Genomic DNA, 144,179 nt, shown 5'->3' with positions numbered 1-144,179 from the left:
CAAAAAGTATTGTTTGAGACTCTGATAAGGTTTCTGGAAGATCATTTATGTAGAGTAAAAATAAAACTGGTCCTAGAATTGAGCCTTGCGGTACACCTGTATTGAGGAACAGTTGGTCTGATTTGATTTTGTTAATATCTACATACTGACATCTGTCTTTTAAGTAAGAGGTGAACCATTTTTTTTGCTAAACCTCTGATACCATAATGGTCCATTTTATCTAGTAAAATGTCATGCTGAACCAAATCAAATGCTTTGGTGAAATCTAAAAATAATCCATGCACATGCATGTTTTTGTCTCTCGATTTTAGTATGTTATTTGTAAATTCAAAAATAGCTTCTGATATTGACTTACTTTTTTGGTATCCAAATTGATGTTTGGATAAAATGTCGTATTTTTCTAAGAAAGTTACTAATCTATTTAGCATAATTTTCTCTATTACTTTAGAGAAGACCGATAAAAGAGAAATTGGCCTATAGTTTGAGCATTCTTCTTTGTTGCCTTTCTTGAATAATGGTCTCACTTTTGCTATTTTGTACTCACTAGGAAAAATACCTGTTTCTAAAGATGTGTTGCAAATACTTACTAGTGGTTGTAAAATACTATTCGCACATTTTTTTAGTAGAGAACTTGAAAATCCATCTGGCCCTGATGAATAATTATTTTTTAAATTTACAATTACCTTCTCGACTTCTCCCTCAGTTACTGGTGTGAGAAACATAGTGTTTGTATTTCTGGGACTGTTGAAATATATTCTTAATCTAGGTGTAGAGATTACTGCATTTTTATTTACGGTAATGGGAATGTTCACAAAGTATGTATTAAAAATTTGTGCTACATCAAGGGGATTGCTTATTTTCTCTCCATCAGCCATAATTTCTATCTTTTCATTCACGTTCTTTGTTTTCTTACCAGTTTCATCATTAACAATTTCCCATAGTTTCTTTGATTTATTAGCAGACTTGCGTATTTTATCTGCAATGGCCAATTTCTTAGCATTGTTTATTACCTTCCTGAGAATAATTACATATTTTTTGTAGTGGTCTTTAAGTATGGGATTCTTGTTTTTCTGGATTTCTTTATATAATTTTCTTTTTGTTTCACAGGACTTTTTTATCCCTTTAGTTATCCAGGAAATTGATTTTGTTTGATTTAGGGGTTGTCTGTATGTTTTGTATGGAAATGCTACTTCAAAATGATATTTTACTGTCTTTGTGAATAAGCTTACTTTTGTATTTAAATTTTCCTCCATGAGCACATCAGTGCAGTTTTCTTTCTTTAATGAATATACAAAGTTTCCTATATTTTCCTTGGTGAATTTTCTTTTTTCTATAGTAGTGATATGTTTTGCAGTTTTTCTTTAATATTCTCTGGTATATGGGCACTTATGAAAACTGCTACATGATCGGACAAGGCTAAAGGTAAAATAGATGTGGTGTAGTCAAAAAAATCTTGGTTAATTATTATTTGATCAATACATGATTTACTTGTTGGTGTTATCCTTGTTGGTGAATTTATTGTTGCAATCAAATTATGGGAGGTTAGAATTGTATTTAGTTCATTTTTTTCCGGACTGTTTTTTAAAAAATCTATGTTTATATCGCCCATCACTATAATGGGTCGTTTCTTATGTAGTAAAATGGACAACATTGTTTCTAATTTTTCAAAGAATGTGCCTAAATGTCCATCTGGTGTTCGGTATAAGCAAACTACTGTTGCTTCATTTTGTTGTAATTTTAAATTCACTACTGCGTGTTCAAAATTGAATTCTTCATTTAAATAATTAGTTTTTGTTACGTTTTCATATGGTATATTGCTTTTAACTAGTATGACAGCACCACCTCGTTTGTGTTGTTTACGGCAATATACGCTGGCTAAATCAAAATTTGGGATTTGTGTGGAAGAAAACTCTTCTTCTCGCAACCAATGTTCAGTGGCACAAATTATATGTGGGACTTCTTTGAGGGATCCAAGAATCACATCCAGCTCATGGACCTTATTCCTTAATGACTGAAAATTTTGACTCATTAAACCTAAAAATATTTTTGTTTTCAGAGATAAGAAGTTGTTCATTTTTGTTTATGTGTCTATAAGGTGTGTGTGTTTGGTTTGTATTTTGTGCTGCAGAAATTTTTATGCATTGTGCATCATGATCTGAAAAGCCAGTACTAATTGCATTGACACTGTATTTTTTAACATGAGTACCTTTCCCTTCTTTTGTTTTTTCATCATCACTCTTGACACTTGGTTCTAAAATAAAAAATCTTCATGAAATTTTTGTGGTACACGTTTTTCCCTTCTTGACAGTCTTAGAGCTCCGTCACTTCTGCTGGGATAGCGTTTGACATGCCGCCTTTTCTCTTCAATGAAACCAATATCACTCACAGTTTTCATAGCAATGTCCCTAGCTTCTTCACCCACCCTATCATTTTCATTGCTGCTCTTGTTGTTTGTCTGAGTCAAAGTGTTCTGTGTTTTTACCTTGTCGGATTCAACTAGCGCTGCTCCACTTATCCACTTCCTTGTGTCAGTACACTTTTTCCAGCAGAGTGGGGTGATTTGATTTTCCTGTGATTTTCTGTTAATAACACCATGGATCATTTGACATACATACTGTTTTCCTTTGTGGTTCAAGTGCTGTCCATGTCTTGTATGATATTCTCTGCTCATGGTGTCAAGGTCGATTATGGTTACATTTTTGAAGTGTTTACAAGTGTTCTTCATCCACGACTGAGGGATGAGATCATATCTGTGGGGTATAGTAGTTACAATTACATTTGTATGAGTTAGTGAACCTAGTGAGTCACGTACTGCCATTATTGCATCGCTGCCCTGATTTGTTGGAATATCATTGGAGCCAGTGACTATAATAACATAGTCATTTGAGCTGAACCTCGAACACTCCTTCCTTGCTGCTTCTAGTACATGTTTTGACTTTGCCCCGGGTTTCACTGAACCATATATATTCATTGCTGGTAGAAAATCTTTCATATTGGTGGCCAGGTAGCGCCCATGGCTGTCGGCGAAGATCACTACTTTGGGTCTCTTTTCTTTGATTTTCAGTTTTGTAGTACTTTGAACTTTCCCGTCTCGAAGTGCATTGATTGGGTCTGCTGTATGCCTCTTTCTTCTTTCTTGGTATTTAAGCTCCCTACACTGATTGCGTGCACTTTTGATTTCACCAGGTTCATCGGTCAGTGCTGCAAAAGGGTTGGTATGCTCGAATGAATTATCAAAGCACTTTACTTTCGGGGCATTAGTGGATGGATAGTGCCGATTGAATAGAACTCTCCCATGTTTCACTACTTCACTCCAACTATCTTGCTTGTTTGTATCGCACAAATTTTGTGCAATCCTTCTTTCTTCTTCTACATCTCGAAAGTCCGATTTCAGAACGTCGATAATTTTTTCCTTTGACGCTAGTTCCAGTTTCAGTCTCTCACACTCGAGGCGTAATGATGCCGTTGATAATGGCATTTTCTAACCCACATGTATGCATCCCCATTTAATAGCTTCTTGGTTGCTACTGGTATTTATTTTTACTGTCGAAATAGATTCTAACAGCGAAAATACACCATAGAAACAATATCATGCCAGCAGACACTCTGCGAGGGTGAAGTCACTTAGCCATTTCCTTCAGATAATTCATTTACAGGGTTCGCACTGACTACAAAGTCCTGGACAACTGGAGGAGTCAGGAATGCAAGACTAGGACTGTCATTGGAAACAAATGATTTCTTAAAAAAAGGTTTCAAAACCAGGAAAAGTCTGGGGAATTAAATGATTTTTGCTTGGCAGAATTTGTGACCGGAAACACGTTTCGTTTTATCTTCCCAACAATCTTCCTTTTTGGGTAATATTGCTTATAAAAAGGTCATTTCATTTTATTTTTCATTTATTTCCAAAAATGTTCAACAAACGTGATTCATTTGATTAACTTACAAAGTTGAAGTGTAACTCTTATTTTTTAGCATGTTAAATCATTACGCAGTTAAGTAAAATACTTGAACAAGTCAGAGACTTTGCAAAATGGGTGTGAACCCCCATCAACCCCACACATATAAGTTGCTTTTCGTAGCCTATTTGAATTGTTTGCGTTATGCACACACGTAGTTTACCCCTATTGTTGCGGCTCCGGACTGTTGTCTTCCTTCACCGCTGAGGTTATGATAAAAAAAAAAAAACACTCGCGTAATGATTATACGTGGATATATTGTATAAAAATATAAGCGAACTGTAAATATACATAAAAATACATGAACGTACGTAGCGTTGTGAAAAGCGATCTTTTCGCGTGCAGGTGTCTGTCTCTGCTGTACGCTCGACGGTGTTCTATTGTTTTTAGTAATTCTTAACGCCAAGAGATGGCGCTGGTTGGCCTTTTACATACTGTTTTGCAATTGACGGAACATGCAGCCCACCTTGAAGGCACTGCCTTCAACCTAATTAAGTCACACTAGTTACACTACACTGGAAGGGGGCACAGCCTCCCGACTGCTCTCTTAGTCTGGCCGTGGATTGTTTTTATGGATACCACCCGAACAAGTCCATCACCTCCAGGATGTAGCTCGATGATTCTTCCTAACTTCCTAACTTCCAGGGGGGAAGGTTGTCTTCTTTGAGTAAGACCAGGTCTCCAACGCGTAGATTAGTGTTCTTCCGTTTCCATTTGGATCGTTGTTGAAGATTTGTGAGATATTCACGTGACCACCTGTTCCAAAAATGTTGATACAACTGTTGCATATGCTGCCACCTGGATAGTCTATTCACTGGAATTAAGTTCAAATCAGGTTCGGAAATGGTAGTGAGTGCCTCATCAACTAGAAAATGGCCAGGGGTTAAAGGGTTGAGGTCATTCGGGTCATTAGATAAAGGAGTGAAGGGTCTAGAATTTAAGCAAGCTTCGATGAGTGTTAGATATGTGTAAGTCTCTTCGTAAGTGAATGAGGCGTTTCCTATTATCCTCTTCAAGTGATACTTCAGCGACTTCACTGCCTTTCCCAGAGGCCTCCCATACTTGCTGACCTTGGGGGTATGAAATGCCATTCAATGTTGTCAGAAGCTAGGAAATTCTGAACATTTTCTTGATGAACTTGTGACATGAATAATGCTTCTAACTCTCGTAATTCACGTTGTGCACCTACAAAGTTTGTTGCATTATCAGAGAAAATTTTAGCACATCTTCCTCGTCGAGAGATGAATCGTTTCAATGCTCCAATAAATGAATCTGTAGTTAAGTTGCTGACTAGTTCTATATGTACAGCCTTTGTAGCCAGGCAGACAAAAATTGCGATGTAAGCCTTTTCTAGTCTGCTGCCACAACGATTGTTGGTTTTGATGTAAATTGGACCGCAATAATCTACACCGCTGTGTAAAAATGGTTTACTTGGTGTCACTCTTTCTCTTGGAAGGTCTCCCATCAGCTGTTCAAATGTCTTCGGTTTGTTTTTGAAGCAAACAATGCACTGATGTACAATTCTTCTGGTTAAGTTACGTCCACTGAGGGGCCAATACGATTGTCTTAGTGACGTCAGCAGAAGTTGAGGTCCAGCGTGGAGTAGTCTTCTGTGCTCATTTTCAGCAATCAAAATAGTCAATCTAGAGTTTGCAGGTAGAATAATTGGATATTTTTGGTCATATGTATTTTCAGATGCTGCAAGTCTTCCGCCCACCCTAATTACCTGATTCTTGTCGAGAAACGGATTTAAGTTAAGTAGTCTGCTTGACTTGGGTAGTTCTGCTTTACTTTTGAGAGCTTGCAACTTGGAGGTTGAAATTCTTGTTCTTGAGTAAGTTTTATTAAGCATGTAGGGGAGACCGGGGCTAGTTGACACACGGGTAAGTTGACACGCTGCCGATAAAATCCATATTCTGCAGTTGGTAGTCCTGATGGCTTTGTCGTGGAAGCGCGCGACGGAAACACAGTTGCTGGTGTAGTTTGGAGCGGATCGCAAACATTCAGAGCCTGTGAGAAGAAAAAGACTGTTTTTCGAGTGGGTAAGTAAATTTTGACATCATCAGATTTTATGTTTTTCTGTATAGTTTATTTGAAGTTATGAAGATGCCGGGTATTGGCTTTCAAGCAACCATATTTCGTTGATAAAATGTATGAATAGAGAATCTTTCTTAGTAATGGTTGTTGTGAAGGAAAGTTCTTTGTTCAAAATGGCGCAATGGGGTAAGTTGACACAAAGCGCTTGGGGCTGGTTGACACAGTGTGTCAACTTGCCCCATGTGCAAAATAATGATCCATAGATATTCGTTGGTAATACTTTTCCGCAATAAATATATGTTTTATTGCTAGTTCTGGATGTATTGGCTACATGTAGATCACTTTTTGCCAAGTATTCCACAATTTGATATTGTGAAATATAATAGGCTAAAGAGAAAACTAAATTTTACAATAATATTTTCCAGTTTAAATTTCGGTTTCAGAATAAATTCTGAATTTGTCATTGTCTGAATGATCATTTTTGAAATTAGGATTTTCAAATTTCTATCTTTGTAATTCCGTATTTTCATGGCAATAAACTCTCATTTGATCAAGTACATGTGTTACATATCTGCTTCTCTTTCCTTCCAGAAAATGGTACGCAATTATCGTAGGAAGACTGAACGAGCAAAAACTTCAGCAGATGTTATGCTGCGTGCAGATGTTCAGATCGATGGCAGATCTATTCGGGGGGCAGCCAAAGACTTCGGGATACCATTTAAAACATTGGCTAGATACGTGAAGACGCTGAAGGACAAAAATGATGTAAGTACAGGTGCAAACGATAATATAACTTTAAGAGTGGGTTATGTGAAGAGTAGAATGGTGTTTTCAGAGCAACAGGAGGAAGAACTTGTAAACTATTTAAAGAAAGCTTTGGACATTTATTTTGGACTGACCCCTAAAGAAGTTCGGAAAGTTGCCTTTCAGTATGCTAAAGCATTGGATATTAGAATGCCTTTAAATTGGAGTGAAACTGAACTGGCCGGAGCAGATTGATTTTCGAATTTTTTGAAACGTCACAAAGAGCTTTCGATCAGGACACCAGAATCAACGAGTTTAGCAAGAGCATCTGGCTTTAACAGAGTAAATGTTGATGAATTTTTCAGAAATCTGAGGACAGTTTATGATCGTTTGAAGTTACGGCCAAGTGAAGTCTGGAATGAAACTGGTATTTCGACCGTTCAAAAACCTGACAAAGTAGTTGCTAAAAAAGGCTTGAAGCAAATAGGGAAGATTACAACATCTGCTGAGAGGGGACAGTTGGTTACCTTGGCAATGGCTGTTTCTGCTACCGGAAATAAAATACCACCCTATTTTGTTTTCCCGAGGGTTCATTTCAAGAATCATTTTGTAAGTAAGGGTCCAATTGGTAGTGTTGGAGGAGCCAACCCATCAGGATGGATGAACGAAGTTAACTTTGTGGATTTTATGAAACACTTTGTGAAAGAAATAAAATGTACCAAAGAAACTCCTATTCTGCTACTTCTTGATAATCATGATTCCCACCTTTCAATAGACGCCCTAAACTACTGCAAAGAAAATGGAGTAACATTTATCATTTCCTCCACATTGTTCTCATAAACTTCAGCCCCTAGACAGATCCGTATTTAGTCATTTGAAAAAGTTTATTAACTCGGCCACAGACGCTTGGATGGCAAACAACCCAGGACGTACAGTTACCATATACGATGTTCCTGCTCTAGTTCAAACAGCGTTACCTTTAGCAGCAACTCAAATCAATATCCAATCAGGATTTGTAGCAACGGGAATAATGCCATTTAATCCACACATCTTTCAAGATGAGGATTTCATGCCAGGATATGTCACAGACAGACCTAATGTTCAATCTGAAAGTGTTAAAGAGACAAAAGTCGACAAACTTACCAGCACAGAAGGAGACTCTGTTCAGGATTCGGGAAATATGGACATACAGGCAACACCCGGAACATCACAAACTGTTAGCAGTGTTCAAAAACTCACTATTAGTCCTGCAAATCATTCAAAATCCCCTGAAGATGTACGACCATTACCAAAGGCAGGATCAAGAAAAGAATGCCACAACAGGAATGTAAGAAAACGTCGTTCTGCTATATTGACAGACACACCTGTGAAGGCAAAATTAGAAGAACAGAAGAAGAAAACATCAAAACCAAAGCGACTCTTCAGGGATAAGAGAAAGTCAGCAAAGAAGCATAAACAGTCAAATAGTTTAGATATATCTTCTGATGAAGATGATGTCTTCTGCTTGGTTTGCACAGATCTTTATTCTAATAGTAGGCCAAAAGAGTCATGGATTCAGTGTTCCCGTTGCAAGTATTGGGCTCATACAGCATGCACCCCAGGAGGAGATTTCTATGTATGCCACAACTGTGATTCCATGGATGATTTATCTGACTGAAACATAATGATAAAAGACTGATCACTGCTTACGTAGAAGAGTGGAGTGTACATCATTTTAGTATAATCACTAAATTATGATTGGCCAATTTGTGTTAATCTCATTACTAAGAATTAATGTGTACTTCAATCTAGTATTAGCAATTCTATAGTTTGAAAAACAATTGTATATTGATTGTATCGTTTAAAACAGAACAATGTTTGAGCTTCAAATACAAAAGAGGTAGACAAAACAGTTTTTTTATGTTTCCTTTCAATGTGTCAACCTACCCCACATAGTGTGTCAACCAGCCCCGTGTATGGGGCACATTGACACACTTCACATGCCTCCATTTTTGTGCTCATAGCTCCGAACGTATTGGACGAAAAATATCTCTGATTCTTCTCTTTAGTAGAGGACACTATGGCAGTTCTTGCAATAGTTTACTTTCTTACTCTGGATAAATACTTAGGTAGCTGTAGGCAAAAAACAAAAAAGTGTGTCAACTAGCCCCGGTCTCCCCTAATAGCTGATTGCAGTTCAGTTGTTGTCAATGGTCCAAACTGTCGTTCCTGCTGTAACTTTCTTGAGTTGTGAGAGAATCTCATACATACAGAGAGTAACAGCGTATTGTAACAATACGCTGTTACTCTCTGTAATCTTTCTAATGTGGAGTATCGTTCAAGTAACTCAAATGACTTTGTAGTTGTTAAGGCGACTGTAGTTTTCCTTTGTTCAGGTAAATCTTGAGGTTCAACTGTAATCTCATTGTGATCAATAAGTTCATTTGTTAGCCATGATGGTCCATGCCACCAAGATTTAGCATTTGGCATTTGTGATGGTAACAAGCCTCTTGAAATATGATCTGCTGGATTGTCTTGAGTTCTTACGTGTATCCATTCGTAGCTGCTTGTCAGTTTCTGTATTTCAGCCACTCTGTTGGCCACGAAAGTTTTCCATTGTGATGAAGGCGCTTTCAGCCAAGCTAGTACAATAGTAGAGTCTGACCATAGAATAATCTTCATTCCTGTCCATTTTAGAGCTTCTGTGACCTTGTGTGTAAGTCTGGCAAGAAGTAATGCTCCACAAAGTTCCAAACGTGGTAAAGTTACCCTTTTTAGAGGGCCAACGCGAGATTTCGAACAAAGTAAAGTAGACGTGATATGTCCATTTGAATCTTTGCATTTAATGTAAATGCATGCTCCATAACCAAGCTCAGATGCGTCGCTGAACCCATGTATCTCTACTTCTGATGTTGGTTCGGTCATTGTCCATCTGGGAACATGAAGTTTCTCTAGCTGTGGTAGTTCCTTGCGAAAGTGATCCCATTCTGAATGCAGTGATGATGGTAATGTTTCATCCCAATCTAGTTTCAGTTTCCACAGATGTTGAAGAAATACCTTTGCTTTGAATATGACTGGTCCTATTATTCCTAATGGATTGAAGATACCAGCAATGGTGGATAAAATAGATCGTTTGGAAATTCTTTCACTTCGATTTGTATCCTTTATTGTGAAGTAAAATTCATCTGTGGTTGGATTCCATAATAATCCTGAACTCCTTATAGTTTGTTGTGCTTCATCAATGTGATCTAGTTTTGATTCTTGATGTTCTACTGGAATGTGAGATAATAATGTTGGGTCATTAGCACACCGTTTTCTCAATTGAAATCCTCCACGTTGTAATAATGCGATGAGACTGTTCTGCAATTCTAGTATTTCTTCCTTTGTGTTGTAACCTGTTAGAATATCATCAACGTAGATATCTCTGAGTACGACCTCTGCAGCCTTTGGAAAGTCCTGTTTTTCATCTAATGCAAGTTATTCAAGACATCTCGTAGCAAGAAATGGCGCTGAAGCTGTCCCATACGTCACTGTTGAGAGCTGAAATGTTTTGAGAGGTTTCTGTGGGTCATCACGCCAAAGAATCTTCTGTAGACATGTATCTTCCGAATGAACTTGTATTTGCCTATACATTTTCTGAATGTCACAAGTAATGACGTATTTGTGTTGCCTAAATCGTGTGACAATAGCGAATATGTCATCTTGTATTGTAGGTCCCACCATTAGAATATCATTGAGTGATAATCCACTGGAAGTTTTGTATGAGGCATCAAAAACAACACGGTGCTTCGATGTTGAGCTGGTTTCCTTGATTACGCAATGATGAGGCAAGAAACATTCTGAAATGTGGCATTCATCTTCCTCAATACGTTGCATGTGTTTCAAACTTTCATATGCGTTCATGAAATTGACATAAGCATCTTTCAATTCTGGATTCTTGACGAGCCTCTTCTCCAATAAATGAAATCTTCTGGTTGCTATTTCCTTTGAATCACCTAATTTACTTATGCTGTCCTTTACTGGCAATCTAACAATAAATCTTCCAGTTTCATCTCTCTTGAAATTAGCCTTAAAATGTTCTTCACAAGCAATCTCTTCTGCGGATAAGCTAGGCTTAGCGTTGCAATCTTCAAGTGACCAGAATCTTTGCAGTTGATCCTCGATTCGTTCTTCTACGCTAAGACAACATACGTTTGGTGATGCATGATGTGACGTAATATCATATTTGCCTCCCACGATCCATCCGAAAGTGGTTTTCTGTAGAGTTGGCAACCCTGGTGCGAGACGTATTTGACCTATGCAAAGCAGATCAAAGAATATTCCCGCTCCGATTAGTAAGTCTACTCTTTGAGGTGTATTGAATTGTGAATCTGCCAAATGAATATTCTGTGGAATATTCCAATTGCGGATATTAATCGGAAGTGCTGGCAGTTCTTGTGTGATTTCAGGCAGAACGACAAATTCTAATGTGGCAGAATAAGCATTATATCTTGATTTGACAGTGGCTTGAACGCTGTGACACGCCTTTGATTCTGATGCGCCTATTCCATTTATGTGAGACACCCTGTTCGTTCTTTTCAATTTCAACATTTGCGCCATTCTCGAACTGATAAAGTTTGATTGCGATGCCGAATCGAGAAGCGCTCGACAACTATGATATGACCCTTGTGCATTACTAACATAAACAACTGCTGTACACAACATTACATTTGTTTGTTTCTGAGTATTCTGTGTTACACATGTAACGGATTCTGTATCTCTCCGCCCTGCACTCGGAGTGACGTAGTTTTCTGATTGAGAAGACGACGATGATGATGCGCTGCGTGGTGATGACTGCTGAGAAAAATGCAGTAGGGAATTGTGCCTTGAATTGCAAATCTTACAATTACCTGAAGGACATGTCTCAGATCTGTGTCCAGCTTTTAAACAATTGAGGCAAAGTGAAAGACGCTTTACTACATTTATTCGCTCTGGTACTGATTTTGCTTTGAATGAAGTGCACTGATAAATGAAGTGTGCTTGATTACAAAACCTGCACTTTGGTTCATTGTATGAAAGATGAACGTTTGTTTTAAACGTATTCTTACTTTCCGATCCACTCTTCTGAGAATAAGAGCCTTTGTTGCGAAACAGAGGTTTATTTTATGTGGGCCGATTGTTATCTACGGCATCTAGAACTTGACACCTTTGTTGCAGAAACTGAATGAGTTCTGACATCGACGGAAGTTCAGTACCTGGAATTGTTTCTTCCCATTCTTTATGAGTAACGCTATCTAATTTATTTGTGACTAAATGCAAGAGAAGAGCGTCCCAATTTTCTGTCGGTTGACCAAGCGATTTTAAAGCGCGTAAATGTTTCACTATGCTGTCTAGAAGTCGCTTCAAAGCGGCAGCCGATTCCCTTTCTACAGGCGGTAAATCAAACAATGCCTTTACGTGTTTGTTTACAATGTACCTTTTGTTTTCAAACCGCTCCTTTAAAAGTGACCACGCCGTTTCGTAATTCTGTGCAGAGATCTCGAGCGCTTGAATGACTTCAAGTGCTTCCCCTCGCAGCGAAGAACGCAAATAGTGAAATTACTGAATAGCTTGCAATGACGAATTGTTGTGAATTAGTGCTTGAAACGTGTCAAAAAAAGACAACCATTCATCATAATGTCCGTGAAATAACGGTAGATTTATCACTGGCAATTTCACTACAATATTGTCCTGTGTTTCTTTCGGCACTTCATTGTGAATTTTAGACGTTGCGTGCGACTGGAGTACAGTTTGTGCGCGCGCCGCTAACTCATAATATGCATTTTCGAAGTGTTCCCTTTCTTGACCTTCCTGTTCCCGTAATGACTCATCTTGCAAAAGTTCAATTTCTGACTGAATGTTTTCGAAGTCTTTCCACGATTCAACAAATTTCTCATGACATAATGTTAATTGTGCGATTCCATGCTCTTCTGTGAGGCTATCAATGTATGCTCTGAAACGCGTTACTCTAGCCTTTACTTGTCCCCGCTTAACGATAAGCTCTTTCAGTCTCTGCATTCATTGTTGCTAACGAGAATTCAAACTGTTGTTGTCACGACACTGATGCACTGGAACGGTTCGTTGCAGTATTGAAAATACACTTACACTTCACTAAACACAAACACAGGGTAACACAAAGGGTGTGAGGATGTAATTAAATAGGAAAGTTACGAATCTTGCATGCACTCACTACCTACCTTGTTGTTGCTGCTGCGATGCGACGGTTGACGTCCATGGCGGGCTCAATCTCGTTGCATCCGGATTTGGAGGACCAAAATGTTGCGGCTCCGGACTGTTGTCTTCCTTCACCGCTGAGGTTATGATAAAAAACAACACTCGCGTAATGATTATACGTGGATATATTGTATAAAAATATAAGCGAACTGTAAATATACATAAAAATACATGAACGTACGTAGCGTTGTGAAAAGCGATCTTTTCGCGTGCAGGTGTCTGTCTCTGCTGTACGCTCGACGGTGTTCTATTGTTTTTAGTCATTCTTAACGCCAAGAGATGGCGCTGGTTGGCCTTTTACATACTGTTTTGCAATTGACGGAACACCTATCATAAATTTTTTTTTCGGTCTGACAAAAACAAAATGTCAGTGTCAACTGCAAATATTTGTCTCGTGGTTGCATACATATAGGTTAGAAAATGCTGTTTTTCAACATTTCATAAGAAGATGAGCAAATTTCTCTACCCACCCTCTCCTATACACCCCCCAAAGAAACACACACACACACACACACATATATATATATATATATATATATATATATATATATATATATATATATATACACACACACACACACACACACATATATATATATACACACACACAGGATGTCATTTTAATGGCGCCCACAGATCACAGATTCGTGTAGAGGACATAAAAACAAACAACTTTTCTCAGTAACATTTTTCTCGTTGGTGCGTCAATTCGACGCTACAGCCGCTCGAAAAAGACAGTTTTGCCGCCTGGATGCTGACAACCCAACACAACATTTGATCGGATCTGTGACGTCATTTCCTGCGGCGAAACAGCTCACGGCAGGGTTGCAAGGAACACACAAATTGTGAAAAATGACAAACTACCAACCACGTTATTAGCTGTAAAACGAAGCGAGAAACGCGTCCAGTAGACTGAACATCATTGCCTACCAGCCAGAAGTTCAGCAGTCATCTCAGAAGAAGGGGGAAGTGAACCAACGATATGAGAAATGGTAAAAACGTATTCAAAATGAAGTGTCATTGTCGGATTTTAACTCGGCCTACATATCAAATATCACCAACAATAAATTTTATTGTACTTGCAACTTACATTTGGCTGTTTACGCCCAGCTACATGTCAATTATATTTGCAAATCTCGTTGCAAGGTTGATATCTACAGGTTTGTGTCCAGATGCCTTGTGGTACTTTTTTGCTGATAACGGAAGTATCCGGGGTTCACGTTGTTACATTACGGCTAAAACATGTACAACCACAGTAACAATCTAATGATGAATCAGTAGCGAATATACTGCCCTGTTCACAGTTGCAAACTGCTCGACCCTGTGGCCGAGTGGTTCCAGTCTGCCTGCAAATCGTGCAGGAAGCAGTTCGTAGCGAGCTCCGCTCTTCGCGTCAGAAGGCTTAGTGATCGAACTGTCCGAGTTAGCTAGGGCCGTATACGGTTTGCTAGTGTTGTGTTAGTTCTTTTTATTTTCTTTTGGAGTGCAAGCGAGGTTTTGGTTACAATTACCGTGAGCCAGTGAATATACGATGAAATAGTTCACGATGAATACACAAAGAGAAAACACATTGAAATTTGTTTTCATTGATGTCAAAACGCGACCTATGTCATTGGATTTTCATCGATGGTTTCATGATGTCTACCAAGTGCCTACGAACCAAGTGCTCAGTTTTGAAATAGATTACTTTCGTAAGTGTTTGTACGTGAAATTTGCGTCAAAAGTGGTAGGAGAACAGTTACTAAATGATTTTGGTGCTGAGGTAATTTATAGTGACGTAGATGGTGACCTTAAGGTTGAAGTAGAATGGGCCCACCAGCGACATGTAATTGTCAGAATCCATGTAGTCCCAATTGAATTAAGTGCAGAAGTGATAAGTCGTGTCATGAGGTCTTATGGGGAAGTGTTGAAAATCGAAGACGAGACATACTCTGCAGATCACATTTACCCTACTCGAACTGAACGTGTTTTGATCAAAATGGTACTACGTAAACCCATACCCTCATATGTAAACATGAATGGAGACTCCTATTGGGTAACATACCCTGGGCAGGTTCGTACCTGCATCGCGTGCTCCGAAGAGGGTCACGTAGTCGCTCAGTGCCCTAAGCGTCGTTCCTCTGGAAACCAGCCCCGCAGGGGCCGGTTAATATACCCGCTGACAATGTCCCGATGGTATATGAACCAACTGTGCTACCCGTACGGACTAAACCAAGAGATTCAGCTCCATCAGTTGCAGAAGTCCCTGCGTCAGGAGATAACAATGGAGGGAACATGGATAGCCCCAGAATCACCGACGAGGAGACAGGTACCAGACAGGAAGTTAGTGTGAAGAATGCACCAACAGGAAGGGAAGAGATGGAGCAGCCAACATTGACCACTTCGGAGGAGATGCATCACATACCCCCGCCCCCACCCCCCAAGTGCTTTGTTCGCGGAGGCAGAATTCCCCGTAGTTACCTCTCCTAGGAAATCACGGTCAAGATATGTATCAAGGTTACGGTCAGTGGCGGAAGAGTCCATGGTGCTACGTAGAAAGAAGAAGAAAAATAATGAATGCGTAAGTTCCACAATAGTTCATAACGAATTTAGAGTAGAACCTGGTACCCCAAAACAAGATGTTTCAAAGGTTAGTTTAACAAGTAATTCAGGAAATGTAACTAAAGAGAAACCTTCGACGAGTAACAAACTTGAAAAAATAAATTCTGACAGGCATCACCTCATGACAAGTGACCCCTTCCAATTTTCACCTGCAGATGTTTTTGAGCAGAGGATGCTCATAGAACTGCTCAGAAGATTCTGGATAGACAGGTTGTTTAAAAAGCACTTCCATGATACACATCCATATTACAACAAAAATCTTGACACCAGAATCAATAACCTGAGAAATTTTAAAGATGAGAATATTGCATATATGCTTTTTGAGCATGTGGCATGCAATTGTGGTGTGTTCAATAGTGATGTTGCATACAGTTGTTCTCACTTATTCTGCAGGTACTGCTTTATGAATCATGTAATAGATGATATTACAAGATGCCCATGTTGCAATTGCAAAATTCAATCAATAACAATTAGGGTCTCAATATTGTCTCTGGAATCATAGCTTTTCTGTCTAATATTCTCAAGATCTTGCTTTTCAGATATATTTCTGATGGAACTATCTGGTGTTGTTCTATATGTGTTATTGCATATTTTAAATTTTATACCTGGTTATGTGTAATAATTTAGGAATGTGTTGGGGGATGAATTGAATATTATCCAGATGGATTTTGTAAGGCAACCCCCAATATAATTGCTGGGTGGCACATCTATGCCATTATTTCCACACAATACGGGAAAAAATATAAATCTGTTGCTGTCAATATTGTAGATCTGCTGCAGGCTGTTGCTCACTGCCTATCTCCAGATTCCTGTATCTGAAATACATATTGTTCTGTATTATTACACAGGCAGACTGTATAATTGTTTACCACATTTACATATGCAATTATTATCATGTAATAATTCAACAATACACTTGTAATTCCAATCCCTGAATCTCTGTCTCAGAAAATACAGAACAAACTCACTTATATGTATATGCTCTGGGTACCCGACAAGATCCGGATTAAAATCCTCACCACTGTACAAGTTCCCATTATCTGTTGTTACAAATTCAATATTCTTGTCTATCAATTTTCTGTTAATCTTATTTAAATATTTGTAGTGTTTCCAATTTGAACTCTGATCTGCAATCATGTACATCTTATACTCTGCATGCAATTCATAGCAATTGTTGAACCAATAATTGTCATACAATCTCAACATGGAATAGTAATGGCACTTTTCTGTGTAAAAATTAACAAAAAACCCAACAATTCTCCTGTACCTGTTGTATGCAAGCCTTTCAAACTTGCTAAGCATCTTAAGACACAAGTACTGGAAAATCCTGTCACTGATAAGCACCCACTGCATTTCAGTTTCATTCTGTACAGCAAACAAGTCATACTCAGAAATGCCAGAGAATCTAAGCTTGAAATCATCAACAAGTGACTTGGATTTTATGTATTTTGAAATGCATCTTCTTTCAAAAAATCCTGTATCAGGTAATTCCATATAATTCTAATAGAAAACAAGATACATGTACAATTTACATAAACACCCCTGCTTGCCTGCCCTAGGTTGAGATTGTTTCTAGCACAAAGCTCTGTTTCAATAAAAATAATCTCAATTACCTTGCTTGTTGTCTCTGTCCTGTTTGCCTGCTTAGATGCTCAGGGCTGTTGCAACACTAGATTCATGCTCACTTGACCACTGCTGAAATACATGTAAAAAATTACACTGACAGACTGGATAATTGTTTACCACAGCTGCATGTATCATTCAGGTTGTTCTCATCTAGAGATTCAACAATACAATCATAGGTGCAATCCCTAAATCTTTGCCTTAGGAAATACATAATAAGCTCATTCAGGTGTGTATACTGGGAGTACCAGACAAGGTTTTGCTTAAAATCTTCCCTGCTGTACAAGTGTCCATTATCTGTTGTAACAAATTCAATATTCTCATCTATTAATTTCTTGTCAATAATTTTATTTGAAAATTTGTAATGCTTCCAATTTGAACTCTGATCTGAAATTGTATACATCCTATACTCTGCAAACAATTCATAGCAATTGTTGAACCAGTAATTATCAAACAATTTCAACATGCAGTAATAATAATATTCATCTGTGTAAAAATTGATAAAAAATCCAACAATTCTCCTGCACCTGTTGTATACAAATTTTTCAAACCTGCTAAGCAGTTTCAGGCACAGGTACTGGAAAATCTTGTCACTCATAAGCACCCACTGCATTTCAGTTTCATTCTGTACAGCAAACAGGTCATACTCAGATAGGCCAGAGAATCTAAGCTTGAAATCATCAACAAGTAACTTAGATTTTATGTATTTTGAAATACATCTTCTTTCAAAAAATCCTGTAGCAGAATTATCCATGCAAAAATAAAACACACATATGCCACTCCTTCTATAACCTAATATTGTTCCTAGCATATAAAATATTTGACAGGTACAAAATTCTGTTGTTTCAACAATAATCTCATATTACCTTGTCTGCTGTCTATGCCTTCTATGAACCTGTTGAGATACTCAGGGCTGCTTGCTGTACCTGTTGAACAGGAAATACATATTAATACTTGTGTTAATTTATAAATACATACATATTTAAATATTTATCCTGACAGGGTTTGAATGCTGTTAATCCTGACATGGGTTTAACTGCTATTCACTCTACATATTTGACTGCTGTTTATTCTGTATTGTTTATTCTACAGGTTTGAATGCACTCTGTGCCACTCTACATGCTCACTCTGTAATATTACAGGTTTGATTGCTGTTTGTTCTGACAGGGTTTGACTGCCTTAACAGAATAGGCTGTAAAATAAACAATATTTACAATTATACAGCAATCTAAAAGCATGTTTGCAACCCATAGGTCATTGTGGTTTGAAAAATGGCAATTAATGCCCATTGTTCCTATATAAACGTTTCAACATACGTTGAAGTGGACCGGAAGTAGGCAAACCGGAAGTGGACCGGAAGTGGACCGGAAGTGGACCTGAAGTGGACCGGAAGTAAATATGTGTGCGTGGGTATGGGTGGGTGTAGGTGTGTATAGGTGGGTATAGCCTAGTTTTAAGTATGGCCAAAAAAAATATCAAGAGGGGCATATTTTTAACAAATTTATGGACAACAATCTCACAGAAGTGCCTTTTATAAGTGTAGGCAAATCAATCTGAGGGGGGTCATACTTTCTCATGGAATCCATGAGGGCTTTTTTACAAAAATCTTGGATTAGACAGGGTTCCACACTTGAGCAAAAAGCTCATATGGGCATGTTGAGCTTGTTTTAAGTATAGCCAAATCTGCTTGAGGGGGGTTCATACTTTCTTGAGTTTATAATATATACTTTTCCACTACTGATACTGGCTTTTAAATAGCACATTATTACGCAATGGTAGTTATGTCCAGCTAATCAGGGAAACGTGGAACGAACTCAAGGCCTCTCGGCCAGTGCAAAAGACCCTAATCGAGTGGTGGGAAACTCGAGTTAAGCCTAAATTTCGTCAGGTCAGTAAATTCTTCAGTGCAGAGGTTAGTAGAGATCAAAGAAACAAATATAATTTTTTGTATGCAGTCTTGAATGACTGACTCCGACTGACTTGAATAACTCCATCGTTTAGCACTGCAAGGTAATTTCGATCGCCCCTATGCAAATGAAATAAAAGCGCAATTACTTGCTATACATAGGAAACGAAAATCTGCAGCAATAATAAAGAGCAAGATTCTTCCTATAGACCCAGACGAGCAAGCCACACTAAGTCACATTCTTCAAGAACATAAACACGCCAGGAGTCACGTTATCCATAAATTAACTTTAGATTCCGGTGTAGTTGTCACCAGCCCTCATAGTATACACGACAGATTTTTGCAATACTATAAAAATCTTCTTGGTCAAGCCTTTAATCCAACAGAAACGCAATGCAATTTTTTGAACTACCTCCCTGCATCACTGACTGAAAATGAAAGAACTGAGCTCACACAACCGTTTAGTAAAAAGGAGGTTCATGATGCAGTATTCAAAGCTCCGAGGAATGAAACTACAGCCGAAGATGGATTACCATCAGAATTCTATCAATGTTTCTGAGATCTAATAGGAGACGAATTAACGGAATGGGTCAACGAAGTGTTGACAACAGGGACAATAGGGAAGACCAGTAGCACGGGAGTTATAGTGTTAGTTCCCAAAAAGGCAAATCCAAAGTTCGTCACAGATTTTAGGCCAATTTCCATATTGAGCAGTGACATCAAACTTATAAGTAGGTGCATAAATCAGCGTTTAAAAAATATATGGTTAAACTTATTGGCAATTTACAGTTCGCTTGTAATACGTCTCAAAGTATACATCACTTGCTACAAACGATAAGAGACGTAATTATTACCAAACAAAATAAGAATGCATCAGAGGCAATTCTATCTTTAGACTTTTCACAAGCATATGACAGAGTGAGCCACGAATATCTGTACAATGTCTTAGAAGCATATGGCTTTGGAGACACTTTTCTTAATTGGATAAAAACATTATATAATCATATGCTGCTAAAACTCAAAATAAATGGTTTCTTGACAACAAGTTTTAAAATGCGCCGGGGTGTACTACAAGGTAGTCCCTTGAGTAGCACGTCCTCACAATAGCCCCCTTTTTGTTTAGTATCCAGCATCATTTACAGGGCATTTCTATGGCTTCCACCACAATACAAGTTGGCAGTTTCATGGACGACGTCACGATTTTTCTCAAGGGTGAAAGAGATCTGTACAGTGTAAAAAGCCAAATACATACTTTTGAGCTCACATCAGGAGCAAAACTAAACAATCGAAAGTCATTCCTGATGCCTCTTGGCAAGGAGAATCCTTTCACAAACAATACGGAAATTCCTGTAGACAAGAAAATAAAAGTTTTAGGTATAAACTTCTATGCAAATATCGATGAAACGATCGAAGCCAATAGTAAACTCACGTGCGAGAAGGCAATCTCCGTCCCCAGAGTGAACAAGATGCGCTCTCTGCGTTTAAAAGCACGAGTAAGATTTATCAACGTTTTTGCTCTCTCTAAACTTTGGTATGTAGCAAAAATCCTGCCCTTCAAAACACAGCACTTAGCCAAGGTCAACAAAGCTGTTGGCTGCTTTTTGTGGCACGATACAATTTTCCGGGTGGCAATAAATGAGGTCACGTTATCAGAGAAGACAGGTGGGTTGGCACTAATACACGTGAACACACAGGCAAGAGCATTGTTTGTACAGACTGGCCTTCAAACAGCCTCCTCACTGCACGAGTCAACGACCCAAGCATGTATACAGATGATAATACGGAACATTCCATTAGAAGCTCCCATCGATATCCAAAGTATCCCCAAAAGGTTTTCGTTTTATAAGGACATCGCTTTACAGGTATGCTACCAGTTATTATGACATGAGACAATTACACCATCTGTTAAAAAGTTATATAGTGAAATCAATAGTTTCAAGCACACAGTACCACGAATAGTCAGGGATTTCAATACACATAATTGGCCACAAATATGGGAAAATGTCTCCGCTAAACACCTTTCAAAAGCTGGCCAATCAATATGGTACAAAGTGGTTCATCGTGTTATAGTGACAAGAGATAGGACATACCAATATGGAATCAATGACTCTCCCAACTGTATATCATGCAACGTGCCAGACTCTTTAGCCCACAGGATAACGAAGTGTCGCAACTCCTCCACGGCGTGGAACAAATTGCGAACAATGCTCAGTCGTATATGCCGCACCTCATTAACAAAGTTTACGGATACAGATATAGTTTTTCCTGATTTCAATTTTTTTCCACCAACAAAACAACGAGCAGTACAATGGTTGATAACAGAATACTTATTATATATATTTCACAATGACGAGCGCAGTTTTCAGAAACAATTCAGTATCTTCTTGCAAGAACATTATGAAAAAATCCCTCTCCAAGCAAGGAAGAAATGGTATGCAAATTTCTTAATAGTGCTTTATACTTAATTTAGGTCAAACAAAAATGTAAAGGTTAACCAGATAGAAATACAAATTGTAATAGCAGTAATACACTTATGTCAAAAACAATGTAATTCCATAACCTGTATATCAGAATGAGACAATAAAAAAAAATAGGGGGATCGTTTGCTTAAAAAAAAAAGTTGTTAGCACATCGCGCTGCAACGCCAAGGGTCCCGGGTTCGAATCCCGGTCGGGCTTGGTTGTTTGTGAATGTCCATTCATCAATTTCATCATTTCATTACTCATCCCCATCTTCGCAAATTAGCCAAGAGGCACAAAACGCGAAGTAAAATAAACTAAATCAATCAATCAATCAATCACAGTTGCAAACTATTACATGTGTATCCGGTGCATAGATAAACACAGTCGTCGGAGTGTGTATTTTCAACCATTTTTGTCAATTGCCTCATAATGCCCTGAATATACATTATATTATGTGTTGCTTACCTTTGGAATTTTGAGATCTTTCATTTCGATTTTGGCATTTGTTCAGTGCGTCACAGACAACTAGTATCAGAAGGACGAAGTGGATAGACTAAATTGTAGATACCAACTTGGTAACTAGATTTGCAAATATTATTTGATATGTAAGCTAAGACAAAATTCGATATGACTTGAATTCTATTTTCTTTCTACCATTTTTCGTATCGTTTGTTTACTTCCTGTTAGGTTACAGAACGTGATTTCTCGTTTTGTTTTACGGTACATAATGTGGCTGATTGTAGCTATGTCATTTTTCGCAGAATATGTGCGTTCCTGGCAACCCTGGAACGCATCGCTTCAAGACGGGATACGTCACAAATGCAATCAAATGTTGTGTGTGGTTGCCAGCATTCAGGCGGCAAAACGGGCTTTTTTGAACGACTGTAGCGCCGAAACGATGCACGAACGAGAAAAATGTTACTGAGAAAAGTTGTTTGTTTTGATGTTTCCGTGGTCCGTGGGCGCCATTAAAATGACACCCTGTATATGTATGTATATATATATATATGTGTGTGTGTGTGTGTGTGTGTGTGTGTGTATATATACAGCGTAAAATATGAGAGAAAATTTATTTAAAATTTCTCCTATGGGTCTGCCCCCTCAAAAAAAACCTGGGTACGGGCCTGCAGCCTATATTGATATACTTGTAAGTTGAATTGTATCTTCTGCAAATGTGTGTATAAAGAAACAAACTTACGGAGTAGGTCTACTAAGTGAGGTGAGTGTACTTCCGTAATTTTAAACAAATGAAAAACAAGTGCGAAAATCGAATTGTACTAGGTGACGTCACTTCCGCCAAGACCATGCTTCAAATCAGGGGTGCCCATCCCCACAAGGCCTATGACGCACTCCCTCCCCCCAAAGGAAGAACATTTTCCACTTTCCCCTTTATGCGGAATTATTTACTCATTTTTTTTGGTCAGACATAATTCGCGGAACAATATAATTCAGACATAGTTAAGAAATATATGCTTACTTTAGGCATTGTTTACTTACAATATAGATATTTACATGTGTTGAGATCAGAGTCGGAACCACGAATTTTTGTCAGCGGGGTGCAAGTACCAGGATAAACGAACCAATAATAATAATAATAATAATTTTAATAATAATGTTAATAAAAATAATGTTAATAATAAAAATAATGTTAATAATAATAATAATGTTATTATAACATTATTATTACCATTATTATTATTGATTTGCTTGATTTTACTTCGCTTCTTGTGCCACTTTTGGCTAATTTCCGAAGATGGGGATGAGTGATGGCATGATGAAAATGATGAATGGATACTCACAAACATCCATGCCCAAACCGGGATTCAAACCCAGGACCAACATTATTATTAAGTACTATTAGTAGTGGTAGTATCAAAGATGTTATTATCCTCGTAAATTACGAAAAAGGAGAGTAGAAGTTTGTGTAAAGCATTTGTGCTCGAACAAACTATTTGAATTATTTTTTTAACACGTTAAATTTCACGTTAATAACGGAAAGCAAGCACATAAACTATTTTTGAAAGATAGAAAATGCTTGATAAATGCATTCCAAATATAATTATCGTTTACATTAACATAACTTTCATGTACGATATATGTTTCACATATATGAAACGTGGATACTAAATTGTGTACATATTCAACGTTTGTTTAACAAATATTATATACAGCATATATTATTTAAATACATTACACAACCAATTGATCCATTTGACAATAAACCAACAGCAAAAATTACATAAATTGTCTCTCAAATGTGCACGCTCCCTTTCCTACAAACAATTGTTCATGCATTTCAAACTTTTGGATCTAACTTAATGCAAGCTGAAATCAATGTCAATTTAATAGGCCGCAAATAATTTCACGGAACGCCATGGCATTATATCATTTACAACTTTTGTGTCTCCCCGATTGTGTAGTGGTAACATCATCGCCTTGTGATCAAGGGGTCCCGGGTTCGACACCCGATGGAGGCACATAGTGGTTTGGAACCCACTTTAAGCTACAGGCCCAGTCTCAATTAGCCTCTCTGAGCATACTTTAAAAAACACAAATCAATTTTACAACTTTTCTCATTTAGATCTTTCGGCGCTCAGGGCGGTCTCCCGCCGTTCCCTAGCTACGGTTCTGAACTTGATGAGACGAAAAAAAGCAGGCATTGCGAGCGAAGCGAGCAAGAAAGTTTTACGAAAAGTATTTTCATTTGCATAAAATTTGAAATTTTGGGCGGTAATTGCTCCCTGCAGGTACACTTGGCCGTCAATGTTTGCTCCCCTTTGCCCCCCTAGAACTCATTTCCACCCAAGGTACGGGGGCCAATGCCCCCCTGTGGTTGCGCCACTGGTTGACATTGATTTAAATAATATTTGACATATGCGATAATAACTGCTGACGTTGCAAAGCTGTTGCAGCAGATTTATTGATAATTTCCTCCTTTTGAACCACTTTTAAAACATCGGACTCGCAGGAAGGATTTAAGGTAGATATTAACCACTCATCAGCCATACACGAGCGTCGTCTGTTTTTAATTTTTCTTATCACTCTCATTGTGCGTTCTGCAGAACAACTTGTCACTGGTATGGAGATCAAACTTTTACAAAAGAACCTGCAAATTTGAAAAAATCGAAAACTGGACAATAATAACTGGTCAAGCAGGCAGTTTGTCTCCTCGACTAACCTTGTATTAAAGCGAAGAACACGCCCCCCTTTTCCAAACCGATTCTTAAGGCATAAGAGGCGGTGTTTCGTTTCAACCCATCGCCGCAATCAGCCACAGGTAGGTAGAAAAACTGTGCATAATAACTAAAAATCAATAACAAGTCAATCAAACGAAACGATCCCCCCAATTTTCTGTGGAGTTATACAGAATTGCTAGCTAAAGAATAAAACTTTGTCCCCTCAAAAAATTCCCATGATGCGGGCGCGTCATGAATCACCCCTGTGGGCACCCCTGCTTTAAATCTGTACTTTGTACCTTTCGGACAGAGCCTGAGGTATCCGGCTGTGCTCCGTCTCCCACCGCCACTTGAAACAGGTATGAACATTTGCAGGCAAATTTAAAATAAACATTAAAATTTAATTATAATGAGATTTTTTTTTATATGGGCCTGGTCAAAGCAAACTATTGTAGGTGGCAGCAGCCCTGTTCTGTCCCCACGCTTTTGATCGGCATTGTTCTCCCATTTAAATACATGGGGAATTTGATGCCGAACGTGCTACTATTACATTAAATTGCAAGTTTACTATCATCTTAACCTCAGAAATTATGTCTGAACATGATAGTTGAATAATCAGTGCTGTACGATCGTCAACAACAGAAAAGATATCAGAAATCTAAAAAGCCTTAAAAATTGCACATCACTTTTTACGTCACTTGCAATTTTCACAATTTAAGTGACATATTTTTGTGAATCCAGTAAAGAATAATGCATAATAATTCCGCATGACTCTACTTTTATTTTTATAGTTGTTTGTTTTTAATAACTTACCTTTTTTCACATGATATCATACTTTTCCACGTAGCTAGTAAATGTGGTCCTTTGTTATACGTATATACACAAATTTAACTATTGTGTCAAATAATATAATAAATAAATTGTTTTGGGAAGTAGACTTTGTGAATAGGGGTAGTGATCATTTGCCAATTTTCATTACACTGTTACACTTCCATCCATTCATAATCTTGTGTAGTAGTAGTTGTGCGTTTGTTTGTTTTTCTTGTGTAGTGGTTGTTATGTGTTTGTGTGTCTTGTGCAGTAGTTGTGCTGTGTAGTGTTTGTGTTTGCCTTGTGTAGTAGTTGTGCTGTCTAGTGTGGTTGGGATTGTCTTGTTGTGTAGTAGTTATGCTGTCTAGTGTGTTTGTGTTTATCTTATATAGTAGTTATCCTGTCTAATGTATTTCTGTTTGTCGTGTGTAGTATCGGTGAAGTGTATGCAGGCGCGTCGCGTGATAATGTTCGCATGAGCACGTGAACACTCATGTATATGTTTTAAATTACGTACATATTAAATGCACACACACACATATATTTAATTGAAAAAATACTTTTTTGATGTTCGAATATACACACACAATTTACTCGGAGTTGACGTCTTTCACGTCTGATAACTTTTTTAGATAGTTGGTAACACTGACTCCTGTGTTGCACGCAGGCCCGTAGCTATAGGGGGGCAGGGGGGGCAACTGCCCCCCCTGAGAGCATGCTTTGCCCCCCCTGTGAAAAATACAGAACACATTCCTACCTGGAATTCTCACTAATCTCTACAATTATATCCTGTATTACTCTAGCAACACGAAGGTGTGTCGGATTCCGTATAATGTCGTATCAGGATTGGGGGGATTCCCTTCCAGATTCAGATTTCGGAAAATGATTTCGCAATTTTCAGTATCTAGAACAGTTGTGACACTTTGAGTAGTCTTGTATTAAAAGTGTCTAATGTATTTGGATGTTGTTTTTTTTCTCGAATGTGTTGCTATGAAGTTTGAACTGCATAATTTCATATTTTTTTTTTCCCAAGTCTATCTTTTGGTAATAGCGAGAGAGAGGGAGTGGATATTTGATTTTTGTTACTTAGCATTGCTTTTCTGCCACATCCAGCTAATCGTGGAGATGAGTGATGACGTGAAATTGATGAAGAGACACTCACAAACAGTGCTGCAACCACAAGGGGGCAGGGGCATTGTCGTCGTCCCCCCAATCTTGGAGGGAAGTTCAATCTAGGGGGGCAAACATTGAAGTAAAGAAACATGACAAGCAGAATCTAAGAATAACAGGACAAATGGATACTCAAGATGGAATAAGTTTTCAAGTGTTTCTTGCATTTTTCTTCCAGACGGCTAAGGGCATTTACAGGGGGCACAGAGTGGCAATTGCCCCCCCCCTGATTTCAAATTTTATACAAATAAAAGTACATTTCGTAAAATTTTCTAGCTCGCTTCGCTCGCATACATGATATCTACTATTCTTATAGTCCGTAGTGCAGAGCCGCAGCTAGGGGTCAGCGGGAGTCAACCCTGGGCCAAAATGATCTAAATGAGAAAAAAAAAGTTAAAGAGATTCCCATGGCGCCCAGTGAAATTATTTGCGCCCAATTAAATCAATATTGTTTTCACTTTGCAACATGGCCGTAGGCAGGAAACATTTTCGGGGGGGGGGTTCATTCATAATTGTTCCCATGGGCGTCGCCAGAAATTTGAATAATAGAAATAATAACAATAAATATACAATAATAATTAAAATGTAATAATAATAAAACTATGTTATCCCATAATAATGCTAATTATTATTATTATTATTAACATTGTTATATCCTTGGGGGGGTTTACTCAATCCAGCAGATGAGTGAATATCCAGCACAAGGTCTCTCTTTTGTTTTCTTCCTTTACGTTTCATATAGTGTGTACTGAAATGCACAATTATTATACTTTGCAATTAAATTTTAGATACTTTCAAGAAAAAGCTGTAAAAGTTAGATGGAAATTTTAGTCATAAAGTTTTTGTTGTTTGAACTTAAAACTCAATTTTTGGAATTTTGAAAAGTGTGGAACCAGTTACATTTTTTTAAACTTTGCCTGGTGCATGGATTGTAACCTCAATCGCTAACGTAACGCGCTACAAAACTGGAGATTCTAGGTTTGAACTCCTATCAAGGAGGATTTTCGACTTTTACGGATAGGGAATTTTGGGACAATCATAAGGGAATTTTCAGTCTATATTCACTGTGACGGTATAGTACCGCAGGAACAACACTGGAAAGAGGACAGCAGAAGTGAAAATGGAGAGGTTGCAGGTGGGCTGCGTTTCCGAGAATAAATTCCGTTTCATTCAAGTTTCAGAATTCGAATTGTATGAAAATTCTAGCTCGATCGTTTCAACATTGTCTCCTTGTATTTTTGTGATGCTTCGAAAAAAAATTGAAAATTAGTTACAGATTTGGTTTCTGAACTTCCATTAATCCAACATGTCAGAAGTTTCGGGGGGGGTTGAACCCTAGAAACCCCCCCTCTAAATACGGCCATGCTTTGCAAATATTTGGATCTAAAGATTTTCCTGCTTGCTTCGATCCCAATATGATTATTTTCTATAATGCATTCTAAATTACCTGAGAGAGAAGTAAGGCCAGATATATACTTCAGATTGTTGTCGCACATTTGAGAGACAATTTGGCGGATGAATTGATCATGTAATGTATTTAAATAATATATATATATATTAAAGAAATTTTGAATACGTACACAATTTAGAGTTAACATGTTGCATAAGTAGTTTCTTATTTTATGTCGCTCCATGTTGCATATGTGTAAAAAATATGTTGTACATGAAAGTTATACGTGTCATATGTGCAAAAAGAATAATGTTCGTCATGCATATTCTGTCTTTCAAAAATACAGTTTGTGTGCTTGTTTTCCATTATTAGTTAATATTTCAAATTATTTGTTCAAACACAAATGCTTTAGCATCGACTTGTACCCCCTTTTGCATGATTTACGACAATAATAACGTCCTTTTAATGCTACTATTGTTACTACCACTACCACCACTATATTACTATTATTATAATTGGCATGTTTGTCCTGGTACTTGACCCCTCTCCATATAAAGATTTGTGGTTTCGCCTCTGCTCACAAAGAACATTCATGCCCAGGCTCTAACCTGGAACCCCTGGCTTCGTAGTGTGTTATGTAACCATCCCACCATGGAGGTCGGCTAGTGGAAGATGTAGGACAGCTTACTGGCTCAAATTATTATCAAACACGATGAAAATGTGATAGTTTTTCGGTTAGAAAGCGATAAAATTTGTAGTGTGAGACGGGTTACACTAAGCATCTTATGAAATATAAATGTGAATTTCAAATCTCATGAATCATTTCTCTATGCAAACGCATTAAATATGATAAGCAACATAGGTGTGTGTCATGATATCCATTTTATAAAGGGAAAGTTAAGTTTCAACCCTGACTGTTTGCATGATATCGTTTCCATAGCATGTTATATATATTGCTCTCAAGAATTTTAAACGGCAGTAAAAATAAATTACATTTGCAACTGCGAAGCTTACAATGGGATTACATACATTAAGGTCATAAGATGCCATATTTCGATTGCTTGTAACATCGAAAGAAGAATTAGACGAGTAAATAGTCATTGATAAAAGTTGCCTTCCTTGATGTCCTGTACACACTGTGAAAATTTTCGATGTTATCAGGCGGCACCCTATGAATATAGGTTCAAGAAAATGACAAGTAGAAAAAAGCTGCAGTGAAATAAATACGATTGAAAATCTCTCAAATTATTTTCTATTTATTTTCTTATATTTATAATATTACATTGTGTCTGTAACAGACGTTGTCTGTTAAAGTATGCACAACCTAATTTTTTGACAAATAATTATGTCAACTCTTCTGCTATGGAGTGGATTCTCCTAATTTTGTTCATATATATCAAGCCATTCTGTGACTGGCAGAAATCAGTATCAGCATAAAAAACCCTGATATTTGGGGTTTGTACGCTTCTGCTCAAAAAGTGGTGGCGATAAGTGGCCCAGAGACCTCGCTTTTTCGGAAATGGGGGAAGGTGAAGGAGGCCCCTTAGATCATTTGGTTTCGTACCATAGTCATTAAGGAAGGTATTTTTTTTATAACGTAAAGAGGATACAACATTTCCCTCTATAAAACTTGATATGAAATATGAATGATGACACTGTAATCCAAGAAGTCATTGATCAATCAAAGGATTCTTATTTGTTTGTCGGGTGTCAAACACATGTATTTCAATGACACAATATTTTGCAAAATGGTTAACGTAACAAGTAGGCAAACGTTGTCTGAAGCAAATAGGAGCCATGTTTTAGCAAGTAGGCCTACAAAAAATTATACAAATTTTTACACAATTCATCAAAGTGTAGATAACATGTAACCATTAATATTTAATTAATTCGATTTTTCTTGCATAACACAACATAATGGTGGTGTTGGATTCTCGTTAGATTCCTTTGTGTGTAAAAATATTGCATACTGGAAATTAGAGTACATTATGAAGCACAATTTATAAGGGACTTCCTTAATCAGTTCTGCAGAGAAGCCCAAAGTTACATATTAATCGTCTATTAACATTATTGACATGTAAATGTAAAGTAGATAAAATCCCAATTAGCCTATATATGTTAAACTTCATCTTTGTATTATTTGTTAGTCCGAAAGGTCATTATCGAAATATTGTTATTTGATGTTGCTTGAACTTTTTTTGTTCGTTGGATTTTCACGATATCATCCCTTTCCTGTTACCATAGAATAGTTAGAACCTAACCTAACCTAACCTAACTAGTCTATGCTGTTACTTATCACTTTTGGAAGAGGGGGCAAGCGCCCCTCTGTACCCTGCTATATCTGCCAATGCAACACAATATATTAAAAATTTGCCCCCTCTAGGATTGACTTTGCCCCCCCTAGTAAGAAATCCTGGCTACGGGCCTGGTTGCACGGTTGCGATGAACACAATTGCTGTGTTGTGTGTTGTGAACTGGCAGCTAACGGGCTGTTGGCCACTATACCGCGGAAGTGTTCACTGGTCTGTGCGAACATATGGTGCTGGGAGCCCGGATTTTCAAGCGGCAATACTTCTTGCATTCGGCACCAGAGTGCAGCATATACAAGGCATGCCTAGGGGGACTCGAGACGGGCTGCACTACATAGTTGCAAACTTTAGTGTGAAGTCGCTAAACCTGGCGGATTTTAAATTCCAGTGGGCGCTAAAGTTCACGGAATAGTGACGAGCGACTTTTCTTTAGAAACTAGTCTGCAGGAGTTACATATCTTTCAAGGTTTATATGATTTGCGCATGTGCGGCTAAGGGCCATTCAGACTGTGCAACTTTTTTTTAGTAATCGACGTTTTTAATGCAAAAAAAAGAAGAACTCTCACCGAATTAAATTGCAAAGGAAAGTGCCGACTACATTTACATCAATTGAACGCGCATTTTTATGGTAACTATACTCAGAATAGTATGGAGTCCTAGGCCTAAATAGCTGTTACCGTAAAAAAATTTAATTGATGTTAGTAAATTATTTTTACTATTCTCTACGTTATTGGAATATGCTTATTGTGAAGAACAAAATATAACTTTCAGAATACTAGAGATGCATTTTTGCTACACAATATTTTCTTCCTTGAAGTTAGAAAGTTAAGATGAAATATGCATAAATTCTCATTTGAAATTAAGTATTTTTTTAATGTACATAAAAACGCACAAACATTGAAATTTAATTTATTGGTTGGAATAAACCTGATGTAAGTTGTTCTTTACAGCACTTTTTAAAAATATATTTTGCATTTTTCACCAGTAAATTTGATTCAGCAACTTTTAGCGCATGTTGAAGATTTAGCAACTTCTGCGTTTCAGTTGTTGGCAACACTGTTGCTGTGGGAGACCTGCAAGGGACACGTTAATTTTGGAAAGGTCAAGTTCCCTTCCTTTTGCGGGGCAATAAAAAAGCCTATGCTCTTTGGCGGCAACCGGCAAAACGCGGTTAGAGTGGTGTCGACCTCGACTGTTGGAGAGCGCGATATCTATTGGCAAGCGGTTGGGTGACCTTATGTGCATTGGCTTTCAGACGTGCGTGCGTGTGTGTGTGTGTAGTGTAGTGTTGTGTTTTGTACACTATGAATACTGTTAGGAGTTTGAAAGAAACTCCATTTTCGCGAATGAGCGAAGCAGAACGAACTGAAGTAAAAAGGATGGGCCCTCACCAGCCGGACCTCTACATTGTACAAGAGGTAGAATACAAGTAAAATTCACCACAGTGGTTGCAACAGAAATTACTAAAGGAACTGTATCCTCTATAAAGGTAAGTGCCAGCATAATGTAGAATTTAGTTTCTCTTGATATCATTATTAAGTGCATTGTGCGTCGGTGTGTGGCGTTCAATTACTCGACCCACAGTGAGAATTTTATTTTTTCTGTGTAATATCTAGAGCTCAATTATAGGCTTCGGCCGGTTATCCTTCAGGAGGGAGTTCAAGTGCAAATGTATAATTGAAAGTGCATATTTAGAGTGTGTTCTTTGGCCACTTATTCGGACAAATCAGTAAGTAGTCTTGTTTGTAATAGATACATTTAAAAAATATTTTAATATATCTAAAAGAGAATTGTTATTCTTTTTTCATCGGACAGTTCTTGTAATTGAACAATTCACTCGAAGCATGGATGGGCAAAGGACACATTCTGGGCGTTTGTTACCATTTGCACATAGCAATGCATAAGATCAAGGATGGTAAATATGTTTGATTGATTTTTTTGGTGTTTTAAGTCCAATTTATGCTCAGTAAGACTAATCGGGACTGGACCTACAGTTTTAAGTGGGATTCGAATAACTAAGTTCCTCCACGGGTATCGAACCGAGGACCCCTCGATTAGAAGGCAACGACGGGTAAATATGTTAATAATAAGAGTGTGCCGCGGCATCCTGAGGGGCGCAGGGGCTCTGCGAAATGTTCCAATATTTTCACTGAATTGTTAGTCAGTGCTATGGATGTTTCAAATATGTGCTTATTTAGTACATTTTTACATATGAAATGTTTCTGAATTTGAAATACGTGTTTAATTTTTAACTTAAGGCATGCAATCTTGCAAGTAACTGACTGATGCAAGTGTTAGAGAGGGCTACATTCTGGGCGCCGCGGAAAAATCTTGAAACGCTAAGGGCCCCGTGAAGCAAAGAAATTTGAGAACCCTTGCATTAAATGGTCAAAAATCAATCTCTCTGAACCATGGCAAAATGATGCTAGGTGGGAAAATACGAAACACGAGGGAAGAAGGAACATATGGAATGTCACATTGACTCATACGTCAATCATAAGCATCCCAACCGAGTTATTGTGGGCGGGGCGAGGTCATTCTGTATAATTCCCAAATATCTTACATACAAAATATTTTTTTTCTGGACTGGACGCGTCCTCCCCTCTGTCCCGCTAACGATGCACGTGCTTTCAATGCTGAATGAATGTGGTTGGTTAACATATGGTCGGTGTAATAGAAAGTAGATTGCGAAGTATGGTAGTCTTGCATTGTACATACCTGAGATTGCATGTTATACTAATTAGGTTGCACTAACCATTACTAATTGTAAATTGCGTAATTAAAAGGGTGTTAATTGAATAAAAAAAATGTATTTCTTCAAATATAGCGTGATTTTTGTGGGAAATAGTTGAAAATAAGTTGAACTGTTATTCCTACTTTTTCAATTGAAGATGAAGTTACAAGGGAGAGGAGTAAATCTCCATTCAGTATAAAAAAATATTGTGAACACCCGTATGTGAACAGCACGCGACGCCACTGAGTGTATGTATGTGTCTTGTGTTGTAGTTGTGCTGTCTAGTACGTTTGTGTAGTAGTTGTGCTGTCTAGTATGTTTGTTTTGTCTTGCGTAGTAGTTGTGCTGTCTAATTTGTCTGTGTTTGTCTTGTGTAGTAGTTGTGGTGTGTAGTTTGTTTATGTTTATATTGTGTAGTAGTTGTGGTATGTTTGTGTTATAGCTGTGATGTGTCTGTGTGTGTCTTGTGTAGTAGTTGTGCTGTCTAATGTGTTTGTGTTCGTCTTGTGTAGTAATTGTGCTGTCTAATATGTTTGTGTTTGTCTTGTGTAGTAGTTCCTCCATTCATATTGGGGGTTAGGCGTAGAGCTGACAACTCTGCACTGTAAAAAAAAAAAAAAGTCAAGAAACAGCAATATAAGGCCATGGATGTTCCCAAGGTAAAATATTCCGGAGGTAAAATAGTCCCCCGTTCGGATCTCCGGGTGGGGACTACTTTGGGAGGTCCCTGGACTAAGGATAAGATCTACGTTAGGAATAAGGATATTAAATTAGGCACCTGGAATGTTCTGAACCTTTACCGGCCTGGGGCATTTCAGTGTACAATTAATGAGATAGTTAAGTATAAATTAGATGTAGTAGCTGTCCAGGAAGTTAGGTGGCCAGAAGAAGGGAATTGTAAAACTAAAAATTATACTTTTTTCTATGGTGGTACTGAAAAATCATAATTTTGGAACAGGCTTTTTCATAAATAATAAAATTATCTTTGCTCTTAAAACAGTAGAAATTATTAATGATAGGATATCATATGCAGTTTTACAGGGTAGGTGGTGTAAAATTATTTTAATAAACATACATGCACTAACGGAAGATAAAGATGATAATACTAAAGATGATTTTTATACAGAGTTAGAACAGGTCTTTGATAAATTTTCTCAGTATGATATGAAAATTCTGTTATGTGATTGTAATGCACAGATTGGCAAAGAAGAGACATTTAAACCCATGATTGGTAAAGAAAGTCTTCATGAATTAAGTAATGATAATGGTATAAGATTGATTACTTTTGCAACCTCAAAGAATTTAATTGTGAAAAGTACCACTTTTAAACATAAAGATATCCATAAATATACCTGGTCTTCTCCAGATGGTAAAACTCATAATCAGATAGATCATATTCTCATTGATAAGAGAAGGCATACTAGTATAATTGACGTTCGTACACATAGAGGTGCTGACTGTGCCAGTGACCATTATTTAGTAATTGCTAAATTAAGAGAAAGACTCTCAGTGATGAATCATAAACAACAAAATCTAAAAGTTATAAAATTTGATACAGGAAAGTTTACTCATGAAAGAATTAAGAAAGATTACCAAATTAAACTGTCAAATAGATTTGATGTTTTGCAGGATTTAAATGATGATGAAAATATAAATAAAACAGACGTAAATAAGAATTGGGAGCACGTACGTAATGCAATAGAATCAGCAGCTAAAGAAAGTATAGGATACCATAAACCGAGAAAAAGTAAGCCATGGTTTGATAATGAATGTCATAATCTAATAGAAATAAGAAATCAGGCTAGACTTAGGTGGTTAAATAACTCTGATGATACAAATCTAAACAATTATAATAGAATAAAGCGAGAAGTTAACCGCACGTTTAGAAGTAAAAAAAGAGATTACTTGAAAAGCAAAATTAACGAAATTGAAACAAACAGCAAAAATAAAAATATCAGAGATTTATATAAAGGTGTAAATGAGTTTAGAAAGGGGTGGCAACCTAAAGTAAACTTGATAAAAGATAAAGACGGTGATTTTCTAGCTGACCCAAGCGATATTCTAAATAGATGGAAGAACTACTTTAATGACCTTTAAATGTCCATGTAGGAGATAAATCAGAAGTAAATGAAGTGCACACAGCAGAACCTTTAGTTCAAGAACGTAACTTGGCTGAAGTTAAAGATGCTATTAAAAGGCTAAAGAATAACAACGCACCTGGCATTGATTTAATACCAGCTGAGTTAATTAAATATGGTGGAAATTCATTAATATCTCAAATTCATAAATTAATTTGTTTAATATGGAATAAAGAAGAAATCCCTCAACAGTGGAAAGAATCCATAATTGTTTCTGTGTTTAAAAAATGTGATAAAATGAACTGCAATAATTACCGTGGAATTACTCTACTCTCAACAACATATAAAATATTATCTAACATTCTTTTAACAAGACTAACCCCATATGCTAATGAAATTATAAGTGATTATCAATGTGGATTTAAACGTAACAGATCAACTACAGATCAAATTTTTCACATCAGACAGACACTTGAAAAAAAGTGGGAATATAATCAAAATGTCCATCAGCTATTCATTGATTTCAAAAAAGCATATGATTCGGTCAAAATAGATAAATTATATAATATATTAGTAGAGTTTGGAATACCTAAGAAGCTTGTTAGTATGATAAAAATATGCACCAGTGAAACAGAAAGTAAAATTCGTGTGGGTATTAATATGTCTGACAAATTTACAATTCATGATGGGTTAAAACAAGGAGATGCATTATCTCCATTGCTCTTTAATTTTGCCTTAGAATATGCTGTTAGGAAGGTAAAAGAAACTAAAGAAGGACTAAAATTAAATGGTGTGACTCAGTTCTTAGCATATGCAGATGATGTAGACTTACTGGGGGATGATGTGAATACAATCAAGAATAATGCTAGAATATTTTTCAAAACTGCTAAAGAGATAGGTTTGGAAGTTAACAAAGAGAAAACTAAATATATGCTTACAGACCGAAACCAAGTGTTAGGTAATAATCAAAATCTAATTATTGATAACAACTCGTTTGAACCAGTTTCGAAATTCAAATACTTAGGAGTAATATTAACAAATGAAAATTATATTAAAGAGGAAATAAAAAGTAGGCTTAATTCAGGAAATGCATGTTACTTCTCTCTTCATAAACGTTTGTCTTCTCGTTTAATATCTAAGAAACTAAAAGTTAAAATATACAAAACAGTAATTTTGCCTGTAGTATTATATGGATGTGAAACTTGGTCCCTTACATTGAAAGAGGAACATAAATTGAGAGTATTTGAAAATAAGATCCTTAGGAAAATCTTTGGACCTAAAAGGGATGAGGAGACAGGTGAGTGGAGAAGGTTACATAATTTAGAACTACATAATTTGTATTCATGTCCAGATATTATTAGAATGATTAAATCAAGAAGACCTAGGTGGGCATTCCATGTGGCACGAATGGGAGAGGAAAGAGGAGTTTACAGGATTCTTGTTGGGAAACCTGATGGTAAGAGACCTGTAGGAAGGCCAAGACGAAGATGGAGGGACAACGTTGAGATGGACCTGAGGGAAATCGGTAGGGATGGAAAAGAGTATATAGAACTTGCTCAAGATAGGGAAAGATGGAAGGCCTGTGTTGCTGCAGCCATGAACCTTCGGGTTTAAGAAGGCTAGGAAGTTAGTTAGTTAGTTAGTTATATACACAAATTTATCGTCAAGAATAGTTATTACAAAAAATATTTTATTTTGTTTCATGCCTCGCAACCTCTAGGGCTATCTTATTTACAGTAATTATAATTTTAAAATTGTTGTTACCAAGAAAAAGAAGGACGATAATACGAGGGAGAATATCTGCTTAATACAATGAAAACGTACGTTAATATTAAATTATCGGATAAGGAACAATATCAGTCATAGTGTATAATAATATATATCAAGCGTTTACACACATAATACATTTTTATTTATAATTTTGGTAGTCTCTTCCATTCCTACCCGGCGTTGAATTACACAGGCTCTCAACCAGGAAAAAAAGCAAAGCATAGTGTAAAAATCTAAATTTTTGTATTATAGACCCATGGCAGCTTGAGACGACCCAAATGACGTCAAGTTTAGTGTTCTTAGTGCATAAACGTACTATGTATATTTAGCTCGTTTTCGCAATCATTCCGTTGCTCTTTAATATATTAATTCCTAGGTTCAAGAGAATGTAATTTTCGAAAAACTTATGACTAGCTACATAATCTTAAAGCTTTACTAAACCCATTTTTGTTATCAATATACACGAGAAATTCTTACCTTCATTGAAAATAACGTTTGAATTGCCATCCCATCGCGATCCAATGTAAAGCTTAGGGTAACCAAATGACGAACGAAATTATCTAGGGGACACACGTTAGAAAGTAATTAAAAATTTAAACTTTTTAGCTTGTTTTTTTTTTTTTTAGATTTCTTAATTAATTCTTAAGTGCATATTTTCATACTAAACAATACACCTGTTAGTACTATAAGTTTTAACTGGTACTTCTTAGAGGCCTACCCGATGGCGCAGTGGTAGCGTCATTGCCTTGTAATCAAGGGGTCGCGGGTTCGAACCCGGTGGAGTCACATAGTGGTTCGGATCCCATTTTAAACTGTAGGTCCAGTCCCGATTAGCCTTACTGTGCATAAAATGGAATTAAAACACCAATTCAATCAATGGTACTTCTCAGAGGCAGTGTGCAAATTAACGGCAAGGTGCCGGGGAATGATTTCCCGACTTTTCAGGATCCCAAACATTCGGAAAATTCCAAATGAGCATGTTTTAAAGTGATTACTTCACAATGTTTTCTGTGTGTCTGAAACTTATCGGATATTTTTAGTTTTTGCTCCACATATGCAAAGAAAACTAGGGATGTGCGGGACAGAATTTTTTGGGTCGGGACGGAAAATTTTTTAAACCCCGACATTTGGAAAGGGAAATGTTCAATATTTTCCGAAGCTATGAAAATCTCGAATTCTACACGTCATTTTTACTTTAAATGATTGTTTTTGCATTTCTGGAACAAAGCTAACAATTTCCGATAACTTCCAGACATCTACAGGCCTCCCCGATGGCGCCGTGGTAGCGTCGTTGCCTTGTAATCAAGGCGTCCCGGGTTCCATACCCGGTGGAGGCACAAGTGGTTCGGAGCTGTAGCTCCAGTCCCGATTAGCCTTGCTGTGCATAAAGTGGACTTAAAATACCAAATCAACCAACCAGACATTTACAATGCAGAAAACGTCGAGTATTAACGAATTTTTAAAATGACCAATCGGACTTTCCCGACTGCTCGGGTTCCCGAAAGACTTGTAATTCATTTTCCGAATTCGGAATCGGGACGGAATTGGGATTTGTTCCTGATCCCGGTCCCGACTTTTCGGGATCCCGCACTTGAAAAAAACAATCACTGAAGGGAAAATGTGATGTAGAATTCGATAGTTCCATTTCCAGTCCCGAAAAATTAGCACCTTGGTGGGGAAATTGCAAATTTTCCCCTTCCCGAACGTCGAGATTATAAGAGAAAAATCCGTGTGGATCAAAAAATTTCTGTCCTGCACCACAAGTGGCTGACCATTTCAGACATTTTTCTTCGCAAACGTTTTTTCATGCAAACAACTGGATCCCAACACGGATGAAGAACCATTACTGAGGCACAAAGTGTATAAACGTTGGACTTTTAAATAATCAATAATTGAAAATTGCTGTTTGTAGAAGGGCCGAGTCTGCTGCCACGCACGTGTCAGCAGTAAGAATAAGCGTCAAATTTGCTCCTGCCACGTAATTCGTCTGGTAAAAGGATGTTACAAATCTTAAGAACAGATGAAGACGAGAAAAATGCAAGTTTATGATTAGTGAGAATGAATGTACAAGTAATTGTAATTTAGAACCTTTTTCTTTAGAAAGCATTTAGCGATATTATTTTAATGCTAACATTAACATTAGCATTTAGGTTTATTATTAGAAGAATGATAAGGGACCTAATCTTAAAACATTTATGTGAAATTAATCGCTACAACTTCACAGTATGTGTTACATAGAATGATGAAATCACGATAAGACAAAGGTCGAGTTTGCTGCCACGCGTATCTCTTTTCAGGTTCCAGCAGACACTACCTTTTAGGAAGCTACAGCAAGAAAGTTCTCAGACTTGTCTTTCTAGTTTCTACATACATTTAGGGACTTCCGTGGATCAGGAGTTTAACATCTGTACGTTACGTCACAACAAAAAAATCTAATAAAATTCGATAACTCTTAATATTATGTTAAATGTTTGGTACAGTAACAATATAATCTTAAATTAATTTTATAATTCAAATATCGATTCATAAAATAGTGGTATATTTCTGTCAATTAATTTCTGTATTTTCATTTAGTTTACCACACCTGCTGACGTAATAAGAACTACGGGAATATGGCGCAAGAAGTGTTCAATGCGAAGTGAGGGCTGTAAATGGAGGAAATTAGGCCTGCACATCAGTTTTATTTGAATACGTTTTCTTTAATTTTGGTTTTAACATAAAAAATTGAATCGTAAGCACATACCATTCAAAATGAGTGTTGATGCTTATGGCCCAAGTTCTCAAACCCTGACTTTCCTGGATACTGAAGAATCGGATTTGATTGGCGCTGATACACAAGGATCAGAGTTTGATTTCACAGATTTTACTCTTCCTTCACAAAGTCAAACGCAGGCATCTCAACTAGATCCAGGTCAAAGTCAGACTACTCAAAGCCAGGTAAGATATATGTGTGTTGTACATTCTGTAAGCTTAAAATAATGTTTGAATCCAACTTTCCACAGAGTGGTTTCAGGATGGAATAGCGGTTGTAACCCCCCACCACCACTTCTTGTCTTGACACATGAAGGAGAACCGTAGTTTATTGCATGTATGTTGCAAACTTAATTCTTGTAGACCAGAAATGGCAATGTATCGTACTGATAGAATTATAGAACGATGCTGTTTGTTGGCATGGGTTGTTTCAGTAGTACTACCATATTGACGACTTCCGCATTTTTGATAGTTTACATTGATAGATCTAGTCGGGAGCTATATCTTGAATTTTAATACTTTGCGATATATATTTAAAAGAAAAATTGTGCCTCACGTAATCATCTAAAACACAGTCGTTATTGATGTTATTTTGATGAACACATGTGGAAGGTGTGCTCTTTGCTGGATTTGGCATGCTAGTTTTTGTAACAATTATTATGTCGTTGCTGTTTGTTGAAGAACATGAAAAGGCATCTAGGCCCAAGTTCCTTTTGGTTTATTGCGATTTCATCATGCTACGAATGCAATTATTACATGGTTCGATTTTGATTTAGTCTCTTAACACATACTACGGAGTTTTAGCGATCACTTAATATTTTGTTCAATATATGCTATCGTGGTTAGGTTTGTTCCTTTAGCATTAAAATAAAGTCCCTCAATGCATTCTAATAAGGTTCCTATTTACTTCTACATTCATTCCCACGCTTATAGGACATTTGCTGTTGTTTGTTGACTGAGAATATCTTGTCTATGAGAAGTGCGTAATGTAATTTTCAAGTTGTTTTTTTTCAACATAAATAACTTTTTTCGAGTCCAAACAATCGGAACCATTACAGTCATCTACTCAGGCTCGTAGCCAGGCAGGACCACCTGGCACCGTCGTCAGCCCCCTTGCATTTTCGTTAGCACCCGGTCATTAGGGAAAACTACTGTATAATTTGTTTGGTAAATGTCTGTTATATCGGATACACATTTCTAACTCACATTTTCAGTTTCAAATGGTTCGTACTTACCAATTGTGTATTGCGGAACCTATTTCAAGGTGCCATTGTGCTTTTTACACGAAAATAACTTCGAATTTTCACATTACGAATAATTCTTTTGGGTCCTTTCTTCCGTTGTGGAATATAAAATATTTTGCACACAGCTGTGGATCATCACACGTCGTGCTTGTCTTTTGTAGATTTGGAGTGGGCATGCAGTGTTGCAACCTTCTTAACCAAAAAATACCTACTTTCGTGTTCATTATGTCATCACAAAGCATTGACGGATAGCTCCAAAAACCATTCCCGATAACCCCAAAAACCATTCCCAATAACCCCAAAAACCATTCACGATAGCCCCAAAAACCATTCACGTTAGCCCCACGAACCATTTCCAGCCAGGTTAGGTTGGGTTAGGTTAGGTAAGCATAGTTAAAAAAATGAAAATAAAAATTCTGGTAAAATAAAGGTGCATTTGGAAACACTTCTTCCTCTCGCGATACCGCGTGACTTTCGACACTCGTGCCATCTGCAGGTTCATAATGGAAACAACGGCATAATGTTGTCGCTTCGCACAAGAGGCTACTTTATTACATCAAAAGTGCTTATTTTCTGTTGTCCAGCATTCCATAGTGACAAAGTACCTCCATGAAGTTTGATAAATTCAACAGAAACTCATTTCCGTAAGTAGTTTCCCCTGTAAATTTAAAGAAAAGTGTCTCCGATATAACAGATATTTACCATTTGTTTGTAGTGACAAGTGAAAATGTAGACAGCGGATATTATGTGGTCATAACTTGATGAAAGAACAAATTCACAGGACGAAGATCAGCTATCACATTCCTTCATCTTGTTTATGAACTGAAGTCTAAATAGCGAAAAGTACAGGGTGTCTGCAAATGATTGATAGTGGTTTCATGATGTTCCTGTACATGTATTATTGAACTTATCAGGAAGAAACTTTGCAGTTTTGTAGAAAAACTTGACACGATTTGTGAGACATTGAAGTTATGCAAGTTTTCTGTTCAAGTGGCGCTGTTGAGCATATTCGTGACATTCCGGAACTCGATGCTTTTTGTACAATCTTCTTCAGTGAACAACCATTACAGAATACGGGTATCTTGACATGTTAGAAAATTGGCTCATGCCACAGTTGGAGACAGACAGTGAGAATTTTATCCACCAGTTCCATCATGATGTCCACAAAATCTTAACCACCAGAGTATCATACCGATGGGTTGGTCGTTGTGGAAATGATGATCAACAACTACTGTCTTTGCCTCACGGTGACTTTTTGTGTCTGGGGTTATGTGAAGGAGCTAGTGTTTGTGCCTCCATTACAGAGTAATCTAGCAGAAGTGCGGGCTCGTATTATCAGTGCTTTCAATCGAATTGATAGTTACATGCTTCATCGCGTTTGAGAAGAACTTGATTATAAAGTTTATGTCTGTAGAATCACGAAGAGGGAGCATATCGAACACTTGTAATGTGCCACAAAACATGTTTAGTTTCTCTACAAAACTGTAAAGTTACTTCACAATATGTTTAATAATAGTACATGTACAGTAACATTGGGAAACTGCTTCAATCATTTGTAGACACCCTGTCTGTATTTAGTAGGTTGTATAGAGTTTAGAAAGTTCTTGTATGGCAGGGCCATAACCGGGCTGAGTTCCCCCTTGACATTAGGTAAAATTATTTTGTATAATTTGTTTGCAGTGAAGAGAGAAAATGTAGACTGCAGATATTAAGTTTCTCACAACTTGGTGAAGGATAAATTCACAAAACATAAACTTCATCTTGTTTATGAGCTGAAGTCGAAGTACGGCAAGTATTTAGAAGATTCTATAGACTATATAATGTTCTTTCACATAAGAGCTTCTTTTCTGTACCTTTGCTGTCCCTGCTGCAGTCTCCCATTTAGACAGAAATCTGTGACTTTGACGTCATCGTCCACATTCCTTCCATATCTGCATCAAAGGTCAACAGTTCCTAAGTTTTGAGAACGAAGAAGTTTTATTCCTTCAGCTGGGGTGGAATGTTCGGTATAGCACTATGATTGAATATTGTGCATTTTTTTTATGATATAAATATCTGTATCATGAAATGTAATGTGTAGTATGTAATAAGGACTGATGTCAATAGCAATTAACACTTCAAGAGATGTTTTAGAAGATACCTATAGAGAAATGTACTATTTGTGATATTTCTAAATTTTATATTAACTTACCCACCCCCCACACACACATACAAAAATAATTTACCTTCATTTAACACTGTTAAACTTATGAAAATGGACTTGGTTTACAAAGCCCCCCCTGATATCTCATAAGCCCCCCCCCTTCCCCTGGAGATCAATTCTAGCTACAGGCCTGCATCTACTTCAGCAACAGGAAAAGGCACCTACTTTAGTGCTGGAAGCATGCTGTATACATGACTGTACATGTATTCACAGCCAAGAAATCACTGTGAAATTGTGGTGATAGACTGTATTGGAGTTTGCCTAGTTAATTGTTTATTAGTATTAGACCAGTCCAGGGGTGCTTGTCCCCTTCCCCTGAAATATCTGTAAGACATCGTATTATTCGAATGGTGAAATTGTAGTCTCAAAACATTGTGCCATTAAAGACAGCAGATTAAGTGGTCTCTAATATATGTTGTTTTATGAGAATTTTCTTGGGGGGGGGAGCATCACTACATGCCCTCCTCACTTTGAGAACTGCTATACCCCCCTCCCGTAGAAAAAATCCGGCGGGCAGCCTTCTATTGAACTATAATCATATTTGTATCTTACTCTATGAATGTTATGCGGAAGACATAGGTGTGATACATACCAGCATACGTTTTTTCAAACTCATTTTACTGTTCTAAATACCATTTTTCTCTCTTTTTATTCTCTTAATTTTACCTGCAAAACCTACATCAGATACTAAGTGTATATATGAAAGTTTGTGAAATGAATGTTTTCCGTATTCTTAATTAACATGGTACACTGCAATTGTAAATTTCTCACCTGGAAAGAGTGCATGACTAAAACAACTTACTTTAAATAAACTTACTTTAAATATTTAAAATGGGTAAAAGTTCGGTATATCGGAGACACATTTCTTCATTTTTACACAAGAAACTACTTACGCAAATGAGTTTCTGCAAGCTTTCCAACATTTGTCGAGGTATTTTCTTTCATCATGGAATGTATTTGACTGAGAAATCATGTATTTTTCAAGAGAAAGAACTCACCGACGCACAATTGCCATTGCTTTCGCTACATGAACTGCATGCTGCGTACGTTTGATGACATAAGCCCCTGTCAGTGTTTCCAACCCCCTTTTTTTTCACTATGCTTGCCTAACCATCCCAAACCTAACCTAACCTAACCTTATCGGAAATTGTTCGTGGGGCCATCCGTCACCTACCCGTGCATAATGTAAAATTTTCACACGTGACAAACACAATAGTAGGTATTTTTCGGTGAAGAAGGTTGGAAACACTGCATACCCACAATTTGAGTCAAAATGTACCTGCCATTATGTGTGTTACGGAAGCGAAGAAAGGAATAAAAAAAATTACTGTATGTGAAAAATTGTGTCTGTTTTCGTGTAAAAAGCATAATGGCACCTTGAACTATGTTCCGCAATACACAATTGGTAAGTACGAACCATGCGAAACACAAAATATCCGATTTTAATGTGTCTCCGATATACTGAACTTTTACCTTAAAATGTTAATCACTTTTATATTTACAAAAGTGTTAAAATATTGCACTGTTTTTGTTTTTTAAAGGTACCAGTTCGTTATATTGGAGACACATTAAAATCGGATATTTTGTGTTTCGCATGGTTTGTACATAACCAATTGTGCATTCCGGAACATAGTTCAAGGTGCCATTATGCTTTTTACACGAAAACAGACAATTTTTCACATAGAGAGTAGTTTTTGTAATTCCTTTTCTTGCTTCCGTAACACACAATATGGCGGACACAGGTTGACTACCATTGTAGGTATGCAGTGTTTCCAACCTTCTTCACCGAAAATACCTACTATCGTGTTCGTCACGTGTGCAAATTGTACATTATGCACGGGTAGCTGATGGATAGCCCCACGAACCATTTCCCATAAGGTTAGGGTAGGTTTGGTTAGGTTAGGCAAGCATAGTTAAAAAGAAGGGGCTGGAAACACTGACATGGGGTTACGTCATCAAACAGATGCAGCATCCGGTTCACGTAGCGATAGCAATGCCACTTGTGCATTGGTGAGATAATTCTCTTGAAAAATGCATGATTGCCGGTTAAATAGATTCCACGATAATAAAAAATACCTCGACGAACGTTGGAAACCTTAGAGAAACTCATTTCCGTAAGTAGTTTCTTCTGTAAAAATGAAGAAATGTGTCTCCGATATACCAAACTGTTAACTTTTTAAATACACATTTTCCAAATGATTTTAGTTCTGTTCATTCAGATATGGTGTTACATATATAGGTCTAATTTGAGAAAAAAGTGTGACTCCATCTTGTTGTCAAGGTTTAAGCTAACTTTATGCGAGATAACTTAGACTTGATTTGGTTACTCACATCAAAATGATTGCACAACGATACATGCTTCATGCTTGATACACCCAAAAACTAAAAGAATCATGATATCAAGGCAGGTCAGGTTGCAAATTATATTCTACACACATACAGTTTAAAATGATGAAAATAACTCAAAATCAAGTCTCTCTGGAATTGGATTATTGTCAAATTAGGATGTGTGTTACAGGCTATTGCATTGTGTAATATAAAAAGAAAGAAAGAAAAATATGACATGTTAGTTTATTGATGTGTTTAACATGAATATCAAATGTACATGATAATAGGCAATGGTGTCAAGACTGATCTTACACAGGGACTTCCCTCATGTGAAGGTCACTGCAGAAAGGGAGCAAATTGATACTGACTCCGAGTTTATGTAGCAGGCCAGTAGCTAGAATTGATCTGCAAGAAGGGGGGGAGGTGGGGGCTTTGGAAACAGTCCATTTTTTAAAAGTTTAACAGTATTAAATTAAGGTAAATTATATGTGGGGGGCATTAAATTACACAATATTTAGTAACATACAAAAACAACATTTTTCTATATCTTTTAAAACATTGCTTGAAGTGTTAATTGACTGCTACTGAAATCATCCCTTACTACACACTCCATACTACTTCTGATGATACAGATATTTATGTCACACAAGAAAAAGTGCACAATATTCATAGGCGCTGACTCCATGGGGCTTAGGGGGCTCGAGCCCCCCCAATGTTAATGATGTGGGGGCAGAGCCCCCCGAATAATTTTGCTGAAGAGGATCTAATGTATTAGTTTTTTTTCTTGTAAAGTTTACTCTGAATTGTGCCACATGAACTTAACTTTAAACACACATTAGAAATGTTCTAAACCATCAACTTGGGGGGGGGGGCTATGACCGGAGACAGCAAAACACATGACTTATTACTATATACTAAGTATATAATTATTATTTACTATTATACATATATTAATCAGAGACATAATGAATTTAGCCAATGACTTGTTAAAGACTGTTTGGGAATCCCCTAAAAGAATGCAAATATTTTCGAATATTATTGATGTGAATGAGAAGGCTGGCAACACTGGACTGCAGCCACTTTGCCCTCGTCAGTGGACGTTGAGAGCCTCCAGTGTGCAACAGATCTTAAAGAACTATGAATACCTTCTAAATTTTCTTGAGAAATTTTCTGAAGAAGATTCTACTGACGCAGCATCAAAATGTGCTGGATACCTGGAGACAATGCTTCACTTCAACACATTTTTGTTTCTCTCCCTCTACTGCCATGTGATGGGTCAAATAGAAGAGGTAAACTGTACAATTCAGTTTCCATGCATTGGTGCTACAGAAGTGGTATCAAAACTAAAATACTTGACTGACATCTTTCAAGAAAAGCAAATGTGTTTTGAACAGTTCTGGCTGAAATGCACAGAGGGCAAACCGAGCCTCGTTGATGAGCCAGAATTGCCAAGGCAACATCACGTCCCTAAGAGACTTGAAAATCCTGATGCTGCCAAACATCACAAGTTCTACACTCCAAAATAGTATTAGAAATCAATATACACTGACGTGTGTGACACAGCAAAATCATGTGTTAAACAAGGACACGAATCTACAGGACTACAAAGTAACAGCCGTAGAGAAAGAATGCATCTCAACTGTGAACAGTTGCACAACAAACTTTCAGCAAACGCGAGAATTCTTTCGCCAAGATTTTAATGTCGATAGACTCTCCTTACACATGCCCATGCTTGGTGATATCGCCAAACAGAAGAAAATGCTTGTAACTGCCGTGAGTGACATAAGGAAGTTTCTTTTGGAAGACAGGACCCTCCAGGAGTTTCTGCCTGAAGTTGCCAAATTCATAATGGTCCTCCGCACTGTGCCAATGACGACAGCCACAGCCGAAAGGTCATTCAGTGCTATTCGCCGACTAGAGACATATTTGAGATCTACAATGGGGCAGAAGAGACTAAGCAGCTTAGTAGTAGTCCACATACATCAAACTGTGTTTGAAAATTTTTACCTGACACCGCTCGTTAATGAATTCATAAAAAAATATCCCACTGCGTAGAGCAACTTTTGCTTTATTTTTAAATCATGTCATTTATTTTGTCTATTTTTATTATTATTGCAAAATCAAATTTAAAAAGTAAAATATTGTAGCAAGAACAAAAAAGTAAAACTATTTTCCTGCGATTTGTGTTAACATTTATGTAAATAATTAAATAAAACTGTTAAATATTGTAAATATTCGTTATTTTATGGGTACGTCAACACTAAGCTTATTTGCACTCCCATCACATGTCTGTTGTGGACATTAAAACACACCCATGCCCTCGCCAGGACTCGAACCCGAGACCTCTGGATCAAAGCAAGTTGAGCCGACCACCCAACATGCTCAACTGTTAGGTTGATCTCTTAATGTAAATTCATACTTCTCAATATAAATGTTAATTGTTATCTAATAAACAAATGAACAGACACAAAAGACATAAAGAGACTTAGAAACATTATCTAAACTTTTCTGTTACATTTCATTTGCATGAGGAATATAATAGCTGCTTAAAAACTGCTATACGAAGACGTAATTTTTATTTTTTTTAAAAAAGGAAGTGAGTCATTCATTCATTTATTTCAGTGATCAGAGCCCCCCCCCCCCAATAATTTTGACAAGTCAGCACCCCTGACAATATTCAATCATAGTGCCTACAGTAGCCCTCATTCCATCCACCCTCGGCCAAAGCAATGAAACTCCCATTCGTTCCCAAAACTTGGGATATGTTGACCTTTGACGCACATGACATCAAAGTCACAGATTTTTGTCTAAACAGGAGGTCGCAACAGGGGCAGCGTAGGTACAGAAAAAGACTGTAATATCTGCTGTTCATGTTATGTGAATTTATCCTTCACCAAAGTTGTGAGCAAAATAATATGTGCTGTCTACATTTTCACTCTTCACTGCAAACAAATTATTCAAAATAGTTTTGCCCTATGTCAAGGGGGCTGATGGTAGAGTAGAGCCAGAAGGGGGGGGGGCTGAAACCCCCCCTTCCCCCCTGCCTGGCTACGGGTCTGTTATGTAGTTGATCCATGTTGAAGCTGGAACTAATACATTGTGCATGTTTAAAGTGCACAGATTAGTTCCTCAGAACTCCACTCCACTTTCCACAATCATATCCAGCGTTCAAACTCCTCACACTCCTGTGCAAGCATTAGGTCATGGTTCCAAATGAATAGAAGAATAAATTTAGAAAGTAAATGTTCGATCTAGCACAAACACATTTCTTCATTTTTACAGAAATAACTACTATACTATACTACTTTCTATAGCATTGTACAAGTTCTTGAAGGTATTTTCTGTCATTGGGATTTTTTTTTACTATGTTTGCCTAACCGGACCTAACCTAACACTATGTGAATGGTATGTGGGTCTATCGTGAATGGTCAGTGTGGCTACATACCCTAAACATAAAGAAGAAACAACAATTGTTTTTGTTTTTTTTACTATCTTTGCCTAACCTAACACTATGTGAATGGTCAATGTGGCTACATAACCTAAACAGAAAAAAGAAACCGTTACACACTTCCACAATGTCCGGCAATGCTATAGAAAGTAATTTCCGTAAGTAGTTTCTTCTGTAAAAATGAAGAAATGTGTTTGTGCAAGATCGAACGTTCAATCATTTAGAATACTGGAAATGGATGTGGAAGTAAGTTTGGAGAAACTAATGTGTATACTTTAAATACACAAAATGTATGAATTTGCAAGCAATTAAGTTGAGCAAAATAAGTTATTGAAGTGCCCATGCTTGTAAGTTAATTGTTGTGTGAAAGATTCTTTTCGCACGAAAAATGTTGTATACACCTGGAGGAGTTGTCAGTGTGTGAAAATACTAAGGCAACAATAGCATGTACAACATAATATTCTTGCCAAGAGCATTACATAAATATATGGAAGCAGGATGGAAAGAAAGTGCTGCAAAAAGAAAATTGATGAATAATCAGAAAACCTCATTACTACATTGTTATAGATATGTATTGAATTGGATTCATACAAAGAGCATGTGTATACCATGATGATATTGGAATTACACACTTGGAACCGTGGCCTGCAGAACAATATACACAGGGCTCCAATCCTAACCTCTGATTTTCAACTCCTGATTTAGAACAGATAGTTGTCTTGTGATGCTTGTACACTTCTGTTCAGAGAATCTGGCACACTCGTTTGAGTTAAAGATCAGCTTCGGAGCCAATCGAGTGTGGCAGTACAGCCGAAGTAAAGGTTCGAGAAAACAGCACTCTGCAGTGTTGCTTACCACTAAAGTTTTTCACCGGATGCAGGGAACTTTCTGACTTTCCGAGTGAAAAGAAACTAATGTTACAGGAAAACCTTGCATTTAAATTATTAATGCAATGCAGTGTCCTATTTTACAAGAGAATGGCGGGAAAAAATTAAGGAAAATATATTTGAGTTACTCAGTATCCCATAATTAATAATAATAATAAAAAACTGCCTCAATCCCTTCGCTTGGGGAAAATCTCATATTCATTTGAAAGCAGAGGGGAGTGGATGGTGGTTCCATTACCTGTTTCCCTACCTTAATGTAATAGCAACGTCGACGTTCACCAAGAGGACCCGGGTTTGAATTCCGACCTGAGCATGGGTGTTCTTTGTGAGTGTCCCTTCATCAATTTTCCCATATCATAATTTATCTTCTTTGTCGCAATTAACTAATAGTAGAAGAAAAGTGATGCTAACAAAAATTAAATCAAATTGACATTCAAGATGCAGACGGGAGAAAATAAACAATCCAAGGCAATAAGAATATCTATCACGACGCAAATGACATGACTTCAGGATCACTTTCGTTACTTTCTCTTATGTATGCAAACTGCTTTTCTAGCTTGTAATTTGAACACAAAAATAGAATAATAGATCTCCCAAAATCAGTACAGGGTTCATGAATTTCTTCATATTTTCCTGAAAAATCACTTCTTCGTCAAATAGTTAGTTTAAGAATATGATGAAATATGTGCCATTGACTTATAAGATTCGTCGCCACATATGAGAATCTGCTATGTTGACAGAAGCTAGAGCACGAAGATTATTTGGGGTTGGAAACACCAACCTTGCACAAAAGCACGTCTTCATTAAGTTTGGCATGCGAATGGGTGAATTTTTTCAAATTTTCTTCTCCATTTGAGAAACCTCTTGGATATTTCAACATTTGAAAAATTACATACACTTAGAATTCCTTCTAGAGCATTGATGTGAATTTCATGTAGCTTTCTGTCACTGTTCTCTAGATATTATCAATAGTTTCGTGATTACTGAAGTCTTTTAAACTTGGACAACATTAACCATGTTGATGAAATGGTGAAAGCTGATCGACGTGTGTCTAAGCTGTGCACACATTGCTCACAGACTATAAGTTACTGTTGTGTGTATATATTAATGAAGACGATCGAAGATGTGCTTTTGTGCAAGGTTAGTGTTTTCAACCTCTAATAATCTTCGTGCTCTAGCTTCTGTCAACATAGCAGATTCTCAAATGTGACGACGAATCTTGTAAGTTAATGGCCCATACATAATTATATTTTTAAACTAACTATTTGACAAAGAAGAATGATTTTTCAGGAAAATATGAAGACATACATCCAGCTTGTACTGATTTTGAGAGATTTATTATCCTAGTTTTTCTTGTATGTACGCATTGCTTGCATGATAGAATTATTTTCCTGTAGTTTACGGTTATTACAAGCATAAGAAAACAGTTTTTTCTTTGTGACGTTTCAGGAGAACACACGCTCCTTTCATCAGACATTTATTTTCATTTTGACTAAAGATACAGTTATAACAATGAAACTGTTTTCTTATGCTTGTAATAACCGTAAACTACAGGAAAATAATTTTATTATCCTATTTTAGTGTTCAAATTTCAAGCTAGAAAAGCAGTTTGCATACATAAGAGAAAGTAACGAAAGTGATCCTGAAGTCATGTCATTCGGGCCGTGATAGATATTCTTATTGCATTGGATTGTTTATTTTCTCCCGTCTGCATCTTGAATGTCAATTTCATTTATTTCTTGTTAGCATCACTTTTCTTCTACTTTTAGTTAATTGCGACAAAGAAGATAAATTATGATATGGGAAAATTGATGAAGGGACACTCGCAAAGAACACCCATGCTCAGGTCGGAATTCGAACCCGGGTCCTCTTGGTGAACGTCGACGTTGCTATTACATTAAGGTAGGGAAACAGGTAATGGAACCACCATCCACTCCCCTCTGCTTTCAAATGAATATGAGATTTTCACCAAGCGAAGGGATTGAGGCAGTTTGTTTTATTATTATTAATTATGGGATACTGAGAAACTCAAATATATTTTCCTGATTTTTTTACCACCATTCTCTTGTAAAATAGGACACTGCATTGCATTAATAATTTAAATACAAGGCTTTCCTGCAAACATCATTTCTTTTCACTTGGCAAGTCAGAAAATTCTCTGCATCCAGTGAAAAACTTTAGTGGTAAGCAATACTGCAGAGTGCTGTTTTCCCGAACCTTTACTTCGGCTGTACTGCCACACTTGGTCGGCTCCGAAGCTGACCTTTAACTCAAACGAGAGTGCCAGATTCTCTGAACAGAAGTTTACAATGAATTGCATTTTTAATAATACCTGGGGTATAGCAATGGACCCATTTATCTGCTTCAGAAGAGTTCATTAAGTAATATAAATTTTGGACTTGTTCATGTAATTTTTGAACTGTTTGTGTAGTGTGTTACGATCTTAATTCAGTGGAAAATTCAGGATCTGTTTGATGTAAATCATTTTGTTGCCTCTACACTAAGTGAAAAGGGGGTGAACTTCTAGTAAGTCACTGAAAAGCATGTTGTGATATTTTTTGTTGAGGGAGCATGTTCAGAAAAGTGAACACTTTTTTCAATGTCTGTGAGAGAAGGAGAGGTGAACGTCCTAGTGCATTTCATTTATTTGAACTTCAATTGGTCTATTGCAAAATGTCTTTAATGCAAAAATAAACATAGATGACTCAAACACATTTCATGATTTCCACAAATTGCCAATATTCACAAATCCATTTTGACTAAATGTAGTTCTTTGCATAGAAAAAGTAAGCAATGTTTCCACCCAATCACTCAAACTTAAGTAGTTTGATGGTTGGTCACAATTCAGACATATGTGGAGTTGGTCTTCCTTTGGAAATGAAGATTTCTCTTGAAACGCATGAGTTGGGAATGGCTTCTTTTCAACCTCTTCAACTGTACACTCTTCACAGTCCATATTGTACAACACACACATCACTATGTATTGGTAAGATAGACTACACTATATATTAACTTGCAGATGACGACTGAGTTTCTTCACTCCCGCTTTCACTTCATGATCCATATTTGAGGGCTCACTACCACAGACAAATTACGGTTTTTTGTGTGCTACTTGGCTTCGAAGGTAAATGAACTTTTTCCCCTTCGAATGTTATTCGCTCAAGCAAAGAAGCTGTTAGTTCTGTACACTATCTAGCGTCATCCATGCGGATTGTTAGAATGGCCAGATTCTTTTACTATTTCAAGATATGACATCAGTTCTGCCCTCCAAATACAAAATGTGGAAAAGACAATTCACAGTAACTGCACAAAATTGAAAGCATATTACAGCTGAAAGGAAACCATATAATTAGGGAGACAAATTTATGGTAAATAAAAACTGAGGAGAGCGGTAAATAAAATGTTAGCTCAGCGGTATATACCAGCGGTGAAAAAAAAAATGGCACACACTTTTTCATTATGAGAGGAAACAACATACAAAAGAGCTATAAATTGATAAACTACTTAATTTTTATATACTGTACACATACACAGGTACTTAGCTGTCCAACCAAAAAGAAAACATCAACACAAAATCATTTCATTTCTAAATTGCATATCTCAAGTGATTTATTCATTGTATGTATTTGAAGGATATCCTTGCTGTCCAACAAATAAAATAATCACTATTGCACATACACAAACACATGTTGAAAATCACATGATGATAAACAAAATTCATTCATGACTGAACACAAATGACACCATTGTTTCCCTTGATGTGCGGGAACAAACTAATCTTATCGCTGCTACAGCTAGCAAGTTCAATGAAACTGGAAGTTGAGTAGATATTCGGGGGAAGAAAGGAATGCAGCTTGACAGGGAGCGAAGTTTTCGAACTGAGATTATGTGCATGGGAAATCCCAATTTGCAGCATCTTCCTGATGTGATCGAAGATAAAACATTCTTCAGCGGCAAGTGGTAGGAAGCTTTAGGCAAACGTTTCGTTACAAATCGACAGTTTGCGCGCACAACTTCGACTGCCGGTTTTTGTGTGTTTTCTACTTAATTTGATGATATGTCACGGTTATTTCGTGAAAAGCGTTCATTTCGTGGAAAAGCACACATTTCGCATTACTTCGCGAATAAAACTCATGCATATTTCATCATTGGGGTGTAGTTACGTGCAGAATGTTCAAAATTGCATCTTTTTTTCACATTTCGCGATTTCGCGCATCGCGAAAATTCAATGTCCCTACATATAATATTAGCATTTGGCAAGGCACACAATTTCAAGTCTTAATCTGTCCTGATAGTTATTTTTGAGCATGACTTGGTTGGAAGCTGATATACAGTAGTTGCTTTTAGGATGTTAATCCAAGCAGTGGCATGCCGAAGGGGATGGATTGAGGGGGGTCGTAACCAGGGATAGAAAAATACAGGGCACCTGCTTGCCATGGCACCTGAAAGCTTAAAATTAGTGTGATTTTTTTTCTTAATATTAGGAGTTCACTTACGGAAATTTCTAATACTACTTTTTAATAATAAGAAGTACAGTATGTTTTTTTTTGTATTGCCTGTATTATTATATCAGAATAATAAACATGCCATTATAATTTTTTGCACTCTATAATTTGCAGTGATATGGTAATTAGTGTATTGCTTGCTTAGTTATTCATGCATGCTGTTACCAGTTGAGCCTTCTTAGGAAGGCCACTCTTGTGCAAGAATTAATTATTTTTAATCCAATTATGTATTAATTAATAAATTAAATATTATAAGATCACATTTCATAGCTTATCTTAGTTATATTAATGGCTTGGCTTCATTAGCCCGCATTAAAAAAATGCTGGCTCTTGAGGAAAAGGGGCTGAGGCCTGAATTAGTTTTAGTTTTGTCTATCCTTGGCCATGATCTCCTCCCCTCCTTTTGGCTCATTATTCCTAAAAAAAAAAAAATCGAAGACAGGAAAATATGGCAAAATGAGGACAGACTACTAACGTTCGAAAATCCTGGGCAGGTCTCTGCAGAAGAGCAGTGTTACCATCTTTACCAGGGTGGCTACTCACCAGGAATTATGCATGAATTATTGGCTCCAGGAATTCTGCATGAATTTTTCTCCATAGACGTGAAAAGTTGCAACTTTTATTAACCCAAATCCCATTGGATTTACACATATTTATTTATAAATGCCCGGAGGCAAATTTTTCACAGTGTAGCTTTTATTTTTATCAAAAAAGGAATAGAAATATGCGTGTAAAATAAAACCGAATTATCTCAGTCCATTTACTTAGTTATTTAGTTACTTTTCAGAACAATCTATGACAGACGGGATATTGTAAGATATATATATATTGAAGTTGATTAGGTAAATTTGAGTTTTAAATTCTTGTACAATAGCATTTCTTTGTAGATTAGTACATCCCATAACATGTGTGACTTGTGTTTTTAGATGTATTTCGTGTCTTGAGTATGTGTAATGGCAAATGTTAAATCCACACCTGAAATTAAATATTTTTAATATACCTAGGTATATATGTACAGTTTAGTTGAATTGAACTAGATTTTTTTCGACACATTGGAATTGCACAGAACCTTTACATTGTTAATATATTTGTGTGTATCTGTGTGCGAGTGGTGAGAGGCAGTAATGCATAAGGTTGAAATAGAGAAAACATCTGCTTGTAGCCTTGAATCTTTGTCAAGTTCACTTTGAAAACCGGGAATTATACTTGAATTTCATCATAGTGGTGGAGTGGCCACCCTGTTTACCCAAACATTTTATCCAACCAGTGGATTATATAAGCTGAAACTTGAACATACACACACTCACATATTAGATCTGTGCCAATACCAATTCTTGTACTCTCATCAATATTTCAAAACTGTAACAATGCGAAGTATTTCAGAATATATGTATACAATTTAATATGTGTGTTTCATTGGAACTTTACCATATTACTCTACCACTTTGGCTTTATTATAATTATTTAATATAATAATTTTATCACAAAATTAATACTCCCCATAATTCTGGTATAAAAATACTGAAAATATATACATTTGCATAATTTTCAAGATATTGAGACACTGTGAGAGAGTCGCATGGCATTTTATGGACCCTGCAAGATACTCTGTCTTTGGGAAAGTATCAGTGTTTCAGTTTGAATTCATACTTTCCGGTACCAATATACCTGGTATGAGTTGATATCAACACTTTATTATTATACAAAACTTTATAATTAATTACTAATTGGTACCCCCAACACTTCATTGTGTTGGGTAATTTTGCAGTCATTATAATGTTGTTATATATAATGTTCTGCAGCTCGAGAGATATTTAAGTGAAGTAGCACTGCTGTAAGCCCCATTTGACCCAGACTCTGAAAAGCTTTAGTATTTTATTAGTGTATTTTGGGGTTTACATGTATTCTTCTCTGAATATTGACTGCTTTCTCTCTCTCCTTTCGAATTTGCTGCCATTTAACATTTTCATAAAGGTGAACATGACAATTATTGTTCATGTACTTAGGATATAATTTTTGCATGTTTTTTTTCCTCCAGGTGAATGGAGATATAGTTGAGAATGGATTAAATGGTGATGTTACATCTGATGTTGCTCAAGCATTGGGGGAGCTTCAGTTTGAAGAAGATGAGGAAGAAGGCTATTACACAAAGGTGAGTTACATGTTTTTTTCTTAATGAGAAGGGAATGCACTTTCAAAGTTCAATTGATCTGGTAATGTGTGTTTTTTTTGGGGGATGGAAAATCTGGTTTTCAATCCTGTTGTACAATTTTGTCAATTAAGAAAAAAATGTTAGTCAAGTTAGTATTGTTTGTGTTCATGACTGCAAATGGTGTTTATTTTTTCTGTTATTGCATTTCGAAGTCAAAATTAATACTTTTTTTTGTCATTTTCACTAAGCTAAATAACAATTATTGTACTGATAAAGTAGCCCAGTTATGAAAGTGTTTCTTGAGCATTGGCATTCCCTAATTGCTGAAAATGTTTAGTATTATGATTTTCAGAGCTATGTTGTCTTCTCTGCCAGGACAGTATGTAATATATTTTTCCACCATTCTGTGTTATCAATTTCCTTTGCTAGCACTGCATTAATCGAGACTTTTTTTTTTACTGCAAAATGAAATCATTGTCTAATCTTCATAATAATATTAGTTGTGTGTTCAATGAAAAGTTGGTCATGACTGGTTATAGAAATGATAGATGATATGATTATAATTTATTTTTCTTGTATGTATGTATGTATTGCTTGCTTTGTAGAATTATTTCTCTTGTAGTCTATGTTGTTACATCAACAAAACACATGTTTTTGGTTTTTGTTGTGACGTTTCATGACATTTGTCTGATGGAGGTAACGTGTGATCTCCTGAAACATCACAACAAAAAAATGTGTTTTTATCCTTGTAACAACCATAGACTACAAGAGAAATATATCTCTGTGTGTGTGTGTGTGTGTGTGTGTGCGTGTGCGTGGGTGGGTGGGTGGGTGGGTGTGGGTGTGTGTGTGTGCGTGCGTGCGTGCGTGTGTGTGTGTGTTTATTTTGAAATAATGAAATCTGTTACACTATTAATATGTTAATTTATCAATATTTGGCCAGTTAAGTCACCAGTTTCCATGTGATTTTTATACCTTCCTATAATCCAAGATAACAGTGATATTTTCCTATTTTCCATATACATCTATGTACAGTCACGGACACTTATGTCTTGTAACAATCCTGTTCAAAGTCAATAGGATAACAACCCAGAACTGGGGTGTAAGGGGTACCTTCCACATAGGTGCCCAAAAGTCAACTTCACGCAGTACACCCTGGACTGCATTTTGCAGACAGACGAGGCTCTGGCGATTGGCACTATGACCAGCATAATTTTGTGTGTTTTGTCCTGTTTTTTGTCCTTGTATGTGCTGAGTGCCCGTTTACAGCCTCAGCTTTTAACAGAAGTCAGAATATTTTAAGATTTTTAGTTAAGCAACGTTAGAGTTATTATTTTTAATGGTAAGGGGCTGGCCCCTGTATAATGCGATGGGTGCAAAATAGCCTAAGTGCTGACTACATCGCCTTGAATAACGTAGTGTGGAAAGTGTCACTGTTCTGGGCCCACTGGCTGGTTCCACTCGAATATGATACCGCTAGAGGCACTGATGTTGGTACAGCTGCATGGCATTCATCTGCTTATAATGGAAGTAAATGGAATTTTCACTGCAACATCTGATTTTTTTACATGAAGCATTTCTATGAATGTGATAATTGCTATGATATTTGGTACAGTGGTTGCAAATATATACTGCTGGACAATGAAAACCGGACACTTTAATATTTGACATCTGAATTGCAATAACAGCTCGCAGGTATATTCCAGAATGTTCGGCAGATCATGTAGTACCATATGCACCATTCATAGGCTCGGACTTTGTTTATGCATTCGTACTTAATTCAGTTTCTGCAACATTTAGTTAGCCCTTGTACCAGAGCTTTTATCGACCCATTGCGTTATCACAAAAAATGCAAGTGTCTGGTTTTTTTTGTCCAGCAGTATATTAACGAACATTCTAGAGAGTCGACCACATCCTCTTATTGTTATACTTTCATTAATAATACGGGAGAAAAAATACTCGTGGAATGCTCTTGGTAACTAATTTTTTGTGTATGAATTAGGTTCATTATTATCATCATCATCATTTGTTTTTTAAAGATATACACACTGAAGCATTTGTATTTTGGTCTCTTTTCTTCAGCTTTAAACTAATCGCAGCGATGATGATGATGATGATTGCATAAAATTACAAGGGGAAACCCACAAAACTTCCTTAGTGCCATCAACATGAGTGTAAGGAAACTTTGAGACCAATGGGACAAGCGAGATGGGATGTTCACACTGATGTGACTTAGTGACACAGACACTTCCAGACTGTAAAATAGCATTCATTGCGCATGAGGGTCCAAACAGCAAGCGACACGTTCATATGTCGTATTCGTGTGCTACTTGTTACTTCGGTCTGAAAGCTCCTGAAAGGAAGGGTGCTCTGACCGAAGCGACGTGCCACAGAGGGAGTTCTGAACTAAGTAACAAGCGACATGGTGCCTTCAGTCTATTAGCAAGCAGATCTAGGCGACACGATAACTGCATGTTACAACAACAGATCTATGTGACACAATAAGCCACACGTGTCACTTTGTCGCTTGCATGTTGCTCATACTGGGCACTTTTTCTCAATAGCTTGCAACGTGTTGCCGTGGTTTGTTGTTCATGCATGTGCGATGCAATGAGTGTCTTTCTTTAGGAAGATTGCGCACCAAAAAGACAAGCAGCACGTGACACTTATCGCTTGAGGATTTCACCAACCGAACGCTGGCATGTGCTGCCCGTCATGCCGCTACGATGTGAAATGTTGCTCTTAATTGGCTAGTTTCCAAATGACATGCGTCACGTGTTGCTTCGTTATGAAAGTTGCCTTGGACAGAAGGATCCGTGTCGCTTTGGTGTGAAATCCCAGTATTGTTTGTCGCGTGTCTCTTTGATCTAAAATCTCCTTGAGGAAACTGTGCAATCAGAGCTTGTGTCCCTACGGTTCGAAAGGCTGCATGATTACCAACTGCTCGCTTCCAAGCGACACTTGTTGTTTGTCGCCTCTGTATGAAATATCTCTCAGGATACTATATATATTCTAATAACATAGAAAAATAAACTAGTACACAATCCAACACCTGACGTCCGGAATCACATTGCGATGTTTCTTCTTGTGTTATGCATGCTATTTATTTATTTATTTTATTTTACTTTTCTTTCCAAATTAATGCTATTTCGTGACTGCAAATCACTCCACAGATATAACTGTTTCCATCAATTCCCGTATTGCCTTTCAAGACAAAGAAATCTACACAATATATTCCAAAAACTAACTAAGCCGCATTACTTTCATAAGAAAATTATCAGCTGTGCTGATCGCACTGCCATCTATGTTGTCATCCGTCTCGGGAACCAGTTTCTTGTGTTTTCCACAGTACGTTATTCAAGGTGCTGTAGTGCTGATGCACCCAAAATTTTAAATTCAAATTCATCAACTCAGAACTGTCCATGACTGTACCTCACAGTTGATATACATATAATTTGATATTTTTAAGTGGCAACTAGTACTCATCTAATAGGTTTCTATGCTATAGACACACATTTGCTAGTTAATTGTGACTTTAATATTTTTTCCTCATTTGTTGGTTTATGGTAACAAGAAAGATAACAAATGTATGACTGTTATGCAGTATTATGAGTGAACTTAATAAATATGTAGTGTGAAATTGTATTTTTTATCTTTTCTGTAGGACCTGCCTGAATTTGCCTGCAAATATTGTGGAATTCATGACCCAAGTTGTGTTGTCATGTGCAATGTATGCAAGAAATGGTTTTGCAATGGGCGTGGAAATACATCTGGCTCCCACATAATAAATCACCTAGTCAGGGCAAAACATAAGGTATGATATGATTTTGACAGTGTTACTACAATAGAAATTGACACTTTTCAATGTTTTCTAGAAACCAAAGTAGTATTAAAGAAATGTCAAAATATGTACATTTTCTTTTTTTAAGTATGTCTCTTAAAGTTTGTGTGACTAACTTGCAGATGTTCTGTGTGTGACTCTTTTGTCACATAACAGATATCAATACTACAGTGTGTCCCAAATTAGTGTTGACACTCTTTGAACGTTAATAACAGGAACACTAATTCCAGCAAGTATGATTTTTTTAAAAAAATTATGGATGTTTTAAAAGACCGCCATTGGCAGCAATATATTGTATGCAACACTGAACAGATTGCCAAACAGCAGATACGATTTGCACGGGAAGGAAAGCACAGGTAGACTCAATCACATGTCTCATGCCATCCAGTGTCCGTTGCTTTGTGGTGTTCACATAGCTCTTCACAGTTCACCCCAGGTAGAAATCCAATGTTTCTCGAAAGAAATGTGGGTCACTTCTGCTATTTTGTGTACACTAGTGCCTACTGCCTGGCAGACTGGGATGGGACTAAGAAAAACAGAATTCCTGTATGAGCTCACACACACTCAACGTAGACATTGCATGTTCAAATACAGAAAGTACAGTCACGTCATCTTTATAATACTTTCTCTGTTTTAACGTTCAAAGAGTGTAGACATTATTTTGAGACCCTCTGTATAATCCAATGCATTCCAAACACACTGAAGCATGCAAAAGTTGTTATGATGCATTGTTTTATATTGGTTACACCTACAGAGGCTCTGCCTGACATAACTGCGAAAGAAAAAATCCCAAGGTGTTAGATCTGGACTACTCATACCAGTTAATCCCAATCCCACTATCCAGTTATTCCAAGTATAAAAATGTAAAAATTGAAAGACATATCAACTGAATTTTCAAGAATTCAGGACACAAACTAACAAATTTTATACACGTATTTAATATTGTAAAAGTAACAAATTTTTAACATGACAAAAAAGCTAATAAGTAAAGTTGAAACAGTGCAGGTTTAATCCATTTATGCCCAGGTCAATTGTAACTGGATTAACGTATATTCATGCAAATGTATGTATATTTTTAGGGAAGGAGTGTTGATTCATTTTCATTCTTCCTTTCAGGAGGTAACTTTACATAAGGATGGTCCTTTGGGTGAAACCATGTTGGAGTGCTATTCTTGTGGTGTGAGGAATGTGTTTGTGCTCGGGTTTATTCCAGCAAAAGCTGATTCGGTAGTTGTTCTCCTTTGTCGACAGCCATGCGCAGCCCAGAATTCCCTGAAAGATATGAACTGGTAAGAAATAAACATTTTCATCATGATTTCATGTACAAAATCATGTCCTAATGTACTACTTTTGCAACGAACAGTTAGTTCTGAAGTAAATAGATTACAAGAATATTCACTTTTGGCACATATCTGTATTTTCCCTCTAGCTTTCACCACATCATGTGGTTTCATCAGGAAGATATACAAGATTTATGAACTGTAAAAGACATACTGAGTGGGGGGGGGGAGTTACAGTAGGGAAAAGTAGGCAAGTTAAAACCAATAAGGATTTACCTTGTCAAGATGTGTACACCTCCATGTCTAGTTAGAGGTATACAGGTACATTCCAAAAGTGAATATTGTTTTACGAAAGTGTTGATATGTGATGTGAGTTATTATCTTTGTAAACAGATTACATTTTCCCTCACAAATATTTTACAAATCTCATATTTCTTTAAATAGAACCTGAAATAAATTGAACAATTTTGCCATTTTGTTTGAGAACTGTTTATACTTTTTTTAAAGAATATATAGCTGTAGTTAATGTACTCGCTTTTTTATTTAAATTTCTGAATACACACATTTTTTTCTGACAAAAACAAATTGCAGTCACTGTTACACTAGTTAAGGATATAATGAACAGTTTTGGGTTTTCATGCAATATTTGTTATTTAATATGTGATCCATTACCAGTATTGGTAAATTTTGTATCAGTACTGTATCAATATCGGTTGAAATTTCTATATTGGTCTATCCTTTCTAAAGATAAAATTTTCTTTGTATACAACTTGTTTGCACATATACAATTATTAATAGAACTTTTCAGCATGCCAAAAATTAAAATGTTCTAAAAAATCTGTTTGTGCATCATAAGTATTCTCAATTTTACATTGGTACAGAAGCAGCTATTCATGTACATAAATTATAAAGTGAGCGGAAATTGAATTTTCCTCACAGGAGAGCACTACAACATTTTTATTGTAGTAAGCAAGGAAATATTATAACAAAATGTCTTCTATGATCAAGCAATTGAAAGTGAGTATTGGTATTAGTTTGAATGTTGGATGTTCCAAATTTCCGTTTCTGGCCAATATTAATAATGTAAATTGGAAATCAGCTTTGTCAGATACCTGTCATGAATCCAATATCAGCGTTCCCACTGGCTTGAAAAGTACCTGAAAAAGTCGGACAATTTCGTTTGCAAAATAAATTTCCTCCAATATCAAAACCAGTTCTTGAACATCGTAATTATTAGAAGTTGTTGAGGATATTCAGATTGTTGCATTGCTTTGCCTCTATTTGAACTTATTCCTGCTTGGTTAACACACCAGAGAGAGACAAAGACAGTTGCCAGTTGCAGCTAAATTTGTGTCATTGTTGAGTTGTACTGGGTGTTTCACTTGCTCTCGGCCTCTGATATTCCCTTAACACTGAAACTATTGAATGCAATTCTGTGAAATTTGACATGGACATACATTGATATATGAGAAGCACGTTTACGGAAGGATACAAGTGTGGCAGTGCTACCCTCTACTGCAACTCATGTGACAACGCCTGTGTGTGTGCAAAATGAAGGCCAATTACAAATATTTCCGTAACATGGAGAGACATGTCCAGGAAACTTCTGCTGACAGCAACCACTTTCACACTCGCTACGAGGTCATCATGCATCTCATTCAGCAAGGATGTAATCAAGGGGTCCAGGGTTCGATTCCCAGTGAAGGCACATAGTGGTTCGGATCCCACTTTAAACTGTAGGTCAAATCCCGATTAGCCTTACTGTGCATAAAGTGGACTTACAAACACCTACTCAATCAATCAATCATACAGCAAGGCATGTCTGTATCAAATTTCACTGAATTACGTCCATTAGTTTGAAAGTTATGAGGAAAAAATCAAGGGTCAAGTGCGAGTGAAACACCCTGTATAATTTGTGCATGTAAGTTAGGTAACTTCAGTATGCAACTTGCATTTTCATGGTAGAAACTTATGACACCCACTGTATGCTTTCCATTCCAAGTATATTGCACAAATCTACCAGAATTTGCTTTAAAATATTTTATTACATGTCTCATTAGCAGTATTACAAGTGTATAATTGGCTGAATGTACTTTCAGGGATCAAGAACAGTGGAAACCTCTAATTGCTGATCGCTGTTTCTTGGCATGGCTAGTTAAAGTCCCATCGGAACAAGAACAACTCCGGGCCCGTCAAATTTCTGCTCAGCAAATAAACAAGCTTGAAGAACTGTGGAAGGACAATATTGATGCAACTTTTCAGGATCTAGAGAAACCTGGTGTCGATGAAGAGCCACAGCAAGTTTTGTTGAGGTAAGAATATTTGTTAACAGAAAATTCCCAAAATAAATTTCTTAAGAAGTCTGTTGCTAAAAGTTGTAACATGGACAAAACACAGCCCTCACTTCCTCGCATTTCCACAATTTTCTTCTCTTCAAAGTACTGTCATTGTGTAACCATTTCTTAACTTGCCTCTTCAGGTTATCCCCATCAATGCTTTCAGAAACCTAGTTTCTCCATGTATTCAGTGGAGCACCAATTTTACTTCCACAGATTTTATGTTTTTAGATTTTATGTTTTCTTGTATTATACACTCAATCTTAATGGTTCCAATAAAGCAAAATGTTAATAAAATTTTCCTAAATTTTGCATTTTCTGACATTTAAAGTTTGTTCAGCTTGGTACTCTGAAAAATGTAAAATCGAGATTCCTCGATATTTACACATTTTCTGACATTTTTAATAACACATTTAACATGGCTCAGAACAGCCAGCCTTGAAATTGTTTGCTCAACGGACTCTACTCTGGAAGGTGTTGGGGATGATGTGAAGCGAAAGATGCTGCAATATGAAAAGATTCTCTCGGGCTATGGGCACCTGCTCGATAACCCGAGAGAATCTTTCATCATTCGTCGCTAGGAAAGCTTCAAGACTTACTTACTGGAATATGTTAAATATTGTATGTGGGTCAGTCAAATATAAACTGGAATTTTGTTGCAACTTTTTATTACATGAAAATGTTGCAAAAATCATTGTTCCCACACACCTAGAAAACCTGGAGAACCTGGAAATCTCTGGGAAAATCATCTAATTGATCAATGAGTCCATTTGAAGGACTAGAATATGCTCCTGGCAGGTTGATAATACCAATTACAATAGACAGCAATAGTTACAATGTCAGTGATTTGCTGTACAGAAGTTGCTTTGAAGATAAAGGCTTTAGATACATGTTTATTTTGCATTACAGATTAATTACTATTGTGTCAATTTGTAAACTTCTGTTTCTCAAACGTGTGAAACTATTTGCATCCAAGTTCCAATTGTTTAATTCAGAATTAATCAGGGTACACATTCATTTTTACATTGGTTGGGTTTCTATGAGGCCCCTACAGAAAGTAACTTTCTCTGGAGCCATCTACAGAAAGAAACATAATTGGAATGGAAATTTTTATTGGAACAGATACAGCAATTGTTCAGCAATTTACAACATAGTCCCCACCAGAATTGAGACATTTGTCATACTGTGGGATCAACTTTTGTAACCCTGTGTCGTAGAAGTCTCCTGCCTGGGATCGGAACCAGTTTGTGACAGCCATTTTCACCTCCTCGTCACTTTACAAATGCAGACTGGACAGGAATTTCTTGAGGTGTAAGAAATGATGGTAATTACTGGGAGAAAGATCCAGGCTATAGGGTGGATGGTCAAACAGCTCCCAGCGGAACACTGCAGAAGATCTGTTGTGCACTGAGCCGTACGTGACCGAACGTTCTCGTGCAGCATGACAACAACGGCACTGATCATCCCACGTCGCTTTTTCTGAATGGCCCGTTGTAACTTCCGTAGTGTTTCACAGTACCGGTCAGTATTCACAGTCTCACCTTGGTCAAGAACTCAATGAGCAGAATGCCCTGTCTGTTCCAGAATGCCATGCACAGCACTCTGTGCCGACACAGTCTGCTTGAATTCATATTGCATGGAGATTCACTGTGACGCCAATGCGTAGACTGTTGCTTGGTTTCTGAAGTAAAGTGTGCGACCCACGTTTCATCATCTGTGATGATCCGGTCCAGAAACTCGTCGCCGTCATCATGGTACTGCTGCAGAAATGCCAATGCTGCTCCCATGCACTTTGCTTTGTGTTCGTGTCAGTTGCTTTGGCATCCACCTGTCATACAATTTCCGGAGCAACAGGTTCTTCGTGATGATTTCGTGCAACAAGGAGCGAGAAATTGCAGAAAATGTCTACTGAGTTCTGTAATCATGAAGTGACTCTTCTCCACAATGTGCTGACACACCTGCTCCACAAGGTCATCCGTAACAATGGAGGGCCGCCCACTGCGCTCCTCATCATGCACATTTTGCCGACCTTCTGCAAATTGCCTGCACCAGCGACACACAATCTGCTTGCTCATGATGTCTGTCCCATACAGCTGACGATGGATTTCGATCGGTGCTATGCCTTCTGTGTTCTATAACTTTATCACCGACTGAACCTCACAGTCGGCGGGAGCTGTAATAAGAGCCGCCATCTTCAACTGCTACTATGGTGCTACTGTGAGTTGTCGGGAAATGCTGCATGTTGCATACGATTGCCACGCCACGCATGCACACTAACCTCTCGCAATGCATGGCCTGCTATCTGTTGGCCATTTGGGAAACTTACTTTCTGGATCCGCCTCGTATTTATATCTGTTAACACATACTTCAGAGTTCTAGTGATTAGTTACTGCTTCTTGAGAACGATTTTTTCCTTTCATACTCTCGTATACGATTTTGTTTGTGAGCAGCCATTCGTTCACTCTTGTATTGGGTATGGGCTGCTGCTGTCATACACTTCACGTGCTTGGGGTGCGAAGAAGTATGATGTTGCTAAATGTTTTTAGTGTTAGGATAGGCAGATTACGTTTAGGTCTCTTTAGCATTAACAAAACATCCCTAAATGTTTCCAACACCTGATCACATAACAAATATGTCCCGAAACACAAAACCCCTTTCAAGTTTCTCATGAAATCTGCTAAAACTCCATGTCTGAGACAACCAGACACCAAGAGTGGCTGCTCGATGCAAAGTGCCAATGCTCGCATAAGCTACTTTTCAAATCATAATTTATCCAGTAAATACTACTTAGTGAAACTTTTAACTGTGTTAATTAGCTTTTAAAACTTTGAAACTTACTCTCACAACCATTTTCAGTATTCTAAAGTAGTTCCAAATACTCCCATAAAACTTGCAAATAATCATTAAACATTCAGAACAACCTTCAACCTTAGTCCTTAAATTATATTCACACATTGCCATTTTATTCTTGAATGAGTTTTGTTATTAGTATCAGAAAGTGAACTGACACAAATTTTTTCAGAGAACCAAAAATCAACTGGTTCTTGCACATGAATTTAGTGTTGTGATGAAGTGATTCAAGGGGTTTTGTCTTTAACCCTAGAACACTAACCATTACTGGGAGGAAGGTGTTCACTAATCCTTCATAAATTTTATGATGGTACTTTATTTTTGTGTATTCACAAATTCATTTGTGATTTTCAAAATTTAATTATTTTTTTTTCTCATTTGTACATAGTATTGCAAGTCTAGAAATGTAACTTCGTTAGTTTCTCATTTACCTTTATATTTTGATTTACAATTGTTCTAACACAGTCTTGGAAATGCAAAATTTGGGGTCCGAAATATCACATCAGCAAGTTGATTTAAAAAATATATATTTTGTAAATTAAACTTTTTCTTTGTAATAATAAAAGTGTAAAAAATGCTCTCTAAAATTCAAAAATATAGAATTTTTGTTATTATCAATTAGATTTTGACCCTTAAATGCATAGCATTACCATATGGTAACGCTCAACATTCGCACACTTTCGTGCAAGAGGCTTCTCTATATTGAGTGCGTAGGCAAACCTAGTGCCAGAAGTTGCTCCAGGAAGCATAAAAAAACTTGCATTTGAAACCATTTGTTTCGGTCCAGGTAATGGCATTGTTGCGAGAGGATGTATTTGTTTTGATGTCATACACTGGAAAGTAAATATAGTGTTATTATATGATTGTCTTTCATTATGTAGTACTGAATATTTTCAGCATTTAGTAAACACATGTAATTAAAAACTTATGAAGTTTTCTGTTCAAGAATTTGCATCACTTGCTAGATTTTTTGCTCATAACGGTGGCGTTACCATATGGTAACGCTATGCAGATACAGTAGCTACAGGCCTTTCAACAATTACTTTATTTTATTCTTTTATTATTGCATGTAAAGCAAGAAATTTAAGTTGTAAAGGCTTTTCTTGTCTTTTGCCTGGTTTATTTATTTCTAAGATGGCCGTCAGCTGTAGAAAGCTGTCGGATCGCGCTCCGCATAAGATTGGATTTTCTGTGTTCTCAGTTTATTTATCAATTGTGGTACTTTGCACGGGTGTTAAGCTATTGCTATTGAACAGTGCCGACGGTAAAAACATTAACCCGAGTGAGTGGAAATGCAGTGAGAGGTGTTTTGTTGTTCCAGCGGCAGGCGTCCTCCCGACGCTTTTCTCTGCTTCGCCGAGGGAGACACGTGCAACGGACAGCGGCCAAGGTAAGCCCCCGCCTCACCGGCTCTTGAACTTTCTTTTTCTTGTGCTGCTGTGTGGAGACATTAAGTTAAACCCAGGCCCGAGGCCAATGGAAAACAAATTCAGTGCATACTATCATAATGTCCAGAGCATAAAGAATAAATTTTCTGACTGCACTTCGGAATTGGGAGAATTTATGGAGCAGGACTGTATTGCAATAACCGAAACGTGGCTCAATGACAATGTACTGGATTCCGAACTGCCTTTTTCAAAACATTTCAATATGTACAGGAAAGACCGAGGCTCAAGGGGAGGGGGAGTGATGCTTTGCATAAATAACAAATGGAATAGTGTGTTGCGAAGTGACCTGGATCGTGACTGTGAAATTCTGTGGGTTGAGGTGCTTCTCGGCAAGAAAAACAAACTTTTCATCGGTTGTTTTTACAGGCCACACAAAACTTGCCCCGTAGCAGTTCTGGAGGCTTGCTATGATTCTGTGCTGTCGGCATCCTCTATGGGCGACGTAATTCTTTTCGGAGACTTCAATCTCTCAATTTCATGGACAGACCCCACGCATGGCTTTACAAAAGACAAGAACGACACGTACTTCATGGATCATTTCATACATGGCCTCAGACTTCAACAGCACAATATGTTCAATACACGAAAAGACAATAACCTGGACTACATTCTCTCGTCACTCCCTTCAGCGCACATCACCCCTTCGAGAAACCTCATCCCTTCGGACCACGAATCGCTGGACGCTGTATTCTGGCTCCCGGACCACCTGAAGAGTCAACGACCTCCCACCCCTCGACGCCAATACCTTGTTTGGAGCAAAGCACCCTGGGGTGACATCCGTTCGGCACTGGATTCCATTCCCTGGACAATCCTGGAGAGTGGAAGTGTCGACGAAGCGTGTGACGTGCTGACTGATGTGATTCATGCAGTGATGAAGGATTATGTGCCACTCAAAAAAACGAAATCAAGCAAATACCCTTCCTGGTTCGACTCTGAGCTCTTGCTTGCCCTTGGAAACCGAAAAAAGGCCTGGGATCTCTGGAAACATTTTCCTAATGAATACACACGGAAAACTTTCACCGACTTACGACGTCACTCTAAACAATTGCAGAAGACCAAATACAGGGAACACATCAGTGCTATCACGAACAATATCAAATCAAATCCCAAACGTTTTTGGTCACTAATCAACTCAAGGAGGCAAAATTCCCGAATACCTTTGAAAGTAAAACATGACTCAGTATGCGCAGAGGGCCCTGACAAAGCTAATCTTTTTAACTCTTTTTTCTCCATAAATACAACCTCGAATTCACCGATTTCATTCCTTCCCAACCTCCATCCAGTTTGCTGTCACTCTCTAACATCTCTCTCCACGTCTCCAGAAGAAGTGCAATACATCCTATCTTCAATGCCTCAAAATCGCGCCAATGGTCCTGATGAAATCCCTTCTATTTTCCTAAAAAACGCTGCTTCTTCTCTCGCTATTCCCTTCTCTATTTTATTAAACAGATGCTTCAATGAGGGTACATTTCCAGATTCATGGAAAAATGCTAACGTGGTGCCATTATATAAATCTGGAGACAAGTGTGCCGTTTCTTCTTATAGGCCTATTTCCCTTCTTTCACCACTTTCTATCGCCTGTGAAAAAATAATAAAGGACCGACTCTACAAATTTACCTCTCCATATATAAATACAGCACAGCACGGCTTCCTACCAGGCAGCTCCTGCTTAACCAACTTAAGCATTTTATTATCTGACGCTGTCAACTCTATATCTGAAAACTCTCAACTGGATGTAATATATCTGGATTTTTCGAAAGCTTTTGACTCTATAAACCACAATTTCCTGCTTCATAAATTATCCCACCGTTTCAATATTCATGGAAACTTTCTCTCTCTGCTCAAGCACTACCTCCAAAACAGACAACAAAAAGTTGTTATTTCCGGAATGTCTTCTTCTTATCAAGCTGTATCTTCTGGTGTACCTCAAGGCAGTGTTCTTGGACCTCTTCTCTTCATCCTGTACCTTGATGATCTTCCAGAATATCTTTCCGATTCATGCAAAAACCTTCTCTTGTTCGCTGACGATTGCAAAATATATAGTAAAATCTCCAATTTCAGTGACATGACACTTCTGCAAAAGAATTTAGATTCTCTAATAAAGTGGTGTGAATTATGGAACTTAAAACTCAACCCTCAAAAATGTACCATCATGACCTTCTCCTTGAAGAAAAACACATTTAATACTAAATATTTCATAAAAAATAATTGTGTTCAAAGAGTTGCCGCACAAAAGGACCTGGGCGTCATATTTGACGAGAAACTTTCCTTTTCTGAGCACATCTCTACAGTCACAAGGGGTTCAATGCGTATGCTGGGTCTTCTCTATCGTTTCACGGAAATAAACAACTTGACTGCCCTCAGCACCTTTTACAAATCTTTTGTGTCACCTAAAATTGAATACTGTTCTCCGATCTGGTCTATGGCATGCCCCTCAAATTCAGATAGACTAAATTCCGTCCTAAATTTCTTCCTGGCCATTGTTCGACACCGAATTCCGTCCACAAAACACTTGCAAAAGTCCATCCTCCTGCAAATGTTAAATATCCAAACTCCTCAAGAGAGACATAGACTGGCTGACCATATATTTCTACACAAAATAGTGAATGGCAACATCAGAAGTGGCCGTCTTCTTCAGGAAATTCACTTTCGTGTGCCTGCCCGCTCAACAAGAAGCACTCTACTTTTTGCTTCTCAGAAGCCGAGATTGTGCCTCATCCAGCGCTCTCTGTTTCATAGACTGCCCAGTGATTACAATAATCTAGGAAGCGAAATAGACATTTTTGAAAATCTGGACAAATTTAGAAGAAAGTTAGCTAAAAGTATGTAAGTCTCTTAACCACATGTAATTTTTCTGTTATTTTTTCGTTGTATTATGTTATTATTTTTTTTGTCCTTATATTCTATAAAATCGTTCCAATGTAAAATGGCTAACGCTGTATTTGGAATCTTCTATTAAATAAATAAATAAATAAATAAATAAATAAATAAATATTTCATTTTCATAATAATATAAATAATAATAATAATAAATATTAGGGATGGGATCGATTAATCGGTAGTCTATCTGTATGGGCCGATATAGGCATATCAGCGTATCGGTTAATCGGTAAAATTGCCGATTATTTTACCGATCCAATATATCGGTAAATATCTTATAATTTAGTGCAAAATTTTGCCATTTTGTTGAAATTTTTATGGATAATCTCGATGCTCTACTTTCTAAATAAGTAATTGTCTAAATATTCAACTTCTTTTGCACTGCTGTTACCTCGAAACACACATTTATTAAGGATATCAATGAACATTTCAGGTTCTTCAAGGACCATTTCTAATTTTATATCGGATAGGTAGAATATCGGTTATAGGTATCGCTAAATTTTATATCTGTACTTTATCGGTATCGGCCAAAATTCCATATCGGCCCATCCCTAATAAATATAATATAATAGTAATAATAGATGACCTTTTCATAGAACATTTTGTGCCTGTTCAGTAGCTCAGAAACATTCGTGCAAGCTATTTATTACAGGTAAACCTATAAGATTTTGCTACAAAGCCTGCCCGGTGCTTGAAAACCTTCCGTGGATACCTCTTTCGTTTTGATATCTATCAACACAAGAGTATAAGAATATTCGACTGACATTGAAAAAAAAATTAGAAAGACTGCAGCTCCTCCCATCCATATGCATACATGAATTTCCTCGAGACAAAAATTCTCCAAGTTAGAATTTGGATGGATATCGCTCAAAACTAGAAGACATCATTTCGTGTTGCAACTAAGGGAGCTTGGCGGCCCATTACAACACAAAGGAAGATTTTGAAAGATGTGTAGTATGCTGGTGGTCCACCAGTAGTGTTCGCATTGGACATATCAAATATGTGGTTGGACTTCACGTTCCTGTTTCATATGTTTCTATGACAAGGGCCTCCCTGATGGCGTTGTGGTAACGTCATCACCTTGTAATCAAGAGGTCCCGGGTTCGATACAAGGTGGAGGTTCATGGCACATTGGTTTCGATCTAACTTCAAATTGTAGGTCCAGTCCCGATTAGCTATTCTGTGCATAAAGTGGACTTAAAACTTCAATTCAACTCAATACAAAGTTTCTATGACAAGTGAATATTGAAGAATGATAAACAATATGTGAATATAGAGTAGTCATTATGTACTAAATAGATACCTGAGCACCTTTAGCTCAGAAAATGTGAGATTAATGTATAATCAATCTATAATTGTATTTTTTTAAAAAAACAATCAAATTTTGAAAGTAATTTTAAGGTTAATTCAAAAATTTCCAAGTTTTCAATAATAAATCAATTTGTAGGGGTGAACGCATAGCGTTACCATATGGTAACGGGGCATAATTCGAAAAGGGAGAACGAAAATTTTCAAAAAATGATTCAAAATCACTTATTAGTACATAACAGATATTAGATTAAAAACAAGAAAAAATTTACAAAAAATAATTCGTGCGTTTAAGGGTTAATTTTGAAATTACATTTTTTTTGTCTTTATTTTCCTTGTTGATTTGATTGATTTGTTGTTTTTAGTCCACTTTATCGGGACTGGACCTACAGTTTAAAGCGAGATCTGAACCACTTGTGCCTCGACCAGGTATTGAACCCGGGACCACTTGATTACAAGGGGACGACTCTACCACTGTGCCATCGGGAAGCCTTTATTTTCCTTGTATTGACATTCAGGTCATCCCAATTATTATTGATTCATTGACTGATTTTGTTTATAGAACATTGCTTTTCTTCCACATGCGACTAACCGGATGATTGGGATGAATTGTGATGACTGATGAAATGATTTAAGGGAATATCACAAACACACATGAACTCTACACAAAATAATCTACTGCAGAGAATTTTATTGTCTGTGTTCTGGCTCCTGGACTCACAGCACTAATTATGTTTGTGTGTGTGGTGAGAGGCGGTAGTACATAAGGTTGAAATAGAGAAAACATGTACTTATACCCTTGAATTTTTTTAAATTTCGACTTGAAAACCGGGAATTATACTTGAATTTTATCATGGTCGTAGAGTAGCCACCCTGTATACATTCCACTGCAATCAAGCCACTTTTGCCATTGGATTGGTAATTTTTTAATGCCTGTTGCATAGAAACATAGTGGTTGGTGCTGAAGCCAATTGCATGAGTTGTTTTCCACCTCCCCATCCCTCTTGAAATGTTGACCTCCCGTCACTTGCTAAAGTGGTCCTAACTAATGGTAATCACAGGGTGAGAGATCAGTGCTGTAGGTAAGATGTTCCAGCACAGTCCAGTACATTTCTTGTATGTGAATATCACAGGTAAAGAAATAAAAAATCAGTCCTGGAACTTTTCTGACAAAGGTTGTATATACATATAATTCCCCAGACCCTAGTTCTTAGCACGTTCAAAGAAATTTACTTTATCTACTCATGTATAGTGTGCACTTTTTTCCAAATTTTTTGCCGCCAAAAACTGTGGTGCATATTATGCATGGAATAATTCGGACAGTCAACATGAAACCATGCATGTTTTCACTGTCACTGCATATAATGCGTATATATATCAACAGGCACAAATATAAATTATCAGGTTGGATTTCTTTAGTGATAGTTATTTGGGAAATAAAAACACTATAAAAGTGAAATGGCCATTTCCATGATTTTTCACTTTTTAACGGAACATTTTGCGACACCTGAAAAAGTAACGAGGTTCTGGTTCTGGACACCTCCCGTTTGACGAAGGTGTCGTGTAACTTCCTGAGCACTGCAAATCCATAACCTAATTTTGATCTCACTTTCTTCTACTACAGAATAAACAAGGGGTGAGTTGGCTTGCGTTTGTGACTCGTATGCACACAACAATATTCTCTTCTTGGTTCACATAACAGGCGATTCATTGAGTAGGTATGATGTAATTTGCTCTTCATCGGCATAGCAACAGCTTTATGACCTGCAACTAAGAAAATCCATTTCTTGAACCTGAATTGTACTGTGCATTATATAAGAGATATAATTGTTTGTCACTTTTCGCATTATACACGCATGCACATTATGCAGGGTGAGGCAGTCAAACGGGAAGATTTAAAAAAATTCACAAAAAATAGAGAGCAAATATAATTTATTTTTTGAACATGAATGTACTGCACATGAGTGGAAAATTACTAGTGTACCTGAAAAATGTTCATTTTTTGAATATGGTGTCAGTAAGATGGCATCTTTGGTTTTGCACACATTGTCGGAGTCTCAGAGTAAACCCGCCCATCTAAAATTAATCCACACACTCTCCCTGAAACGCCTCTCCATTCAGAAAAAGTAACAGTGTGGTGTGCATTATCATCTCGTGGAATCATCGACCCCTACTTTTTGAAAATAAACACTGTAACTGTAAATGCTGGATGTTATGCTGACATGTTGGTAACCTTTTTTCTGCCTGCCCTCGTTTGCTATAACCCAGATAAAGAAACAGTCTTCCAGCAAGATGGTGCAACTAGCCATACTGCCAGAGGTCTATGGATGTGCTTAGACTCGCATTTCCTGGTCGTCTCATCAGCAGATTCGGCGATATTCCGTGACCTGCCAATTCTCCTGACTTTTTTCTTTGCGGTTACCTCAAATCCAAAGTATTCAAGGACAACCCTCCAAGAACCAGGGATGATTTGAAGGAGCAAATTCGGCAAGAGATCCACAACATTCTGTTGGAGATGCTACGCAAGGTCATGGGTGGATTTACTCTGAGACTCCGACAATGTGTGCAAAACCAAGGGTGCCATCTTACTGACACCATATTCAAAAAATGAACATTTTTCAGGTACACTAGTAATTTCCACTCGTGTACAGTACATTCATGTTCAAAAACTTAATATTTGCTCTCTTTTTTTTTTGTGATTTTTTTAAATCTTCCCCTTTGACTGTCTCACCCTGTAAATGCATAAAGACAGTATTTTAAAATGGCCTGGAAAACCTTGGAAAGTCATAGAATTTGTTTTCGCCAAAATTAGGAACCCTAAATCTACATTTGTCGAGTCTAGCTTGTAAGGAGACAAAAATTTTATAGTAAGCATAAATTAGGTTCTAAATTATGTATAATTTTTATTTTCAGGTATGAAGATGGCTACCAGTATCAGAATATCTTTGGTCCACTAGTAAAACTAGAAGCTGATTATGACAAGAAGTTAAAAGAATCGCAAACTCAGGATAATATTGAAGTCCGATGGGATGTCGGCTTGAACAAGAAGACTATTGCTTACTTCACTCTTGCAAAAACAGATGGAGGTAATTCTAGTTATATTATCTTATTTTGGAAAGAGTTTGTCCTCACTCATTGACTCAAAAGTTTTTGCCAGTACTTTGAAGGACGAAGCCTGAAAGTAGGTCCTTCCTGGAATATAAGGTTTTGTCTTTTGCATGTATTGCATCTTTGATATAAGTACAACCATGGTAGATATAAAAGACGTTTCCTTCCAAGTGCATCCAATAATTGAAGTAACAGGTAGATTTTTATACCCTTTTTTGAAAAACTGAATGGTGACTAACTAGATTTTTCAATTATTTTTACTTGAGTACCTTGTGGAACACTTATCGGTCACCATTCAAGCAAAAGGTAAAGTCGGTGGTTTATTAAGAATTTTCCATCTTAGGAGGGGGGTAAATGGGTAAATTTAGAGCCAAAATTACTATAAATTGGACCGTTTTGATAATTTTATTGAGTGTTGATAAAATTTTTGGGGAGATGTTAGGGGTGTGGATAAATCACTTGATACAGTTATGGGACAATGTGTCTCTCTGCAGAAAATCCGTGCTATGACAGTAAGGTAAGTAAAAGAATAAAGTTTTGCCAATTCTCTCATTATCATGATGTCCTAACAAAATTTACTGTCATGAAAACCTCAACTTCCCCCTTTACACAGTTATGACTGGGGGTCTGTGTCTTTTGCAAATCCTGATTTTGCATTAATCTGGTATAGATTGATAGTAAAAGTTCTAACTTTTAAGAATGTAACACAATGCAAACTACACACTAAAAAGTCTCCAATGTTTGCCACTTTCTTGTTGGCATTTTCTGGCAGTAAAAGTTGGGTAAGAAACACAAAATGGGGTATTGTTCAAGCTGTGTGCTGATCTTACCACCTCCACAAATGGCTGAGGTTGTGAATGTTGAGGATGGTACCTCCACATGTGGTAGCTTTACATACTTTAATCCTCACAATGACTGCTTTGTGAAATGGTACTTAACATACTTGAGCATTATAGCAGTTATAAACGTTACAATATAAAAACAGTGGAACCCTGATTTTATATTCCCCAGGTTTACATTTTCCCTCATTATACAGGGTGGCTCAATAAGTCACTTAACACCCTCATTACAAGGCCATAGCGGCATGGAATTTGAAATTGGCGATGACCAATCGTTATCTGGCCAAGGGGGAACCACATTGACGCCACCCACATGGTCGGCGGCCATCTTGATGTCCGCCATCTTGAATTCAACTTCAGAATTTTAAATGGGAAGGGGGTCGTGCGACATATCAAAATGGGCTAGAATTTCATGAGAAATGCAATGGTGAAGGTTTTTTCGACGTATCTTTAACCAGTAAAAAGTTATGACTGAATTCTTGTACCAATTTGCTCCTTTTCGAGGTGTTAGAAAAATGCCTTAAAATTTGTAATGCATCGAGATCAAAGTGACATCTATGGAGAGACGTTCGCATGCCATTGCACATTATTTTAATCAGATAAATCCATGAAGAGCTGTGCATTATGAATGGTTGTCGCAAACAATTTACAGTGTGACGCTTCCATTGAATTAAAAGTCCTTCACAGTGACAAGGCTAATGTTTATGTTCGTAAGGAAGTTCATAAACAGAATATGTGACTCTTGTCATTTGATAACTAACTTTGGACAAAAACTGGTTCATAACGTTCCCATAAGTGTTCTGGTGTTCTTCCCTATTGAAAAAACTCTGTAAAAAGTACCTTCTTCCATAAGCAAGGATGAAAAAAACTGTTTATTTAACAAATCCAAGTAGCCCTAAGCATTTAAGGTTCCGTTGATGGAAAATTGACTAACCAATCGTGTTCCACACAGCACGCCACACCATTAACTTACCAACACTAACCATTCAGCTTTGATCTGTCGAAAATGAGTTATCAGATAAAAATCATCGAATATTCTGTTTATGAACTTCCTTATGAACATAAACATTAGCCTTGTCACTGAAGGACTTCTAATTCAATGGAAGCGTCACACTGTAAATTGTTTGCGACAACCATTCATAATGCACAGCTCTTCATGGATGTATCCAATTAAAATAATGTGCAATGGCATGCGAACGTCTCTCCATAGACGTCACTTTGATCTCGATGCATTACCGAACAACTAAACAAATTTTAAGGCATTTTTCTAACACCTCGAAAAGTAGCAAATTGGTACAAGAATTCAGTCATAACTTTTTACTGGTTAAAGATACGTCGAAAAAACCTTCACCATTGCATTTCTCGTGAAATTCTAGCCCATTTTGATATGTCGCATGACCCCCTTCCCATTTAAAATTCTGAAGTTGAATTCAAGATGGCGGACATCAAGATGGCCGCCGACCGTGTGGGTGGCATCAATGTGGTTCCCCCTTGGCCTGATAACGATTGGTCATCACCATTTCCATGTTGCGTGCTGCAGTGGCCTTGTACTGGGGGTGTTAAGTGACTTATTGAGCCACCCTGTAGATTCAATCTTCATAGTCCTAACTAGAGCAAAATGCTATACAGTTTTCCCACATTTTAAGTGCTTTGACCTTGATCATCTGAAAAATTTTAAATTGAGGTTCAATTTACAACTGTACATACTAAACAAGTAAAATATTAAAATAACTGCCATGGAATCTACTTTCAGCACATGATACTGATATGGATATAATGACATGTATTTTGCATAATACAGTCTGTATATTACGATTTGGGACATATTTAATTGGTACTCAATCAGAATCCATCGATAATAGGCATATTGGTATATTGGTAAAAATTTCCAGTTTACTTTTATGGCCATAATGGTGTAATTCATGGACTCTGGTTTTGTATATTTCCAAATTCATATTTCCTTTCTCGATGTCAAAACTCACTGCAATCACCTGGTCACATTCATTAATGAACCACAGTATTGGTGACACTAGTGTGTAAAGTTGTAGACTTTCGATCTTGCCACGAAAGTTACCAGTTTCGAGTCCTGACTTGAACGTAGGTTTTCTTCTTGTGTTCTGTCATCAGTTTCATCTAATCATCACTCATCCTTGATGCAATTAGCCAAAAGTGACAGAAAAGTGAACTTAAATAAAAATGCAAGTGCAAGGAACAAGGTGAAGGAGTCATTAATTTTCTTCAAATACTACCTCATTGAATATTGCTATGGTGTATGTAAATTTTTTATATGTATGTGTTAAAATTTCTGATCGTTCCATCCATCTCACCATTTCTGATAGCTACAATCATCTCATATAGTGTAGTAATAATGTTCTTGCAGATGTTATAAGTAGTAGTGTTTGAATGTAATTATAATGTTAAATTGCTAAATATTTCAGACATGAAGTTGATGCATGGTGATGAACTGCGTTTACGCTATCTTGGCGAATTACACAAACCATGGTCTGGAGTAGGCCATGTGATAAAGATCCCAGATAACTATGGTGAGGAAGTGGGGATTGAGCTGAAGAGCAACAGTGGAGCTCCTACGGAGTGTATATCCAATTTTGTGGTTGACTTCATCTGGAAATCCACTTCCTTTGACCGGTGAGCTCAATTTGTTTCTGTGTTTTAATATTCATAAAATATTTTACTACATGGGAAATGCCAGATACTCGTTATCTGTAGTAAAGATTAAAGAATTCAACAGCATTAAATAACTTAATTTAACCTGCTTTCATTGTTTTAGTTCTTTGAATTGAAATGTTGAGACAATTGTCATTTATTTTTGTTTGAGTTAAGATTTTGTGTGTGCACACACACACACAAGCATGCTCGCGCGATTTGGGCTAAAAATTGGTATATTAAATGACATTTGGTTTTATGATAAACAAAAGCTCAAGTTTGATTTGAAAACATTTTGCTTATTATATTAAATTAAAATATAATTTTAATATCCACATGAATAATTTTCATCTTTGTTATTATGTATATGAAATGAATGCAACAAGATTATAATTTTGTATGGCAATACAGAACCAGAAGCAGGAAATTAAAATTAAAAAAAGAAAATAATAGCTTTTTGATGTACCTAATACCTAAACTATACCATTTCAAGTTTTAGATGTCCATACTGATAACTTCAGCCCTAATTGAGGGGCTTAGTGGAATAACAGTGTATCTCACATTAGCATGTTTTCAAGAAAAAGAAAGTTTTGCGTTTCAAGGCACCAACACTAATATGCAAGAGAGTTACACAATTCTAACAGTACAATGTAAAGGAATGTCTGTAATATTGCACTGCAAATCAACAGAAACTAACGTCAATTCCTTTGTGAGGAAGTGCATATGATTGTATCACTCGATGTCACTGTCGTCAATCTCTTTGATGACACCACATACTTGACTTGCTTCCCCCTGTGTTTCACTTCAGTTGTGTAAAACTGGTGGTAATTGGGTAGAATGTACTGCAACATTGTCATGATATTATCATATTTAGCCTTCTGGATAGCCCTAGCTTCCAGATACTTGCATTTCAAAACCACTTGCCGTAAGGATGGTGGCCGCCCTCTTCCTCGTTGGAAACTCACGTTACTCCACGGCTCACATTCGGAGTACGTGTATCACACTTGGATGATGTGGCTGCCGTTCGTGAAACGCATGCACGTTGCTTGTCTCATATTGAAGATTTGTCCATCTTCGGTTTTATTTTTCGTATTGTCAGAAGTGACAATACGGTTGACAGTGCCTTCATGTCCTGGGTGTTCATTTCCTTTACTGTAAAGGAATTATTTTTGCTTGCCTTCCTTATTAGTGTTATCCATTGCGAGGGTGTATAAACAGACTGTGTTTTCCTCTTAGACCTCTTAATGATGCCGAATTCTGCGTCACATGGTAGGAAAGTGTGGCCCGGGACCAAAACCTATGCTCTATTGTTTTGAGATGGGTAATGTCCAGCAAGTACATCCACAGGGCCATTATTACTGACTTCGTATTTTGTCCAATGCAAGAATCACTATATACTACAACCTTAGTGACAATGAAGTTCGACCAGTCACAAATATAGGAGTGCATTGTGAAAGAAGGAGAACACATGCATATGCTGAACATATTTTATTCAGCAGGCTACATGGAACAAAGGAAAACATAAATTTCCGCTGCAACGCAGCAATGTATGGTGTCCACACAAAATGAAACATTTTCGTCCATCTACACATGACATTGAAGTTCGACCACTGTTAGAGGGGATCCTGTTTACCATGGTGTGACGCCGCCCCGTCGGCGAATAACTGTGGCAATGCGTCGGGGCATGCTGCGGACTAGTCGTTCAAGGTATTCCACATCGATGCGGTGCCATTCCTCCTGCAGGCAGGCGATAAGAGCAGCCACTGTCGTGGGTCCCCTCTGTTGCACACGTCGCTTAAGAACACGCCACACATTCTCAATGGGCGAGAGGTCGGGACTCGATGGTGGCCATGGCAGAGTTCGCCAGTGATGGCGAGTCAACCATTCTCTTGTCAGCCGCGCTGTATGAGGCCTGGCATTGTCGTGTTGAAAGATGAGACGCCGCCTGTGGAACAGGTGCCTTCACACTGTGGGAAGATGCCGCTCCAGTATGCGTGTATAGGCGTGTGCATTCACAATGCCCTCACAGACGTGTAGTTGGCCAACCCCAGATGCCGTCATGCATCCCCATACCATCACTGACGCAGGTTTCTGTACCCGACGTGCATAACATTTTGCTTCATTCTGTTCCTCCTTCCGACAAATGACTGTTTTCCGTATTTTCCCGTACACAACATTGAAAATGGATTCGTCCATCCACAAAACCCTGTTCCACTGCCGAAATGTCCATTCCCGGACATTCGTGCCCACCGTAGTCGATTGCCTTTGTTCAACATGGAAAGGAAGGGTTTACGTTTCGCCTTGTACATGCGTACACTCGGTAACCGCATCGCTGTAGGTAACGGCGATTGGTTCTGGTTGACACTTCAATGTGAAAGCGTTCTCAAGTCCATAGTCGTAATTCGGCCACAGAAACATGATTGTTGGTCTGGATATAGCACCTAAATATCCGTAGGTCACGCGCGCTCAGCAGGCGTTTTCGACCGGGGGCCTTACCTGGCTCTGTAGTACCCGTATTTTGGTGGTGTTTGGTGATGCAGTGGATGGTTGACTTGGGTAAGTTCAGTTGGCACCCTATTTCCCGTTCACTGAGTCCATCCCGTTGCAACTCCACCACTCTTCTCCTCACGGTGTTGTCAATATGTTTGCCCCTGGCCATGGTGATGATGCACTGCGGTTCCTCGATGCACAGCACGCACTTATATACGGCGGACTCCCTTATCGTGTCCGTGACGTCAAGCTTCCGTCGAATGCGCCACTTTCTGGAATTTTCCGTATGGGTCTGGTGCCTCATCGAAGTTCAATGTCACGTGTATAGTTCCCCGTTTTCGTTCTTTACGTGACCTTGGGTGCAACATGCTGGGATCACGATTCTTGCCTGCTCACACGCCTCCTCTTACACACATGCGTCACTTCTGCGGGTCACCCATTCCACTGCCTATGCCTCTGTGCATTTAATCACGTATTCCTTTCTGGTCGAACTTCATTGTCACCAAGGTTGTATTACAGTAGACCTGCTGTGAACATCTTCCGGTAGGTTTGTCATCACTCTGAGGATACAGGTTCCAATTTCTTCACTACCCCAAGATGCGACAGATTCTGGTCAGATAAACATAACCGCAGAATCGTCATGACAGAAATGGATTCCAAAGCAGTATGTCCACAACTGCCACAGTTAGAACACAGTCTCCATGCTGATCATCGGTGTTGGAAGTGCTTGTTCGAGATCCATGACGTAACTATTGTGTTGCTGTCAACGTCTTGGCACTCATTTTTTGCATTCCTCAAGGACTGATATGCAGCTTCGGCTTTACGAAGATGCAACTCTTATTCGGGTGGCTTAGGTTGCACATGCTGCATCGAATCACATGTTTTGCATGTATCGGTGCATGACACTTGAAATGCAATCTTGAACTCATGGTTGAATACATGTCGATATGTGTGTAACTTCACTGGAGTAATAGTCTTTTGTTTGCACTGCAACTACATACGAGTGTTCTGGGTTTGAAGCCCTACTGTAGTGCGAACGGTATCTTGGGAAAGACGTGATGCGATTCCTGACAATATTCAATTCTTCCTGTGCAATAGCATGTGGCCTGTTGTAATGTCTACCTCTACCATCTTCTGGTGGTGAATGCATTGTTTGCAGACAAATCTTTCTTCCTTGCTTCTCTTTCGCCACGAGCGGTACACAATCTACACTCAGTGATGCCATGCACTGTCCAGTCGTTCACATGATGACCTGCGGATCACACCAAAAAGATAAGACATTTTGTTTGTTAAGGTGCCCATGTTAAAAAAGGAAAGGAAAATGTTATCTTTTGACTCGGAGTCTGTCCATGTACCTGCACCATTCACTTCTGCAACACACCACATCACTATGTGCTTTGTTTGGTACCTCTTTGCCTGTACGTCCAACGTTCATTTTACCTGTGTTCCTCTTGCTCTTACGTTCATTGTCTTTCTAATTTTCTTCCTTTATCTGTCGTTTCCGTGGTTTTACAGGTGAGCACACAAGACTGGAACAACTCACACCTTCTCTCACAGCTGCCATGTTTACTTTCAACAGTAAAATAGAAGAGTGACCACGAATGGATGATTACCTGGCTTGTAACCAATGGCAGACCGCAACACATTTTACATGCTTCATTGCGATAACAAGCAAAGAGGATAGATCATTATTACACTAACTTTCTGGTGTTGACTCAACTTGTCAGAAAAACAATTGTGTTGTTTCATTAATGTGGGTGTACAACCCATGTGATATGCAAATGGACTGTGAAAGTTTGTCACAAATCCAAATTTGTTGTTATCTCGATTTTCCACTAAGCCCCTCAATTATAAGTGCGAAGTACAAAACCATGAATTTGTGAAATTATTTATTTGATTAAATAATGTTGCAAATAAGTTAAAAGTAATATTATAATCAGCCATTTATTTTGCTATTAAAATTTGAAGGTGATTAAATTTGACATTTTGATTTTTATAAAAAAATACAGTTGGTTTTTATTATTTAATTTTTATTGATACAGTACTATTTTATACTTAGGCTACAAATGGTAATGTATATTAAGACATACCTTGTTACTGTAAATACAGATCTTTAGAAGTTTTTGCACAGTTTCAGAAATACTTTCAATACATTTGTGATACTACTGCAAAAAAGTAGATTTTGTTTATGCCTGAAGAGATTTTTACTAATTTTGTCATTATGTCCAAATTTTAATTTTTTATCTGTTGTTTACTTTCAGAATGCAGTTAGCATTAAGAAAGTTTGCCGTTGATGATACTTCTGTCTCAGGCTATATTTACCATCGTCTTCTTGGGCATGAAGTTGAAGAAGTTTTATTTAGATGTCATTTACCTAAACACTTCTCAGCTCCAAACTTACCAGATTTAAATAGATCTCAGGTGAGAGTTTACTGATCGTCTCTGATTCTAATATATCATGTTAAACTTTTGCAGAAAGTACACAGTCTTACCTTCATTAAAATCAGGAAAGAGGAGAAAACACAAAACAGCATGAAAATAGAAGACCAGAAAGTGCTGTTCATGCTTATGGAGATATTTTACCCTGTTTGTAGGATAAGGAAGGATAGAAGGTATAAACTCATGTCACTCAGTAACACCAAGCAGGAATTTGTTCTTTGAGTGTTCTGAGTTAAGTTTTATATCCTTTCTTCCATATCCTAAGGATGGAGGTATCCCAAGAATATATATATAACAGTTTATGGCTTTCAATTTTTATACCATTTTGTGTTTTGTTCCGGTTTCCCGATGTTAATGGAGGTAACAATAAATGCAACTGCTTTGTTCCTAAATATTATTAAAGAAGTTAAATGATTATCACAGTACAGCATTCACGAATGTACAAATGCGCACCCTGGTTTTCCTTGGGTAAAACTACAAACAATTATACAGGGTGTTTCACTCGATCTCGGACACTGATTTTTGCTTCTAAAAATCAAACTATTGGTCATACCTTGATGTATGAAAAGCATGGTGATGTCATTGTTGATGGTGCCACAGTCTCTAGTCCTTGCGTGGGCTTGCGCCATGCATCTCGGTGATTCTGCTGTTAAATGCCAATTGCACAGATGTGTGCTTTCAGTGCGATTACTTGGCCCTGCTGTTGTGATGCACCTGATAGTAGTCTGTGTTACGTTGAAAGTTCGTGCTTACAATCAGTGGTTCGTGATTACAGTACAGTATGAGTCAGTACTCAGTGGAACAGCCTGTGATTTCTTCCGGTCGAGCATGCTAAAAGGAGAGGTCTATAGCAAGAAGCCACACACTAACATGGAACTGCAAGACAGCATTTGGCGGGAAATAGACGCTGTGACTCCTGATGTGTTGGTGGCTACCTTCTGTAACATGGAGATACACATGCAGGCATGCATTGTTGCTAATGACGACCATTTCCAACCTGTGCTGTGACGTCACCATGCTTCTCATGCACCAAGGTATGTTCATTGCAAATTGCATTACTTTATGACCAATAGTTCGATTTGTATGTCAAAATCAGGAGCTGAGAGCAAGTGAAAAATCCTGTATCATGTTCAAGAAATGGCATCCTTAGTTGTAGGTATGCTGATCAAGAGCATATGGCATCATACTTATTCAGTGAGTCACCAACCCACACCACCTCCACCCTCTCCCTCCACAATGTTTATCTTCCCAAAGCTTTCACTTATGTAACCACCTTGTTCATTCTGTAGCAGAAGCAGAACTCAGGATGTTATTTCCATTTATTTCTTGCCCAACAAATACTCCCATACAGTGGCGGCTCATGGTGAACCAAAGTGGAGGTGCGACAGCTCACAAATTTGCTCTACTTGTAATGTGAGTTTAATTGATTAATTTCGTATATAACAGCCAACATGATAAGAAATTGATATATTCGTCTTTACTGAATATCATGTTTTGCACGTTTGCTCATATTATGATAAATTAATAATTATTTAACAGTAATGCAAAGATTACGAAAGATGGAAGAAGAAATAGAGTTCTAACAGATTTAGTTGTTTGTTTTTAACTTAACAGAGGGGAATATTGATAAGCACAATGACGAATATTTACGTGCATTGAACGTGAAAATTACTAGTAAAAATGTTACACAAAAGAACGTTTCCTGTCCAACATGACTAATTGATATATGAAATAGGGCAGCAAAGTAAATATCTCACTGGAAAGGTGATATCTGCGTTACCAGAAGCTCAAGCTCTACAGTAAAAACTCAAACTTACCAGAAATCTTCTTCAGACATGCTTGTTCTAGATTCAAATTCGGTCTACCCCGGCCTAGGTTTTTTGTGTTTATTTTATTCATCCAGACTTCTGGTAGAAAAACTTCGCACCAACAAGTTCTCCACATAGCTCATCGCAACAAACGCACAACTACAGCACACTACCGAAAAAGCTTCACTTTTCCATGGAAGACGAAGAAACAACAAGCAAAGAAAATCGAGTATTCTCTTTGCAACAAGTGTCAATGCTATCATCTACCCATGCAGTCATTTTATTGTCTCGGGGTTGCCAGACAATTTTGCCAAATTTTCAGAAATTCGTAGTACACAGGTTCCTGTAGCGGCTCTTGGTGAGTTTAGATGACTAGTTTCTAATTTATTTAACAGCCGGCTTGAAAAGAAATTGTGAAACTTTGTCACACTATCAGGGTTTTTTCAAAACGTCCTAATCAAAACATGTAATTAAAGCTGTAGCCGACTTCCGTGGCTAGCATACATCATTGCAAAGCCATGGATCCTGGGTTCGAATCCCGGCCTGGACATGGGTGTTCTTTGTGAGTGCCCGTCCATCATTTAATTATCACTTATCCTCATCGTCATGATTACCAAAAAGTAGCAGAAAGCGACGGTAAATAACAAATATCAAGCACCTGTCTGTACTTTTTCAGTTACCGATATTTTCTTTCCTCATTGGAAATTGCATTATTTATTGCTCTATGGAATACAGAATGATTTCTTTCGACGGTTGGTAATTTTCCTTCTTGTGTTAACTTCTTTGCTTCTGGCAACTTTCCATTGTTTACTGTTCTCTGGAGAGAGGGCCAGCTTCGCCTAGGGGGTTGGTTTCGGACGACAAACCCTCCGTCCTCCCAGCCACAGATCACGTGCGTGTTATTCCGCCAGTTCCCTCGCCTCTTACCCCTCGCGGCCGCGCCTGAGAATGCTCTACGTCTCATAAGGTGGGAGGACGGCGCCCCGCCAGATTTCTCTCTGAAGTTCCGTATTCCCCCGCACGTGGTGTGCAAACTTCGCAATTGTCGCAGAAGAATGAATACAGAACCGACTAACCAACGATCTATAAGCAACGGAATATTTGTAATTCAGACAATGTAAAAGATAATATATAAATGTTAAAGCAATGTTTGTTCGCTTGTGATTACACACGGCAGTGCGGCGCCCGTATCGTCCTTATGAGCGGCCGCCCCTGCTCCCATAGTGTTTTAATATTATTACTAAAGAAATCTAACCAAGTAATTGTTATTTGTGCCTGTTGATATTATACGTGTTGTACACAGTTACATAGTGAAATCATGCATGGTTTCCTCTTGCTTGTCCAAAATATTTCATGCATAATACGGACCACAGTTTTTGTGCATTATACATGAGTAAATACAGTATTAAAAAAGTTTAATTATTTAAGGAAATCCATTTTGTCATAGAATTTTACATGGTTTAAAATGTTTCCATACTTGTTACTCCTGAAAGGTATCAACTACTGTACCTTGTTAGAATTTTGGATGAGAGTTACTTGAGCAAGAAATTGTAGAATCTTACATGATGGAAGATGTGGAATAACATATTAGTTTATTTCATTGCTAACAAAATTATCATCGCCATTACTATTTTCATTTATTTAGGTGTATGCTGTGAAACATGCTCTTCAACGCCCATTGTCCCTAATTCAAGGCCCACCCGGAACAGGCAAAACCGTGACATCAGCTACCATTGTGTATCATTTGGTGAAACAGAATGGTGGTCCAGTGCTAGTGTGTGCCCCATCAAACATTGCAGTGGATCAACTCACAGAGAAGATCCATAGAACAGGGCTGAAAGTTGTTCGTCTTTGTGCAAAGTCCAGAGAAGCTATTGATTCTCCAGTGTCGTTTCTGGCTCTTCACAATCAGATTCGTAGCATGGACAGGTAAGGAGGCTGTTTCATTTGCATATATTAATTCTGTGATGAAAATCCTGATTCCCTTTAGTGCACTCTTTTGAAGAATAACATGTAATGCTGAGATTTTTTGTTTGTCTTGGTTTTGTATTGATTGGAACTAGGGATGTGACGAAGCTGAAAATTTACCGATGCCGATACACTCACCAATAATTTTTGGAACCTATACCGATGCCAATATTTAACCGATTTCGATACATAAGATTATTAAACAGAAATGGGATGTTATTTTCATCATGACAAAAATAAATTTACTATGTACATTTCTATTGCATATCATACATATATACTCTCAAGAGATGCGAATGTACATTTGCATCTACAAATGCTGGTTATGTGAACCTTTAAGAATATGGATTCTCAAGAGATTTAACATTAGTACACAAGGAAGTTCTTTGAAATGCAAAATGAATTCCTGTTCTTAATATTGGCAATTTACTGCTGCCAGATTCAACTTCAGAAACACGAGTTTTATAACATATTGGTTACGTGCGTATTACTCACTATCTATAAACAAAAATACGTTAGAGTATTCAAATTGGTCTACTTACGCAAGTGAGTATGTATTCTTACGTGGACGACGTTTCGGAAGCTTTACTGCTTCCTTCCTCAGGTTGTCGTTTTCACCTCGGAATATCAAGCCATGTCAGAGAAGTGTCATGTAAGGATACTGCGCGGCGCCATCTGCCCGCTCGCTTCTCCTTGACAGGGAGTTTAGGCTCTCAACGGCCACTCCAGTTTACCGTAGCGGTGGTTTTTACATGTTTTATTGTGAGTTTTAAGGGGTTTTTAGCAAAGTGGTTTTAATTCTGTATAGGTCAAGCACTATGAAGTGTTTTTAACCCGAACCTTTCACCCAGTATCCTTACATGACACTTCTCTGACATGGCTTGATATTCCGAGGTGAAAACGACAACCTGAGGAAGGAAGCAGTAAAGCTTCCGAAACGTCGTCCACGTAAGAATACATACTCACTTGCGTAAGTAGACCAATTTGAATACTCTAACGTATTTTTGTTTAAACACGAGTTTTGGAAGCACTTCAGGAAGTAACCTACTTCTTCTCTTATCGCAAATCTTTTCAGCAACACTAAACACTCAATCACTGAATACTGATGCAGCAGGTATGCCCAAGTATTTTCTCAGCACTTGCTTCAGGTTTGAATACTCATTTTTGAATTTCCAATACAACAGCAGTTCCTGGTTCAGCAATGTACTGTTTTATTTCCAATTTTGAGTTAGGTTGATCCTCTAAATGAGAGTTTGCAATAATTTTATTACAAAACTAGAATATAAAACTTATTAGAAGATAAAACTCTAGTATAATCTGTACCGGTTTAAATATCGGATTTTTGCCGATGCCGATCTGTCAATTTCTGCCGATTTTCATACATCTGTAATCGGCTTCGGCACGTCCCTAATTGGAACAAATGAGATGTCAACATGTGCCACAAATTTGAGAAAAATACACATACAATAAGATAACTAGGACTGAACCAATATCACTTCAAACCATTACCAACGCAATTGCCAAATACTCTTATCGATTCTCACTGATACCGATAGTTGAAAATTATAGCAATTGTAGAATATTATAATTTTGAATATGTAAGTTTTCCCGTGGAGCTATACCACAGCAATCTGCCAGAATTTTGTTTAAAATGTTCTTACTTTTATAAAATATAATCCTTGGCACAACAGCCCTTGAAGGCCAGGGCCTATCTACAATCTGCCAGCTTCACTCCCATCTCCCGAGGTGTTAGATATCCAACCAGTTATGGGGTAATGTGTGATAATCACAATGTACCCCCAGTTGTTGTAGGTTTAAATGACCAGGTTACGCTTCTCCCAGGAAATTTGAACTTGCGCGTGTTCCTTAGCCAGAGCTCAAAACATGATGCCTTAGACCGCATGGCCAACGTGCATGCGGACAGGTGGATAATAGTAATGGCCAAAAATAATAAAATGGTGGTGAAAACTGTGTTGACCATTTTACTTTATACAGTGGAACCTCAATTTTATGTTCCACAGTTTTACATTTTCCCACATTATGCATTCAACTTTTATGGTCCCATTAGAGCAAAATGGTATAAAAGTTTCCCTGATTTTGCATTTTTCCGTATTTTAAAGTTTTTTAAGCTTGGTCACCTGAAAAATGTAAAATTGAAGTTCCACTGTATATATGACAGTATTCAGGTTAGCAGTCAGGTTTAATCTCTTTCTCAAAATAAATTATTTATAGCTGCTTGAAGTGAAGTATGTAAGCACAATAGGTAACTGCATGTTAGCATTTTCATGGAAACTTATTTTTCTTCGGTTAAAAAAATGTGTATATATGAGGTGGTATCAAAAGGTTTTGCCTGTTGAGGTATAATTTGTTTAATAATGGAAAGATTGAAACAATGAACATACATATAATTTGCCTGTAGTGTCCTCTACTCAGAGTTATCCTTACACATAGTTCCCATCACGTTCGATGCATTTGTGCCAGCGTTTTATCCAGCCCTCAAAACCAGTTTGTAAAAATTCCACAGAACACTCCCTGTCCCACCGTTTAGAGATGTTTTAACCTCCTGTAGGTCATCGAATCTCATGCCGCGAAGCACAGACTTAGCTCAGACTTTATGGTATCCCAAACTCTCAACCATTGCATGTGCTGACCCATAGGAAATTTCCTGGCTGGTAATGCGTCTATCCTCTCGAATGAGCTCATCATCCCCATGGCGGTTCTCGTTGGTCAACGACGTTGATGGCCTGCCACTTCTTGTCATATCCACACTTTCGGTTTCTCCCACTTTGAACTTAACTACTTAAGTCTGAGCTAAGTCTGTGCTTCGTGGCATGAGATTCGATGACCTACAGGGGTTAAAACAGCTTTGAATCGGTGAGGCAGGGAGTGTTCTGTGGAATTGTTCCAAACTGGTTTTGAGGGCTGGATAAAATGCTCTCTCAAATGCATCGAACATGATGGGAACTATGGGTAAGGGTAAGTCTGAGTAGAGGACACTACAGGCAAACTATATGTATGTTCATTGTTTCAATCTTTCCATTATTAAACAAATTATACCTCAACAGGCAAAACTTTTTGATACCCCCTCGTATATACAGGACATGCTAAGCCAACATAACCAAGAAAATTAAATTTTTGGCAGAGATTCCAAATGTGTGATGATTTTTACAAGTTGTGCAAGTTCCATTTAAAATACTAGAAATGCTTGTGAAAGTAACTTTGGAGTTCAGGAAAACTAATTTGTGCATATTAGAGATTTAAATTACCCAAGAAAAATCATAAAATCCATTTCTCTCTACGATATTGTTCTGAAAATGACTAGAAAGTGCCCTTTGCTTAATATCCATGTTATATGCGCACCCCTAAAGAGATGTGCAACATTTTAGCAAACTGTGTGAGAAAGTTTTATTCCGGAAAGTATCTGCTTGATATCATTGATTTAAGTTCCAACTGATACTTTAAAATACCAGCCAATCAACCTTAAAGATAACCAAACCTATGAACACCAAACCAATTAACTGCTTCAGTGGGTAAATGAATTAAGTGTGTCATTTTCCCTCTCACCACCGTTACACACACAAGTTCAAGACTCAGCATTGGCATTTTGGTTCTTGTGTCAGCGTTCATTCATCAGTTTCATCTAATCATTCATCCCTAGCTAAAAGTGACACAGAAGCAACATGAATAATACAAACGCAAATACACTTTCTGTAACTTAAGCCATATCAGAATAAACGTACGGGATGTCCCTTGCCAGTTTTCCTTCTTTTAATGTATTACTACTGGAAAACTAATGCTCAAACAGTTAAAAAGTTAATTGGCAAGTAAAGGCAACCTTCCACAACTTTAGAAAATTCAATCCTTTAGAGGCATGGAAAATTTGTGGTTAATCATTTGTATGTCAGGTGGTTTGCCCCATATCCACAGTAATGGAAGAATGACATCTTCAATGTACTAAAAAAATTACACCATTTTGGTATATACACTTTGTCAGGTTGTTCTTGGCCACACACAATTGAGCCACTGTCTTTCATTTATGAAAGCAACACAGTGAAATAGATTATCAGAGGAATTTGGTTCAAAAATGCAATTAGTCACAGAAAAGCAACACAGAATTTTAAATGATGCAAACTGAGGAATAAGAGAAAGATTTGCAGCAGTTTTTCAGAAAATGAGATGATACGTAATCACGATACAAAAGTACACATGTTAAAAGGATGCCGATAGCTGATGTTTTTCATGTTCCCTAATAACAACAGAACAGTAGTTCCTTCAGTGAACGTTTTCAGTTGCTACTAAAAGTATACTATTTACTTTAGTATTTCAGTATCAAAGTGTTCACTAATAAAGTGGCAAATGTAATGTATTTAAGAATCAAACTTTCAGATTTGTTAATTTACCACTTTATGACAGAAATAACCTGTATTATATTGTATCTTGTTCCTTATAATAGATACAATTTCAATATTTTAATAACAATATGACGTGATGTCTAACTCTGATTTGTAAATAATTCTCAGTTATACATATTATTTTCTCTTCGCGTTGACATACATATAACACACGTTCAACTGTATTTACATTTTTGTAACTGAAAAGCATGATTATTTCTCTAATCTTTTTATCATGTTGTAGTTTCTATGAATATATTTAGAATATTTCATGAAGACAAAATTTAAAATCCACCTGATAGTACATAAATCTTCACACACACGCATTTAATCATGAAGAGTATCACAATGTTATCAGTATCAGCTGAGCCCTAGTTAAATTACTAGTTTGTCACTTTATTTGTGTTCACATAAACTGATAAAGCAAATGGACTTGTACTGCTCTTATGTACTGCACTTAATTTAATTTTATATTTGATTGAGTTGGTGTTTTAAGTTCACTTTATGCACAGTAAGGTTAATTGGAATTGGCCCTACAGTTAAAGTGGAATCCGAACCACTATGTGCCTCCACGCAGTATCAAACCGGGACCTCTTGAGTACAAGGCAACGACTCTACAACCGTGCCATCGAGGAGGCACAATTTTATATTAGATTTTACAATACTGGCTAGTGGTACCATTGCCTATGTTGATAAAATTATTATATTTGTCCTCTCCTTGATAGCAATACAGAACTTCAGAAACTTCAGCAGCTGAAAGATGAAACGGGAGAGTTGTCGTCAGTTGATGAGAAGCGATATAGGCTACTCAAGAAGGCAGCCGAGAAGGAGTTGCTGGAAGCTGCTGATGTGATATGCTGTACCTGTGTTGGAGCTGGAGACCCAAGATTAGTTCGCCTTAAATTTCATTCCATTCTCATTGATGAGAGTATGCAGGCTACTGAACCAGAGTGCATGGTGCCAGTTGTGTTAGGAGCTAAGCAGGTAAGACCACCTACTGTGGCAGTAATATGATGGTACTTATTATTTGTATTAATGCAAAAGCTGGTGTACAGTGGAACCCCGATTTTACGTATTTCAGGGGCCTGTAAATAGACCGGCTATGAAAATCAGTGGCGGATTAACGTAACGTAGGAATGGTAGGTGACTGCTTCTATCTGCTGGTTATTAGGTTCAATTTATGCTTCCGATCGTGTTGGATCATCATTTACTCTGTAAACTGGTAATTGGTTGCTAGTTTTAGAGGTATCAGGTAATTGAAGGGGGGTGATCACTTGATATACTTGGACATCAAGTATATTTATGTACTGTAATCAAAGTGTCCTGGATTCAGTTCACAGTGGAGACATGTAGAATATTTGAGATCCTACTTTAAGCTGCAAATGTGTTCAGTCCCAATCATCCCAACTGCATAAAGTGAACTGAAAACAAGCTTTGTCAAAGTTACACATTTTTAGACTTCACAATAGGGGGTTTGTTATCAGTGACGTGCCCAGGATTTTTGAAAGGGAAGGGGAGGGGGTTACTTATACTTTTTGAATAGTCTGCCCTCATTTTGCATCTTTTCCTGCCTTTGACGTTCTTGTCTTTTTTCAAATACTCTGCAAAAGAGGGGTTATGACCCCCCCCCATCAAACCCTCCCCTGAGCTTGCCACTGATTGTTATTTACGTTGGATTTAGCAGTGTTATGGAGGGCAAACACCCCTTCCACCAATAGTTTCCCGTAAATAACAGGTTTTTTTTTATCTTCCCCTCCATATTTAATATTTCGCGATTTATTTTCAGCATGTGAATGGTTCCCAAGAAAAGTATCGAGTATAAGATGTTTTTTCAGAAGGCAAGACAAGAAAAAAAATTAGCTTGTCTTTTAACTCATGTTTCGTAATCTTCAAAAGCAAAACAACCTTCTGAAGGGAGATTGCAAACAATGCCGTTTTTCTTCCGCTTACGATGGATGAGTCATTGCTCTGGAGCCACGAGACATAACACTGGCACCAACTGCTCACTGCCTGCAGACACCATTCCGACTGGCAATAAGGGGAGGGAGTGAAGACGAACAGGTGGTGCAGCTGTGCAAATGCTGTTGTTGAACAAAAGTCTTATCAGAAGTATGCTCCGAGTCATTCCTGGTTAAGTTGCAGAAAGGAGGAGGATCACCACTGACATACGAGCAACATTTCGAACGCAGATATAGGCATTAAAAAAAGAGAAATGGACTGAATCATGCACACCAGTGGTGGGTTAATGAGCTCGTGCTGGGGAAGATGTGGGAGATGTGATCATCACCATGCTCTGGCTGCTTTTACCCCCTATTCGATTTCGGCCAATTTGGAGGTGATGTGATCAGCACCATGCTTGGGTAGCCTTTACTAGGGATGATATCACGATATATCGTCAAGAAAATATCATCACATGATAAGATTTGATATTTTTTCCATATCCTGATATCGGCAATATATTGTCTCCGCGATATATATCGTCAATATGGTGATGTTATATTGCTGACACATTATATATTGTAAAATATGGTGACAATATATTGCTGACACAATATATGTCTCTAAAATATCATGACGATATATTGCTGGTACAATATATATCATTAGAATATCATGACGATATATTGCCAACATGATATATATCACCAAATATCATGACAATATATCGTCTACTTGATATTGCCTGCATGATATTTTTTCAATACCACGACATATCGCCCAACACTAGCCTTTACCCTCCAGGGTTGCCCCAAGGTACCCATTTATTTGAGGCTAGGTGAATTCCAGAGCTGCTTTATGCATCAGCTTAGATCACCCACCCCGGGAATCGAACCCAGGCTTCCAGTGGCAGTCAGACACCCTACCGACTAGGCGACCATGGCTCCCCTGCAAATGAGAAAAAGTAAATAAATATATGCTCTTTTGGCTCAAATAAGCATTTTAATGGTATTCAGATGTGCACTAAATTTTACTGCTCCCAGAGAATATTGCCACACCCCTTGTCCACTCATTTTCCCGACTCCGTCACTACAACATGCGAGTCACATAATCTGCATGAAAGAAACAGTTCTCTGCCCCACGCAGAATAATCACTTTAGCTTATTCATTTTCAGCTTCATTCTGATAACCAAAAGACACAGCATTCGTGAAAAAAAACTTTGGATTAAAAATAATTTACAGTGAAATATAGACTAGATCCAATCGTATTTCCTTAGGAATCTAAACTACTTTCCATTAAAGAAGAAGTGCAGTTCTTATTGAGTATCGGATAGCGGAGGTTGGCAAACCCTTCTTATTTATTTTCCATTCCAACGCTGCAGGCAAGAAGAAAGGAAAAGTTTTCACAAACAAACCCCCTCCCTACTTTTCTTTTTCGTTCCTGTCAACTAGGAAGGATTCCGTAAATCCAAATTCTAAGGAATGCATCATTTAGCAAGAATCGGTTTGGCAACAGTGTTATTGTTGTCTGATCCTGAGGTAGAAGAATCAGCCCATTGTATCTTTACGGGGAATTTAAGAAGTGCCGTTTTCTCTTCATGTCAGTCAAGGAAGGTGGCACAAATGCAAATTGTGCCTCGTCTCCCCCCTCACTCCACTGAACAATGACTCTCTCTCCCTCCACTCGCATGAAAGCCTAACATCTGGAAGTTCAAGGACACGTGGTGAATGAAACAGCTGCGAAAGCAAGGAAAAGGAGAAAGAAGTCACATGGTCAACAGAACAGGTTTCTGCCAAATTTTAAGACATCGTCACAGCTGTGTAAACATATAACGTGAGAGACGGGAGTTAGAGCAAACGTGTACACATCCTATAACTTAACAAGGCTTTTTGCCGGGACCTGACTGGATGAACATATTGAGCAGAAAAACTTATAATGCAGGAACGTAAAATCGGGGTTTCACTGTAATTATAGGATTCTGTAGTTTGATATTGTGCCACAAGATGACATAATGTGTGTGAGGATGAGCACCTAATATCCCTCTAATGACATGCACCACCACCCTCAATCTACAGACCAATCATTGCAACTAATTTTCGAACTGGCATCTGATATAAACTGCTTGCCATTAAAAATGCAACACCCAGAAGGAGTAATCGGAATCGGACGAAATGTGCACAGTGTGTAGAGGAGAGGTGCAGAAGGAAATGATTAGGTATTCAAGGCCGTCATGCATCATGTGCACCTGCCACGCCATCTGGTAAGTGGTACCTGTAGCAGGTCAGATAGGTGCAGAAGAGCAGTGAAAGTGCATGGTCGTGAGTGTAGTGTGTTAGAATCGGTCAGCAATGCCACGTCGTCGAATACGGCAGCGATTCCAGCAGGTTTCCCAGTTCGATCGCGGCCGAATTGTTGCATACCGTGAATGCAAATTATCCTACCGTGAGATCGGTGCCCGTGTAGGACGGAATGCATCCACAGTGATCCGTGTATGGAACCAGTGGGTCCAGGAAGGCACTGTAGAGCGACGTAGATGTTCACAACGTCCACGTCGGACGACGGAACGAGAGGACAGACGTCTGATACGCATGGCCCTTACAGACAGAACGGCCACGTCAACGAGGATTGCGCATGAAGTACGGGATGTTTTACAACGTCCAGTGTCCCCACGAACCGTGCTTCCTCGTTTGGCGAACCGGGGATTTTTTTCCCGGCGCCCACTGTTGCGGATTCCTCTGACACTAGAGCATAGGCGTTTGCATCTGAGATGGTGCCAAGATCGTCGTGCATGGATGGCGGAGTGGAATGCTGTAGTGTTCTCTGATGAATCCCGCTTCTGTATACAACATCATGATGGACGTACACGCGTGTAGCGGCACCGTGGCACTAGGCTTCATGACGCCTGCATCATGCATCATCACACAGGGCCTTCATTGGGTAACATGGTATGGGGTGCCATCACGATAGGTGTTCGTTCGCATCTCGTGCGCATTCAAGGGACATTGAACAGCCAACGGTACATCACACAGGTTCTCACCCCTGTTGCTGTCCCATTAATCCATGCACTGCATAATGCCACTTTTCAACAGGATAACGCGCGCCCCCATGTTGCAAGGAATGTCCGCATTTATGGAAGCTAACCACGTGCCCGTGCTTCCTTGGCCAGCACGTTCGCCGGATATGTCGCCAATTGAACATGTCTGGTCCATGGTGGGTCGCCGGCTGGCCCAACTCAGGTTTTCGGCACGTAATGTTGAAGACCTCTGGCACCGTGTGGAAGCCGCTTGGGACGCCATACCGCAAGCAGACATCGATAGACTCATTCTGCCCATGCCTCACCGTGTTGCAGCAGTTATTGCTGCCCGTGGAGGCTGTACACGCTACTAGCTCCTTGGGGTTATGCAACCATGTTCCACATGTCACACCACCGAGCTCTAACTGTAATCATTTTCTTATCTTATTATGAACTACATATTTGCCAAGTTTCGTGTTTCTATCTCATTTCCTTCTGGGTGTTGCAATTTTAATGGCGAGCAGTGTATGATACATTCAATACATGATAACTGCATAAATGTTGAACCATTTATCTGAAATTCTTACTACAGGACTGAAACTGTGTCACATTGAGTGAAATCAAATTATGCATTTCAAGATGGCAAATGAAAAAGTTAAATGTTAAATTCTTAGGCTACAATAAACTGAAAACTTACAATGCAATAAAATGAATAATCAAGAAACATTTTATAACATCTTGCTATGTTGGGACCAACAAGATTGAATGTAAAATTAGGGAAGGGCCAATATGAAATTTTGGCTGATATTGATAAAGTAGAGATATAAAATTTACCTATAACCGATATTCTACCTATCCGATATAAAATTAGAAATGGTCCTTGAAGAACCTGAAATGTCCATTGATCTCCTTAATAAATGTGTGTTTCGAGGTGACTGCAGTGCAAAAGAAGTTGAATTTTTAGACATTAATTTTTTTAGAAAGTAGGGCATGGAGATTATCCATAAAAATTACAACAAAATGACAGAATTTTGCACTAAATTATTAGATATTTATTGATATATTGGATTGGTAATTTTACCGATAAACTGATACACCTGATATGCCTCTATTGGCTGATACCGATATAGTACTGATTATCGGTCCCATCCGTATATATAATGCAGGAACATAAAATTGGCGTTTCACTGTATAATGCATAGTTCAGGAAAGGAGTAGGAGCAATTTGTAAATATTGGAACTACGATACCTACTGTACAGTCAAAGGTTTTGAGCTATTTTTTTATATAGTGGATAAACACCTTAGATGATAGATCTGAGTACTTACACTATGTGAAAGGACAGGAAAAATATGAAAGGACGGCCAAAAAATGTTCTATTACTAATAGAAATCAACACTGCAGAATGGTATGTAATATAACATGAACATTTTTTTTGTGGTGTATATATATCTAAAGCATTATCTGAAGGTACATAATTTTCATACTGAGTTCTGGAATGATGTTACATCATGATAACAGCCTTGCTTTGAAAATCTAAGGTTCGCACATTTCTTTCCCTTTAACAGTCCCCATTTTGATGTGTGAATAAAACCGGTACCTTTAATTATAAACCATGGAGCCAGTTTCCTCAGAATTTGCCATTTTCCCCATTTTTCTCATATCCCCTCTTTTCTTTTATGTTACATTATTAGTGCTGCGAAATATTGTATATTATTAGTGCTGCGAAATATTGAAATGTTTTTTTCTTGTATTTTCAGCTTATATTAGTGGGAGATCATTGCCAGTTGGGTCCCGTAGTGATGTGCAAGAAAGCAGCCAGAGCTGGACTTTCCCAGTCTCTCTTTGAAAGGCTCGTGGTGCTGGGAATACGCCCCTTCAGGCTAGAGGTCCAGTACAGAATGCATCCTGAACTTTCTCGTTTCCCGTCCAATTTTTTCTATGAAGGTTCTTTACAAAATGGTGTTTGCTCAGGTGTGTAACACACATAATTCTAGATATATATATATATATTATATTTTTGTTAAATTTTATTTGTACATGATTGCAAGATAAATGGAACATAGTTATTTTCATGATGGATACGGCAAATGTACATCTTTAATTGTATCACTGTGTGTTGTTTTTTTGTTTTGTTTTTTTGCAATTATTGTGCTACAGTCATTTGTTATCTCGTCGTTTTGTTATGTTTGTAACTGAAATATAGAGATAACAAAAATGTTGTACAACACCTAAAAGGAAAACTTACCAGTCTTACCAGTTTTTCTCAAAAAATATTTGTATATTTACTAATTTACTAGAGCTGAGCCAGTACAGGGTGGCTACTCACCGAGAATTCCTTGAATTCCAGGAATTGTGCATGAATTCTACGTGAATTTTCTCTGTAGAATATTATAAATTTTAATAATAATAACCCAAAGTGCAACAGCCCATTGAGGGCCTGGTAGTGCAACAGCCCATTGAGGGCCTGGGCCTACCTACCGACTGCCGGCCTCACTCCCACCTGATTCTACTTACGCACTCACCCGAGGTGGTAGATCATCCAACCAATTACGGGGTGACGTGAGTCCAACACCTCGCAGTTGTTGTAGGTTTTCATGTTTGGGTATACATTTTAATACATGTTCTTTTCACAGCAAAAATATTCATAACTTCACATGAGATAATCGTTTAGTCCCTTTCTCCTCACATTGTTTGTGAAAACAATGAAAGTTGTGCATGTTGCATAATTTCCAGTATATTTATACTCTTGTCAAAGTGTAGCATAGACTCCCAACAGTCACTTGGACTCTGGAAAAGTATTGGCCAGTAACAGTGATTAAATTCCAGCAAATAATTTCCAATACCTATACCACTGGTATCACCCAATACCAATACATTCATTGGTATCAGTATCAACTCAACCCTAATATTTTCATATGCAATAGTAAACATATTGAAACAGTTAATATACAGGTTTTGTCATACATGTTTGTGCAGAATTAAATTTTTAAAAATCTGCATTTTGAAATAAAACACTGGAATGATATTGTTTCAGCTCAAAACCAACAGTTTACCAATTTACAGTATTAGTTCATCCCTAATCAGAATATTTATAAGTTTGTGAATTTATTTTAGGCTAACCAATGCTCAAATGTTGAAATATACTATCGGTGATATTCAACCAGGAAGATGTAACTTTAATTTTCTTTGCAGATGAGAGGAAGTTGAAGGGGGTGGACTTCCCTTGGCCTCAACCTGATAAACCAATGTTCTTCTATGTGACCCAGGGTCAAGAAGAAATTGCAGGATCTGGTACTTCGTACTTGAATAGGACTGAAGCTGCAAATGTTGAGAAAATTACAACTAGATTTCTGCGTTGTGGGGTTAAGCCCGAGCAGATTGGCATCATTACTCCATATGAAGGACAAAGAGCGTATCTGGTAAGTACGAACTACTAGAGCATTTATGTTCTTAAAGGTTCGCATAACCACTTTTTATAGATGCAAAATATTTTGCTACTAGAGCAGTATCATGTTTCATCCAAGCAAGTGATGTCTTGAGATTTTGTATGTTGATTAGAAACAAAAGTTTGCCTGTTTAGGAGAAACAAAGATGCATCCTTGGTGCAATTGTTGTCTCCATGTTGTAGATTTAACTATCTTCTGCTTTGACAAGAGAATCTTGTTCAAATTTATTATATGTTTTTTTTTCACTGTGAACGTCAAATATGACCTATAAAGAATGGCTGATCTTTAGTGGTTGATATAGGATGTAAGAAATTCCACAGGTGAACATAATATAATAATAATACTCTGCAAGTAAAAAAAAAACATGTTTTCAGGTTTTAACTGAAAGGAAACAGATTAATGTTATATTTAGCATTTTCTTCTAGGTTAAAAGAGAAAAAGAAAAAATCAACCTTCAAAGCCCTAAATACATGACAGAACTAAATAGTCAAAGTGTTAAGTATCTTAAGTTCAATCTAGCATAAATTTCTTTCAGGTTCAATATATGCAGTACCAAGGTTCTCTTCATGCAAAACTGTATCAAGAAATAGAAGTGGCAAGCGTGGATGCTTTCCAGGGCAGAGAAAAGGACCTCATCATTATGTCTTGTGTGCGTTCCAATGAGCACCAAGGCATTGGTTTCCTGAATGACCCCAGGCGATTGAATGTTGCTTTAACAAGAGCTAAATACGGAATAATCATTGTAGGGAATCCAAAAGTATTGTCTAAGGTAATATTTTTTAGTGCTGACAAAAATATTGTCTTAAAAGTTGATGTATAAACAACTTTATTTTGTGTCCAAGTGAGGTAGCCAAGTGAACAGTCAACTCACGATACCTCCCAAGTTAGGGTGAAGGTTCTAGTTTTTGCCTGGGCATTTGTAAATGGCTCCTCACTAATTTCATATAATCATTCATCCTTATTGTTGTGATTGTCCAAAAGCAGTGTAAAATAAGACTTACATGTTAAGTTCTGCAGAGTCTTGTGTGAATTTTAGTTTCCCCCCTTTGTTTTGGATTGTAAGCCATCTCCTGAAGAGGGATTAGAGAGGTGTTAGGAGCCCAAATTATAGAAAATGCACAATAAATATTTCCTAAAAGTAAACCCATCCATATTCTGGTGAAATTTTCCATTTTTATTCTAATTTTCTGACATAGTATGTTAGACGTACTAACTTCTTGCATATCTTAAATGTTTCCAGTTAGTTTCTTGAAACGTGGGATATCCTAGGATAAAGTTTTATAAATACCAATAATATAACCCCTGGCATAACAACACATAAGACCAGTGCCTACCTACCGACTGCCGGCCTCACTTCCACCAGAAGTGGAAGATCATCCGACCGGATATGGGATGATGTGTTGTCAACACGACAAACCCCCAGTCTTCATCGTAGGTTTTCTGTGACGTGATTACGCTTCTCACTTACAGCTCCCTAATTTCCTCACGATGGTGGGTGGCCACGGTCCCATACACAGGTCGAAATCTCAGTAAAGGTTGCTATGCTTCATCCGGGAAACTCAAACCTACACGCATCCTGTAGCCGGAGCCTAAAGCTTGCAGCTTAGACCGCACTGCAATATACCAATAGTTCAGTTGTAATTTAATATGAATGTACTATATATTGTGCAAAACATTGTTTTACATTGTGTGTGTTCGCAAGATTCTGGTAGTTTTTATTATACAAAATGAATCTGTATTTAAAAAGACAATGAGAAAGTGTGCATGAATTTTCGTTCAATTGTTCAAGAACAAAATTGTTCATAAGAACAATAAAAATTACATATTCCTGGAAGAAAATTAAACACTGTTATTATGAACAAAGTAACATAATATTTACTGATACTCTGTTCTCTCCCATGTAGAATGACAAACATTTGATGGAGAACTTGAATAATGCATTCACCGTCTTAATTCATGTAACTACAGGGTGTCCCACGAATGGCACAACTGGGAATTAAGAGTGGCGTTACCTTGTAACCGAAACCTGTACATACATAAGTCATACACCAAATGTTAGCCCTGTCCAAGTAGATATTTTTTAACATAGAAACAACAAACTGGGTGCAGTGTTGCCAAATGTAAGTGAAAGTGTAAATTTATTTTTCCACAAAGCATGGAAAATTGCATGTCAAACATTTGTACAGAAATTTGGACGTCAATTTCCACCTTGGGTAGGTGGACTATTTCGCCATCTATAGTTCAGAGAAGAAAACCGATCGTTTTCACGTATAGCCAATCCTGAAATGCCTCGTAAAGGCGTACCGCCCCAAATGGGTGTTTTAAAAGAATTATGAGGTACAGTGGCAACACTGTTGATGTTTGAAGGCAACAAAAGGTGTGTTTAGTGATGGTCTATGACATGGAAATACTGGAAACAGGAAAAAAAGAAAATGAAAATTATGGTGAAAAAAGTATTACTTACCTACTCCTGGCAACCATGCAATGCGATCAGAGCGCCCACCGAACGAGAACAAAAGAATCAGTTAGTTGTGTACTCAGAACTGTTTGAACCGTGCATTTCACATTGTTCGTAGGGGAAGTTTAGAATTGTTCTGTTAGTGTAAAAACTGTGTTTCGCGAGAAATATCCGAATAACAGTGTTTCAGAAAATTCGACGATATATCGACTTGTTTCCAGATTTCGTGAAACAGGATCGTTAATGACAAACCCTACCACAGACAACCACCAGTTTTGACACAAGGTGTGCTGCAGGATGTGGAGCAGAGAATATCACAATCTCCCAGGAAATCTGTTCGTAAACTTGCTGCAAAGTCACCGAGCGTTAAAACAATTGCACCTACGTGCATATAAGGTACAGGCTGTGCAAGAACTGAAGGAAGCAGACAAAGGTGCATGTGTAAGATACTGCCAGTGGTTTAGAAATTTTATTAGACAATGGTGTGAATATTTTGGATAAGGTTTTTTTCACGGATGAAGCATGGGTCCACTTAAATGGATATGTCAACAGTCAAAATTCTCGACACTGGTCAAGTAACAATCCCCATTTGTTACATGAACGATCACTTCATCAACAAAAGATCGGTGTGTGGTGCGCGATTTCTCGGAGAAAAATAATCTGTCCATTCTTTTTCAACACAACAGTTGATGGAATAGTTTATCGTGACCTTATCACACAGTTTATTTCTCTGTTGGAACGTGATGAACGTGATTGTTGGTTTCAACAAGACTCCGCAACATGTCACACGTCTAATGAAACTTTAGACATGTTGGCAGAGTTTTTTGCCGATCACATTATAAGCAAAAACTTATGGCCCAGTCGCTCCCTGGATCTGACGTCTCCAGATTTTTTTCTGTGGGGTTATTTGAAACAAACAGTTTACATTAATAACCCAAGAACACTTGATGATCTAAAAATAAACATTTGCACAGCCATTAACAATATAAAACAATCAACCTTGCTTAAAGTTGCTTCCAACATGATAAAACGTGTTGATGAATGCCTCAGGGAAAATGGTTGTCATTTTCAACATCTTCTGTAAAGCTACACTGCCTGTTACGCGCATTGCATGGTTGCCAGGAGTAGGTAAGTAACACTTTTTTCACCATAATTTTCATTTTCTTTTTTTCCTGTTTCCAGTATTTCCATGTCATAGACCATCACTAAACACACCTTTTGTTGCCTTCAAACATCAACAGTGTTGCCACTGTACCTCATAATTCTTTTAAAACACCCATTTGGGGCGGTACGCCTTTACGAGGCATTTCAGGATTGGCTATACGCGAAAACGATCGGTTTTCTTCTCTGAACTATAGATGGCGAAATAGTCCACCTACCCAAGGTGGAAATTGACGTCCAAATTTCCGTACGAATGTTTGACATGCAATTTTCCATGCTTTGTGGAAAAATAAATTTACACTTTCACTTATATTTGGCAACACTGCACCCCGTTTGTTGTTTCTATGTTTAAAAATATCTACTTGGACAGGACTAACATTTGGTGTATGACTTATGTATGTACAGGTTTCGGTTACAAGGTAACGCCACTTTAATTCCCAGTTGCGCCGTTTGTGGGACACCCTGTATAACAGACAAGTTTGCAGAACTATATCTTGGAAATTTACCTTATAAAACTATACTTTTGTAGTAAAAATAAATGTCATATCTAGGTGAACTATGGTGAAAAAAGATCAAGATTTTGGTACAAAACTGGCCACATTTCAGGATCAAAAGCAGTGTAAAATGGTATTTCAGTGTTAAAATTGTGAATATAACCCTAAATTTGGTTTTAAAAAGTTCACTTATTACTAGAGGCACATATTTTTGGTAAATAAAAAAGGAAAGTTTCTGTACAAAAACAGTCAATTTCGGGCTCAAAAGCAGTAAATAGAATAAAATTTTGCTGTTATAGGGGTGGAAAAAACTATATAAAATGACATTTTCGTTTTAAGAGATGTGAAAGATGTGAATATAATCCCAAATTTGATTTAAAGACTGCAATTTGTACACAAAATAAACATATCCCTTCTAATAGCACATTTATGTCGTTACCAGAATATTAAATTTATTCCATATTTGCTTCTCAAATATTTACAGCAGAATTAGTCAATTTTCTGTGAATTGTATAACTCGCAGGATAATTCTGACTTCACAAAGTGTCGCATCAGTAAATAAACTCTAAATTTCATATTTGACCATATTTCACATTTTGCAGTTCATTTCACATTATTTCGTGACAAAACAGGGTAGGAAAGTGAACCTCACACCTTTCAGACACATGAAAAATTAACATTACAATGTTACGTATTTCACATTTCGTGTTTTCGTCAAAAACGAAATATGCATGCCTCTACTTATTACACAAAATATAGATTTTCCTTCTTATAATACATTTACATAGTTATCACATTATTAAGTTTATTCCTGTGTAAAGGAGTACATTTGTGCTTCTCAAACATTAAAGCAGAATTAATAAATTTTCCATAATTGCATAACTCTCAGGATAGATCAGACATCGGAAAATGTTCTGTCAGTAAATACCTAGGTACATTCTAAATTTTGTGTTTTAAGAGTTTATTTTGCATTTTGCCTTATTCAGGGTTGCTATGCGACTGGAAAACCTGGAAAACAGGGAATAGTCGGGGAATTTTGCATATTTTCTGGAATTTACTCGCATTTTGGAGTTGCAGGAGAACCAGTTACAAAATGAACGAACGGTTCATTTCTACTTCCGAATTCGGTTCTTGTGATTCCAGTTCCCCCAAAAGATTCAGTGAAACTTGTTCCTCTCGTCATTATGACTTCTAGTCTGTTACCTACAAAATTATGGTTCCTTTGCATTTCAATTCTATATTTATTCACTCTTGGACCCGTTCTTTTTACGACTCGTTCTTGTGAACCTGTTCAAGACCGGAATTTGGAGAGGCGTGAGATTTTTCCTTAGAGAACAAGCTACTCAAGACGAAACCTACGCACCAGCCATCCTCAGAATTTCTTGCGGAGAAAATGTTGCTTTAGCTTTGTGTGTGGTGATTAAATTTCCTTTCTGCAAGAACACACCCGTTCGGAACCCGTTCTCTTTTGATACGTGAAGCGGAGCAGGTTGGTCTTCGGACAGTTCATTGGTTTTGGATCTGCAATAACTGTATACTCCTTGAACCAAAGACAATGTAATACTTTCTGCCTTGAAGAGCAGAATTTCACGTAAACTAGCTGTGGTTGACGTCACACTTGACGGGTGCAGATGCCTAGTAAAAACAAAGGGACTCACTACATCGTTCCCCCGTGAAATTTGAGTTCTTCGTTTGCGACTCGTTCAGAAGCAACCTGATCAACTAGTGAATTTGCTCATTGTCGTAGTTTTTACATTGCAGAGATGTGTTACACCCGAGAACTTAGTGATTTTATGTAGTATCAGTGACGTCATTATTCGAATATGCACGTGTTTTGTGCATGTAGAACGAATTTATTTTTTAAAAACTGGTGCGAAATAGAGGAATTAAACGTACGCTGGACACACATCGTTGTTAGGTTAGGAATGTTGGTTTGATGCCAATAGTAATTTTACGTATTTTTTGCGTGTAGAATGAAATTATGCTGAAAAGTGGTGAAAATGGGCCCAAGCTCCTTTTGTTTTATTGCGATTTCATCATGCTACAAATGCAACTTTTGCATAGTTCGATTTCGATTTAGTATGTCTGTTAACATATACTTAGCGATTACTTAAGATTATGCCAATATATGCTTTTGTGTTTAGGTTAGGAAGGTCAGGTTTGGTTGTCTTGGAATTAAAATAAAGACCCTGAATACACACTACTAAGGTTCAGATTTATTTCTACATTCATTGCCACTAGTTTACGATACTGTCGCTTGTCAACTGGAGAATACCTTGTGTGGGAAGTGTGTATGATTGCGTAAGGTCATTTGGAAGTTTTCTTTTCAACATAAATAACTTTTTTCGAATCCAAACAGTGCTCATTATTTTAAGGAAGGTTCAAATTTTGTGTCACAATGATTGCCAAAATTCTATGATAATTAGTCTTCCTGCTAGGAAAATTTGAAAAATCATAAAACATTCGAACTGTTACCTTTTAATAGACAGATTTCTGTGTTTTCCGTAATATAAAATCGGTTCCAGCATGTGGAAAACTCAAATAATGGAGATATTTGGTTCCAAAGTATGGCCCACGTATATATATTTTTTTAGGTGCATGGTGGGTCACCAGCCCCATTCACGTTCTGAATTTCCGAAATATGTACTATTTTCAATAAATTTAAAAATATAATCCTTAAACTTATTGCATATTTTCTAAAGGTACATGACCTAATTTTCTGTTGTTTCTCATTTGTATTGATATAATTGAGGTTGTATACAGGTTACATTGTACATCTTTGATATATGCCACATTTTTTTATTGATTTTTTACACCACTTTAATTGTAATGACTTAGTGAAAATGCGGAAGTACAATAGTTTTTATTTTTTCATTGAATAATAGCATTGTATTAATCACATTAAATTTTCAGCTAATAACTTTGTATATTCATATTCATAATAATTAACATGCCTGCATATTTTATTGAAAAACATGATGTTCAAAAGCAAAAATCATAACAAACATGTGTGGAAAAATTTCATTTCTGGTCTGGAAAAGTCAGGGAATTTCATAATCAAAAAATCGTAGCTACCCTGTTATTTCATGACAAAATAAGTTAGGGAAATGCACCTCACTCTTTTCAAAAATATGATAAATGAAGATTAATTAACATTTTGTGTTTATATCAAATATGAAATGTGCGTGCCTCTAGGCATAACACTTATCCTTGTTTTATCGGCATTGAAGCAGTCTTGTGTTTACTCACCTGATAAGACTGTTTCAAACAGAAATAGTGAAACTCTAATAACATTGTGTTATGATTCATTTATTATTTACAATAAATCATGTTGGCCTCCCTGATGGCATAATGGTAATGTCATTGCCTTGCAATGAAGGTGTCCTGGGTTCGATACCTGGTGGAGGCACATTGCACAGTAGTTCAGATCTCCCCTTCAACTGTTGGAATTTTTGGCTTACATTATATGCTTTTTATAGAAATATCAGATCAAATAATTTATGGCAATTTTACCAGTAAATTAATATACTTATTACTGTTATTTGTCTAAGATTAGTTTAGTTCAGTATCTGTATGTCAATAATTGCAATTCATATGCTGATGTGGCATTTCTTTAAATACCCTGCAATTTAGTGCACAATTGATATTATTTTTGAATGAATGTACGATACTTCGTATACATTGGTTTTTGTAAATTTAAATGTCTACATACTAGGAATGAGTCTATAATGATGTTCACAAAGTGTTGGTTGGATTTGATTGATTGAGTTGGTGTTTTAAGTCCACTTTATGCACAGTAGGGCTAATTGGGACTGGACCTACAGTTTAAAGTGGAATCCGAACTACTATATGGCTCTTTCGGGTATCGAACCCAGGACCCCTTGATTACAAGGTGTCGATGTTACCACACTGCCATCGGGTACGTGCATTGTGGTTGGAATTTAGTCATGGATACCAGACAATGCTTTTCAGGAGTCTGAATGTGTTGCGTAGTCTGCAAGGCAGTTTCACAGTCCAAATATCCTGGAAATAACACAAAACATTTTGGGGAGAATGGACTTTGTAATTAAATGATGATCTTGTATGAAATTATATTACAATTTGCAAGTATCGGCTGAGCCTATACCAGTGGTATCGGTTAGATTTTATTTACCGATACTGGCTGGTGTTTTTTTGTTGTTTTTTTTGGCATTTTGATCATTCACTGGGACAGCAAAAATGCCAAGTGACACTTTTGCAGAGTGTAATTATCCTGGAATTCCTGCAGAATTCGAGGTTTCTATTGATTTTGTGAAAATAACTATTTTGTGATTACGTAACAGGAATTTTAAAAAGTAGATGCTTGTAATTGAAGTTCAATACTCACTCACTTATTTTGAACACCTTTCTGTTTTGGGTGTGCTTGATTATGGTAATTGTTTATCGAACACTTAATAAAACTGACTGAGGACCATGATGATTTAACTACAACTTTGATATTTGGACTGTAGAACTGGTGTAATCACTTGAATGTGAGACACGTATGATGACTATCGTTTTGCAGTGACAAATGAAATAAAATACTTGATTTTCCACTATGTATTGTCTTGACACACAAACTACACTAATACGTACGTGATATGATCACACACACACAATCATGCAGATTGCAGCTAGAATGTCTGTTTTTCAGAATCATTGACGAAACTGTTCATAATGATCACTGGTGCTCGTATTGCACTATCACCCCTCTTGGCTGATTCCCGTGACTGACTCTCTCTCAGCTGGTAAGCACACAATGTTGCCAACAGGCAGAATTAGTGTCTAACCTTAGTCGCAATGTTTCAATTGATAAAATTTTGAAGCATTGTTTTCGGTAAGGATCCGTAAGAGTATCAGTATTGGTACGAGTATCGGTTCAAAGTGGCATCTGCTCAACCCTAATAAATACACAATTACTTTTCCTATAGCAAATCCATTCAATCACTTGGCTACATACATTAATCAAGGAGGTTAAGGAAACATTCATGTTATTCAAGGAACATTTGCAATTTTATATTAGATCACTTTTTTTTTTAGGCTAAGATCATATCAATCTATCCATAATACATACTGACTTTTTGTTATATTAATTGTGATCCTTGTATCTCATCTGCAGCAACCTTTGTGGAATCATCTTTTGAATTTCTACAAGGAGCAGAAGGTGTTGGTGGAAGGTCCACTGAATAACCTGAAGGATTCCATGATCCAGTTTGCCAAACCCAAGAAGTTAATTAACCAAAGCAACCCAGGAACACATTTTATGTCAACCACTGTTTATGATGCCAGGGAAGCTTTGGTGCCAGGCAGTGTGTATGATCGCACTGGGCACATGAATGGAGCAACTCCAGGAAGCCCATACTATCCTCGGCCTGGTAAGGAGAAATTGTAAAATAATAAAATAAGTTAGATCAATAGTGCTTGGAAAGAAATGACACTAGTAAAAATACGTTCATTTATTGCCAGGAATAAGCTTTAGAAAGCCGTTGGAATATTGTCTCATCTCAAAGTTTTTTAGTGCTACTTTTGAGTTTTGTGTGTGTGTGTATTTTGTATTAGGTTGTTAATAATTGAGTTATGAATTGTTCAGCTTCAAAAATTGAAGCATTTTATAAACTAATTTTGAGACCCTCATAATTTAAAATTAAAGCTGTGAAAATTTGGATCTTCAAGTTCTTGAAGGAGTAAATATTGATTAATTATCCCTTCAAATTTTAATTACTTAAATAGAGGACCTATCTACGAGGATGTCAAAAAATAGTTTATATAATGCTTCAGTTTTTGAAATGAAAGTGCTCCGTAACTCAGTTATTCACAACCATATTCAAATATTGAATATACAATCGAGATACACAAAATCATAAAAGTAGCACCTAAAAAACTTTTTAAAACTAATAATTACACATATTATTCAATATGTTGATTAATCTTCGTGATACAGTGTCGAACGTACAAATACCCAAACATTGACCTTTCTAACAGAAGCCAGGTTGCAAATAAGCCACATGGGAATGCACAAATGTGCGTACATGCGGCAACCACTAGCATGAATATTGTGCAAAATTAAAAATGACAAGAAGTGTGTTGATTAACTTAGGGACAGGGACTTAGCAACACCATGTGCTTCTTTGCTTTCCAATTGCCCCCCTCTATCCTGCAGACGTTTTCCTCGTCTGTAATTCACACAGACATTGTCAAGTGATTACTAGCATGGAAAGGTGACCATTGGACCAAATATGGTTTAAATATATTTACTTTTTTTTTTTTAAAGCAAAACCCATTGCAATCACCTGATCAGACATGAAGGAACTATCAACATTTATAATGTTATTGTTAATTGGTGGATTGAGCATCAGGAAAATTTTATATTAGTCCTTACTAGTACAGTGAAATTGCAGTTGTGTGTTCCGCGATAGTACTTTTTTTTTTTTTTTTTGTTAATTCCCATAAGGCTGCGTACTATTATATTTCAGTTGTACGATTTTCAGATATACGATTTTCCAGTTATACGTTCAACGAGTTCAGTCCCAACAAGGAAATACTTCAGTTTTTTAACTGTGCTTGCTCAAAAGAATACTGCTCTTGGAGTTCAAGATTTCCATGATGATAACATCTGAAACCCATTCCCAAACAGGTTTTCTTATCAGCTGCAACCATGGGACCAGACTCTAGACTTGGAATTATATTTTTGTCGCTTGAGAGAAGGGGAGGGGCAATGCACCCTTGAACCAGATTGGCATGTGCTAAATAATGCTTCCTGCTTTTGTTCTTTGCATTGCATTGGGCAAGTCGGATTTGCCTGAAGCAGATCAGAAACTAATATCTTCCAAGTTGTCAGACAAGTCACTGGCACCACACTTCCCATCCTGTCGTAAACATTACAGACCAGCTGAAGAAATGGAGCTAAGTCAACAACAGCTTGCAGGTGGGAGAAGTTCCGCTGTCTTATTACCATAATATTTAAAGATAATATGCTTGTTGAAGTCAGAGAAGTTGCAGTACTTTTTTTTATGCAAAACTAAATCGCAGATAAACAAATTATTGAACACTGACTTATTTTTAACATGTGAATGGTTCTGAAGGAAAGAAGCGATCATACTAAACACTGTGTGCATTTTCTTTCTGCAAGCGCCATTTGAAAGAAGCACTTTCTTTTCCTTTTGTTACTCTGGGATAAATTGAAGATAAAACGCTATAACTGCTCAACCACTGCATCTGTTTGGAAATTTTAAATTCTAAATGTAAGAATGAACAAAATGCAACATTTTAAGTAACATCCGACAATTAAGGGTCCGGGGGGATCCAGGAACAAAATCCCAAAGTTCGAATTTTTCCGTAATTACACAAAATTTCTGAACGACATAATTTCCATAATTTTTCAAAGATGCTGCAGGAGCATTACATATGCTCATAGAGTGAGTGGTCTTTTGTTGTTCTTCCCTCCAAATTTGTTAACCCTAATTATTGGGAGACACAATGTCTAAATTTTACCACTGCTAAAAGCCCTGTGTGTAAGAAAGAACAAAACAAATTTCCTTCTCTCTACGACAATTAGTTCTGGAGCTACGATTTTTTGTACTAGCGGCAAGTTTGAAAAGCACACCCTTGCAAAGGCACTGGCTTCAATGGGAATACAGGCACGCGAGACTCCGTCTGCTAAAGGTTTAAGGTCAACTTTATGCACAGAAGGCTAATCGGGACCGGAACTACAGTTTAAAGTGGGATCCGAACCACTATGTGCCTCCACCAGGTATCTAACCCTGAGCCCCTTGATTACAAGGCGATGACATTACCACGAGGCAAAAAAAAATGTATACGTAAGGCCAACCTCCCTCGAAAATACTTGGCAAGCCACTGACTCTATAGTGTTCAAAAGGATTAATCTTGTGTTATCTGCATGATAAGAGTTAGGTTTTTGTTTATCAGAAGGCAAGACAAGAACAAATAATTGCATCCTTTATGTTGGATGAGTCATTGCTGTCAGAATCGATATCGTAAAGGGACTGCTTTGTTTATCGAACACTTAATAAAACTGACGGAGGACCATGATGATTTAACTACAACTGTGATATTTGGACTGTAGAACTGGTGTAATCACTTGAATGCGAGACACGTATGATGACTATCGTTTTGCAGTGACAAATGAAATAAGTTCCCCAATCGTAAGGCAGGAGTTCAAGGTCGCATTGTGAATGAATGAGACTGCTGCAAAAGCAAGGAAGTTGGGAGGGAGAGGTCGACTTTCATATGAAATAGGCTTCTGGCAAATTTTGTCATCGGCAGGGCTTGGGAAACGTATAAAGCAGGAAACCAGAGTTACAGTAAACATAAGAGAGATAAACGTCCTAATGTTCAGCGTGGTTTTTTGCAGGGAATTGGCTGAACAGATTAAGCGAGTAAACCTTGAGTAAACCTTGCTTGCACTATGTATTGTCTTGTCACACAAACTACACTAATACGTACATGATATGATCACACATGCAGATTGCAGCTAGAATGTCGGTTTTTCAGAATCATTGACGAAACTGTTCATAATGATCACTGGTGTTCGTATTGCACTATCACCCCTCTTGGCTGATTCCCATGACTGACTCTCTCTCAGCTGGTAAGCACACAATGTTGCCAACAGGCAGAATTAGTGTCTAACCTTAGTCGCAATGTTTCAATGTATCAGCAAAAGTGGTTAGTAAGTAGCAAAACGAAACATTCGTTCTATGCTATTTATGTACGTGTGATTTTAAAGTAAATTATTATAGTTTGTGTACACTGAAATCTACAATTACAGTATGAAAAAATGCAGTACAGGATGGAAAAGAGTGTATAGATCTTGCTCAAGATAGGGACAGATGGAAGGCCTGTGTTGCTACAGCCATGAACCTTCGGGTTTAAGAAGGCTAGAGAGTGAGTTAGTTAGTTACATACATAAGTTAGAAATTACTTTCAGTATGGATTGATCAATACTAAACCTTTTCAACCTAAAACTTGACACTGTTTCATTAGTATCGAAGGTAATCAAATGAGTAACCTTATGTATTTCCTCCTAGGTACAGGCCCTATGGACCCATACAACCGAACTCATGATCAAATCAGCTACATTTCTCCGGAGAGAGCGCAAGCTGCACTTACCAACATCCCTGTTCCTGTTGGAATGTTTATGAATATGGCTCACGTACCTCCAAGATTCTACAACCAGCACCAGCAAGCCCTCCAAGGTGAGTACAATTCTACTGTTTTCAACGCAGCAATATCTTTCTTTTTAATTAAGTATTACGTAGAAAAAGTGTGTCATTTTTTGGTGTTACCACAGCCACAATTTCAAAGTAAATGTAGCTGTATTTCGGTAATGAAATAAACAAAATTCTTTCAAAAAGATCAAGATACTTCTGCTGGATGATAGAAAGGAAACAATGCCCTTCAGATACAAATTTATGGAACATGCACTCAAGTTTTTCATGTACATTTATTTATTTTTTTCTCAACCTTGGGCATTGTGGAGGTGATGTGATTAACGCCATGCTCTGGCTGCCTCCCCTCCAAATTCCCTAGGAATGCATTGATTAGATTCTGGGTGAGCCCCAGAGTCACCTCATGCACCACCTGAGATTACCCACCCAGGGAATCAAACCAGGATCTGCTTTGTGTTATTGCGCTATACTGTACTTTTCAACAAAACAAAATTAGAATGGATGGAAACTGCATACCTGTAAAATGTGGTTGCAATTGCAACACACAAGCAGCTAAGCTTTATGACATCATCTGAGAATGTATTTTATTCATAGATAAAACTTACTTGCGTGTGTGCTGAACAAGATGTTAATCTTGAAAAGTAATCATAAAATAACACTAATAATAAAAATATTGCATTTCCTTCAGAAACCAAAATTCGGTGACACGTCAAGTCCCGTCGTTGTCGTTACTAGAGTGTGCTACCACCATTATCAAGTAGCTCCCCAATTATTCTCGTATTTCCGAATTAATCTGTGTATAATACACACCACAGTTTTTGGGAGCAAAAATTTTTGAAAAAAGTGCACATTATACATGAGTAATTACAGTAAATTGTTTTTAACAAGCACTATATTTCTTCTTTTGACAACTTTCCACACTACTTATCACTTTTTTTTAATGCATGTACCCTTCAAACCAATATCTGTAGATATGATAAATAAATTTACTTGCTGTTATTAATTAGGTAAGGATTCTCACTGTGGGGAAATGAACATCTGACTAAAAACTTAGTGGATTATCTTTAAATATAGAAAAATCTTGAAAATATGTTTGTGACACTTACACTGAATGTGGATTTTTTATATATTTATAAATACTAACCTGCTGCAACAGATGTTTATGTTCAAAATATTAATGCTCAACAATATAGCCTTTCTTAAAACTCTTTCTTATTTCTTTCCACCCAAAAAATGTGCTGTAAACAGAGATGAGGTAAGTATAGTCTCGACATCCATTTTAAAATCCATGGAACACCTGGAGAAGTGGGGCAGAACCCTCTTTAACTGTAGTGTAATAAACAATTAAGAAGAAGAGTTATTGTTTAAAATGTAGAGATAGATATTCATGTTATCCAAAAGTTAGCAAAACCATATTAATGCAGGAGGAAAGGAATCACAAGTTTGTTTCACTACGCTTACAGCACGTCAGAACCAGCGTAACAGGACTGCAAATCGTAACAAGATGAAGAATGCTCGCAACAATGTGAAGAATTCGATGGCTCAGCTTTCTCAAGGACTCAACAGTCAGGATGCTACTCAGCCCTACAGCCAAGGAGTGCCATTGACCCAAGGCATGTCACAGGTAAAGTAGTTATTCATACTTGGTTGTTCTTGGGTATTTGCTTTTTCCTTGAACCAGTTGTAATAGTCTATTAATGTTGGTGTAATACTTACTTCCATTCGCCAAAAACGTGAGTATGTGAATTGTTTATTATGATACACCTTGTATAATGCAGGAAAATGTAATATCCGGGAACGTAAAATCAGGTAATTGACTGTAAGAAGTTCAAATTTCATTTTCCCACATAGTGTTTGTTCACGATCGATTTTGCCACCCACCTGTCGGGTGGCTTCGTCAAGTATGTGTCTTGCTGCAGGTGGCGTGGTCCCTTTTTCTTCTGCTCGCATTGTGGTGGCGCTAGTTGAAAGGAGCCTTTCACTATAAATCACTAACAAAAAGTATGTTGAAAAATGAAACTTGGACTTATAGAGTGAATTGCCTCTCTCTGCGTGACCGCCAAACAGATATATTAAAATACAACATAAAATCTGGGTTCCACTATATGTACTACACTATATATAAAAGAAATCCTGCAACTACTGCTGTCTAAAACACTATCCCACCTGCAGAAACCTCATACTATTTTAGTCCGAATCCATGATAAAGATGGAGTTAAAGGGGAGAGGTGGAAGACATGACAAGTACATCCTACAACTCGGCAAACATATTGCAACTTTCACTGTGTAGAGGCAACATTATTGAATAGGCCACCTAAAACTCCATGTTGCGTGGACATTTTGTCAATAATACTGTAATTAGGAAAAATGTAAATGAAGAAATCAGATGCCATATGTAAATTTCAGTAGTAAATAGGTGTAAAACATTATGGCATCTGCCTTCTGCTTTTGTATTGTGCAAGGCGAGTAACATTCCAACTGACACCTGGTGGGAAAAGTGGCAACGGTACTACTGAGGAACATTACCAGATGACTTCAATGGCAGAGGAAAGGGACGGGAACAATGTAATGGTGTCCTTGCAGATTTGGACATTGCCATATATCAGGTTGTAATATCATGTTGATGAAAACATGCTTGTATTAATAATTTGAAGAACAATGCTTTCAAAAGAACTTTTTTTATCTCGTAAAAATGAAGTTTGCTCTATGAACCTTTAAGTTGAATTTGCAACTTCACCTGAAGTACAATAAAATAGTGTATTAGTCTTTAAATAGTTTTGTTTCCCACGGACTCCCTTTGCAATCCTTCCTGGGACTTTACTCAGTTTTAAAATATTTATTTTCAGTTTTTAAAATAAATTGTCTAAAGTTTCCAATCAAAATTGTTTTATAATCTAACACAGTTAATTTTAGTGGTTTTTGTTTTGTTTTATTGGCGACTAGCCATGTGAGGTTGTGTTGTTGTATGTATATTTTGGTGTGGCTTGAAAAAGTTCTGGGAAACCAGAACGAAACATCGCAAATAAAATAAAATAAAAACCACTAAAAATAACTGTGTTAGATTATCTTGCATCTACAAAAAGTGGTTATGCGAACTTTTAAAAACATAAATTATTTTATTATAATTACATAATACAATGTATTACAGTAGTCATTTTTGATTGTAGCTTTAATAATAATACATAATAATTGTCACAGTTAAGTCCATTTATTTAATAACTTATAGTTTTTATCAAACTGTCATGACATGTAGTGTAAGCTTTCGTGGACTGCTGGCGAGATGAAGAATTGCTGGATGAAAACAATTGTTGATTTATTGATCCATGGGTATAAAACAGGTTCAAAGTATAAAACAACTTAATTTTTAATTTACTCCTGATGAAGACCAAAGTAAAGTCTTACATTTGAACAATACCACATCAAGGTAGTGTGGCATAAAATGGGCTTTTTTGAAGTACAACTACTACATTTATTTTTTTAAAAAAATACAAACACATCAACTGCATCCTTAAACATTGCATGTCGTTTGCGAAATATGCTCAGTGACATTCATATTTTGAAAATTTCTTCCCACGGGTGGCCACCATTTCGTCGTTGACACTCAGACAATCTGCATTGGCACATTCCAACATCTGAAACCTGTTGGTTTCTGCTTCAATGCACTTCCAGTAGCTTCCAAGTTCTTCACCCACATCCTTATTTGATTGGCTGATTGAATAGGATCATGTCTCTTGAGATTAAAATAATGGTGATGTTCTCGTCTCACAGAGGCAACAGAGCCACCATTTTTATAAAATGCCCTCACAGCTACAGCACGTTGAGTTCTGCTTCAGCGATCCATGTTCTTAAATGCCATACATTGCTGATGCAAATGACAATCAATAAGTGTTTTCATGGAAAACAAAAATAACCCTTTTTATGCAATACCCCTTATGTAAAAACTTTTTCAAATAATATTATACGTACATCTGTACCTTTATCACTTTGAACCAACACTGATAACACTGGGGAACAGTGAAATTGCAGCACAGTGTTTGAGGGCTAATTTAGGGCAATTTCATGCTGCTGAATAATGATATAATAATATATTTCCTGAATTGGCTCTAATTTATGAAATAAATGCAACTAAACCAAAATGGCGGAAACATAAGACATACATATAAATGAATTTCCAACAACAATTTAATATTTCTTTTTGTGATTACAATCATTATTATAAAAATAAATTTATATAGGCCTATGATCATAATAATTAAGGAAATATGTACACAATGAAGTAACAAACTATGTGAAACGTTTTCTATACGATTTCCTGCTTTATTGCTTTTTAGGACAATCCCTCTGTAAGCTCCAACAGTGGTCGGCCATCATTTGGCGATCCCACCGTCCCTGGTACCTTTCTTCCATTATCCTTATATCCTGATGGAACCTTTCTCCCCGTTCTTCACTAAAATCACCAAGGTTCTCAGGGAATCTGTCAATGTGGCTATGTAGAAAATGTATCTTCACACTCATATTAGCTCCCAATTTCTCAAAATTTTTCAACATATTTCCAACTATATCGGGGTACTTTTCTGCTCTGTGATTTCCCAAAAAGTTTTTGACGATGGACACAAAGCTCAGCCAGGCCTCAGATTCTATGTAAGACATGTAAGTTGTAAAATTGGCATCATTTATAAGTGTACGAATTTGTGATGGTCCGTCAAAGATTCCTGCATTCAATTTTACAATACTTAGTCCTGGTAATGTGTGGCGTATATATTTGAAACAATCACCACTTGTATGTAAGGCCTTGACAAACTGTTTTATCAACCCAAGTTTAATATGCAGTGGCAGAAGAATGATTTTGTCCCTATCTATCAGTGGTTCATGAATGATATTAGCTTTTCCCACTAATATTTTCATTTGGGGGGCAAACTTTTAACGTCCAATGCTTTTCTCTAGCACGACTATCCCACAAACATAGGAAACAGGGATACTTTGTGTACCCACTTTGCTGTCCTAGTAAAAAAATCACCATCTTCAAATCCTCACACACGAGCCACTTATGTTCAGCATATTCAATTTTTTTTCTAAAACCATTTTTATGTTTTGGTATTCTTCCTTAAGCTTTGTTGAGTGTCCGATATATTGCCTAGCAACAATGTACAAATAAATAAATAAGTTTGTTAATGGGAATTTCAGCCCATTATCAAATTTTGATATTATAGAGAAAAGCGTAGAGTAATTTTACCTCCTACATTTTCCATGGTGTGTTTATTTTTATAACTGGAGTCAATTCAACTGAACCAATCATACAATTGGCAATCACAGCTGTTTTGTGTGCTGAAACTGTTATTAAACTTTATGCTGCAAAATAAAATCTTTTTTTTTTGTTCCCCAGTGTAATTGAACAATTTAGCATTCAAAGTTGCTCAAAGTATTTATGAAAGTTAATATGTAAGTATTCCGTCGCACAGCAATTTAACAGAATTGGAGAAGAAAGAAAAGAACCTCACACCTGTGCATTGCACTGTGCCCTGCACATTCTTGATCTTGGCCATACCGGAGGTGATGTGATTAGAACCATAGTACAGCCACCTTTGCGAATGCATAATTTTCATTATAAAAAAATTGATTTTGTGATCAGATGATTATCTCATGAGAAATTATGAATATTTTAAAGCAAAACTCTGGTAGATACTTATGATATAGTTGCAATTGAAAATTTGTATATTACAATTTATAAATGTTTTGAAGTACTTTGAATTGTTACAATTTTCAAGCCAGTGGGAATTGGTAAAAATATTGAGAGTGGTGCTGCCATCAGTTCAAAGTGGTAACGATTCAACCTTAATTTGATTCAGTACAGCAATATATAAATATTGGCTAAGCTCTAATTGTGTGAACCACTGTAAAAACCAGTGGACAATTGTGAAGATTTTTTTTTTCTGTTCTTCAGGGTATGTCACAGCCTGGATTCAGTTTGTCGCAGCCTGGCCTCTCTCAACCAGAGCTCTCGCAGGACAGTTACATGGTGGGTGAGTTCCAGTCGCAGATGGATGGCCTCCTATCCCAGGATTCAACCTACCAGGGAGACCGATCGGCTTTCTACCCAGGGGCATCGCAAGGTGGACAGTTCTCCCAGGTATGACCGATTGCTTCCTACAGAATGTATAAGTGAAAGACTCGTGGGAGAGAGAGCGCAACAAATATTTTTGCCTCGTGGTACCACATGAGAACATATTTGTCTTTTTTTTTTAAGTGCATAATATTATGAGTCACAAAGCAATAGTTACAGTCTAAAGGCAGCTAAATATTATTTCAGGGTTTGATATCTTTTATTGGGAATGCTTTCGTTCATAATCTCTCATTTTTCTTTTATGTGTATATGTATATAACAGAGGCAGGCAAGAATGATTTTGAAGTGGAAAAGTTAATGTGTGAACGATTTACATTATTTTCACATACATTTGGCATAGAAGTGAATATCTTGGCACAAAAAGAAAAAGTGAAATTTGTAATGCTTATCCTGATTTTTCAGTCGGAGCACCTGCTTCCATCATGATATACTTTTATACTGATTGGTTTGTAGCCAGGTAGCTCAGTTATATTGTACTGTACTGGAAGCATAATAAAACCTCTGTGTATTAATACGATGTGTTCCTTGATTATATAGATAGATTCTTGCATTCTTTGTAAAGGGTCTTTCATTAAGAGTGATACTTTTTAAAATTTGAAAAAAAAATAAACCACTCAACGTATCAAAGTAAATTGTGCTTTATTTTGAAGCTTAGACATTGCAGTTATGTTCTGAACAAAATATCGTTCAAATGTCCACCACGGCTTTGAACACACTGACGCACACGAAGCTCCAATTGTTAATCACTCTGGCCAACATTCGTGGCGTTATGTCTGGGATAGCCTGACGAATGTTCGCCTCCAATGTTCCAAAGTTCATGGCTTGTCAGCATAGACCTGGGTTTTGATGTAGCCCCAAAGAAAAAAATCCATGGGTGTTAAATCACACGACCGTGGCGGCCAATTCACACATCCACGTCTTGAGATAATCCGGTCGCCAAACTTCTCCCTCAGCAAATCGAGCGTAGCATTAGCTGTGTGGCACGTAGCGCCATCCTGCTGGAACCACATGTTTTCAATATCTATGGTGTCAAGTTCTGGCCACAGAAATTCGCGTAACATGGATCTGTAGAGGTTGCCATTGACGGTAACGGTTCTCTCATCATCTAGAGAAATAAGGTCCAATGACGCCGCCACTACATAAACCGCACCACACAGTGAGTTTTTCTAAATGCAATGGCACCTCATGGACCACTTGTGGGTTCTTCTCGCTCCAATAACGACAATTTTGCGTATTGACGAATCCACTAAGACAACAATGCGCCTCGTCTAAGAAGATGATTTTTCCACTGAAATCAGGATCAGTGGACCCATCGTGTGCATCAGTGTGTTCAAAGCCGTGGTGGACATTTGAACGATATTTTGTTCAGAACATAACTGCAATGTCTAAGCTTCAAAATAAAGCACAATTTTCTTTTATACGTTGAGTGGTTTATTTTTTCTTTTTCAAATTTTAAAAAGTATCACTCTTAATGAAAGACCCTTTATATGGCACTTTAGTATAAAAATTTATAGTTATTATTCCTAGAATTATTGCACCCCTAAAGTAAGTGAAAATTTAATGAAGATGTTCAGATAAATTTGTGAAGTTGCTCTGATTTATATTCTGTTTCTAGACTAAATAATCAAATACTGCATATCCTCAGCATTAAATTATTTAAGTGCAGTATGCCAATTAATTTGCAAAACGGGTGTCACATTTTTTTAAATAAATTTTTTATTTATTGTTTTTATTACACATGATATATTTTACATGGTGGTACAAGCTGATTGCCACTTCAAAAGGCCAATTTTACTGATCTGATAGTTTACTGAATATAACCTCACTGATTTTTCTTTGTAAAATGGAAAGATACACCTAACACCCTTTTGTGTGTGTAAATCTGCAGGATCGTCAAACACATGACATCAAAAGGAATGTTGTTTAGACATAGCAGTTTCCGCACTTGAAAATTGATAATGAAAGGGTGTCTACTCACTGGGAATTACTGGTGTTGAATTCTAGGTGAATTTTCTTTACAAATGTGAAAAATCGTAGCATCTGTTAATCAAATTTCAATGGAGGATGCAAGAAATACTCTAAAGTTGTTTTCACCTTTTATGTTAGTTGAGGGAAGGAACTTGCCACACTCTTTATTTTGTCAACTTTACTCTAAATATTAATGCAGTTTATGTTTAAAACTTAAGAATTTGCTTTACATGCAAAGGTACCTACCATTTAATGGTATCTGCTTGTTATCATATGATAGTTGCAATTTAACCCTTATCCAGGCAAGCTATTTTTGTAAGGTGTCCTTTTAAATGAATTTTGCCCTTCTAAAGCGAGATTTTTATGTTTCATCGCTGTGGAAACAAGCAAGTGACATGATATTTAACCTAATCATCATTGTCATGTCCATAATTCTTGTATTCATCATCATTATCATCGTAATTGCATGTTGTATTTTTTGCAGCATAGTATATGAAACATGTTAGGCAGGAAGGTAGTGTGAGGAAATAGTTTTCTTTGCTCATATATTTTTCATTTTTTCTATTTTAGTGTTAATAATATTTTTGTGTGATGTCTTATTAATACCTTATTGTTTATTAAACATTTTTTAATACATATTCAAGTAGACTTCTTCACATATCAATTGTACACTGTGTCCGACAGACACTGCTTGCCCGTTTACGTGAGTGAAATGGAAAATATTTTTTTTACACCTGACCTTCTTTATCAAACAAAGTCAAATATTGTGAAATGAGAAAGAAAGAGAAAGTCAAAAAATATCATGTTTGCTGGAAGTATCATTTGGAGTATGTGAAAAAATATAGGTTGCCCGGTTAAGAATTAACAGGAAATGGAATACAATGTATGCTATAAAAATAATAATTCTGAATTTGGAACACTCTTTTAATAAAGTTTATTTTTAAAGTGAGCTTATATGAATCTTTGATGTATTTTCTACACTTGAAAATATATACTTTGGGAAGCATAACAATATTGCCTTTATGTATCAAATAGTATGAAATTAGGAAAATGTCTTTGTTTCCATTTAAGCCTTGAATCTAGAAATTTCACCTTGAAAATGTAGAAATATACTTGAATTTCATCATGGTCTTAGAGTAGCCACCCTGAATGGGTTTGCTTCTGTAATCAATAAAATAAACAATATTAAAAATAGTATAAAATTAGTTTAAAAAACTACTTAAGTGAGTATACAATTGTCGAGGAACGACGTTTCAGAGTACACTTGCCAATAATTTTACCAATCCACTATATGTAAAAATTGAATGCACAGTTTCTTTCTGTAAGGCAGTTTCATCTCAGTCACCTTTGTACATATATATTAAATAAAGACTTAAATTAACAATTCAGATTCTTCACAGAATTTTAACAATTTAAAATCAGATCGCTAGATCTGTTACTTGTAGATTTCATATATCCATCTATTTCTTAAACTTATTGTGTCTGGGGAGTTTCCCATTCCTTCCCCTTTTTTAAATTTTATTTTATGTTAAAGAAATGGAAGAGGGTCCAGAAGGGTTTGTACACAAATGAGGAAGAAATAGGAATCTTGCGCCAGACACAGAACATTTTAGTCTAGAAAACCAGAAAACTGTCGGGACTCAATGTTGACCACACATCACTGATTGAAAAGACAGTTGGCAGGCATTGACCGTCAAAAGGCTATTACAACATGGAGTTTTGTTTTGTTTTTATGTATTGTTAGTCTGTGATGAAACCAAAAGTAAATATTGGTGTAATACATTACCCAAACATATTTCATCCTTACTATACGCATATGTTAAAGTTTTAAATTTTTTCCTCTTTTTGAATCAAATTTTCCAGGTTTGAGTCAGCTTGCATAGATGTTCCTTTGTTTGCCTTCAGTTTCATGTAATGATCACTCATTTTAATTATTACCAAACAGTGACAGAAAGGAAACTTAAAAACTGAAAAAAAAAAAACAAATAGTTATTTTCTCGTACAAATAGTATATTTTTATTTTCCACACTGACAACTTGTCAGTGTGTATCAATGTTGCTTTATTTCCATGGTTATTGATTGTGTATATAAAATATTGGAATCCATTTACTGGCTGACATAGTTTTGGTTTCCTCGGATCTAATAGTTTTTATGCTTTTAGTTTACCAGCATTTGTATTGTAGTGCTTTATTTCAATTCCCACTTTTGGTGACTCAGCAGAAGCCTAAGCATGGGTGTTCATTGTGAGTGTTCCTTCATCAATTTCATCGTATCATCTTCACGGTTAGCCAAAAGTGGCAGAAAAGCGAAGTAAAATAAACCAAATCAAACAAACAAAGCAAATTTTTCTGTTGTTCCGAGACCACTTGGAATCAGTTACACTAAAATTTAGTACAGTAGAATCTCAATTTTATTAGATGTTAAAATTGCCTCAGGGCAACAATGTGGGAAAATTTAAAGCCCAGAAAAAAAAAAATAATGTGTTGGGTGTTGTTTTATTGGGGCTGTGAACATTGAATATGTACAATGCAGGAAAATGTAAAATTAGGGAAAGAAGCAAAAACAATTGACAGCTTTACACACTAATAACAATAAGATTAATATACACACCAAATGTTCTTACGTATCTGCATACATGTTTATTTTATTCAATTCATTTTGGTAATCACTGTCACCATCCACATTGGAACATGTCGTAGTTCGCTTTGCAGTATTCCGGTCTGCACTGTTATGCCATTGACTGCTAGGTGCGTTGCTGACAATCCAACAACAGCAGCGGACCTAGTGCCCATCAGGCAGGCTGGAAGCTCATGGAGCAGACTACTGCAAGTTCCGATGTGTATGGTGACCTGTCACCAAAATTAATTGAATAAAATTACACAGATTTTTAAGCATATTTCTTGTGTATATTAATTTATTGCCCCATCTAAAGTCCAGTAACATGAATGAACAATAAGATTGTTAGTCTAGTAGGCTTTCTAGGACATTATAAGACTACATTTTTGATATTAAAGTAACTATTCTACTGATACTTAAGCAACATTTTTCTTAGTTTCTGTGCAATGAAATATGAAACTTAACACTGTCGTTTAAGCATAACTACCCTTAAAATACTTTCCCAGATTTGTAGCTATAAGTGAACAGTTTTGTGTCATTTGTGGGACAGACAAAAACAGCCTCTTCATTTAATAACTAGTTTTTTTTAATTGTCAAATGACGAAAAATAAATTATTTAAGACAAAGAGAGAAGGTAATTGACCTTCAAATATTCTAGTGAAGTTGGGGGGGGGGGAGAAATAAATTGTTTTTTGGTGTCGCAGGTGGAACACATACTTGAATTTTTATCCAACAGACAGTTTTAGATTGTCCTCTCCCAAGATATGATAAAGCTACAGCATTGCATTTAATTTTAAAAATTGAAGTTCAGGGGACTTTCACTTGGAATGCCTTATATATTTCTGCTGTGCTATGATTTTTATAGTACAAAAAAATTGCTCAAGAGATACCTGAATATGATGAGTGAGACATTTGCAACCAAGAGTATTCATGTCTATATGTTTTATCCCTGATGCTACACTTGAAGTGCAGTCTGTGACATCTATATTTAACTTTCGTTTAGCCATACTGAGTGATCCAAGGAGAAACTATTGCTGAGACTCGCACTCTGTAGCGGGTATCTCGTTAAGGGAAGGACACAGAGACAGCGACAAGGGGTGTCATGCAGTCTGCCAAGCATCGCCTCACTTGGTACGCACCCACTGGCCAAAACAAGATGTGGGGGAAACAACAAGCAACGTGGAACCAGATCCAAGAGCAAAATCTGGAGAGTGGAAAATAAAAATGGAATAACATCTATAAATCCTGACAAAATAGAAAAAAAGATGCTTTTTGACCTGCAGAAGGATATCCCAGAAGAGCGCATAAATGGTTTGAGATCAGATCCTCTGTTAATTGTGGTCCATGGTCCGTGATCGATTGGGCTTGGTGTTATTTTGATTTTCTTACATCATTAGTTTCATTCAGAAGAAATATTAATCATAAAATATGTTTTATATGTATATCTTATAATTATCCTATTGCAAGCTAGTGCACACTTTAAATCAATTCGATACTTTTTCATTACTTTTATTGTAGTTTGAAATGTTTATTTTCCTCTTCCTTATGGCATATAGCATATTTTCTTTTTTCAAGCACTAGTTGACAAAAGGGGCTAGAGGACAATAATCACAAATGTGGAAAATACATTTATGTACCATCAAATAAGTTATAAATTCAACAATGTTTTGATTACACAAAGTGTGTGTAATGGGATTTTAAATTACACTTCAACAGTCGATTGATTATCAATGTAGATTATGCTGTGTAGCAGTGTTTTAATCGATGTAATTCATTATGTAGTTCTATTTGGTGAACTTCAATGATTTAATTAACTTTATTATTCAATGGTTAATGCAGGGCATGAGGGCGTCTTGTCATTTGTACAAAGGTTGATTTTCTTTGTTTTACTCTCACTGAGAGGTAATTTTGATTTGGAGAAAGGGAGTACACTTTCAATGTTCATTTTTATTATGATAAGTAAAAGAATCTTGCCTGTTCACCAATTTATTATGCATATTATTCATTCTGGGAGGTGTATTATGTGGTGACAAGATAATTTTTAAGAAACTACCGCAATAGAATGTATAAGTAATGTAACTTAAAATGGGTGATACGTGGTTTTGTGAGGTATTTAGTAGTTAAATGCTCCTACAGTAAAAAAAATGGGCGTGATGTATATAGGAATATTGATTATAAAAATAATACATGCTTGGCGATATAGGGCAATGAGTGAACATGATTCCACCTACATAAAAAGAAGAAAATATCTATTTGTCATGCTCGGAGGCCAGTATGGCTTGATGCCCCCCTCATTTAAGCAGAAATCAATAATGTAGGGCATAGGGCAGTGTAGTGTAATGAGATTTTTGTTTCGTATACCTCAAGTGTTGTTATTAATTGCAAAGAGAAAAAAAAAAGTTTTGTTAAAGCACAGAAGAGAACCTTTTAATTTTTTGATTATTTTTCTTATGGTTTTCATTGATTACCGGCATTGACAGACCTATACTGATAGGAAATTGTGAGAAAAAGTTGGTTGCACAGTTTCTCATAAGCATAATTTCTTTAAAAAAAGATAGTGTGTTTGTGTGTATATAGTACAAACTACGTGTTCTAGGATAAATGTTCTGAATTAAAAGAAATACTTGCTGTTTGTGTCTTTGTAAAATTTTCATTTTGATCCTCAATTAAATATAATACACCTGAAAGCATTTTTCCACTTGTTAAATTAATTTTTACGAATGTAGCAATTCCCTGCTCAGAAGAGAGAAATAATCTCAATGTTGTTTCTTGGTTACGTTTCCTGAGAAGCCAGCAGAGAAAATGCTTTATTAGTAGCTCATTAACATTGAATAATTTTGTTTCTATAGTATGCAGTGTTCACTGTTTATGTTAACTGATATGACACAACACTGCATTCTGATTGGTTATTCTGGGCCACTTCTTAACAAAGATATGAGCAGCACTAATTGTAAAAGAAAAAAAAATTAATTAGGCAGCAAATGGAACAAGCCAAGAAGACAAACTTGTGAGAAATGCAGAAAAAGAATGTATATACTTAGAGCATAATGTGGTCAGTGTGAATAAGTGGTCATTGTTTATTCACAAACTTTTATTGATTCTCAAAATTAATTTGTCATTAGCTTTAAGTATTCAGCGCAAATGTGCAATTCAGTTCACACTGACTTTCAAACTTGTTATTGTGTGTTAATCAAGCTTATATGTAAAATCTGACTTGTATAAATGCCAAAAGTGTTAACGATTTATGCCTCTATAAAAGTAAGGTATTTGACTACTTATTTAAATGCAAGCATTGGCACATTTTTCAAAAGCATATTAAAGAAAAGATAGTATGTACATGCGCTAAGATTTTGTGTCTATATTTTTGATGAAGAAAAACACTTGTGTTTAATTTAGATAAAAGTGAATGGTTTCATTTTTTGAGTGTTAATGTTGGGAAAACTTGAATTGATATGTGATCCCAACTGTCACCAACCTAAGATAATTATACAAATTGGCATAGTGTACAAACTAATTTTCCTGTCTTGTTGAACAGTTTTCCTCTGTAGAAATAAAATTCTTAATAAAAATATTACTTGTGCTCATTTGTTTAAAAAAATAATTACACCAGTACTACATTTAAAAGAATGTAATTGTGATTTAGATATAACATTCCACTGACCTGGAAAATTCAGGAAAATCAGTCAATAAGAGTGAAAAATCAAGGAATTTTAAAGATATGAAAACGAAAGGTTTTGTTTTTGTTTTTTGTTTTTTCCTCTGGGTTTGGGAATGAAAATTAATTCAATTTTACATTGAACAAGCTTCATGATAGGATAAGATTGTTAGTAGAAGAATGGTCTGGGATTTTATTTTCAAATTACAAGGAAAAATCAGTGTATTGCTTGGTTTGTTGGTTGGGAACTAATGATGTGAATAGCAGGAACCTGACTGATGCTTATGTACTTTCAAGGAATTTTCTGAACCAATTCCAATGCAGACATTTAACAGATTCCTGTGCCATTTTCAGCATGGTAAAGTAAATGTGAAGTAATAATTTATTTTTGTATCATAAATATACCTAACCCATCAGTGTTCTCTCAAGTAAATTTTCTGTGCACGCTTAAAATAAAAATAGAGTTGCGTAAACTTTTAGTTTCAGCTTTCACTCCCAGTTATTTCTTGCCTCTGCTGTAATTTCATGTTGGCTGTTCTACATGTTGCCATGTATTATTGTTATTCTCACTATTTACATTGCATAAAGTTGAAATACTATTGTTTTGTCCCCTCCTTTCCCTTTTCCATTGTAGCACACCTTCTTATAATCTTTCTTTTTAGTTCTCCCAGCATTATGATGCGTTCTTGGCTTTTCTCATAGAAAATGCAGAATTTCAATAAAGGTTGGCGTATACCAAATGCTGCTTTTTACATTTTATATCGATCAGTTTAGTCTGCTATTAACGGTTTAAACATCGAAGATTCGAGAGAGAAACTCTGCCCATTGAGTGCTATTGCTCTCACCCACGAAGATTCCCCTTGTTTTCATAAAATCAGATCTGATCTGCTCCTTTGGTTATCTAAAACTGACACTTTTATAGGAGCCTGGTTAGTAGTGGAAGTTTGCTCTTGCAGACCTGGAATTTTCCATTGCAATGGTCCTGCTTTAGCTGGGTAGCTTAGTATAGGTAAATCTAATCTTCAGCAATGCACATCAAATAAGAACATATAAATCATATTAATACAGGTAATGGACAAAATAATATGAACACCAATGCATTTGCAGAAAACTTGTATTAGTAGGGGGCTGGGCCCCCCCTTGCCTGAATGACAGCTTGTATCCTACGTGGGATAGCAAATAAAGGTCCTGTACAGTGTGAACTGGAATACGTAGCCACTCCTCGCACAAAACAGTCTCAAGTTCCGAAAGTGTCATTGGAGGTGGAAACCGATTACGCACTTTGGCCTCCAAAATACCCCACAAAGGCTCAATGATGTTAAGATCGGGGGACTGTGGACACCAGATGAGATGTTCTACCTCATCACTGTTCTCATCAAACCATGCATCAACGCACCTAGCAGTGTGAATAGGGGCGTTATCATCTTGGAAGATGGGGCATGCATCGGGAAACAAAGTCTGAACCATGGGATGGAGGTGGTCACCCAGGATGGTGCAGTACTTCTCTGCATTGATTCTCCCACGCAGGACGACAAGTGGGCCAACACCATTCCAAGATATAGCCCCCCAAACCATCACAGACCCCCCCCCCACCATGTTTCACGGTAGGCACTAAGCAGTCAATATCAAATACTTCAGCAGGAGTTCTCCACACATAAACACGTCCTGTGGTCTGAAATAATGTGAAAGACGATTCGTCTGACCATATCACATGTTCCCATTGCTGCTGTGTCCAATTCTTGTGCTCTTGGCACCACCTTCTTCGTGTCACTGCATTACGTGGAGTCACCAACGGTTTGGGGATGGCAACTCTGCCATGAATGTTCACAGAATGCAGCTCCCTTTGAATGGTTTTCGTTGATACAGGGTCCTGGAGGTGATTGTTCATCTCTGTGGTTATCTGGGACAGTGTTGTCTTGTGCTTTCGAGTCACTATTCGCTTCAACACACGTCGATCCCTGTTGGATAACTTTGTTTTTCGCCCACTATTCTCCTTTGCAGACGTTGTCTTTCCATGTTGTCTGTAAGCTGTCAGAACAGTTGACACTGTGCTCCGTCCTACATCAACAAGTGTAGCTGTTTTTGTCACAGATGCTCCAGCCAGGCGGGCTCCTATGATCATGCCTCTTTTGAAGTCTGAAAGGTCGGACATACCTGCATTTGACGGATAGCTGACTGCTCGCATGCAACTTTCACGCCAGCTTCTGATAGACTGATATGTTTGCTTTCATCGCCACTAGATGGTTGAAATCTCTCCCGAGTGTTGTTCCTTTTCCACGACGGCGTATATAGGCCTTTGCAAACCAAGGTGTTCATATTATTTTGTCCATTACCTGTATATATAAGGGATAGAATGAGAAAGAGTGCCAGAAGGGTGTATAAACAAAGCCAGCGTCCATCAGCACAGTGTCAGTATTCTGTGCCTCTACGCTTTTGTACTCCATACTTTCTACCTACTATGAAAATGAGGTCATGACCTTGAAATATCAAACTTTTCTTCAATTGTGGTAAGTGTTTACTGTCTCCTATGCCATTTTTTTATATATATAAAACATATTAAGTAACCCTTACATCTAATTGCTGACTATCTGTTAATTAAATGCAATAAAAAGTAGCTTTACACCATCTGGTGTTGAAAATGGGTGGGAAACTGCAGTTATGGTTGTTTTTGTGCAAGCCTGGTCTGGTTACTCGTAATATTTTTGACAATGTGGGCCCTGAATCATCTGTATGCCTTGAAGAAAATGTGGAAGAAAACTTGTGCTGATCTCCATGGTTAGTGCAGTGTGCTATGAGGCCAGGTTTCCTGAGTTTGAAACCCGGCATGAGTGTTCTTTGTATGTGTCCCTTCACTATCATGAGTATCATCACTAGAGACTTGATTTTAAAAGTTAGTCCTTTTTTATTTTCCACCACGGATCATGGAATAAATAACAACGGTGTTAATAATTATCTTCCACCAACAAGATTACATGGTTTTCACTTCCCTTTGAAACGTCCCCGAGTCTGTGGGAAATACACCGTGCGTCTACCGCACTAACACCACTGTCTATCTTCACTGAGCGATCGGAGTAACTCACGCCGGATGCCAAATAGTTTCATTCACAACTCCTCAGGCTGCGGAACAGGTATTCAGATTTATACATGCCGGAGATATGGCAATCTTGTACACTCAAGGTTCAAGTATGCACAGTGAAAATTAGTATAAACTTAAGTTTATTACACTGGGGTAAATATATATATATCCACACAGAACGAATTCACTATATCTTATGATATAACTTCACTGCACTATGTTGCCAGTGAAGATCTGGGTTCGAAGCTTCTCGGCTTGAATTTTTGGAAAGGAAGGCAGGACCATTCAATATTTTCTCTTATGAGGTACCAGTGAAGAAATATGGGAACTTATTTTCTTAGGGCATCAATTAAATGTTGCATTATCATTTGTCTTCGGAAAACAACAGTGTTGGCTTATGGGGACAATAGGGCATTAGTTTGCAACTCCCAGAACATTTAATCTGCCTTCCTACTAACAAAACAATACAGTAAACCCTTAACACAAACTCACTTAAGACTAACACTGGTTAACATGAACAAAATATTGTTCCCGACAGGGATGTATTATATCTTACAGAAAGTTTTATCGGTTAACGTGAATTTCGGTTACAACAAATTATGAACTGTTCTTTAGTCCGTTGCATCATTAGATCCTATTTAACACAACTTTCGAAGTTTTTCATAATTTTTTTCTGTTCCTCTGTTAGGTATGTAAGAAATCGTTCAACAATCTCTATCATCTTGTCAACAATCAACTTATACAGTATTGTAACCAACTGATTCAGATTAACAATGTGTTCAAATGTGTTTTTCTATTCAACAAGCCAGTACGAGTAACATCAAGTTGCAAGCAGTATGACAGGAGTCATGGCCAAGAGGAAGCATACAGGCATAGATCTGCAAACAAAACTGAAAATCCCCGGTTAGCATGAATTCTTTTAACACAAACTCTTGATTTTTTGGTCCCTTGGATTCGTGTTAACGAGAGTTTACTGTACTACTAAAAATCAATATGAATTTAATATAAGCTTATAATCTTTAACACTTATTTAATTTTAATATCTTAATTAATTAATCCCAGCTAACTGCAGTAATTAATTAACTGCTTAATCACCTGTAATGTAAAACTTTGTTGTTAAAGGTCCGCATAACTGTTTCTTACAGATGCCAAATAATGTTATTTTTAGTGGATTTTATTTTATTTTATCTGCGACGTTTTGTTCTGGTTTCCCAGAACTTCTGCAAGCTACACTAAGATATACACATACAATAACACCATCTCACATGGCTAGTCACTGTACACTTCTAAGGAATGTGTCCTTATTTCCTCCTACGTAAACTGGTTTTTCCTTGCAGGTGTTATAGCTGGCTGTTTCTACAACGGCTGTTGTGAGATGTATAATTTACTAGTAGGCTGAAGAATACGGATACCCTTAGTTTCTGTTCTACTAGTCGGCCATCTCCCAACAGTAAAACAATTCGCGAATCTAACCATAACCTGATACAATGAGTATTCAGAACGAATAACCTGTAGGCTGCACAAGTGCATTTCCGTTCTACAGGTAGGCCACACTGCAGGAGGTTGAGACCGTTACAATGCATGTAATCTACCGGCAGGTGTGTGCTTGCAAATGCTGAACTATTTGCGGGAGCAGAGCTCAACCATGAGTCGCTGAAGAGCAAGCGCAGACTGACTGAGCTGCACTGCACTGCATAAATTTGAAGTTTTGAAGAGTAATGGGCTGGTTTGGCCCTTAACACTATGAAATTTATATAAGTGATGTGTGTGTGTGTGAAATTAATGGAAAGTGCCTGTGGCTATACGTGGATTTTGTGTGTGCAACTGTCGCAACACAAGTAATGTTTGATATGGAAATTTTGTTTCATGGGTGTGGCATTACATAAGTTCTATTTCCAGATTTGTCTGTCGTGGCAGTGTTTGCCAGAATTTTGTGGTGAGCATCTCGTAACTGCAGGATTACTGGAGTTAATTCCAGATCCTCTAGAATTTGGCCACTTCGTGTGTACATGTTGTGGCCTGAGATGATACGAGCTGCAATTCAATTTTCATGGGTTAGATGGGGTGCAAGCTTTGTCCCTTGGGACATGGCTTTGCTTTTGAGAAGAGGTGCTGGGTAGAGGAGGTTTCTTGGAGAGGTGATATTTGGTGTTGCGGTGTTCCTTCTGCGACGAGCTGCGGCAGAGGATAAAACAGTCCCATATGCCATTGCGAACACGGAGATCACTAAGAGGATATGGAAGTTGCTAGTTGCTAGACAACATTTCCGTTGGAGACGAAAGTGGCTAGCGCCATCAAACCGCTTGGACCGTCCAGAGATCCACTTAGTGGGTCCTGCTGCATTTGAATTTTGTAGGGGTGTCACTTGTTCGAATGCAACACCCGTAGTATTGGATCTCTGACACTGACGCGTCGGGTACTGCATTTCGGGATCTTGACTAAGGATGCCACGATTGCCGTTGCTGGTTCCTCGTCGGTAGCGGTTCTCGGCCGTCCACTACGTTCTCTGTCGTGCACGGATCCAGTAGCGGCTTCTGCCTATTCGCACGTGCACACCCAAATAAATCTGTAATGCAATTAATTTTTATTATACTTATTCACTTAATACTATTTCCTTCAAAACATCAAACGTTCCCACGCCCAATTGGCGACCATATCTTCGTGTTACGAGCGACTGCAGACTGAGGTTCGTTCGTTTCGCACAAGTGGCAGTGCGCTCAGATGCAGCCGTTTTCAGGACACAAGGAAAGAGAAGGATTGGCGCCTGTAGCTTTTGGGCTTGACGAGCACCACCAGTGCTGTGTTCACGCAGTGTTGCAATCCCATTCCATTCGAGATCGTGTGCCGCAATTGACGCAGCCCACACATCATCGTAAATCGAGGTTTTTTTTTTTAAAGGGACATTTCTATGGTATCCGCCCACACTGTTGTTCCGAGCATGCCAGGCGCAAGAGAAGGGGAGGAAGGAGGGGGGGGGCCAACAGAGCGAAACGCGTGTTTTAAACTTTAAAAATTTATATCATGAAAACCGTATGAGATATTTACACCGGGTTTTTCGCATTATAAAGCTTCACCCATTGAGATATTTTTCAATGCCTAACATTATAAATTTATTCCATACAGAAAATTAAATAAATTAATAACTGGCGAAAGGCCTCGTTAATATTTTTTCCAGAAATGCACTTTTGAGTGAGAAAACTATGTAAGAAATTATCGGAGAGTTATAATTAGACGTGTAATGAGTGATGGCATGCCAATCTGTCATTTGCAACAAAACATGATCATGTACAGCATTTGATGGATTTATGACTGGCGATTTTATGGGTTGAGTGAAAAAGTGTCATTTTTGGCACATTTCTCCGTAGCTGGCAACACTAGCAGGTCGAAATTTTGTCAACAGACGCACGCAGCATGTGCCTAAGTATTCTCCGTACATTTACATGAAAAATGTTAAATCATGATTTTGTACCGAGATTGGACTCTTTGAGAGAATCCTAGGTTGCCCCTGGCTACCCTGCATTTTCTTCGCTCACGCTTCGCCACTACAATGCCTGGTTGATTCAGCATTGCATATTCATTGGAGCAGCGCACATGCATTGTTGAAGTGTTTTACTGTACTATCCATTCTTACACTCATGTGCAGAGGTTTTCCAGGGAAAATATCCTGCTTCTGCTGTACCTCACAAGCAACTGTTTTACGACTAGTGCGTCGATTTCGTGAAACCGGAAGTGTATGCGACTAAACACGAAGTGGTCGCCCATGGGTTTTAACCCCTGCCACAGTGAGGGATGTGCGTACATGTCTGGAACAATCTCCAACCAAAAGCTTGATGAAACTTGCGTCCCAAGCGGACTTGTCACTTTCCAGTGCTCATAGGGATATGAAGAAAACTACACTAACACCATATCGTGTTCGCTCTGTTCTAGAACTGCGAAACCTTGATAAGGATAAACGCTTGAATACTGAAGGTGGTTTCGATCTCTCATCGAAGAAAATTGCATCATAATTCTTCATTTCGTTTTGTTTCACTGATGAAGCTTGGTTTCATTTGAATGGTTATGTTAACAGCCAAAACAGCAGAACATGAAAATCCTCATGCGTTCCACGAGGTACCGTTCCATCAAAAAGAAAACGGTTGGGAGTTTGGTGTATATTCGACGCGCTAGCTACGTTAATGACCGGCTGGCTGGCTTTGAAGTCGACGGAGCGCGCCCACCAACCCCAAAAATCAAATTCACCGCACAGTGTTGCCACACATCTACTCTACGCCAACTTGTCCCTCCGCGCACAACCACCTTTCCACGGTCGCCATATTGAAGTTGCGAAGTACGGCAACGGCGTATCCGCAATCACGTGACTGAGACTACACGTGGAGTAGACGAGCAGAATGACAGCTGCGCCCATTGGCTGAAGGTTGAGTGTCATTGGACGAAAACAAATCGGCCGCTCTTCATCCCCACCCACGTTTGTGGCGGCGTTTTCTTTAGTTCTTCGACGTTAACCAAGTAAACGCGTGGACTATACTATTTGTGACACACGAGTATTGCAATTACTATTGTCGTCAGACTGCTCTTGGTTTCCAACTTGACAACATTTGATTGATTGATTGATTTGCTTTATTTTACTTCGCTTCTTGTGCCACTTTTGTCTAATTTGCGAAGATTAGGATGAGTGATGATATGATGAAATTGATGAATGGGCATTCACAAACAACCAAGCCCGAGCGGGATTCAACCCGGGTCCCTTGGCGTCGTAGCGCAATGTCCTAACCACTCCACCACGGGGGCCGACACCCACTCTGTCACAGGGTCCGACATTTTCAGACGTTTTATAAAATATTTTAATTGCTTTTATTTGGATAAATTTAAATAACATAAATTTATTAACCTAAAGATAGCCTACATGATTAGTTTCGTGATTAATCGGAACACTTAATGTCCAAATTGTAAAAATAATAAGAAAGTAGACGTGTAGTAGCCGCATTTCGTAACAAGCTCACGTCAGCTGGGTTGGAATGGCGGGGTTGCCAGGTGAAGAGAAATTTACACTTAATAATCAAATTTCGGCCCAAAATTATGATTTTGATTTTTCACGGATATGTATGGAGAATACTTAGGCACATATTGCGCGCGTCTGGTGACAAAATTTCGACCTGCTAGTGTTGCCAGCTACGGAGAAATGTGCCAGAAATGGCACTTTTTCACTCAACCCATAAAATCGCCAGTCATAAATCCATCAAATGCTGTACATGATCATTTTTTGTTGCAAATGACAGATTGGCATGGCATCACTCATTACACGTCTAATTATGACTCTCCGATAATTTCTTACACAGTTTTCTCACTCAAAAGTGCATTTCTGGAAAAATTTTAACGCTGCCTTCCGCCAGTTATTAATTTATTTAATTTTCTGTATGGTATAAATTTATAATGTTAAGCATTGAAAAATATCTCGATAGATGTGGCTTTATAATGCAAGAAACCCGGTGTAAATATCTCGTACGGTTTTCACGATATAAATTTACAAAGTTTGGGTTGCGCAACTTTTGAAACACACTGTATTTAACGTTGTTGAATATTTGAAGGGAAGTTAGCTACAAGGCGCGCATCGACTGCAGTAATAATACGGACACAGGGGAAGGGGGAAACATCTGAAATACGAAGCAGGGCAGTGTGGACTGATTGATCGATTGATTTAGTTTATTTTACTTCGCGTTTTGTGCCTCTTGGCTAATTTGCGAAGATGGGCATGAGTGATGAAATGATGAAATTGATGAATGGACATTCACAAACAACCAAGCCCGAGCGGGATTCAACCCGGGACCCTTGTCGCAGCGCGATGTGCTAACCACTCGGCTACAGGGTCCGGCACAGTGTGGACTGAGTGAGTACTGTTATTTTCTTTCATACTTTATTATTCTCTTGATTTCGCTTGATTTTGTTATTTTGGTCGGTCGATCATTAGAAATAAACACTGCTAGATAGATTACAACTGATTTTCTGCATGTTGTCTTTGGATCGGCTACCTTGTTTGCAGTATAGCGGCTTCAGATAAAATGTTCATCCAGGCGATGTGTTGCCCCCTCTTTTCCACCCTGGTGTTTCTCCTTTCCACCTTGCTCCAATGTAAATCATGGTCAGGGTATATATTTACGGTTTCGATAACGAGAAATAATAGCCTTATTTTAAAAATACTTTGAGTGTTACTGTTAAAGAACATGTTTATTGTAGGTATATGTTATTTAATACATATATAATGACATCAAAGTAACAGTAATCACTTAGCTTAAATTCCTACATGATTTTGCAATATGCTTATTAAGTTATAAAGTTATTCAGCAGTAACTTCAATTAATTCTTGATAAAAAATCCAACTCTTTTTAAAAGTAAATAACCACACACCCGGTGGAAGCACATAGTGGTTGATTTTTTTTAATTAAATTTTTTTGGGTGCGTCAGCACTGAGGCTATTTTGCACCCATCACACTATACGGGGTCCAGCCCCTTATCATAAAAAAAAGAAAAGTGTGTCTGAAAACTAAAATTTCCTTACCTTGGTTAAAAGCTGAGGCTAAAAAGGGCGCTCAGCACAAATAAGGACAAAACACAGGACGACACAAACAAAATTATACTGGCCATGGGACCAGTCGCCAGAGCCTCGTTAGTCTGCAGTCCAGGGTGTACTACGCACATAGTGGTTGGTATCACACTTTAAACTGTAGGTCGTGTCTGCTTTTCTATGCGTGGATCTAAAAAATAAACTCAAACAAATACATATCCAAGGCTGAAGTGCACACCCTTAGAGTCAGACCACCAGCCGCCACTGCACGGATCCTGTCTCTTTAATCTTCTACAATACACGGAACACTGATTTGTGAGATGACGTCTTTCTCTGGATGCCTGACGTTGAAATCCTGGCACTGCACTCCCCACTTATCACAAAAATTTCAATGCGTGGGTTAGCGCCACGTTAAATCACCGGGAACGAATAAATAACAACCCTTACATTACGCCAAATGTGAACTTCAATTGTTAAAATATCCTCACCAAGTAAAGTTAGGGTGGAAAAATAACTGCATATTCTTATTTTGGATAAAACGAACATCTTAAGTGACGTGCCACATGACCCCCTTCCCATTTGAAAATCTGGAGTTAATTCCAAAATTGCTGCTTTCAAGATAGCTGCCATGGTGCATACTGGACCAATCTGGTGTTCCCCACCTCCATTACTCATATCCAAAGTTTAATCGTCCTCCGCCAAGCCGTTTTCAAATTTAAAGGGTGGTGCTGGACTTTTGCCTCACCCTGAAACTTCATACGTGATTCGGTATTTGCAGACGCGGATAAATAAACAGATAAATACGAGAAAAATTCAGGTTTCGTGCTAAATTATTACTTTAATTGAAATAGGTAAATTGTTTCGTCTGCATTGAACAACACTGCAATCTTTGTATTTGGTGGGGGACACAGAATGCTCGATGCTTTACCCATAATCAGTTGCTACTCCAAGTGCCGGGATCAATGACTTCCATTATGGCAGAGATCGAGAATGTACGAAGCCCTAAGGTGCTTTCATCACCAGGCAATGCACAGGGGGCAGCAAAAAATATGGTGTTGAGAAAAATTAAATACAAAACTGTTTTTTTAGTTTTTAAGCCCAGTTAATGCACAGATAGGCTAATCGGTAATGAACCTACAGTGAAGTGGGATTGGAACAACTATCTGCCTCCGCCGGGTACCGAACCCGGGATTTCTCGATTACAACGACGTTACCACTACCCCTCGACACTACAAAACGTTCGTATCGGTTCATTTGCAATGGCCTTCTTTCTTGTTGAGTTATGTTTATATTTATCTGTCATTGATTTTATTCTACTGTAGGATACTTACTTTGTAAGGAAAAATACTATTATGTGAACGTTTCTCTTTATGACATAATAACTGTTCTTAACACAATCTCTAGTTACGACCTATTTACAACTATAAACTAAACATGTTTATACTCATAAGTATATGCGATATATCCTGCATTCCAACACCCGGCCTAGGCATAGGTGTTCTTCACTTATCCTCGTCGTCGCGATTATCCGAAATTGCAGAAAAGCGATGCAAAATTACAAAAAATTAAATCAAATATTTTCCAATAGCATGAGGGTGAGATATTATCTTGTGTCAAAACTTGGACATAAAATTAATAATGATATTGATGTAAACATAATTGATTATTTGTTTTAGTTTACTTCACTCTTCTGCCACTTCTGGCTTCTGGCTTTTCGCGAAGATGAGAATGAATGAATTTGATGACGAATTGAAAATTGATGAAAAGACAATCACAAACGCACATTGACATGATATAACACGAGCCCACCCAGAGGGTTATAGCTACAGGTTTTGCAGTCCAGGCCAGGACTCCAGGGTGCACTACAAGAAAGAGAAAAGTTGTTCAGGGTGATTTCTGAAAAGCGCCCCTTTACACCTAGTGTTCGAAGTGGAAATTGTTAGCAGGGGCTGGTTGGCTCAGGGAAGTTCCGGTGATTTAGCATTTGAAAAGGGGGGGATGCTTTGCGTAATTTATCCTAGCTGGGGATACCCCCAACATCCACCTCCACTGCTTTCGCCCCGTAAAAATAATTAAGAAGGATTACGTTATGATGCTATTATTGTAAACTAAAGTGTTGGTTGGTTGGTTGATTTGTTGTTTTAAGTCCACTTTATGCACAGTAAGGCTAATTGGGACTGGATCTACAGTTTAAAGTGGGATCCGAACCACTTGTGCCTCCACCGGGTATCGAACCCGGGACCGCGAAAGTGTATATATTAATCTGGTATGATCATAAATTCCCTCATTTAAACGCAATTTTAAACGGGAATTCCCATTTCGCCTAAAATGGCAGCCAAGTCATAAAATCACTTTATTTCGTTCTTCTAAGCCATTGGGCGAGACTGGTGACATCCAGTAATACCATTTGCGTTACCTTACCTGACCACATTGATTTGAGATTGCTCTAGAGTTTCATGTTTTGGTTCTTAAAAATCAACTTTCGTAGGCAGGATTCCGGAAATACTTATAATGGGATTTAGTTTTAGCAATAACAACCTTGTGATCACGGTCTTCTTTTTGTCTTTAAACTACCGGAGTAGGATGAGGTTAGGAAATAACAAGAAACGAAATCGGTCACATATGTTCGCGGTTTTTTGATCGTGAATTGGGCATGTCTGTGGTAAGCGGGTGCTTTCACACGAAGCACGAACAAAAATCGTAGAAACTTCCATCTCTGATGCCAAACAATTTTCCTTTTCTTCTGCCTTGCTTGGCCAATATTCGCTTTGCCGGCATCGCCAATTTGTAGATCGTATTTCGTAGGCCACAACGAAATTAGTTTTGGGAAGCATCACAGACCGATCACACGCGTTCCGGCGCACCACAACACGTTTCCCCCGATTAAATCCGCTTTGTTATTTCTCCACGGTTCTTCACAGTTAACTTCGTTCAAAAGGAAAAGTGATCGAACTCTCCTATTAAACTCACGATATCCGACAAGAAAGAAGACTGTGCCAGTGTGTATCTTGGTCTTTGTGTGCTCGGACATAACGTCAAGATTGCTATCAACGTGTTGGGTGAGTAGGCAGTTTTTTTTTAATATATATAAATTCAGTATAGTATACCAGAAGTTTATCTGGAATTTGCCATTTCGTTGGTGGGGGTGTAAGGCCGTTTTTAAGGGATAAGGTAAATTTCACACCAAAGTGACCATAAATTGGGCTTTGGTTAAAAATTTGGGTATGTGTTGTGATAAATCAACAGTATAGTGAAGTATTTTTGGTCAGAGTACATAAAGAGGATCAAAACTCATGACGTTCAATAGCGTCAAGGACCTACGAATCGAAATTAACTGGCTCCACCGTCGTTTTATCGTGTCAACTTGGACATGAAAATACTCCATGCTTTCTCCTTGGCAAATAAATTTATCTACCACCTTTTTTTCACTTTTTCATCTTTCCTGTTAAGCCGTGTTTACACCGGTGTTGCTAACACAAGTTACCAACAAATGTTAGTAACATTTCGAGAAACGCTTGTGCTCATCTCGTGTTTGCAACAGATTTCCCGTATTGGCAACATAAATTTTGTTATCCACAAGAAGTCGGTAAAGATCAAAGAATGTTAGCAATATTTGTTACCAACAAATGTTAACAGAGCCTTTTCGATGTTAGCAACATTTCCGCCGCTTTTTTTGTTTGCAATTTATTTATCATGGAAAATCTTTTGAGTGAGTGGAGTGGTCAAAGGATCAAGTGCTGAACTTACAAGGGAGGTTATCTATGTGTCCCCCCCCCCCGATTTCAATGAAACTTGGCAGGTGTATAGAGGGGCCCAAAGGAAGAAATATGTGTTTTTTTGTTCCGGCTAAAAAAATGTTTTGGGGGGCAATCCCCCCTCAAATGTCAAGATAAAAACAAATTGAAGTGGGGATCTGACCCCTGTGTCCCTCTCAGATTTCCATGAAACTTGGAAGGAGTATAGAGGGGGCAAAAGGAAGAAATACGTGTTTTTGTTTCGGCTAAAAAGAAAGTTTTAGGGGGGAAACCCCCCCTCAAATGTCTAGATGAGGACAAATTGAAGTGGGATCTGACCCCTGTGTCCCCTCCGATTTCCATGAAACTTGGCAGGTGTATAGAGGGGCCCAAAGGAAGAAATACGTGTTTTTTTTGTTTCGGTTAAAAAACTGTTTTGGGGGCAAACCTCCCCCTCAAATGTCAAGATGAAGACAAATGGAAGTGGGGATCTGACCCCTGTGTCCCCCTCCGATTTCCATGTAACTTGGCAGGTGTGTAGAGGGTCCCAAAGGAAGAAATACGTATTTTTTTTGTTTCGGCTAAAAAACGGGTTTAGGGGGCAAAACCCTCCCTCAAATGTCAAGATGAGGAGAAACTGAAGGGGGGATCTGACCCCGAAACCACGTAAATATGGCATAGGAAGAACACGCACATAGGAACTGGAACACACACAGCACAGAGCTGTGTTTGCCAGTGATACGCACTTCATATCTCAAGTGTCCCACTTGTGTATCTCAGTACTATTAGCACAGAACTTCAACCGCCATCGTCCTTTGCGATAGCATTTGCGTTTGGTACCGTCAATCCTACAGTTCTGTGCTGTGGGTGTTCCAATTATATGTGCGTGTTCTTCCTATGCCATATTTACGTGGTTTCGGGGTCAGATCCCCACTTCAATTTCTCCTCATCTTGACATTTGAGGGGGAGGTTTGTCCCCTAAAACAGTTTTTTAGCCGAAACAAAAAACACGTATTTCTTCCTTAGGGCCCCTCTATACACCTATCAACTTTCATGGAAATCGGAGGGGGACACTTAGATAACCTTCATGTTTGTTGAATTTGTTCTGCGAGAAGCCTGTCCATTCGGACCAAACTTGTTTTCTTGGTCTTCTCTGTTGAACCAAAATGACACATGCTGACGCATCGAGTACAACTTCCTCCACACTCGACATCTTGCAGTCAACTGAGGTCAAGCAGCCAAAATGTTAACAAAAGTTATTAGAGTAGAGGCGGCAAATGTGGAATACCGTTTATGTTTTGAACTATAATGACTTTATTTGTGCACATTTTGATATGAAAATTCAACAAAAAAATACAATACACATTCCTTTTTAAAAAAAAACACTCAGAATATTTGAAAAAATTAATGTGCTTTTGAAGAAAAAAACATTAGTGAATAAAGTGCGAAATGTCAACAAAATGATAGTGGGGGGTAATGTGGAATACAGTATTCCACATTACCCTCATAATTAGAGATTACACAACTTTGACACTTAGTCTTATTGATCTGTTCATTTATGTTAATTCGACATTCGTTATGCAGTTAAATGAAAAACTACAAATTTACTTGCAAAAATAGCAAATAAGCACATCTCCCTCTGATGCACTACAGAGCTCATGGGCCCACAATTCACACAATAAACACTGGATTCACTTACTGCCTGGAACATCAGTCGACCAATTCTCTCCACAGAACAAGCACTCAGTGTCTGGGTTCCTCGGACCTACACTTTCACCAATCACACTACAATGATCACTTTCATCACTTTCAATGGTCGATTCACTTGTTGTACTTGCAATGTCTTCCTGCTTCTTGCCACGCTGCGTTCTGGATTTTGCCATTTCATATTTTCCTTTCCCTTCACACTGATTTGATTCTTTGAAGATACATCTCTTGCACGAGTTGCTTTTCTTTGACTTCTTCTTTTCTGATTCATGAAGAGAGTGTTGTAGAGAATGTTTATAAGGTGTTCCTGTGAGTACAGTTGACGAAGTGGTTTTGCTTCCACTCTGCGATTGTGCATTACTTGTAGTTGGAACTGGGGATATATCCCATGGTGTTACTGCATGGTTGGGTTGAGTTGATCGGCGAGTGTAGACAGCATTTCTAGACTTTTCACATGGTGAAGTTGTTTCCTGTACAGGCGGTGTGGGATTTTCAGTTGGCGAAGATGTGGATGGTTGTGGATTAACACTATCAGGAGGTAGAGAGACGTCATTATTGGCTGTGTTGGTAGCTCCAATGAAATCACTATCCCTAAAAACGTTTGGATTCAGGGGATGAATCCCTGTGCATTTGAATCCAGTAACAGCAATCTCGCCCGACTGAGACGTAGGTAAGCTCTGGAAAAGAGTTCTCCTACGTCAAAATGAGTTTCTCTTCTCCCATGGTTACGGAGAAACAATCTCAACTCCTCGTTGTAATATCTCTTCAGAGGGCCCAAGAATGTTCTATCAAGAGGTTGTAGCTTATGTGTCGAGTGTGGAGGCAAATAAATTATAACAACAGATTCTTCCCGAGCTAGCTC

General features: G+C 37.5%; 2 protein-coding genes across 2 annotated transcripts; one reads left to right on the top strand and one right to left on the bottom strand.

Annotated features, from left to right (window-relative positions):
* Positions 1-8,879: 8,879 nt before the first annotated feature.
* Positions 8,880-11,315, bottom strand: LOC145985497 (uncharacterized). Its single transcript, XM_083119567.1, has 2 exons — positions 10,364-11,315; positions 8,880-10,183 (listed from the first exon to the last, which is right to left on the bottom strand). Exons 1-2 carry the CDS (start codon positions 11,313-11,315, stop codon positions 8,880-8,882), a joined length of 2,256 nt encoding a protein of 751 aa, XP_082975693.1.
* Positions 11,316-39,579: 28,264 nt separating this feature from the next.
* On the top strand, positions 39,580-128,150 carry Upf1 (Upf1 RNA helicase). The gene is made up of 18 exons (XM_083118366.1): positions 39,580-39,934; positions 56,402-56,515; positions 60,180-60,329; positions 61,473-61,645; positions 63,736-63,948; positions 75,372-75,544; positions 78,844-79,051; positions 83,821-83,980; positions 87,452-87,735; positions 92,891-93,149; positions 98,877-99,090; positions 100,312-100,538; positions 101,101-101,334; positions 109,816-110,071; positions 113,741-113,908; positions 115,345-115,505; positions 119,823-120,008; positions 125,590-128,150. The coding sequence occupies exons 1-18, from the start codon at positions 39,749-39,751 to the stop codon at positions 125,596-125,598; spliced, it is 3,375 nt and encodes a 1,124-aa protein (XP_082974492.1). The 5' UTR covers positions 39,580-39,748; the 3' UTR covers positions 125,599-128,150.
* The last annotated feature ends 16,029 nt before the right edge of the window (positions 128,151-144,179 follow it).

Source organism: Lepisma saccharinum, chromosome 3, assembly GCF_977018435.1.
Source record: "Lepisma saccharinum chromosome 3, izLepSacc3.1, whole genome shotgun sequence".
In the NCBI taxonomy this organism is placed as follows: domain Eukaryota; kingdom Metazoa; phylum Arthropoda; class Insecta; order Zygentoma; family Lepismatidae; genus Lepisma; species Lepisma saccharinum.
This window is presented reverse-complemented; position numbering and strand designations above follow the sequence as displayed.

What these genes read in the sequence shown, in the direction of transcription:
- LOC145985497 (XM_083119567.1), bottom strand. Translation starts at nt 11,315, where the DNA reads ATGGCGCAAATGTTGAAATTGAAAAGAACGAACAGGGTGTCTCACATA. An exon ending in ACACAAATACGTCATTACTT is followed by an intron (nt 10,184 to 10,363) that starts GTGACATTCAGA and finishes AACTTGCATTAG; the next exon opens with ATGAAAAACAGGACTTTCCA.
- Upf1 (XM_083118366.1), top strand. Translation starts at nt 39,749, where the DNA reads ATGAGTGTTGATGCTTATGGCCCAAGTTCTCAAACCCTGACTTTCCTG. An exon ending in CAGATTTAAATAGATCTCAG is followed by an intron (nt 83,981 to 87,451) that starts GTGAGAGTTTAC and finishes TCATTTATTTAG; the next exon opens with GTGTATGCTGTGAAACATGC. An exon ending in TGACCCAAGGCATGTCACAG is followed by an intron (nt 115,506 to 119,822) that starts GTAAAGTAGTTA and finishes TCTGTTCTTCAG; the next exon opens with GGTATGTCACAGCCTGGATT.